The sequence below is a fragment of the Alosa alosa genome, chromosome 4 (assembly GCF_017589495.1).
Source record: "Alosa alosa isolate M-15738 ecotype Scorff River chromosome 4, AALO_Geno_1.1, whole genome shotgun sequence".
NCBI classification, from domain to species: domain Eukaryota; kingdom Metazoa; phylum Chordata; class Actinopteri; order Clupeiformes; family Clupeidae; genus Alosa; species Alosa alosa.
In genome coordinates this window covers 23,476,502-23,611,501 of record NC_063192.1, presented here as the reverse complement: position 1 = coordinate 23,611,501, position 135,000 = coordinate 23,476,502, and the positions used below count along the sequence as shown (strand labels likewise).

Here is a 135,000-nt window from a genome sequence, read left to right as displayed (position 1 = left end):
GTTTTCTAATGGAAAATATAGGCCTAGCCTACCTGAAAGATAACCTGTCTATGAAGCATCCTAAACAGGCTGGGACATTTCTGCTTGCTAAATAGGTTTTTCTGCTGTTGATTTGCTCACAGTCCTTGGTGGCCCTTGGTGGTCAGTGCTTTGTAAAATGTTGCATTACAGTAAGACCACAAAAAGTCTCAAAAAGCATCTGAGCTAATGTTCATTCCCAAACAATCCTCTATTTTCAAAGGTGTTTCAAGTGACGTTAAGGAAGAGCATGGCTCAAAGTAAAGTAACTAGGGCTGAGACGACATAATTGACTAGACTACATAAATTCGTCAAAGTGAATCATTTATGTCAACTCGTCACAATGTAGATTTATTAACGCACCAGTGATGATCTAGGCTACATCTCCATTTAAACCAAATGTTTTAGAAGCACTTTGACAGATGTATCCAGGGCAGGGGCTGTACCTATTGCACGCGTGCTACAAAAATCATTCTGTGCGATGGATGATTTACTAACGTTACGCCTGATACAGTTTTGCCTATGGCTATACATGGGTGAGACTGAGACGCTTGTTTGTTTGTTTGAAGTGCTTGTTTAGGGTGTGACTGTGAGAGGTGAATCGATGTGTTTTGATTCCAGCTTGGTAGTTGTAGTCTATGCGATTAAAAAGCATGTGTGTGTGGGAAGTATCCAAACAATGATAACACTTTCATTATGGCTGCTTTAGCCACAGACCCTTAGCTACTGTACAGTGGGTCCCATTTAGAAGTGGCCACTTCATTCGCGCTTTCTGTGATTCATGCAGCTGGGTGAAATGTATTACAACTTTTAAGCCAAGAGTTGGGTGGCAGCTTAAGTCTGTTTTGATACTGTAAGCCAGGTGTTTTCAACCAGTGGTCCCTGACCATCAGTAGTTATTTTCCCAAATCAACAATAACGGACGCCAGCTCTCAACTTGGCCCGTTAAAATGTGAACAGTCTAGCGATGCATTTCATGAAGGCCCTTTTGGACATGTCAGTTATTTGTACCACTGGTTAGATGTAAAACTGCATTTCGTTTTAGACTATTGGTATTTAATTGACAATAAAGTTGAATATCATATGAACTAAAGATGACTAAAATCGTGCATATGTAGAAGAAGAAACATTCACAAAAATCCATGGCATGACCTCTCTTCTTGATAGCTGTTGAAAACTGCATGGAAATGACAGGGATTGTTTTGTTTATTAATAAATAAATAAATGTAAAACTGATACCTTCTGCTTTCCCCAAATACAATGTAGCCTACAGGTGTACATGACCTTTCATCAGTCCAGTTGCAATGGATGAACTGTGATGAACTGCCCTACGTGATTGTTTAGAGATTTTAAAGGTTTTATAACAATGTTTCAAATTTTTTGGCTAGTGCTACAAATCTATTCACCTTTGTAGCGCCAGCAGGCTACTTGCTGTGCGGCCCACACACACACACACAGGCATGCCAAACAAGCATACACAAAAGTTTCAAGAGTGGGGGTGGAGTAGAAGATGGATACAAATTGATTAGTGTGATTTATGTTCGCGGAACGGATGTACACTGTACAGGACTGAGCGGCGGTCATATTTTGTACCGCTATGCGGTACATCTAGTTATAAGATCTTATATGTGATCTAATATGATAAGATCACAAAAAAGGGAAACTGAGTGAGTAAGCGTGTGTGTGTGTGTGTGTGTGTGTGTGTGTGTGTGTGTGAGCACTCTCACTTCTGTGACTAAAGGTTCACTTTACAGCGCACCCCGTGTGTCTGAGAAAAATGTAAATGCAGGCCGTCGGGAGCCCCCATAGTAGCCGGCTGTGCTTCTGCCAGGCCGAGAGATCGCTTTCCGAAAGAAAGGATGACCACTTGAATTATTCAATCTCCTTTATGTGGGCTAACGTTGCAAATAAAATATCGCCACCATCCTCATCGGCTCTCTGCCCGAGGAGGGGTTCCAGAGATTTGGTGTTTCCGAGGCTGGAAACAGAGGTTCCAAGACTGGCCCTGTATGGGGGGTCTTCTATACTGCTCACCGTTACGGAAACTTCTGGCAGTGTCACCGAACGCCACCCCAGTCCGTGTCGAAGGGCATCAAAGGTTCCTTTCTGGCCACTCCTGTGAGTGTCTAGGTCATTAATGTGTCTGTGAAAAGCCCATCACACACTCTGCCTTTACAGAGAGAAAAATGAGCCCGAGATTTCAGCCCAAGTTTTTTTTGTTTTCGCAGCTGCTGACTCAGACTGTGTTTCTTTTCTTTCCGTCTTTCTTTCTTTTCACTCCCCTGCCGTTGTTCTTTGTGTCTCAAACATGAGAGAGATGATGTGAGCGTGAGTGAGCTGTGTGTGTATGTGTGTGTGTGTCTGTGTGTGTGTATGTGTGTGTCTGTCTGTGTGTGTGTGTGTGTGTGTCTCGGAGAGTCGGGATGATATAGTGCTTTGCAGATGGCAAATGGCGGTTAAAGAGCTGATTAATTTTTTTTACGCGTCTGCCGAGACAACACGCAGAGGGCCGAGCAGCGGAGGTCTGTCTGCCTGAAACATCATTCATTGGCTCACCTCTGCACCACTCCAGCCAATCCCAGAAGGCCTCTCTCCTCCTGGTGGTGGAATGGAATGTACAGGAAACAAGACAAAACGACGGCAGCCCGTATGGAGCAACATGTTGTTTGCCAGAGGGCACTGATGACACAAATCAAGCTGCAGTTGATGAGACGATATAAATCAACCTCTCCACCACAATTTGCCCCAAGCTAGATATTTATTCACATACTGTATGTACTGGTTACACTCATCTTTCCTCCGATATATAATTCTACCAAGTGCTCTTGGCATACATTTGGGTCTTTTTTTTTAGTAACCTGGCTGGATTTGACACGGTGGAGGGGCGAGAGCAAACCCTGACGTCACCGGCCAGTGTAAGCAGCATGTAAAGGTTAAGGAGGAAAGAATAGCCCCTCCACCACCCCACCTGCCCCAGGCCCTGCTCATGAATGGTGCCATTTAAACAGAGCAGATCCTGAGTGGGAGAGGGAGGGGTTGTAGAGGCTGCTGGCGTCACCCTCAGCACAGACACAAGGCACACTCACCCCCTCCAGACACACACACACACACGGGTCTGGGTGTCTGACTGGACCCAGAGAGGGTGAAGCAAAGAGAGGTCTGAGGTCTGAGGTCTGGTCCACTCCCGCCCACTGCGGTCATCCTTATCTAGACTTTCTTCTGCCTCATGACAGAATTCAGAGGAGGCCTGTTTTTTGTCACGCCTGTGAAGACAGCACAAATTGCTGACATTTTAGGAAACATTGAAGGCAATAGTTGAGACGTTGCGTTGAGAGGGTGTACCTCAGGTCATAACTTCTAGAATATTTCACAAGCCTGAACATGTAGGCGCCACTTTCAATTATTACTTACTACTGCATTCTAACCGATGAAAAACAGTTGATGATTTTGAAATGGTTATTGCATAATGTCTGGATCTGTTAACTTCAGCTGAACTGGCAGGTCACAGGCTCTTCGTTAATGTTCAGTGCATGTGTGGTTTGAGGCTCTGAGGCTCACAGAGAGGAGAAAAACCTGGGCTTCAAACGCAAGTGATGTGAGCATTCTATAAATGGCAAGGCTAAAATTAACCTTTCACCTTAAATCAGCCAAGCACGTAATGTCCTTTTTTTCCCTTCCCTCTCTTGCCCCTTCGTCTCCCCCGAGATCCTCTCAAAAGCATTTTGTTCTTTCATTCGGTTACTTCACCAGATTGGTGGCTGTCTCTAACGTGGAAAAGCAATCAGGACAAAAAGTGGAGGAGAGGGACTGCCAGGCCAGTCAACGTGGCACTGGGAGCCCTGGAAGCGCGTTGGGACGGGCACAGCGTTGGGATGAGCACAGCGCTCCACAGCATCTCCCAGTCAAGACCAGGGGGATTAGTTTTGTTTTAAAAGAAAACAGCGCGGAGGCCGACAGTGACCGAACAGTGACCAGACTGATGCGTAATTAGCAAGAGCTAAGCCATGGCCTAATTAGCCCGTAGTCCGCCAAAGCCACAGAAGCCGCAGTGCACGAGCCCACGCAAATACTGGCACGGAGACAGATAATGGCCACGCATGTGAGCGCCTTCACGAATGTCACACGATGGCCAAGTGCTTTGTACAGCTGTCTCTCTGAATTTGTGGCTTGAAGCGGATTTGATGATGGCTACCAGCAGGACTTTCATTTAGCATTGCCTCAGGGAAGACAGGATCGACTGCTGCTGAGGCATCAAGAAAGATGTCAAGGAAGACAGACTGGACTCAAAGTGGCATTTTCTCCAAATGTTTTGACTATTGTTTTACCGCAAATAGATATCGGTCATCTTAAATATCCCGCCGTTCCAAAATGGTCAGCAGCTCCAGAGCCTCGAACAATGACTGGTCTTCTCCCTCTCTCCGCTCTCCCTGGAGACGGCTACTGTCACAGTACGAGAGCGGATGAACCGTTGGCTTGATAAGCTCTGTTGTTGCAGCGCGGCCAGCGTGGAACGCCGACGTATTTCCTGCGGCTCCTCGGCAGCGCTGCGCTGGCCTCACGGCTCCGACACCGAGAGCGATGCTATCAGGTCCAGTCACGGCTCTTCCGGCCTTTGGAGCGGCGGGACAATGCAGGGGGGCAGAGGCAGGAAGAGGCCCCTGGGGACGGGGTGGTGAGGCAGCGAGGAGCCGTGGAGCACCGCCACCATTGTTCTCCTGCTCCTGAGTCATGCTAGAGCTCCAACAGCCAACTCCCAGTCCTACTGATTTGGATGGACTTGTCACACACACACACACACACACACATGTATGCATGCACACACACACACACACACACACACACACACACACACACACACACACACATAGGAGTAAGGATAAGGAGGAGTTCTACTCACACTTTGTCGCAAAATGTCCTCTTTTTGCTGGTCCTCAGGAAAACAATGGCCAAAAGCCCAGGCAGTTGTTAGACATTTCCTACACATCTGAGGAATGACTCAATTTGTTTCTGCACTGACCAATTTACTGGAGGTGGTGTAGAATAGCCTAGCAGAACAAAAGCTCTCAGTGACTTAACATGGATAAGGGGAAGATGACCAAGTGTTTGTGCAAATTCCATAGCAGGAGTAAACAATCTGTTTTTAGACCTAACTGCCTCCTCTCACACACAGCCGCCAGGGGAGCAGCCTCATGTGAAACTGATTACTAATACACACTAACACCTGCTCTCTTTCATTAGGAACTCATGAAATATCAAACAAATGCTTTCATGGCATTTTCAGATATGTGCCAAATCTGGAGATGATGCAGCAAGGCACACACACACACACAAACGCACACACGCATGCACGCACACACACACACACACGCACGCATTCACACACACACACACACACGCACACACACACACACACACACACATACACAAACATACACACACACACACACACACACACACACACACATACACACACACACACGCACACACACACACACACACACACACACACACACACACACACACACACGCATGCACTCACGCACACATACACAAACACACACATACACACACGCACTCACACACGCACACATACACAAACACACACACACACACACACACACACACACACACACACACACACACACACACACACACACACACACACACACACACACGCACGCACGCACGTTTGATGCTGTAATCTGATCAAAAGACCAGTATACTTTGTCTGAGGCAGGATTATTAAATAATTTGAATTCTATTATAGAACCTGCGCCAGAATAGCTGTTCTGATTCAGCAGAGACAAAGACAGGAGATCAAGGTTTCAATCTGGTATCAGGTGGAATTGTAACCACAGTGGGAAGCTGTAGTATCGTGTAGAGCGTAGAAGTGGAAATGCTGTTTGCAACACAGACAGACACAACCTTTGTCCTGAGTGTGCAGTTCTTTCCTCTGTGTGTTTTTTCCAACACATTGGATCAAATTCCCCATCAAGTCAACACAGGGTGACAGATACCAGGAAAAAAAATAATACTGTAAAAAAAAAACTCCTTCGCTGGTCACTTTGCATCCTGACCCAGAGGAAGCATGTGTGCCATGACTCCTCTCCTCTCGCCCCTCTGCTACTTCCTGTGAGCAGAGGAGAAGAGAGGAGAGGAGAGGAAAGGAGGAGAGAGGAGGAGAGGAGGAGAGGAGGGGAAAGGAGAGGAGGAGAAGAGAGGCGAGGAGGAGAGGAGGGGAGAGGAGGAGAGGAGGGGAAAGGAGAGGAGAGGAGAGGACAGGAGAGGAGAGGAGGAGAGGAGGAGAAAGGAGAGGAGAGAAAAGGAGGAAAGGAGAAGAGGAGAGGAGGAGAAGAGAGGCGAGGAGGAAAGGAGAAAAGAGGAAGATATGAGACAAGGAGAGGAGAGGTGGAGAGAAGATAAAAGGAAAAGAAAAGAGAGAAAATAAAAAAACTCCTTCTCTGGTCACTTTGCATCCTGACCCAGAGGAAGCATGTGTGCCATGACTCCTCTCCTCTCGCCTCTCCGCTACTTCCTGAGCCTAGCGGCAGGGTCAGGTGACCACTGGCAACCGTCGGGGCACAGGAAGTCAGATGTGACCACTGCAAATCGCACAGAGATGTGGAGTCACATTATCCACCAGTCCAGACACTGGGAGAGGCTGTGCGGAAAATCTGACTGGGACTGGACGATTGGTCACCAGTGATGTCTCCCTGTTAAATATGCTGAGACTGAAAAGGGTGAATTACTGAACTCTGCTTTAACCGCCTGCAGACTCGATGACCTCACCTATAGCACAGGAGAGAAGATAAAAGCATAGAGCCATTAAAGTGACAACACAGCCTGATGTATTTCATTTCAGCACTACACCAACTGTATATGGCCATCATATGTATGGAGATGAATGTGGGTTAGGTGGTAAGAGTGCTTGTGAGAAGGAAAGGGAAGAGAGTGGAAGTGTGATCATAAACACAACCAGTTCTTCTCCCATATCCAGTTTCTTGCCTCATCTGTATCAGTGGTTCTCACAGTGTGGGGCAAGCCTCACTAGTGGGGAATAGAGACATGACAGGTGGGAATGTGTGTTTTATTTGTGCCTACCTTTAGTAATGCTTTTCTTTTTAGACAGGCCTATATACATTAATGAGTCATAAAAAGGCTTATATACAGTAAAGAGTCATAAACAGGCCTATATACATTAAAGTACCATCAGATCCAGGGGACTGAAACAAGAAATATAACGTGGTAATATTTTAACGTTACCATTTTGCTGGGTGATGGGGTCAAGTGGGGCTTGACAATCCCCCACCTCCAGAGTGGGAAATTACAGAAGAGAACCACTGATTTGTATTGTCAGACGTGTGGAAAAACATGTCCCAGAGTCTTCTGTTAGTGTATCACAGGGCAGCAGACTGGAGTCCTTTTTAACTCCCCATACCACAATATTGAGTAGCTTAGGGTTAGGGGTTAGAGGTTAGGGGTTAGGGGTTAGGCTCACGCCTGGGTATACATAGCACCAGGTTCATGTAGTTCCAGCTACAAAGTAAACAAAAGAAAGTAAAAGTAAGGAAGACAAAAAGAGAATAAAAAAGTAAGAACTTTACATATATCATTTGAAATAGCTACAAATACCTGAAATACTAGAAATACAAAAGTATGTACAAAGTACGATGGTTTATGTCATCCCTCATTTACTGTTTGGAGCAGGGCTATTCATGAGAGGTATAAATGAAAACTCCAGGTCTTCACTGGATTATGAGCCTCTTGGAACAAACTGGGTACAGCTGCATCTCAACAACAACAGAGCCAGAGACAAGAGTGATGAAGAACAAGAGTAGATAGCTCCATCTAGTGGTCGAATTGTCAAAATGCAGACAATTTGCAGATCAACAGTAATTGCATATCATGCCTGGTCTGTATGTAGTTTTTGCCTATTGTTTACACACTTTTTGCAGAATTTGGCTCATTATGTCAAAACTCAACACACAGCCAAATAAGACATAGCACTTGGAGATAAACAACTCACATATATGCCAAAATGAAACACTGCAATCGAAGCTCAGCAATCCTTTCTAAATGTCTAAAATCAACAGCAACACAGGGATGTGTTTTATCTAAAACACTGCAGTCTTTGTGTTTCTATTTTTTTTGTCATTTTCTCGGACTCAGTCTTCTGTGAAACTCAAAAGCAGAATTTCTGCAGTAATCAACTGACATTTTTTGCAACAAAAGTTTTTACAAAAAAATCTTACAAAAACATTCTAGAGACATTCTAAATAAAAGTACAATCACACTTATCAGTGTAAGTGAATGTATTATAAACAAATAAAAAATGTAGTTACAAAACAAAAGTAAAAAAAAAAACAATTACTGGAAAAAGTGTATGTGTGTGTGGTGGGGGTGGGGTGGGGGCTTTATGGATCCTGCCACAAGTCTTCATTGACATCGCAGGTATTGTCTTCTCGGGCTAGGCAATGGAGAAAATATCACCTTGTGTGCCGTATGCACCATTGAACTGACCCCACCTCAATGTCTCTGCATCCCCTTTCCATTGCTTGCAAAAAAGGCATGCAGGTATGTGGTTGGTGGTCATATACAATGTAAAAGCACACAATTGAACAGGTACACACAATAACTTACCTGAAGTGTATTTGTAGTGCTAAGCCTCAGACTGATTGGTGCTCAGTTTTCTCTGTAAGTGTTTTCAGGTATGTGTGTGGGTTTTACCAGATGCTTGCATTTTGAATAGAAGTGTTTTCCCAATGATAACAGGAGTATCATTTTTGAACAAAGTGTCTAATGCAAGAAATGTGTAGTGTTTTGCAATGTAAGAAAGGTATAGTGTTTCGCAAGTGTGTTGTGTTGTTAAAACAATGTACAAAGCAGAATATGTGTTTAAGCTATGGTTATGTGTTTAAAGTATGCTACAAGAAGTTTAGGTAGGCTTTGGTCTAAGCATTCGATTTTAGTGTGTAAGCAATGGGCAAAAACTGTAATATACATCCATGGCTATGGCATCTCAAGGACAGCAGATCCTTAGACAGTTCTTGAAGAACAAGAATAGATAACGCCATCTAGTGGTATAATAGTCAAAATGCAGCCTGGTCTTTCTAATGTACAGTACATTTATGGCAATGGCATCAGTCTTGCAGCAGTGAAAATATTGTCTTTCATCTTACTATCATCTGGATGATATATCTTGCCAAAACCTGAATTAATAGTTTGTCCCATATCAAATGTATGTTGGCCATTGTTGATAATATCTTTTGTTAGCCTATCCTAGACAGTGCCGGCACAATCTGCATTGCAAATCACACACACTGATGTGTGATTTGCTGATAAAGATACTGAGGACCATCATAAACCAGTGGATGATTGTTGTTGCTTAATTATGTTTTATAGCAAGGCTTTCAAAGCAAAACAAATAGCATCAAAAAATGAACATTAGAAAGCAAAATAAAAATAATGTTTTCTGCTAAATCTTTTTTTTTTTTTTTTAAAACAAAGGCTATCTATTCAACTACTTTTAACAACATCTTCTTTTCTACAGAATCTCTTGATGTTCATGAAATAACTCCTCTTTCGGTCAGAACTGTCGATATGCATTCCTACATCGAGATGGAGCAACTAATTTGATTACTGTGGTAACACAAACCTGACTGAAAAGGGTCTATGTGTATATGATGACAGGCGCTTTATAGTGCACATGTAGTATTATTGGCAGTAATCTACAAGCCTGGCATCGCTGTTCTGTATGTCACTGAGTTAGATTAATAGAGTACAGTCTCAGATGAGAATTGATTGGTCCACTAGATTTCCTACCACATTTTCATGATCTGTGGTGAGTGGCTTAGGCAACTGCTGCTGTAGAGGTTTGGGAGGATGCTGTTATCAGAATGGATTTGGCTAAAAACACATACCCATTTAGGGAGTGGGAAAGGGCTTTGCTGAGGGGGGGAAGTACAGTATTTCACAGGTTTCCTTTCTCTCACTGGGTTTGATACATTCACCTTATCACACTCCACGCCAGCTAAACTCTTAAAAACTCAGTTTCCACTACCAGACCAAATACAAACACACAATTTACTAAATGTATTAAAAACTTTCAGCAACATGATGGCCGTAACCTTGACAATACTCAGTTCAGGCTTCTCAGGATGACCATATAAAATGCATGGAGAGGCAATGCAGGTTCTCACCAGTCAAACGGAATCAACAGGGAGAGAAAGAGGAACATTCTTGTCTCGGCTAGTGGCTATATGCTACTCTTATTTCAGAATACTGTCGGGGTAACAGCAAGAACAGCACTGTTAAGTATGGAAAGTGTTTCACTGTTGTATGCTCAATGACAATTTGAGATATTTTTACAGAATAAATGAACACAATGCTCTTCAATTCATTATTTTTTAATTCATTTATTTTTTCCTTACATTTTATATAAAAAAGACTTTGTATGAGTATCTCTTCTGTAGGCAACAGTAAGCATCAGAGTCGCTCCAACCAATCAGCACTGAAATAATGTAACTCCTTCTCCTACACACACATACACACATGCACAGACACACACAGACACACACACACACATACACACACACACACACACACACACACACATACACACACACACACACACACACACACACACACACACACACACACACACACACACAAAGGCAATCACAGAATGGGTTGGATTTTAATGGCTGCAGTGATTTCAGGCCTTATAAGCAGAAGAGGATAGTTCTGCCCACTGCATCTATGAAGCCCTGGCAGGGAACCACAAATACACAGAGAGGAGAAGAGAAGAGAGGAGGAGAGGAGAGAAGAGAAGGAGAGGAGTGAACAAGAGAGGAGAGGAGAGAAGAGGAGGGCAGGAGAGAAGAGAAGGAGGAGAGGAGTGGACAAGAGAGGGGAAGAGAGGAGAGAGAAGGAGAGGAGAAAGAGAAGAGAGAGGAGAGAGGGAAAGGAGGAGAGGAAAAGAGAGGATAGAGAAGGAGAGGAGAGGAAAAGAGGATAGAGAAGGAGAGGAGAAATAGAGAAGGAGAGGAGGGGTCAGACCCATGGAATGCACATGTACAGCATGAGGTTTCTGTCATCATCACTTTTTTTTTTTTTTTTGTGGGACTGTTAACCCTCCCCTTTTGCAGCATACATATCTGAGACCCTCTGGTTTTCTTCTTGAGTGCTTTCTCTTTCAAATAGATATATACGTTTATCTATACGTACGTTCTTTACATTAAGACGATAAAATGAAAGTCATGACAGGAGACAGCAGACCCCACTGTGCACACAGCTGCGGCCACACTCCGATGGGCACGGCACTCGACCACCTAACCTTGTGCTCCCACTAGGTAAGGTGGTAGGTGACCGATGGGCACGGCACTCAACCTCCTGACCTTGTGCTCCCACTAGGTAAGGTTGCCGAGTACTAAAGGCTGGCAGGCCTACACTGATCCAGACCAAACATGCACACAGGGAGGGCACGCATGGATAGATTATTACACAGGCAAAACAAACAAACAAACAAACAAGGACAAGTTATAAACAAACAGGGTGGGGGAAGGGGACAACATACATACTTTTTATCATTTCATGATATGGAACGAGATCGCCATACAGAACTAGCGTGCTCTCTTACTGACAGCATTGATTGCTGTGCCACATAGATTGCTCCCCCCCCCACACACACACTGGCAGCCACTGAAATCAGCATCACTTCTCATTTGACAACAGGGGAGGGCAGCTCCCGTCGCCATTTAGATCTCTGAATGTTCTAGTCAGACTTCAGAAGGGGGGTAAGTGGGGGTGATGACACAGGCTTGGTAGGCAGCCCAATGCCAGTGACGTCCCATGGCACTGCACGGCACAATATCAGAAATAAAAATTCACCATAACCAAAACAACATGTCCCTATAATGACATTCATATTCATACAAAATAACATTGAAAACAAAAAAACAAAAATAAAAACAATGAATGTGAAATGATTTAGTTTGAAGAGGTGCCCAAAAAGGCCATTGTGTTCTCATTTGCCAACTCCGTTTTGATTATGGAATACATTACACGGCAAAAGACAAACAACTAACAAACAAACAAACAAAAACATTGTTTCCTTAGTGTCATGCTCACTAATGAGTAAAAGAGAATTTATCCAATGTCCTGATGATCTGAACTTATACAGCATATTTCAACAGGGGGGTCATAGATGTCAATGACTTTAAACATTAAACAACAGCTTTTTAAACCTCACAGTCATATCCACAGAAACAAAAGACACATACATACTCTGCCCCGTACCAACGGCAAAGAAAATAGCTAATAAAATGATACGACTGTCAAAATGGTTGGAACTTTGTGAAAATGTCAAATCCAAAAGCACCTGTATGAAAAAGAATACAACCCACTGACATGCACTGATGAGCAGCTCACACATTCCTTTGCTGAGGCACACTCAGAACTACATAGAAATTCATTCTTTAGTGCACACACACACACACACATACACGCACACACACAGACACACACACACACACACACACACACACACACATACACACATGTACACACACACACACACACACACACACACACACACACACACACACACACACGTGCGCACAAATACATGCACAAACATTCACACACACACATGCGCACACACACACACACACACACACACACACACACACACACACACACACACACACACATGTGCGCACACATACACACACACACATTCACACAGTCACATATAGACTAAGAACAGTTTTTTTTTTGTCTTTTCAGGTTTCACATAATTTAGCACAAAAAAGTTTTTTTTGTTACCACTTCAAAACATCTCCAAAGACTTTTCCTTTAAATATTTTACTCTAATTAACATATAATAAGTTTGACTTGAAGCTTTTTAAGATCATTGCCATAATATTTGTAATATCTAAATGGACATTTTTCTGTGATGCCAGGTCAATGGGGGCAAATTAAAACAATTTGAGGCAAATGACTGGGGAAATGAATTGATGTCATTGGAATCATCACACACTCCAGCTTTTGTCCCCTTTGTTTGAAAAGAGAATATTGCTATTCAATCTACAATTTTAATCTGAATTGGCTACGACAACACTTGGTGACTTGATTAATGTGACGTGCACAGTCTGACGTTCAAGTCTATATTTTAAAAGGAAACTACATCGCCACCTACTGCAACATGTACACTGAAACGGCAAATAGCTAACTGCTGTCTAGCGGGATTAAAACAGCAACGTAACAGTGTCATTGTGCAAATAACGGTTAAGAGTTACCGTTGTCAAGGTGCATGCATTGTACATGGAGACTTTGTGTGAAGTGCACCCACCATTAAGTAAAAAAAAAAAGAAAACCAAAAAACAATAATTTCATCAAACGAAAACGTATATCAGACTTTTAGACAAATAACAACATAGAGTGGGTATCATTTGTCCAGTATAGCCTCACATTTCAGAAGTCATACTCTTTTCCCAAATTATACTCAAATAAAACCAATTTGGGGTCAGTCATCAATAAATTGCATCACAGCTCCTGTGTTTACCGCTACAGTTGGGTGTAATAGATAAGGAGCTCTTGCTAGCTGTAGTGGCACTGTGGTTCATAGACAAGAAAGGATAAAAAGCAACCGAAGGAACTAAAAGAACATTTGGCCTGGTTTCAGACCAGTTTCCCCACTCACAATACAAATCAAGCTTATTACGTGCATACAGGCGTATCAAGCAGTGTGCTCACTCTTTCTCGCGCTCACACACACTCACGCTGTTCGTGATGAACTCTTTTACAGTACATTGTAACCAAGTATCTCCAGGATTTTAGTTAGGTCTGCTTCACACTGTAGGGTGACGCCAGTGGCCTCTGGTGACCAGACATTTATTTTTTCCTATCCTTATTTACTAGTTTGTTTGTTTTCTTGGGCGGCCAATTCCCCTGTACCATCTCTGGTCAACTCAGCAACAGACAGTGAGCCTCTGCACATTAAATTCACTGGTGGTGAAGCCACATGCGTAGGCAACATTTTCCAGCGTCCACTAAGCCAGGGTGAAACAGGAAACTATGACCTACACACGCCTCGTCAAACTAGGGCTGGGAGATATGACCTCAAGTCAGTACCAAGATACTTTCCAACAGTTAGGCTACTTCAGGAACAATGATATATATTTTTTAGAATATTTGTCACCTTTCTTTGAACTGTAATGGATCAATGATTTGATTGATTAATAAATATGGTGGCCACCACACTGAATGTAAGACAGTGGTGAGAAAGGTGTGACACTCACTCGTGCTGATGGTGTCTCGTACTTTGTTAAGAGTGCAGAATGAAATGGCACGGAAGAATTGCCGCTACCGACACTTATAAACCGGAGCTGACGTTTATCCAGAAATGCATTCTGCGGTCAGTAAGAGCTTCTCATCAGTGATATGAGGAAATGTTTGGTATATCTCCCAACCCTACAGTGCATCATGCCTCCCCCCTCTGACATATTAAAGTATTCTTTTGATCCATTATTACTTGGTATGTTTTTCTAAGGCCAGGCCAGATTTTTTTACGAGATATGTTGCTTTCATATTTCAGACTGGCCCCTAAAGCCCATATTTCTAATCACTCCAATTACAAAATTCATCAGTGACAGTTACGTTTCACGTTCTACCTGTCAACATTACGCAACGCTTATCCATAATAACAATAATGATGATAATAATAATAATAGCATTAGTAATAAAACAATCTACTCATCGACTGAGTTGATTCTACCCTTCAATTTCAATCTAGTCAAAATCTTGTGCAAAACTTCTGCAGAGGTGCTGGACTTAGACTTCGGTGGGGAGCTCTAGTGCATCTGGCCCAGACAGGAGGCACACCTGCTGGCACGGTGGCCGATCGAGGCTCTCTTCAGGCGGACTGGGGGGCTCCTCCTCCTCCTCCTCCTCCTCCTCTTCCTCCTCACCTCTGCTCTCAGGGCGTGGATCCTCCGCGGACAAGGGCGAGCTCTCACCCGAGCTCTGCTTGCTGGTGGCCAGTTCGTGGCCCCCACTCTCCGTGTCTCCCTCCTCTCCTCCTCCTCCCCCCTGGCCACGCCCAGTGCCCTCCTTGCCCTCCGCGCACTCCCGCTCCGCTTCCTCAGCTGTGGCGTGGGACTGGACGGCGCTGGCCTCCATCTGGCCGATCTGGTAGTACAGCAGTGGAGCGGCGGGCTGGTCTTTCAGGAGGCAGCGCTCCTGCTCCTCCTGCGGCTGTGGCTCTCGCTGTGCCTCTTTCTCCTGCTCCTCCTGCTGCTCCACAGGCTGCAGCGCTGCCTCCTGCTGCTCCTCTTGCTCCTCAGGCTGCAGCGGCGCCTCCTGCTGGCCCACGGGCTCCTGTGCGATGCAGAGCAGCGCTGTGCCCCCAGGGAAGGCCCCCTGGATCAGCATGCCCTCCACGGCCTCCGCCCTGCGCGCCTCCTCCACCAGCTGGCCCGCCAGGAGGCAGAGCGTGGGCTCCTCCTCGTGCTGCACCTCCATCTCCAGCGCCACCACCTCCTCCTGCTCCTGCTCGCGCCTCCTCCGCTCGCGCTCCTCGGCGCTCTGCAGGTGCAGCACGGCCGTCTCGTTCTCACGCTCCAGGCTGTCGTGCTCGGCCAGCAGCGCCTGGACCGCCCGCGCGTCCGCCTCCAGCTCCGAGCCCGGGGACAGTGAGGGAGACGGAGACATGGACGGGGACGGCGTGGGCGCCTCGGGGTCGTCCTCCAGAACCTCGCCCAGCAGCCCACGCTTCTCCAGGTCCAGCTTCATGATGGTGTGCAGGTAGTGCGTGCGCACGCGGAGGGGGTTGAACTCGATCCGACCGGCGCCGTTGCCACAACCCTCCCGCGAGCAGCCACAAGGGAACGACATCCTGTCCACCTGGTAAAGACATGGCGGTCATTTTAAGCACAAGCATCACATTCAATAGGTATGTCAGGCACCTCATTACAAATCAGCAGCTCATACATATCATACACAGTGTTTGGAAGTAAATGAATACATGTATTCCGGATTACATATTTTAAATACAAATTATGAGCAACTGTATTTAAAAACAGTTACAATATAAGTCGGTGGTATTCAGAATACAGTACATGATAAATTCTAATCATTAAAACATGTACGCCATGCCTTTTCAAACTCAAATTAAAATATTTGTTGACACTATGAGTCTTACAACTTCACATAACCTCACATAACTGTTTCATCCACTGCTAATAAAATATAATATAACGTTCATGTAATCCAAAGTATTAAAAATATGTTACTCACTTTGAGTAAGCTATTGGAATATGTTACAAAATACATTGTAGGGCATGTATTCAGTAATCTGTAGTGGAATACATTTTAAAAGTAACCCTCCCAACACTGATCATACATACATACAGTACATATTTCAGGAGAGAACTTGACTCTTTCAGTGAAGTGCCCTCTCTAATTCATTCATTATACATAGGTTTCCATGCAACATCACAAAAACATGTGTGCGCATCTAAGGGACAGAAAGCAGCATAGAACAGTATGGAGAAGCATAGAGCAGAAAAGATTACTTGGAGTTGTGTTGTAACCGCACCAACCGAAACAGCAATGGTTAAAGAATGTTCTATATTCCTTTTTAAAGTGTATATTTGGGCCTTTTTTCACTTGGTTATGATTGGATAGTGAAGAGACTGATAGGAAGTGAGTGGGAGAGAGAGATGCGGTGAGATTGGGAAATGACCCGGGTCAAACTCGAACCTGTGTCCCCGTGGACACTTGGGCCCGAATGGTACGGAGCTGTAGCCAGTTGTGACACAGCACTCCCGATTTATGTAGGGCTGTACAATGTGACATGTCATACATACGACACAAAAATCAGTGAAATTAATCTAATATCAGTGGATATTTCATTTGGACCTTCCGCACATTCAGACATGACAAACGAGAGAAGTGATATGTGGAGCTGAAAGCCCAGGGTGCGAGTGTAGCCTGTGACAGTGACAGTGTAGCTAACAGGCTACAGGCTTATGGATCCAATCCTGTAACAATAACAATGTTATCATTATTGAGTCAGCAAGAGTATACAAACCATGCCAAATCTAGATTACAGCAGCCGACTATTAGGTCAGCTTTATAACGCTGTGGCCGGCCAGCGAGCGCTTTTTGCCCCATGGCTACACGTGCATCTAGTAATTTTGGTTAACGGGAAACCCGTCTGTATGAGTGTAGAGCGGATGTCCAATTAGCTTTCTGGTTGACAGTAAGTCTGTCCAGAGAAATGGGTCATCCCCATGAGACGCTGGGCGAACAGAGCTGGTGTGTGAGTAGGAGACTCTGAGGAGCACTGATAGAGCGCAGGGGAGAGGACAGAGGGGGCAGCCACAGAGCGTGAAGCTAAACCAACAGACAAACGCATCTCACATGGTGTGCAAGAGGGCAGAAAAATGACAGGAATGTTGCAGACACACTAAACAATGCAAAGATACACACACACATACACACACACACACACACACACACACACACACACACACCTATCATGACTGTACAATCTCTAAGTGAAGGTCTGATATTTACAAACGGATACACACTAATCAATATAGGTCACATGGCAGAAGATTCTACAGCGGCTCTACCACTTCTCATCTCTCTATCTACTCCCCAGTCTTTAGAGGCTTGCTGATCACTGGAGCAGTTGCAGGGATTTGCATAAGCCACACCTATGCTTTGACTGGGCAAGCATGAAGATCAGCACGGTCTCTGTGCTCTCTATCTGATGATAACCCTGGGCAGTGGCGCTCACCTGGCATTTGATGCCCGCCTGGCTGCAGCCGCAGTGGCGTGGGTCGCAGTAGAAGCGACAGTCGCAGCCGCACTCCTCGCGCGAGAGACGGATGGTGCGCAGCTCGGCCTTCTCACGTGCGTCGATGCGGTTGATGCCCGAGGCGCGTAGGAGCGCCCGGCGGCGTTTGGTGGGCAGCGGCTGCAGGAAGAAGCAGTCGTCCACCTCCACGCTCTCCACGTCCAGGTCCTCGTCCGACACGTCGTCCAGGGTGAGGAGCTCGGCCTGGGCGCACTCCACCGTCCCGTTACGGGTCAGCTGGAATAGAGAGGGGTGTCAGGAGAAAGACGCGGCCATCAAGTTTGAAAGAATGACTCATCTTTTTAAAAACTTACAGGGTGTGCAATTGAAGCGCTCCATTCACAGAGTATAAAAATGGTTACTGGTAGCCTGGAAGCCAGCCCGAATGTACCACGCCCACAAAATTTGAGGTCAGGAAAGTCAGTCTGGTCTTGCTCCATTAAGAAGCCTCTAAGCCTGTATGAGAGCTGTGCACACCAATGAAATCATCTGGGAGGGCTTTATACGATGATGGACAGATGACCAGCGGTGCCTAGTCATTCTCGTCACCTGAGTGCACTTCGGTTGATTTTGTTTACAACATTTGTCGAGAAGAAGGATGTTTTGGCTGTTCTCCCTACAGGATTCACATATTTCGTTGTTCTGATTGGTTAGGTATATCCAATTGAGCGCAGAGGCATTTCCCCCCTGTATCGGTTCAAACACGCCCCATAATCATGTCCCAATGGAGCAGCATCAGACTCAAATTCTGAATCACACTGGCTATGTCAGGTAGGGCATCGCTATCACATCTGCTGCAACCAGTTCCATTGATTATAGTGGAAGCTAATTGTTGCAGCACCCACTCTTAAAGGAACGCTTTAATTATGTGCCTGGTGTAGTCTGCCTGTTAGATTTGATTTCATTATTCTTAAGTGCTTAAACGACAAACAATCATGGCCGTAAAGTGTTGCAGGACTATGAGAACACCATTTGAACTGCATTTACCACCACAATTCTTCATTATTGTGTATTTGGAACTGAGGCTTCCAGTAAGCACACGTCAAGTCCTGCAACTGACTTTCATTGAAATGCACTACTCAGACTTCCAAGATGGATATAACTGTCCTTCCTGTCCTTCCCCCCCTCGACATCTTCCTCCTCCTCACCTTCATCTTGCGGGCGTTGAGCTTCTCCTGGCGCAGGTGTTGGCGCAGGATGAGCCTGTGGCTGCTCTCCTGCTCGCGGGCAAACTCGCCCAGCGTGTAGTGGCGGATGTCGCAGTGGTGGCGCGCCATGCCCAGAGAGCTGCCCCCCTGACTGGGCACGCTGGTGAAGCCCTGGCGCCGGGAGAAGTAGTACACCGTCACCGAGTCGAAACGCACGCGCTTCCGCCCCAGCGCCGGCCGCGGGCGCCTGAGGATGGAGGTCGCTGTGTGACGGAGAGATAGAGAGACAGAGAGGGAGGGTGGACAGAGAGAGAGACAGAGAGGGGTAGAGAAAGAGAGAGAATGAGAGAAAGAGAGAGGGAGACAGAGAAATAGAGAGTGCGAGAGATACAGAGAGATAGAGAGACAAAGAGAGGGGGGGAGAAAGAGAGAGACAGAGACAGAGCAGTAGAGAAAGAAAGAGAGAGAATGAGAGAAAGAGAGGGAGACAGAGAGAGTGCGAGAGATAGAGAGAAAGAGAGAGAGACAGAGAGGGAGACAGAAAAAGAGTGAGAGAGACAGAGAGAGATGGAGAAAGGAAGAGAGACAGGGGAGAGAGAAGAGAGAGAGAGAAAGAGATAAGGAGATGGATATTAGACGGAGAGTGCTGATAAACTAAAAAACATTACTCTACACATCAACAAGTTAATAACAGAGAGCATGATTGACAGACTCTGCCTCCACACGAGCTCTCCAGCTTAGCAATCACACCGTGAGTCCTTGAAACCCACAGCTCAACTGTGCGAAAGCTCAAAGGCCCGCTGCCAGCATGTTATCAGTCTGGAGTTTATCAAAATATAATCCTCCTACACTATATAGCCACCAGCAGCTGCACTCCTGAATGTTGAATGGGCCAGATATCCACCTTATGATCTTGTGTCCACACTACATCAAACCACCAGTCGCCTCCTCGGAATTATACTGTTCTATCTGCGTCCAGACCGGTTCTGAGATATCCAGTGTCAAAGCTTCTGCATTCCAAATGGTAAAACTGATGTGGAACAAGTCTCTTTAGATATAATTTCCTAAAATGCATACAACTTTAAACAAAAAAAGTAACAAACAAACCACACAAATAAGAACATGTGAATAACCATGATGACCTCTACCACAAGTCCGACCCCGTCCCCCTAACTGTGTCTGATCTGACCTGGGCTGGCCTTACGCGTGAGGGAGCTGGAGGGGGCATTGAGACTATCGCAGCTGTCTGCGCTGTCGCTACTGGAGATGTCATCGTCGGAGTCCTTGGGCGTGGAGAAGGGCGAGCCGCTGTCCACCTCGTCGAATTTTCGCTTCAGGCCCAGTGTCCCCACTGTCTCCATGGAAACTCAGCGTCTGCGAAAAGGGAAAAAAAGAGAAAAAAGGCACAGAGGCCGACCGGCAGGTTTTTGAGTGACGGACGAGGCAGGCGGTCCAGAATGCGCTTAATAACTTCAGGTAAATGCGATTACTTGGCCACCAGGCAGACCTGGGCAGCTGAGGGACGGATAAATGATTCAGTTAATCAGCAGTGCTGCAGTAAATATCACTTATAGGCCAGAACTGCACCTTAACTTTAACACACACTGCTTCAATATGGAATTACCTTAAAGTGTGTGTATGTCTTTCTGTGTGTGTGTTGGGCCTTAGATCAAGCACAGGTGGCATTACCATCAATCACTCTCAACCTACCCTGGCGAGCTCCAAATTGATTTTCTACTTTACTGCCGACAGTCAGCAATACATATCAGCATAAGTGTAGGCCTATATTTTGAAAGGCAATGCAAAATATTTAACAATGTCTTTGGCAGGCCTTGTGGAAAAGACCCCTGTTCATCACTTGTAAGATCTTGTAAGTCTTAAAACTGCACAAATGGAATGAGAACTGAAAATGCCCGATCATTTCCAAGAAATGGAACGAAACCAATTGCATAATACTACAATCAGTTAAATCTTGATCATGTTGGAGCACAGTGGAACTATTCTCTTTAAGATCTGTGTTGCTGATCTACTGGCGTAAATCACAGGGGCTTTGTTAAATACTTTGATAAACACTTTGACTTGTACTAAGAATGTCAACACTCTTATCCTCTATGACAGATGCAATAGTCATTCCTAGCTGAGGGCTCCTCTGTAGAGTAGCAATTTTATACTCTTTCTATAAGTTGCTTTGGATAAAAGCGTCTGCTAAATGAATTAATGTAAATGTAATGTATGTAAATAGCATTATTAAAAAAAAAAACATTGAAGCCCCTGCAAAGTAGAGCTAGTGAGTGATGCCCCTGGTGGTCCTGTTCTCAAGGCAGGGCACTCCCCTCATCGCCAACACCACACTCTGGCTTTGAGATGAGATGGTTTCTTAGGCACAGCTGATGAGTGGGGTATATTGAATTCACTCATACTCATTAACGTCAGGTTATCAAGGGGTCTTCAATGCAGCAATCCCCCTCTATTCCCCAAGAAGGTGACATCACCTTTGGCTCTGCTTTCATCTGTATTCTTGCCTCATCCCTCTGTTCTCTCCCTCGCTCCCTCCCTTCCTCTCTCTCTCCTCTTCCGTCTAGCATGACAAGCTTGCTTGGAAATGATCTGGCAGCAAACATCGCCATGGCAACTGGGAAAGCACAGTTTACAGCAAAATGGCCTTGGAAAGACAGCTTTTTCTTCCTGTCTTCTCTTCTCCTTTTTCCCTCTGAACGTGGCGGAACCTTCCAGACAACAGGCCTTTGCTGTCTGTAGTCAGAGGTCTGGCCAAGTGACAGGGTCAGATGGGGCTGAGCCAGGACGTTTACCAGGCAACCCTCGGCTTTGCCCCCACACACGCACACACACACACACACACACACACACACAAGCTTTTGGGTATCTCAGTGGTAACTGTAACCGGTTTCCAGTGTTCTTTCAACAATATTTTCTTCTTGCTAAATAAATGACCCATGAGCACACTTGCAAATCCTATGATATGGCTAAAAATCTATTCAAGGTAGACATTTAATAGGTGCATGATAAAAATGTCTGAAGGGGTGCGATGTGTTTTTTCTTTATTGTATAAACAACAACAACAACAACAACAAAATATGACATCAAGGGGCACAGTTTGTTTATTGGCAGGATAACTCATAGGGAGGGAACTACACAAGTCTAATCAGTTTATTATGAATGGGTTGCAACCATGGCAACACATGAACCAAAAGACCATTAAGCTACCTTTCATATTCTTGTAGCCTTGAGATTTTAGAAAGCCTAAATATAGCTAGTGACATTGCAAATGGTACGGAAATCAACTATTAGCTTCATTACACTTCATGGTACAGCACGTCATAACTGTATACTGCAGACACCACTATCACACTGTGTTGCTGGTTCTCCATCACATGCAACACCAAAGACATTCATAAAGAGCATACTAAAAAAAACCTGGTCACTGGCATTGGAATGTGAAGTTTAATGTCAGATGTATGGTTTTGCAGTTAAGACCTGAATAAGCATCAACTGACTTCCACTAGGCATAACTAAGAAACAACTACTATTATTTGTATTCTTATTAGGCTATATGACTTTAATTCATACTATTAATTGTAATGTTTATTAATTGTAATGTTATTGTGAGTTGCTTTGGATAAAGGTGTCTGCTAGGAACCATAAACATAAACTAAACCTTTAATACAACAACATAAGTTTAATTGACAGTTGGGGTATCAGGTTATTTCTGCTATTCAGTCTTCTGACGTTTGGTGGTTTTGTTTTAAAATTTGCCTGTGATACTGTGGGTAGTGGTTTGGTATATCATGGAATATTTTATATGTCTTCATGTTGTAGCCTGAATGGACATGCTTGTTTAGGTAGGTAAACATACAGTACAGTAGGTAACAGGCCAAAGTCATCGCAGCAAGTCTGGCTCATGACATGGCTGAAGTTGTTATGGTTAGTAGTTGTCTGATAAAATACAATACCAAAAATGCATTCCATAGAGCAAATTAATTCCATTAAATGTGATACTATTCTTCAAACATAAATGTCTTTGTACTCAGCTGACTAATGGTAATTAGCTCACTGTTATCCATGTATTGGTAAGGGATTGGGTGGGGTGGGGAAGGCGGGTTTTAAGGGAACATTTGACCGCTGTGTATAAGACAAATGTTATATATGCTTCCCTATGTTCAAAGCTCAATAAACATTGCATTACAAAAAATAATGTAATACTAGGCTACTTTAAAAAAGAAAAGCCCAAACAAAGCTTTAATGAGGTAGTTTTCCATGTGCTTGTGACTCCAAACCAGACAGTTGACAAAAATAAATCCATAACCATTTAAAACAGCTGTGTTCAGGGGTCTCAGCACTGGGTTATTTATTTTGTGTGTCAATATCAACAGAGAACTTTGTGTTCCTATTTTTATTCCACTCACTGGCTAGATGTCTATGGACATATGCATTTACATAAATGTGGCTGAATATAAAAATTCTGTATGTAAAAACGTATTACTGTATGAAAGCACACTAGACGACATGGTCTGGCATGTAGTAGTACATATATTTCTTTGCCAATATGACACATACTGTATGTAAGGCACTGGATACATTACACACATTAATGTTTAATGTAGATAATATATATATAGTTTATTCATATGTAATATAGCAATAACATTCCAAGACTTGTCCTTGATTTTGCAGATCTTTCCTTCACCCTCATCTCATTTAAGCAGAGGCAACTGCACACAGATGGCTGACCTCCAGATGATTTGTTTCGACTGGAAAAAAGCAAACTGTCTGGTCCAAAAGAGGAATGCAATCACTCCTACTCACCCTGCCCATCACCACCTATAGTCTGCAAAGAAGTAGGGATGGTTCCTGATCATGATGCATATTGAAATGTAAAAATAAACTATAGGACAATAGAACACCCAGGAACTAATTCATCACATGGGTCAAACCAGTGAGTCAGCAACAGAATTGCACAAGCAGACTGACTGAAAAATGCTCTTGGTGTGTTATAAGTCATTGTATTTTATATCAAAAGGCTTTAAAATCCCTCCTACCTCACAAAACCCTCAAATATTCCATAATTTGGACACTTAAAAATGCAAACATACCATGTTGAGGCCTATCCAAATTGCTATACTTGCCAGCATACTTATAAGTGTATATGCAAAGCAGGACAGGGTAAACCTCAGGCAATGAAGCCCAACAAGTCCTGCTCCTCAGGCTGAACTACGTGCAACACTACATCCACTCATCCAGCTGTGTGAAGGATTAGACTACACGCACCAAAACGTGAGCAATGTGGGTCGCCCCAGTTAGCGGCGTCTAGCCTTCACGGTGCTGGGGGTAGGTCACTTAATCCAATGCATCACACATTCAACACGAATCTTGAAAATGGGTCGTACAATCTCAACATTTACGTAGGGTCAAGGACTACTTTGGCTTTGGCAAAAATATATTCTGACATATAGCCATGTTTCATCTGAACCTCAAAAGGATGGAAGCCTCATCACTAGTTTCTTAGTGGGTCTTATTACCCACCATGCAGTATGGGGTGTGAAGGGCAAAGCATGCAAACCTTGTTGAGGTAGTAAACTGTGGAGGTGTTAGATAAGGCCAGTTTATTGGTTTGGTTCATTAACATAAACTGCAGTACAGTGAGGTTATCAAATGAAATGTACATGACAATACCCCTGCTATGAAGAAGTTACACACACCTACTATAGACAAAGCTTATATGCTCCTATTGCATGTTACAAATACCTAAACCCCTTAACCTGGCAGGCCAACACAATGACAACAGATGCCATGGACTACTTGAGGTAGACAAGCCTGCGAGGTTATGATCATTAAGGCTAATTGAGGATTGACAGCACCTCAGGCTGTTTCACGGTCTGGTCCAGATATCAAAGGCTTGGGAAGCTTACCTGAGCTACACCACCATGGTCTCTCCAGAACATAGGCCTATATTTACGCATACTTCAAACTCACCTCATTTGCACATTTGTGAAGTTCAACAATAGCCCAACAGCTGTCGTAGAGTAGGCTAGTAGCGTCACTGGGGACCTTTTAGACGTCTGGTTATTGCGAAGCAGGAGTAAGGGAACAGTTGTCCGTTCACCTGACTGCCTACATAGGCTAATTCGAGTGACCGGTCGAGAATGGTCACTCACGTCAAAGCCCTGGATCTTTCATTCCTGAAGAGACCAGTCCAGCACAGCGTGACAGCGCAGAAACTCCTAAACAATGGGTTGGAAGCTATGCTTCCTCTCCATATAATTTATCGCACAAACTGGCATAACTGCTAATGATAGCCACCCAGATGCCTTACCTTACGCAGGAATAGCCTTTGCCGACGGTTCCGCTGTTCACCGTTGTATCAGCAGCAACAATCGACATAAAATTTCCTTTGGTTATGGCAGTATGTTTTTTTCTTTTCTTTTCAAACTCCACACGATTCTCTGATTTCACAGTTTGCCACCTTCGCAGGCTGTAGGCTAGATGTCTATGATTAAGAAACGTAGCTTGATCTGTTGAAAATGGATTGCAATGTTGTGCTCGTTGATCCGTTGCGAAATTTATACATTGCACTAGTCCACACAAAAATACATATGAGCAGAAGAGACAGGAAATTAGTCTTGATTTTTGGATTTGTGCAAGGAAAATGTATCGTCGTTCACAATTGCACAAAACGAGAACACAGGGCAGGCGATGCGGGCGGAGGACTTCATTTAATTTTTAAAAATCTATTTTGTGTTAACAATGGCTTATGTGTAAAGCCTTGTCTTCTCAGCCCGGCGTTTAATGATTGCTTTTGTAAAACAAGCCACCGAGGTTTCGTGTCCCTTTTCCTCTCCGAGGGCGTGTTAAATCTCCGGCGAAGTTTTACGTCCCAGAATGAGCACAGACTTTAAAATTTCTGTCCAGATAAAATTATCCCTTGAAACTGTGCAAGATCTGCCAATTTTTTTGTTGAAGCCTCTGTCGCCCGCTCCCCTGCCCCGGTCTGTTACAACGTAACAATAGAGTTTGGTATGCTACACAGTAGAAATATATACTCATTGTGACATCACAGACATGCCACTGTAGAGACCGCTGGGAAACGTAGGCTGGTCCAAAATTAAAGGGTTCTTTGTTCGAGGTTTCAAGAGTGATTCATTATAGAAGGCCTGTATTTGCTCAGGCAGGCATTGCTGTGTATAACTGTCGATGAGAGATTTGACGATATATTTTTTACTTAGTAGAGATTCTAAGGCTTCAGACATTAAAGCAAAGTCAGACGTTTAGGATAGCCTACCGTCCTCAAGAATAGCCCATCACCGGCAAATGGTTTTCATACAGACGATTTGAAGATTCAATTTAATCAGAACACACATCTGATCTACCAAAAGGACAAATAGTGGTTAATCAAGAACGTGCATCACGATGACAGTCCACTGTTCCACACAAAATTAAATATTTCCACGCCCTGGGGCTCCATGTCCTACTACATTTCCCAGGTACACATGGCCCAGTGCCTGAAACCTCGGCCAGCTGCTACTCAACATCACGTGAGAATGGTGTAGTAGGCCTACCATTACTGGTCAGGGCTAAATACTGTTTAACTTTTCGACAAGTTGGTGGTCTGCAAATTAATCTTTTTAAAAAATAAATGTTGGCTACACGGCCCCAATTTAGCTACGAGCTGTAGCTTACCATAAATACCCCCTCCAGTTGACATGGCTTGCTACAGACCCTGCATACTCATACAAATAGGCTGTATCGTTGGATCATACCTGCTTTTCCAACATTACGATTGAACAGTGTCAATCTACAGTACAGTTTCCAAGCATAAGCTTTAATGCAAGAGAACATTTAGCCTACACACAATGCCATTTCGCCAAAGTGAGCATAGCATCAGCCCAACAAATGGCAGATATAGGCTAGACATAGCCACTGAAAAGTCCATGAGTTTGCAAAGATAAATGGCTGTTTGAGGGGGGAAGCAAAAATGTGTTGATTATGAATTGGGGTAAAAACAAACAAACAAACAATCATGGGCATCTTGATGGGTAAGTAGTTTAATCATCGTGATGACATGGGTAAAGGGGGCAAAGATAGACAACATCAATGTGTGTCCCAGCATCCACATTTGACGCATCTAGCACAACTGATCAGAAATGACAACCACCGCTAGCTTTCCTCATGCAGTTTCAGCGCATCAACCACCGCCACCAACAACAACCCTCTAGATGGATTAGAGTCTGGAAGTGGTAATATCCAATGATAAAACAAAAGTATTACACTGATAGTAAACACAATTCTGTTTTTAAAAAAAAGATAAAGACGAAAGAAACTGGGGTTATACACAGGCCTACGCACATCGAAACATTTAGTTGTTTGTATGTTGTTGTTGTTTTTCTCAGAAGGATTCCCTATTTGTGGAGTTTGGCGCCTCTTAAAAACCTGTCAGCTACAGAGAGGAATAATGCTGTGACAGAGCGACAGAACTAAAACAAAAACGAGTTAAGGAGTGACCATCAGACGACGCATTTATAAGATCATCCCTCGGGTTTACAAATGACATGCAGTCTTATTAATGTAGACTTCTAGGTCTTTAGTCCAGGGGTGAGGACTCAAGAGTGTCCAATCCTCATATGTGTGCATTCGTTCCTGCATGTTGAAATACATTACGACTCAAGAGGACAAGTGCTAAACAAAGCTGTGCCAACGCAAGACGCTGCTGAGGCAGAGATGCAGGCTATCCCTTCAGTCAAGACCATCAAAAGTGTCCATTAACCTTCAGTCAAGAGACTTTTAAACAAAAAAAACAAAAACAAAAAAAGGCAAGGCACCTTCTTATCACAAGTTTTGCTGATCAGAGCTTTAACTACGAAACAATGACAGAGGGACAGATGTTAATTGATATTAAAGGGTAATATTTTAGGGGGACTTAAAAAAAAAACTTTTTCAAAAATAGACTGCTCATGGCACAACTCCTACTTAATCAAATCCAGGCATAGTACACAATAAACAGACAACCATGATAGGGACGCAGTACTCCTAATTCATTAACTCTTGTATCAGCATGGAATTTCATCATTAAATCAGTGAGCTCTACTGTGACAGATGAGTCACAAAGACATTGAACACATCACTGAAGCTTGAAATGTCATGCGGTATGCCTTCCTCTGACATCACTTCCTGTAGCCATGTCTCCTCAGCAGATTAAGCGTCGAGCTCTGCACGTCAGATATCCAGCAGGCTACATCAGAGTAATTATAATGCATGTGAAATTTGCATATCGGGATCCAGGAATAAAAAAGATATTAAAAGGCAGAACAAAAGGGCCTTATGTGGTTATGTGTTAAGCTTTTGGTTTTGTTTGTTTTACCTTTCAGATCAGAGGACAAGCAGTGTATGGGGGGGGGGCTTTCGCACAACATCTGTAGTCTCACATTTTGGCACTCAACGCACTCAACTAATGCGGGACACATACATACAAAACAAAACAAAAAAAGCTTTTTTTTCCCTTCCATTTTTCATATCTTACTTTCTTTAAGAAGCATAAGCGACAAAGCAGGAAGATACTGAATACAAAAGAAAACGAGTGGATGGCAGAGGGCATAGATGGTGGAGGGGAGGGGGCGGGGGGGTTGAATAAGACAGTAAGGTGAGCGAGGGTTAGATGCCACTTCTTCTTTCCCCACACCAGTGTCTTTCACTGAGGCCGCACCTCCTCACACGCGTTCAGGGTGAAACGATGGAGTCTTCAACCCAATCCATTGGGCACTGGAGGGCGAGGGTTCTGGGGTGGGCTTTTGTGTGTGGGGGGTGTGGTTGAGACGAAAGTCTAAGACGAGACAGGGGGGAGGGAGGGAGGGAGGGGAGGAGGGCAGGACTGTTGTGTGAGTCCCCACCCCCACCCCACCCAAACCAAACCACCCCACCCCGCCACCAATCCAACTGTCGGCTTTTTCACTTCAGGATGATGTGGTACCCATCGTTTGTCTCGGCTGCCAAGAGAAGATGCAGAGCCAAAGTCAAAGGTTGCACAGACACAGCAGGGCAGAGCACAGCCACTTTTACACCAACATCCGCATGCGGGTGATCCGAACAACTGGTCTACAAGAGCATTTGGTGACTTTGCGGTTTCTTGTTCTCAAGTTGCTTTCTGTGCTAGCTACATTGTGCTAGCTACATTTCTGTTTGGGATCTGAGGCACACCTAAAACACATTCTGTTGAGTCTAATTTAATGTTGAATGGATTTATGAGATAAGAAAGAAATTGGATGGATTTGTGAGATGAGAAAAAAAAATGGTATACAACGAGAATTTTTACAGTCAGGGACCTCTCCTTTGTTATCTTCATGTCTCTGGCGTAGCTCCCCTGTAAGTCCCGACTAGATGATTGACGCATGGCAGCTATATTGTGATTACTGGACAGCAGGCACTCAATCGACTTATTGCCATGTTTGGTCAGAGACCCAGAAGACAGAGGTAATGACTGTACAGTCTTTTTATAAAACTAGTTTACACTTTGAGGTAAACAGACATGGTTATCTCGGTAGAAATTCTGTCCATGTGGGCAGACACGCCCGATAGGCTTGCACTGTATACCTGCTTAGGCATTGCTGGTATTAGTGAGTTAGTTCAATGCTACACTGATTCTCATTGTTTATGTCTCTCCACTTAAAGTCTCTAAAAATGGGGCCCATGTATGTAGAAAAGGTATGGGAAAACTTGGGACTTTTTTTTAAAGATTTTCATAAATTTACCGTCATGTGATTTTACTTTAACCAATATACCTGAGAAGACCATGGAATGTTTTATTACATGACCTCTCTTGGGGTACCCTACCTTTCATTGTGTCCAGAACAAAACACATCTCATCCTGGAAGTTCTGAATCATCTGTAAGGACATAAACATTCAGTCAGCAAGGCCTTCTGAGTGAGTCTCAGAACAAACAGAGCAGCAAATCATATTAAACTTATATGTGTAATTTGTATCAATACAATGGCCCATATGGTTTGCTTAATCAAACATGGAACTTTTAATTTAACTGGAAGATGACAGGGGCATTCAAATTCTAATGTTTGGATTTGGAATTTGGAATCAGTTTGGAACACAAAATTCTAAAACAGGTGAAGTGTGCATGGGTCTTACCTCATCACTGACCAGCACATGGATACCAGTGGGTCCTTGTTTAAAGATCTGATTGATCTGCCTAGGAGAGATGCTAAAGAGCTGGGCGATCTTCTCAGTGAGCTCATTGGCAGTCAGTTCTTCCAGGTAAATGGCATGGTACACTGCAGACACAAACAGTTGGAACTGAGCATCATGAGTATGGGTATCATGACATTCTATGAAGTCCATGCTCAAGTAAGACAACACACAAAGTAGCATTTTACATCAGTAAACACACAGACTGAGCACAGCACTGCAGACGTTTTAACATACAGCACTGTGGGGAACATGTTGAGACACAAACGCAGGCTAAATTGGTGCCACACTGATGTTCTCTGATGACCTACCTGAAAAATTATATAAATTATCCAATCATCTAGGGAGCTACAAAAAACCTAAACTGACTGAAAATAATAACCCAAACACCATTAGTGGTGCCTTACTGTTTTGAGTTCCCACTGGAGGGATTTTTAGTTACATTTAGATTGGTTCAATTAAACAAAATTAACCTGTGTTGTTTTAATAAGAAAAAGAGCACACAGCAACAGACCTCAATACACTACACTACATTTGCAGGACAAATATGACACTTAAATGGACACTGCCTGTGCAGATTATCTGACTGGTAAATGAAGCATAATAAATAGGGATGCCAAACATAAACCAAGCCAGCACAAAGCAAGCACTGCCAAACCTTTCCAGCAGAGGTCAGTGATGAACAGCTTAGACCAGTGTTTCCCAAACGTTTTTTCTGGGGACCCACTTTTTAAAAATGACAGACCATGGCGACCCATTTCACTTCAGATCTAACATGCAACCACCAATGTTGCCCAAAACATCTATGTTTTAGGCCACAGGTTCTCAATCTTTTCTATGCCGGGCCCCCCCCAAATCATTCTACAGTGCAATATCTAGTGGTTGGATAGATATCTAATAGTGCCTACTAGGTCTGGCCTACAACCACTATAGGGTTTGGTGATGCACTGACTCCTCAGATTTCCCACAATTCTGCAATCTCAGTTACACTCATGAAACAATGTTAAAAGCTGTTAAATTCTCGCTCAGTTTTGTACACACACACAACCTCAGGTTGTCCTCATCTTGCTTTGAACATGGTTGTGTTGCATTTTGAGCAACATCAGCTTGGAATGTTGGACATGACTAGCCTACCGAAAAGATACGTTTTAATCCGAGAGTTTGGGGATATTCTGGCATGCTACGCAGTCATCACTCTTCAGCATAGTAAGCTGCTCCTGTATTTCTAAAGATAGATGGTGTAGCCTAGGCATTGCAGACAAATGGATCCATAACACCGTGGACAATTCCGTAAACAGCAAATAACTCAAGTTGAATCTGCATTTTCCTCTAGACTTACACGTGTGCTTGTTTGTGCTGAGACTGTGTATTGGTGTTGTCTTTTGCGAAATAGCCGAAAGATGAACGATAATGCGCCTTTACCGTAGGGGAGTTTGCGAGATGGAAAACGAGAGGAAAATAGCGTTTAAATGTCCATTTAAATTGTAGCCTAATCAAATGCACTGTTGCACGTTTTAAATCCGAAATAAAAAGGAAAGTGAGGAGACTGCTATTAACTTTAAAGAGTATAGGCCTATCTACAATTAAAACTATCTGTAGACTATGATGCAAATTGAATAGCCTTATGTCCGGTCTATAGATGTCTGCTTCAGTTGTTGACAGCACAGTCTTTGAGATTAAAAATTATACCTTTTAGATTTTAACGGGTCAAGTTGAAGAGCTGCTGTCCGTTATTGTTTGTGCAAAAATATGTCCCTTGCATTGTGAGATCCATGGTAGGCGTCTGACAGAAATATTGTTTCATTTTGCGAGTGAGATGTCCAAGCTCTGGCGTCCCCTCTGCGACGTGTTCGCCCCCCAGTTTCAGAGCTATTCTAAATGCAAAACTGCACAGAGGGAGTTACATTACATTACATTTGGCTGACGCTTTTTTAACCAAAGCGACTAACAACATGGTAAACAGTAAGTTTTAGAACAATTCTCACAATTTTAGGACAGTTTAAAAAAAAACACATTAGAGTACAGTAAGAAAAGTCGTCGGTGAGTGCTGTATTTTAACAGTTACTTGTCAGTTTAACGGCTGGTGAGTGCTAGGATCAGTAAGACTTGTTGTAAGTGTTGCTATGAGAGTAGATGTTCTCTAAAGAGCTGGGTCTTCAGGAGTTTTTTGAAAGTGGAAAAGGATGTCCCTGCCCTTGTAGGAACTGGCAGTGTGTTCCACCAACGAGGAACAACAGATGAGAAAAAGTTTGGATTGGCTTGAGCGCACCGGTGGTAGAGCTAGACGTCGTTCGTCAGAGGAGCGCAGCGGTCTGGAGGTAGTGTAAGTCTGTATGAGGGCATTCAAGTAGGTGGGAGCAGAACCAGAGACTACTTTGTAGGCAAGCGTTAGAGACTTGAATTTGATGCGGGCTGCCATAGGTAGCCAGTGTAGCTGGATGACAATGCTGTGTTTCCAGTGTAGCTGGATGAGTTATGACAAAACCGTGACTGGTAGTTAACAAACTAGATTCTAATAGAAAGCTGTTAGCTTTCCTAAGCTATAGGTATAAGCTAGGCCTATTACACAACATAAATTGTCACTATGCTGGCGACACAAATAAAATCTCCTACGACCCACCCTTTGAGAACCAATGGCTTAGACTATGAGGGCATGAGACCATGAATTCTCAACATTACGGTCACTTACTGTATGGGACAACACGATGAAAACAAACGCAAACTGAAGTGATTTTTTTAAAAATGACACAGAATATTCAGCCATTTATTTGGGTAATTTTTCTATGAGCCAGCTGAGAGTTTGTAGGGGCACTCACTCAATCCAGCTGTTGTCAACTTCAGATTTTTTGCCATTTTATCTACATTTATTCATTTAGCAGACACTTTTATCCAAAAAGCGACTTTCAAAAAGAATAACATTCAAGTTACAGTGCAGGAGACCTTAGCTCACCAGAATAGTTCTTTGCCATTTTCAATGAGCAAATATATCTACGAGGTTTTGTTTTTTACCGAGTGCAGCCCATATATCGAGAGGAAATGACGTGGCCACAATGTTGACAATAGATGTTCCTCAAGGACTGCTCATGGTGTGGCTTTCAATGGTAATGCAGTATTCAGTAGTGGACTTCAGAGACTGACTGCTGAGCTCACACTAACTGGCCTTTAGACTTTTTAATGAAGGGGTCGAGGCTTTTTTTTTCAGCTCTTGTGCATACACGGATGCTTCCTGTTACACTCAGCCAGGTAGGCAATAATCTGCAGCACCAACACAACAACACACACAGGCACACACACACGTGCGCACACACACACACTAACCAAAGAAGGTGCTGCTGCTGCCGTCTCCGTTCTCGTGCTTCTGTTGCTGTTCCCGGGCCTGCTGGGATTCCTGGCATACATACACGGTCAGCCTCGGACGTACCACCCTGTTACAACACACACACACACACACACACACACACACAGACAAGCGTTACTCCTCAGTCGGTGGGTAGACTTGCACATCTGAGGTGCATTCAAATTCGGCAAACAGTGGCGAACATGTTTTCTCTGAACAGTTAAATTTGAATGGTTTGGTGTGAGCATTCCATTGTAACGGTAACATTTCGTTAAGCTCACGTTCATCTTCACTGTATGTTTGCGGAGAACTAACTCCTCAGACTGTTTGCAAACGTTCGCTAAAAACTCAATGCAAACAGAAACCGGTTTGCAAACGTTTGCGAATTTGACCGCACCTCTGGTCGCATACACACTTTCTGATGTCACCCAGAGCAGAGGTAGCAGCGAGAGATAACTACACCCACCGTCCTTTCAGTGCATTGAAGAGTCGAATGCCGTCGGCAGGGCCACAGATTTGAATGACGTCTTCCCTGGTCAATTTCAGCAGGTCTGCCCCTGTTACAGACAAACACACTATTAGAGGTAGGCCTGTGTTCTACAGGTGGGGGAAAAAAGACATGTGAACATAGCACTTTACATACAAAGTATGCCTTCCTACATGACCCACTTTTAATTGTAAGCTATGCAGTTTAGCACATACAGTCACTTCACAAAATCCATTGAAAAATATTGGGGATGCTCCTTATTTGGCTTTAGAGGTCTAAAAATAGTCACAGTAAATCGTTGACAAATTCTATGCATTTCTGGGACCATTCGGAATGTTAATGCTTAGTGCGGCCGTACCTGAGAAGTTTGTGAACAGACGACAGAAGGGCGAGAAGCGGTTTCGATGGAGCCACTGCTGGGCCTCCTGTGGCGTTGCTGTGGGCAACAGATTCTGATTGTTCCGTACAGGTGTGAGAAAGAGACAGGCAAGGAAGCAGAGAAGGCGGGTGGGGTTAAGCACACATCGTAAAGGAATTAAGCATCACATCAAACTCAAACGGTCTCCTTCCCCTGAAGTCAAACACGTTAACACCCACATCCTAGGTCATAATGGCTACGTTCATAATGACCAATGCTGACCAATATACACGTTAAAAGAAGTGAGATCAAAATGAGTGAGATCAATCCAAGTCCCAGTGCGCTATGGATTGATTATTAGTTTATTTCAGGCATTTCCTCCTACTAGCAGTTTTTTAACATTTGCTGCTTCTCCTACAGCCTGAAGGAAGACATGGGATCAACAGTTCACTACAAATCAGCAAATAAATTCATATGTACCTGCTGGTTCTCACTGTCTCTTCTAAGTAGATGGTATGGCAACTGTAAAGCAATTGTATGGCATCATTTTCAAAAACCCACACCAAATATACCATACCTTCACACATGGTCTTATGGAAAGTACATTAAAGAACTTAAGGGGAAACAAATACACACATAAAACTCTATTTGTTAACATGTGGATGCAGACTATACTCTGGTCAAAACCAAGCAGGCAAAGGCTTCTGTTGGATCATTCTCTATTCACAAGCAATAACACTGTGTTAAAGGGTTTGAACCGTTAGATTTGACCTTGTAGACTGCTGTGATTATCTTTGTAACAACAACAACATTTAAATGGTCTAAAATGGTGCCCCACTGAAGGGAAATTTTTCAGTGGAGCAAAGTCACTTCTGAAAGTGACTTTCAGAAGTCAGCAAGTTATACCTACATAAAGTAAAAATGCAATGATTTGGAAAATCTACTGACTGAACACACAATGCTACTCAACACATGGATAAATGACAGGTCCAAGCCTTCACTGAACCTTCACATCCAACACTCTGCTAAGTCCCATCTTAGGTGATTAGCTTTTTTGACAACCCTGTCAGAGTATTATTCACAGCCAGCCAAAACATTGTAAATTGAAAGACAAACATATTCTCAGTATTACCGAATCACTAAAGGTTTGTACGGCATCCTCATTGATTTCCTACATTTGGAAAAAACAAAGTGCAAAAAGAGTGCACTTACAGTAAATACAATATTTAAGTCTCCACAAATAATGGCCATGAATATATCAAGGCTAAAACAAGGGGAGATTGTGTTTTTCAGGCATTTTCAAAGGACTAAAAATTATACAGTATGTGGGGTAGCTAGTAAGAACATGAACATCTATTAGGAAGTAGCTCATTGAATGGGCATTTAGTGTGCCAATGTTATATCATAGATAAGTATCATTATCCTCAAACATGCTGTCCAAGATGAGGCATTTTTGAGAGTAATACCTAAAATAATAATAATAATAATAATAATAATGATAATAATAAAAATCAAGGGTGAAAAAATGAATGAAAACATGGAACTGAACAAAAATATTTAACAGGTGTTAGTTTTGGGACCTAAACATTATGTAGAACCATTTTCCCGGATTCTGTCTGATTTGACATGGAATGTCCCATTATTCAAATTATGGCCCATGGTTTCTCAATTATTATTGGGTGTACATACAAGTAGAGAACACTATTGTGTTCTGATCATTCTTTTTTTTATTATTTAATTTAGTAATGACATCATTGAGCCCCATATTAGTATGCGGTGACCCTGTTATAAATCAACAATATTTTCATCACAAAGCCACACGGCAAGAAGGTGTGAACATTTTTGAGGGTCTCGGATTTGGGGGTAGGGGGTGAGGGGAGTAAAATAGGCATGATTACAGACCTGGATCAAGTGTGAGTGGGGAAAGATGGTTGGAGATACAAGAACACACACACACAATACACAGCACTAACAGCCAGGCTGCACCGGATGCAAAATTGAACAGCTCCATTCACGGAGCGTAAAAATAGTTATATTTTTTTCCAATGTAAGTGCCGTTATCATGTCTGGAGTAGCCAGTTCCATTGATTATAGTGGAAGCTAATTGTTGCAGCATACGCTCCGCGAACAGAACGCTTAAGTTGCGTGCCCGGCATAGCCTCCCTGTGAGAGTCCAGGGCTATATTCACACTATTCCGTTTTCGTTCAAATCCGAAAGACTTTTGTTTTCACCTCTCATCTAAACTACTCCAGTAAGTTCCTGAAATGGAACGATTTGAAAATGCTGTCGGCCCCGTAATGATCTGAAAACACCGGCTTTGCGTTTTCATGTGGACCCTAACGGTTTGACAAGACTCACTTCTACTTTGAAGAACATATTTAAAATTAAACACTTTAAAATGAAAATCGTAAAAGTGTGGATGTAGCCCAAAACTGCACCACAGGCTGCAGGGAGATAACTGCGCTTAGTGTTACTGTAGAATCTCTGTCACCAGGATAAAGGATGTTTCAGACAGTCTTTAAGGTACTTGTTACGTAAATTTAATACATAAAAAATCTTTTCAATGAAGACTATGTGGTCACGTGTAAAATGTAAATTATGAGTAGTGGGAGATAGTGGGGGGTGATGGGAAAACCATACTCACCTCTGCAATCTGTGCTGGTGGCTCTGGCTGGTGATTTGGTGATCCATTTCTAAGGGTAACAACAAAGAGTGTGATATATTTAGTATGACATTACAAAACGTAAACAATCAGGCATTTCATTTAACATACTCTGATACTTTTGGAATTCTAGCCCTTTAACTAATGTGACTAGGGATGATTTGCTCCTGGAACGTTTCTGTGTCTACTCTAGAGGCTGAAGAGAATGTTGTTTTGGTCTACTTTGGTGTGATGAAAGCTTCTGTTAGGCCACCAAATTGTCAACATTTCTTGTCCCATACATTATTTGTGGTTCTGCCACTTCATTTTTATTCTCCATTTCAATAACTAAACAGTTTTGAGTAATCAAGTCAAGTCACTTTTATTTATATAGCGTATTTTTGTATGCACAGAGTGCAACCCAAAGCACTCCACATACAAGACATTGATTTCAGACAACAAACAAATGAACAAATAAATAAAAAGTAAGATGTAATGCTAAGTAATGATACTTAGCATCTCGTATGCCATACCCTTCAGCTACTGTGAAACTGTTGTGGGTGCTGTTGAATCCAGGTGATGGAGAGTTGTTTACATAGGTAGCCTCTGGCCACGGGGAGCACTGGAAAAAAAGAACGCAACAAGGAAACTGCTGTGAAACACAGGCATCATTTGAATATTGGACATAAAGAAGAATTCAACACTGACATGCACAACAAAAAAAAAAAAAGTTTCTGGGAACTCTGATGACTTTTGATGAAATGCCATGATTTCTCACTTGCTAACAACCAAACCAAGCCATTCAGAGTCTACAGAAGCCAATCAAAACCACTTCTGAGAGAGGCCACAGTCCAACCTCAACAGGAATGGAAAGGAAACCATCTGCTTTCAGTAGTGCTCAAAAATCAATGCAGATTTATCACTGAAACTGTGGAGAAATGTTGGCCATAAAAAAGATTGTGGTCTGTGACTGGTAACTACCGTAAATTAAACCATTTCATTTTCATATTTTGCTTCAATCCTAGAGGTTACACTGTAATTCCCAGCAGCTCTTAACGGCCACTATATCTCTGAGCCACATTACCTGTTTGCCGAAACAAAGACACTGCAGGCGAAAAACTCATTGCAGAGTTACCTTTGTAAACATTCAGAACCATTCCGGATAAGGAGTTCTCTACAAATGATGTTTCAGAAATTTTTAGAGAATGAAACATCTCGCTTTCTTGAATGATGAGGAATAACTCACTTGCGTAGATCCTCGAAGAAATTAATTCAGGGAATTTGGTCTACCACAAGTGTGCCACGATGTCATTTTATAAAACTTGTCAGAGTTCCTCTTCAGTTATGATATAAAAAAAAAAATCAAAAACATCCATCATTAACACACTTTATGAAAAGAAAAGTGGAATCACGAGGTTCAATAACTGACCATTGAGGGGAATAGCAAGGTTTCTTCAGCACCGAGCATGGTTTGCCATAACTGACAGTATGCAACAGAGAACTCCTTCCAGTCAGCCTGCCCGGCGACGGATGCGTACCTCTGTGAGAATGGTGGTCTCGTACGAGGGCTGGTACTTCTCTTTCTCCTGCGGAGCCCTCTTCTCCATCTTCTCCCGGTCTGTCTTCTGCTTCCTGTCTGCCCCCTTGGGCTGAAGGAGAACAAACACAAACAATCAGGGATCAGGTCACACGCGTGCCGATCAGATTTGAACAGCAAAACAGCTTTTTAGCCATTTTTTGGCCAATGCTTCAATATGATGTCACAGGGCTCCAACTGTCAGCTGAGGGTCAAACCTTTCAATCAAAGTGCATTAGAAGTTTGATTTCTTTTTTTTTTTTGAGGGTGGCGGTCTCATCTTAAGAGAGGTAAGGGGAGCGTGTGAAGGTGTGTGTGTGTGTGTGTGTGTGGGGGGGTCCTCACCTTAAAGACTTTGACCTGACAGCTGGCCGAGTGTAGGTGCTCGGTGTAGTCTCCGCTCTCGTTCTCTTTGAAGGTGTCGATCTGGATGCGAAACGGCACGCCCTTCTCGCCCCCGTGCTTGCGCATGGTGAACTCTGTGCTGATGCAGTGAACCTGTGGCACACGCAAAACACATGCTAGCACCGTCACAAACTAGCCACAATTACTCAATTAGTCCCTCTAAAAACACAATGGTTCAAACCATTCGTTGAGACAACAATGATCCTTGACACAAAATGGGGAAGTAATAATCTGGGCCTAACACACACACACACACTCATACTCACAAAAGTAAAAGCCTCTCCTTGTGTTGATGAATGTGATGTCTCAAATTTGATAGATTTTGATAGTCTATCAGCTCAAAATACTTTTTTGCCGTTATCAATATAGTTTTCGTTCTTAGTGTTAGGCCCTTAAGACTATTTAGCCTGAAATACACGACTCTAAAGAAAGAAACACACGCACACTCACACGCACACACCAGTTACTCTATGATTTCATGTACTAAGGTGGCAGCATACCTGAATGAAGACCGAAGTCCGTTTCGACGGGTCCCACAAAAACTCGACTGTGTTTAGCTGTGTGGGGTTGGCTCGGGGATCCACGATACCCACCGACATCGGGATGTCTGAAGGGGTCAAAACACTGGTCAATATTTGTTAAACAATTTAGCAACATTTTTCTAATTACTTCTAACCAACATAAACAACATGAAAACAATGTGGATTCTTAAAAATGTATACGTTTATGTTTATGTTTGTTAAGTTGTTACGTTTTTAACGCACGCTAACATTTAACAGAGCCACTCTTTGAACAGTATTAGCCAGTATTATCCATTACAAATCAATATTCATTTGCACATTTTTTACAATTCATCAGGTAACAACATTTTTATTATTAAGAATACTTAAGGTGCAAGATAGCCTGGGCTGTATAATTAAAATGTAACTACACAGCATGCTGGTAACTCATCGTAGGAGATGCCCTCCTCTACTCTAAATAATCTGTTCTGACTGGTATCCCCTGCCCACTCCTCTTCTTCAACCCTCGCCCTTGTGTGTGTCGGCCACCTCACCCAGGTCAAGGATGCGGTCGCCAGGCCTGTTCCAGCGCCAGCCCTCCAGCTGCTGGTGCTCTGTGTACTGTAGACGCCGGTCATGGAAGACCACCCGGATGATGCTCTGGGGACACAAGTGCGGGTCACGCAGTCAGTGCCGCAGTCAGAACCAATTTTCCCCCTTCCCCTCAAAAGCACTGCACTGAAACAAGCATGCTGCACTGAAACACACATACTGCACTGAAACACACATACTGCACTGAAACAAGAATGCTGCACTGAAACAAGCATGCTGCACTGAAACAAGCATGCTGCACTAAAAACAAGCATACTGCACTGAAACAAGCATACTGCACTAAAAACAAGCATACTGCACTGAAACAAGCATGCTGCACTAAAAACAAGCATACTGCACTGAAACAAGCATGCTGCACTGAAACAAGCATGCTGCACTAAAAACAAGCATACTACACTGAAACAAGCATACTGCACTAAAAACAAGCATACTGCACTGAAACAAGCATGCTGCACTGAAACAAGCATGCTGCACTAAAAACAAGCATACTGCACTGAAACAAGCATACTGCACTGAAACAAGCATACTGCACTAAAAACAAGCATGCTGCAGTAGATGGAGAACGGGCATTTATAAATGGAGCGGAGCACTTCCTGCCATGTTGAAAAGTAGCTGATGGATATTATGAGAAAAGGCGCAACAAAAAAAAAAAAAAAATCATAAAAAGGACTAATCTCATAACCGAGTTGGCTTTGAAAACTACTCATACCTTCACCATTTTCCCCGTAATTTCCGGGAGCTCCCCCATTTTCCGATTGTCCAGCATTCGAATTTCGTAAGACTGTCCTAAAATTGCAGAATAAAAATACTTTTAGTAAATGGCACAAGCAAGACTAGGGTCACATTAGTAAGCCATGTCAGGTCATGCACTCATATACTCAGGAATATGGTGTGTGTGAAAAGCTAGTCACTGAGAAACACAAGCAAGTGGTTTGTTGAAGTGAAGTTCGCCTTTTAACACAAGTAAGCCCTTTAATCAGGTGTGAATATTGTGAGATCATATATTGGTAGTGTATAAATCCTATTATTAGCTTGTAATTTTAAATGTCCATTGTGGCAAACAGTGTAGGGGAATAGCTACATTAAGGTAAAATAAAATCATAACTTATTTAATTTAGTTAGTGTCAAGCCCTCATTTTTTAATATAAATATATATATAAATAATAAGAATTTAAAACAACTAAAGTAATATTCACTGACATTAATCAGTTATTTAAACTACACATTACATGGGACTCCTGACTAGTAAGACTGGCAAGAAAGGGACAACGGGGATTTCTAATATGGCTGAAAGGCTGGATGCTTGTGTGACATGTTTAGTATGAGACTTATAAAGGGCACATGCAGCTGCTTTTCTGGACATGCCTCACTCCACACCCACGGACACGTCTGATTAGGAGGAGAACAGCCTCTGTAGTCTCCTCTAGTGTACACAACCTGCACTAATTCTACGACAGCCATATCCCTTGCTTAATCATGTGAGGGGTTTAATCGGTCAACCAATTTAGGTGGAATTTTTGTCTCTCATCAACTACATGATCCACACTAGAATGGCCCACAGTAGAGACCATACCTCCACTAAGTTCCCAGGATCTACAACACTGCTGGACGTATTTTCATAAAACATGGTTGAAACATGTAGGCCTCCCATGGGCCAAGGAAGATCTTGAATCGTAATCATAGGCATCATATAATAATAATAATAATAATAATAATAATAATAATAATAATCTTTATTTGTATAGCACCTTTCATACACAGATTGCAGCTCAAAGTGCTTTACATTTGGAGCATTTAGCACAATAACAGAAGAAAATAATAATAAACACCTTCAAAAACGAATGGGTTGTTGCCAGTAATTTGTGCAATCCTGTTAACCAACCAACCATCTAACTGATGCCGGTTGGTTAAATTGACCGGTTTACCCCTTCACTTTTTCCTACACAACTAACTCATGCTTCTCACCAATAATGTCTGCCGTCACTGACTTTGTCAGTGCTTGTGAGATCTTGTACCTCAGGTGCCCCATGAAATGAATGATTTGCGGTATTAACTCACACTCACAGTATGGAATGTGAAAGTGTGTGAAAGGAAGAATGACTGTAAACGGAAACACTGAGAGTTTTTAGAGGCAGCCGAGGTCTCTTAAGGAGACTGCTCAAAGGTCTTAGTTAGGAGTGAAACGAACAGTCAGTGGTTGTGAGTGTGAACATGTAAATATGGATGATCCCAGGGAATCCCTGTTCGGCAGACCTTGGTTGAGGTAGGTGAGCGTCTCGTCGTGGAGTTTGACAGCAGGCGAGGTGGCGGCACATAAAACATATTGGAAGGGCAGGATCTTATTCTCCGTGTCTGGTGGAAGGTTAGATTCCTCCTGTTTGAAGATGGGAAGGGCCAGCACATCACTGAAGTATAACACAAACAGAAAACAAGAGAGAGGAAGAGAGGGAGAGAGAGAGAGAGAGAGTGATTAGGCGTAGACAAGACAAATGCAGGGGGAAAGGGTGTCTTGTCAGTTTTCCTACTCATTTTCACCACGTCTTGAGTAATGGCTTCCTTCACTGGGGGCTATAAATAGAATAACATATAGGGAGGTTACGGAGCACGGCAGGAAACAACTAAGAATACACCAATAAAACTAATTCAAAGAACACCACATTGTCTAGAAGAGAACGGTTAAGTAATTTAGCCTTCTGCTTAACACTTCATTAACACTTCAGCATACCCTGGACATTTTTCACTTGATGATAAAAGAAATGTCAGAAACGTTCCCCTTACCAGTTTGGGGCACCTCTTGGCCACTCACATAATAACAAATGTTTGCAAGACCATTTATGACTCTTACCCAAGAGCGTAAGAAATGTTTTCACATTTTCAGCCATAAACACTAACACTGCCACACAGTTACCTAGAAACCAACGAAATAGGATCACAGGTTGGCTTTACTTTCCTGTCTCCACAAGAATGCTCTTTACGATACAAATCAGGCCACTTCAAAGCCCCCAAAAATTAATATGGCTGAAAGACAACAGCTGGCCAGACCTCAATGGATTTCAACATATAAAAATAAACTGTCAACTAAGTTTTCTTAGTGTAACAACTTTCCGTTATCAAACAGTACTGGATTTTCTGTGTTTTAAAACATTCATACCACCAAAGCCTAGTCAACCAACTTGTCAAATCAAGTGAAGCTACGCCAAAATGGTTTAATAAAAGTGAGACTAAGTGAAATAAACATCTAGTAACTACCACACTGCAATGCACTGCCACACAGCATTTTAGTCATTTGGCTTGACCTTCTATCTAGTTGCACTCACCTCCTAAATGTTAGTGAGTAGCAAAATCATAAATTAATAACCTCAAAGTGTTACTCGCAGCAAGCTGACAGGGGCACCAAGCGATAAGCTGCTGAAATCCTCGCAAGTATCGATTACGCCACCGTGTAAAGGGCATTCAGAGAAAAAGACAGTCACCCACAAATGTGTCTTATTCACTTACAGCAGTTCCATATTGCATTTTACTTTACAATCAAGGGTTTTTTTTTGGCTGTAGGACACTGTGTTCTTGCAGAAGCTTGAATCATGCTGGAGGCTCACTGCCAGAGGTTCTTGTCGAGTTGAAAACACACACTGCTGACATTTAGAGCAAGTCTCACCTCAGATGAGATGACACGCAAAGCAGTAGCCTACCAGTGGTGGAGGAGTGGGCACCCAACCCAGCGAGAGTTTGAAATAGATCTCGATTACATGCATATGGCTGTATTATCATGAAATGCAGATAAATCACTGTTTTGACAGATTCAACAACTGCCTGCAATTAGGAGGATACAAGCAATGTGCTTCGCCCCATTCTTATCAGGTTACAAAAAGCATGTCAAAGTCTTCACTATGCTCTGAAAGGTGTACAAGAAGAGCCGTCAAAACAGTTCAAATGAAAGCACTGAAAGTCAGTAGGAAGTAGTGAAGACAGTCATTTGCCACCTACCTCATGCTGTAAGCCCCGGCTCCCAGTTCCTGACCGATGCCAGAGAGACTCGCGTCGAAGTCCTGCACCAGACCTGACTCGATCACCTCATCCGCCAGCGGCAGTTTCAGGGCCCAAGCCATGACGACGCGCGCTTGGAGGTTCCGGCCGAACGGAACCCCTGACCCTCAATTGATCTGACTTGATTACCTGTGTTGACCTGCAGTTACCGAGTAAAACCATCAAGAAAATGTTTGGACAACTGGCCAGATGTGTGCAGCTACGTGTAGTAAAGTCACATCGACTCACAAACGCATATAAGGTTGCTGCGCCTGGTGTTAGTCAGATCATGACAAGGTGGACAGTGGGCATAAATACCACAGTCAAGGTTGGTTTCAATAAAGTTTCGCCCTGAAGAAAACATTGACTGATGAAGGAGAACGGTGGTAGCCTAACGTTACATGTTACTGCAGTTAACTGTCTACGCAGTATCAACGAAATTGAAAAACTATGACATCGACATAATGCAATCGGCAATCAAAGTCAAATTTTATATTACACATAGCAGGTATGGCCAGCACGTTGTAACTCCATGCTCAGCCAGCGACAACCTGATAGCACAGCACACTTGGTACTGTCGGTGATGGTTTCAGTTACATTAGCTAGCCACAGTTGCTAAAAATATAACAACGCTACAGCGTATTTCAAAGCGAGTCACTTGGAAACACGCACTTTGCTGTATTATGAAAGATTACACGTATTACCTGTGAATAAATAACATTTGATGTAGCTGCTGGCTAACAATAACGTTAGCTAGCCGTTCTTCGCCAGGCACACTAGTGCTAGTCACGTTAAGCAAATTGACGAAACCAAGCAAAGTTGGCTAAGCTACGGAGTTAGCAAGAGATACATACTTATCTATGGTGATACCTGTCATATGTACGGGATGGAAACTACCAAACAAACGGCAACAGCACAGCATATTGAAAACAGAAACCGTTAATTGACTCACCCTTCTAACCCAATGTTGAATTAGTAAAAGTCAGCCTCCGCTTCACGCCATATTTCAACCCGTCTTTCGCTAGCTAGAGGTAAAACAAATAACTTAGCTGGCTAGTCCTCAGACACTATTCGTGGCAACGATTGCTCCCTCCGAAACAAATGGCGAAGTATTAATGCAACTTTTTGCCCATAGACTCAAAGACAAAAAGAACACATGTAACACATCCCGAAATGAGTACACTAATATATACAATTTTGTTTATTTGGTCAGTTAAAAAGAGATTGCCGTAATATCCGCAGTCGCCTACTTCTTCGACGCTGCGTTACCTGGGCTGTGGTCATAGTAATTGACCGCCGCCTGCTGTGGTGGAGTAAAAACTGAATATGCTCTTCAGTAGCAGCAGGCCTAGAGCAAAAACTGTAGTGGTGGTGCGCATCTGTCAAGATAAAAAGACCTCATCAAAATGTAAGAAAAAGTAACCTATCCCTATATCTCAGCTGCCTCTACTTTTGAAAGCACAATGTTTAATAAACTGTAGCCTATAGCTACTGTAAGCTATTCACTTAGGCTATATTATTATCCTATCATGTGTAGGCCTATGTGGTCAAGACTTTCAAAACAGCGGGCCTGATCATCTGTTTTGATTGTGTTGAAAATGTAGGCCTAGCCCGAATGGGGTTCTCTGATCATACGCTCTATTTGGTGACTGTCACTGATAGCCTACTATATACACACAAATGAACATAGGAGACACCCACATGCCACTGTGATGGACTTTGTTTCACACTACTGTGATACTCCTGCAAACCAACAAAGGAGAGTGGACTGAGTTAAATGTCAATTTATTGGCAGACATAATTCAAACAATATGTCTCATCCAGTAATACATGAAGACTGTTAAGACCTTGCGCATACAGCAGTGAGGGTCATACGCCTACGCTACTTTAAAAAAAGCTCATAAGGCATTGTGTTTTTAAACCCCAACATTGACATGAATGGATGATTTCAAATGATTTGTATAGTTTTATTTTACACTTATAAATTTATGTCCATATTTCATATTCACACTAGCTCTTTATTTCAACATGGTACACATTTAGAAATGTGATTCCAGAGGGGGTTTGAAGATAAATGCACACATTTATCTTACCCTTCCTTATACTTGTAGCACCTTTCTCTTTTGCACATTGTAGGCCAATACATTTCTTAGATGGCACCAAAGCAATTGAATGAGTATAGCATCTGAAAAGCTGCCAAAATGGTTAACAATATTTAATCATTAAATTATTTAACTAATAAAGAAATAAAAGAAACCTTGACCAGAAAGATAATTTAGCTCTCACTCCACTGAACTAATATACACAATCCTGTGCATTTCACATATGACTATATCTTAACACAATCACTGATGTTCAGATGATCATTAATTAAGCAATCAGGAAAATGTTGTGTGATGCGCACAAATATGAATTGTGAATTTGCATCAAACTCCACTACAAGAACCCATGTGTGCTTGAGTTAGGGTCCATATGTAGGACCTATGGCACTGTCCATTAGGGTGCTAAAGCTGCTGAATTGCAGGCCCTCCCATGGAAACCCTGGGTTTAACGGCAACAGATGATTTGATTGATGATTATCCATTTATAATATATTGTATGGGGAGGGGGGGTAATTTGTCATGATAACTTGTCATCATATCAAAACCCGTAGAACTATAAAAGAGTTGATGTGGAGGAAGGGGGAGAGGGAGAGAGCAGAGAGAGAGAGAGAGAGAGAGAGAGAGAGAGAGAGAGAGAGAGAGACTATACTTTACTGTAATGCATGTTAAGGATTTTAATCTCAATATTTTACGATAAACCAAATTGTTTCACCTCAGAGTGAGATTTTACAAAAACATAAAATACATACATAACATTTCCTTTAAAAAGAAATGTAAGTTAGCTCATTCATTTTAAAGACAATAAAATGGGATAAATGAGACAATCTTGTTAAATTGTAACAGTGAAAGAGGAAACAGAAACAGATAAAGACACCATGCTCAGAGAAAAGTAGCATGCCCATGCAAGGCTTATTACTGCAGTGTAATTTTGTTTTGAGCTATATCAAAGGCCATTGTTTACACAGCCCAGCTTACTCCTACTAATCCTTTGATAGTGAAGAAAGTATTTTCCCATGAACATGTTATTTAAAAAGGGAAAACAAAAATAAAAAAGGACATGTGACATTGCCATTTGTTTTACACTAGCTGGAGCTTTATGTACCTACATGTGGACCATACAAATTACTTTAATTGACCTGTAAGATCCATATACATTGTGCATACAAAATGACAAGGAATTGTAAAATGTAAAATGTAAGTCCTCAATGCCGAATGCCTATAATTGATGTAGGGAGTGCCTTTCTTACACATCCTGTTTTTTAATATCATAAAAGTGTATGACTAAATATAATGTTGTAGAAGAAATTTATGCTGCACGGAATCTGACACAAACCTTAAGACAAAGCTTAGTTGATAGAAGTTATAGGCATTCCAGAAGACTGAATGTGTAAATGATCAATTTACACTTTTTTTACAGAATGTAAAAAATTATGTTGAGCAACATTTAGAAGTTGTGCATAGGGTCACTGTAAATATCCGATCCAACTGAAATATTAATACATAGGCAGGTAATGAAAACCATATAAGACACTTTCCAATACTTGAGAGTAATTCTTACTTGATAAGTGTTTTTGAGTGAATGGAAAGTTCAGGTTATAGTTCAGAATTCATTCAATGTCTATCTCATCTAATGGCTGGTATATGCAACAGTTGTAGCTTATAGTGTAACAATATTGTAATGTGTTATAAAGAGTAAAAACAAGTTGCAGATTCTTTTTAATTGCAATAGTTAATTTGTGTTTAAGCCCTGAACATTTTGTGTTTTGTGCTAAAAGCAAGCTGTCACTTGCCAGGATATTATGTAAAAATAGCATTTACCTGCATTAGCATGCTTACTTCCTTTGATGGAAATCTTTCTGAACTTTCTGCAAGTGGTTCATATCATTCAAAATAAAGCATATAGTAAAAGATATGCTGGTTTACCTCAACTTCTCATTCATCATTGCTAAGCCTATAGCAGGAATTTAACAATCATTTGTTACAAGTCACAATTGTAACAAAGGTCTGTTCTAGATAATTTACAGCAACACCCATGTTGAACGTTGTCTGTGAAATATACTGGAGTAATATCTTCTCTCACATCAACTTATGTCAATATACCATTATCCCGATCGCCTGGTTGTATAGGGCCTACAAATCAATGAATTCCCTCCAAGAAGTTCTGAGACCTATTGGTCCTTACGAATTTTAAAAGAGCTACAAAAATATACTTGACAATTTTACTATTGCTTGGATTCGGTCTTCTGTTTGTGAGATGTCAGGCTATGTCTGACTGTCATTGTGATTTCAAGTTTCAAGTTTCTGTGTCAAACTTTCTCTCTTCTCAAAAAGCGGAGTTTTCCCCCTTTCTCAATGATTGTTATTCTGTTAAGCATTTTGTTTAAAAAATGCAACAATTCCAATAAATGTTAATGATATAAACTGTCTAATTACTTATCAGTTTACAGAGGATATAAACAATAATTGTTTAGACCCCCAACTGTTCATAATATTATGATGTCAAGTTAAAATGTTGAGATGCAGTTGCTCATTCACTCTACAGAAAATTCTTTGAAAGCACAGTTAAATTGAGGAACTGTCTCAGAAATTACAAATGGCGGAACCAACCGCTAATTATTCTGGAGATCTTTTTGCAGTCATTTCATCATAAAACATCTTCAGAACATAACTCAAGTAAAAACCGGTCAGGAACTGTGTTGTGAATGCATGGTCTTACAATCATCATGTAAAATAACAACTTTACAATGGCAATTAAAAGTTATTATTTAATGGTAATAACAATAGAAATATATTCAATTATATTGAAATGTTATTATTAATGAAAGCAAAATATTAATGAGGACATAATTCATATCAGTCATTCTTTTCACAATATAATATCATTTTAGAATTCAATGCTGCATTAGAGAACATTGGTTTGTGATTAGGAGCTTATGTATTCCAGAAAAATCTCTTATTCCTGCCTAACTTAGGCAGAATAAAAAGCACACTAAATATATCCACTAACAGTAACAGTTTACAATAATGTTATGGTCATGACTGTGGGTCTCTATATAGAGCAACAGGCATGTATTACTGGGTTTGTGGTAAAACACACATTCAGAATTTCTTGGCAAACAGAAAGTTTCACAATGGGAAACAACGGGCATGCATTTCTCTGACTTGAAAAACGATATATGATTGTCAAATGTGACAAAACACACTCACACACACTGACCATCTCCACACACACTAACTCATAAAAAGTTGAGGAGAAAGCTGATGATACGTACCTCTGTGCGTCTGACAGAAAAGAAAAATTAACTGCTCCAAAGTCGCGCACAGACCTGGAGTCTCCCAGGACCATAGTTTACACAGGAATATGACTGTGACCCTCTTAACTAGGGCAAATTGTAACAACAAGATGGAGGGGAGGGGGTGGGGCCCAAGGTCTCCTCAGTGGATGATGACGGACCTCTAACTGAGGCCTAATAAAGTGTTACTCACAATGTAAAGTTTATGAAATTGAGCTTCCAATATGAAATCAACTGTATGTCTCTTAATGACACATGAGGGTATATTTCAATACATTTTAAAAACCCCAAAAAGAATGTGGTGGTGCAGACTTGCTACCGTTCCTCAGTATAAAAAGGTGAAGAAACAGGTAAGCACTGAATTGTTCACATTTAGCATCATGTCACACAAGCTTCATCCTTGTGTTCCACTGCCTTTGTTTCTCTGTGCGTCTCTTTGACTGCCTTCATCTTTCTCCCAAAAAAGTGCCTTCACGTTGCAGTATTAAAAATGTTTCCTTATTCCTTCATGTTGCTCTCCTCTAGTTCCTCTCACCCCAAAAAAACTCCACAACCCCTAGTCCTGGAACGCCAACCTCCCTTATGTCCGTCCTATTGCACTGCTGAACAGCCAGCCATGAACGGTTCCGTGTTCTCAGTGCTTCTGCTGATGCTGCTGCTGTTGCTGCTGTTGTTGCTGCTGTTGCACCTGAAAGACATTAATCTTGCTGGTGTTCTTCAGTGTCTGCCGGCGGTTGCAGAACCACACGCGCACCACCTCACGGTCGTAGTTTGAGCTCCTTGGCGATCTGCGTTATCTCCTGGCCGGTGGGCAGGGCGTTCTTCTCGAAGTAGGAGTTGAGCACCTCGATGGCCTGCGGCGTGAAGCTGGTCCGGCGCTTGCGCTTCTTGGACGGCTCCCCGCCCACAAACTCCATCAGGTTCTGCTGACCCTTCTGGTTCCAGAGTTCGGCCTCGGCTAGCCAGCGCTCCAAGACTGGTTTCAACTTCTGGGCACTCTTGGGGGTGATGTCCAGCTTCTCGAACCTGACAGAGAGGAGTGAAATGAGATCAAATGTGTTTGATGTTTTAACTCTACAGATAGCTAGCTACGCATATAAGTAACATATTTCACGATTTCATATTGTATTGCAGCCTATTCTTGCCATTTAGCCACATTTAGCCAAATTTAAGTGTGACAGTCAGCTGCACTCTGCATGTCAATTAGAGTGGTATAACCTCTGATGCAGTTTTGAATTAAGGATAGTGATAGAGTTCAACAGTTTATAAACTAAAGTGCATATCACGCTGAAAAAGGGCACCTGGCCCCAAAATGTCTGTGGGGCGATTAAAAAAGCTTAAAAGAACTGTTGAGTGCTGTCCCTTATTCATAATTCATAACCTCGGATACAGCAGTGTTACCAAAGGTAGCCACCTCTGATTGCAGGACTACATCAGTCCTTCCTCTCGCTCTGTGTGAGCAAGCCGTCTCACCTGCAGATGGCGGACTGACTGTAGGCGGGGCCCTCAGTGGCGGTCAGCGCTTGGCCCACCTGCGTTTGCGTGAGACCTAGCGAGAGCCGGCGGATCTTGAAGTTCTTGGCGAACTCACGGATCTCCTCCAGGTTTATGCACTCCTCGTCTGTGCCCCCCTGAGGCGGCTCTGTGGACAGATCACTAGCCATTTAGCCAGAGCTGCGCTAAATAAAAAAAAACATGAACCAAAATCCAAAGGAGACTTTCTTCCAATAGCCTTACATGGCACAAGGGCCAACTGTCCAAATGACAACATTCTACCAATGAACTACAACATTAAGAATTCAGAGGCAGCTAGTTATTTTTCTTGGTTCATTAATTTCATAGGCCAAGACTGCCTTCCCCTAATTTAACATCTTAAAGATAGATCAGCTAAGCATGATTTAATCTTAACACACATTAATGTTTCAATAGGGCAAGACATTGATATATGCTCTTCTAAGCACTGTTGGAAAATATCTAGATAGTAATAATTTGAGTAAGCATGACTACATTTTCTACACCAAAGAAAAGAGCAATATTAATTTAAAACACTATAAGTATATGTGAGGACTATCCCATCTTATTACAGCATACAGTGTAGTGAAACAAAAACATGTCAAGGATGGAGTACATTTGACATTAACATTCTCAAGAACAAATTACAAAATGGAAAACACTGATTTTCTTTGAAGTACATGCCATGCGTCATCCTTACTGAAAGAGGACAGGGAGCTTGTGTTTATATCACACAGGCCAGCACCAAAAGCACTTCTCAAAAGCCATTTATGTCACAAGCCTCCCATTCTCTAGCTGTATCCATTTCTAAATGGGATGTTATGATTATGAGTAATAAACAAACATACAATGTTCTCAGGCGTCCTGCCAAGGTTGCCAGGCGTAATTTAACTTTGGGCTAATTTGGATGCTGTGCCCGGCACTGAGGATAATTAGCAAGAGCAAAACAGAGGCTACGCACTGCTGACGAGCTGTCCCACTGTGGGCGCCTCTCCGCTGGCCAAGGGCACTGCAGATGCCAGAGAGGGGGGCACTGGCTTCACCACGGAGGGCTGGGGATCGATGACCAGGGGGGCAATAGCAACGGGGGACTGTGCCATGGTCACCACAGGACCCTGGAAGAGTTAACAAAGTTTTTTGGGGGGGAAGTGGCATAAAGTTGAATTATATATAATTGCTGTTTGAAGTGCATATGGATGCAGCTACAAGACATTTCCATAAATAGCAATAAAAAGTGAGAACAATTGAATTGTCCTTCGGATCATTCAATTTTTAAGCAGAGAACTTCACCCACAGCCATGAGTATGAGTATAGGTAAAGATATGGGTGTGGGTATGGGTTTAGGTATAGGCATGGGTCTGGGTATGGTGTGGGCGTGGGTATGAGTATAGGTGTGGGTATGGGTGTAGGTATGGGTATGGGTGGGCGGGGATCACATTAGCCAGCGGCAAGCAGCAGGTTTCCTATTGTTTTCTATGGTTCAGCAGCGGAACGGTGGCAGCGCTGGCTTAACACTAGCGTTGAGCAAGCTGAGCGTTGAACTTCAAAGCGCAATGCGAGCGTATTCAATTGACAAACCGCTTGTGTTGCTTAGGAACGAGATAAAACTTATTATGGTCTGAGCGTTGCATTACGTTTGCTGCTGCCGCTTGCGGCTGGCTGATGTGATCCTCGCCTATAGCAGGCAGAGCTTGAAATGAACTCCCACCGAGCACCAATGGCGAGTATATTTTTGTATTGGCGGCTGAATTATGGCAGGTACTGTGCCACTTTGGCGTGTGGAAAACGGCTGCTTATCAACTGCGAGAATAGGCTACTTTAAACACGTTAAACTGGCTTGCCATATCAACTCCGCTTCACACCGGTATTTGGTTCACCCAATGTTGACATGGTCAGAACAAGAAACAAGAAAATGAAACTTAACAAGTCTTACAGTTATTTGGTTACCCTTTCATGCATCTGCTAAGAAAACGAATAGATCGTCAATAGAACTTGAAAGTTTCAGATGTTGCATAGAAACGTAGCCTATTACTTGCTTACTTTCACCTTAAAGGGGTGGTTCAGGATTTTGGACATAGGACCTCATTTCCAAGTAAGCAAGTGTGATATTTATCAGTGGAGACCGTTTTCAACACGTTTCATCCAGTCGTTCTAATTGCAGAGTTCGGCGAGGTGCTAGGCTAAGCGCAAGTCAGCGGTATGTGCTAGCCTGCCACTAAAAACAGTCTTACCCACTCCAAAGTACACCCAAGGCAAATAAATTATAAGCGCCAGACTATCGATGTAAATGTCTGTATTGATAGTTTATTTCTAACATTATTCTATCCTTGCATTTCAACGATCGCATTACATTTTGAGGGACTAGTGTCTTAGCTTGGCGGGAATTATACTTGCTCCAGTTAGTAGTACTGCCAAAAAAGTAAACAGTAAAGCACTCCAATGGGGATACCTAGTAGTAGCCTTGGTAATATCAGTCCGCCGCTGAGATGCAAAATGACTACTACCAACTTCAGGGAACAAAGTATAACTATTGCAACGCGATGCGAGGGTAGTTGTATTTCTTACACTATTCTATCAACACAGACATTTACATCGATTGTCTGGAATTTGCCTCGAGTGTCCTTTGGAGTAGGTAAGACTGTTTTTAGTGGCAGGCTAGCACATACCGTTGACTTGCGCTAGCCTAGCACCTGCGAACTCTGCAATTAGAACGACTGGATGAAACGTGTTGAAAACGGTCTCCACTGATAAATATCACACTTGCTTACTTGGAAATGAGGTCCTATGTCCAAAATCCTGAACCACCCCTTTAAATGATTGCGAACATACTACTCACAGAATGATATGAAAGACTGATATAGAGCTCAAAACCCGTTGCCACTGTCATTATATTTTTGTAGCGGTCATTATAGCAAAGATCCTTGATTATTGATCAAGACATAATTCCTTCGCTCTGCTTCCACACTGTCTGTTTATAGGCTACAAAGTTATTGGACCTCCAAACATTGGGAAGGCCCGTTCATTTGAATGGAACTTGCAGAGGAACTTGTGCAGTGTTCTGAAAAGCTTATAATAGGCTAATGATACTGTCAAAATAGTTATGAAAAGCATTGTTTAGTGTTGGCCGGTAAAAAATGTCTGGCCGGTAATTTTTTTACATCTACCAGCCCCTTTCGCTAAAGTCCAAAAAGTTCATTTCGACCCCTGGGTATAGGTGTGGGTATAGGTTTGAGTATGGGTATACGTGTGGGTATGACAAAGAGGGACCTTAAACTTTGATATGATACTTGTGTTTCTGTAAGATTTTACACTTTTGGATAGACTCTCCTGTGTTTAGCCTAGCTTGTGATGTTCCTTATAATTTATACTTCTAATGCAGTGTGAATTCATTCTTTCTGTTTGACACTAATCTAGTTCTTAAAGTTCTTATTAGGTTCTTATTATTTGATACTGCTGTTTCAATAACTAATGGTCCGATTAGAAATGTTCTTAATGTCCCTGATTCTTAAATAACCCATTGTATTGACCAAGTCATGAGTGTGCAGAGAGGGCGTAATGATACAATGATACAATGAGATTATGATACTGTGCGAGGTATAAATGTGTGTGTGAGAAACAACTGATTGTCTCTTGGGTGCACAGACTTTGTCTCTGTATCCTGAATGCCTGATGCTTATGAGACCTCTCTGCGCAGAGATTAATAAACTACTAACGAGAAAGACAAACCTTATTTCAGACTCAGTTTTTACAGACCTTTAAGCTAAAAATTCTTCCACAGTATGGGTATACGTGTGGGTATAGGTATACGTGTGGGTATGGTGTGTGGGTATGGGTATAGGTATATGTGTGGGTATGGTGTGTGGGTATAGGTATACGTGTGGGTATGGTGTGTGGGTATGGGGTGTGTGGGTATGGGTATACGTGTGGGTATGGTGTGTGGGTATAGGTATACGTGTGGGTATGGTGTGTGGGTATGGGTATGGGTATGGGTATACGTGTGGGTATGGTGTGTGGGTATAGGTATACGTGTGGGTATGGGTATGGATGTGGGTATATGTGTGGGTGTGGGTATGGGTATAGGTATGGGTATGGGTATGGTGTGGCTATGGGTATGCTGTGGGTATAGGTATGGATGTGGGTATGGGTGTGGGTATGGGCTGGGCTGTACCTGTGAGGCTGGCTTGGTGAAAGTCAGTGCGGCCGAGGGCTTGGACAAGACAGCGGCAGTGGTGGGCACCTGGGCGGGGCCGTTCCCGATGGTGGCGATGATCTGGCCCTGTGCATTGAGCACCAGCTGGGGGGACACCGTCTGGACCTGCAGGCCCTGAGTGGGCAAGGTTTGTGTGGCAGCACCGCCCGCTAGGGAGGCAGGATTCACCAGGAAAGGTAAGGTGCCAATCACCTGAGAAAAGGAGGGGCAAAAGCAGGTGCCGTTTGTAATAACCCATACTTTATTAACAACTATCACTAGCACCAGGGTATGATATCAGGATACGGTGCCGAATTCTGTTTCTGCTAGTTTGCTGAGAGAAGTAAACTATGTGTGCATTCACAACGGTGGAGGTCAATTTGGATGAAAAGGCCTAGAGACAAAATTAGAGGGCAACATATGACATTTAACATTTTTTTTGCTATTTTTCCCCCCTTCATTAGTGAATGACCATTGCCTTGCATTCATTTCTGAGATAAGACATAGCTCTTCCAGGTTGTCCCAAGTGAATACAGCTCAATGACTATAGTGCCATTTGAGAAGGTCACTGTGTAATCACGCCCTTACAGCACCCACACGTGGTCCCTAGGCAGCCATCTGGGATAATCCTTTGATTCAAACAGCACTGACAGGAATGGTGTACAGACAAAAAAGATACAAGATGTATTTAACTTACAAACATTATTAGAAAAGGTCCCATAGAACACCAAACAAGGATATTTGTTGTCTAGAGTTCTGTCACTGCAGATGGCATACATAGCATTCATTCTTTACTTAATAAGAACCATTTAATCAAGGCATTTTGGCATTTAATATAATTTAATATTATTTGGCAAACGGCAGTTTGGCAGAGGCCTTAACATAAGTGTGGCAGTGGTCTTTTGTGATTCACCTGTCCCTGGGCGTTGGTGATGATCTGGCTGGTGAGGCCAGCCATATTGGACATGGCACTGGTGAAAATAGGAGTTGTGGTCAGGGAGCTGATAAATTGTGGCTGGGCACCCAAGGATGCTGCACTGATCTGGGAAGAGACAATTAGATGAATCATGAAATCGGCTATCGTTCCACCATACAAACTAAATACAGACACAATAGATTCACTAGAACTGATACACTTCACAATGCAGAATACAGTGGTACAAAAACTGCACTGTGGCTCTATGATCTAAATATAAAGGAAAGCCATCAAATGTAAAATGTAGTTAGCGGTGCTGAGGTTTTTTCCAGTGGATTGTACTGCTTGCTTTCTTGTTCCAAACTGAACTTGACAGCACAAATTATGGGGTTCATAAGTCAGCCACAGCAGAAACTCCCTGGACGCAGACCCACAATTCCCTACCCGCACACGGACTCCAGCAGTGCTTTTAAACTATTTCCCAACGGTAGAGCTCTAATAGGAACAAAAAGCGTTCATACGATGGCGGGATTTATGGAGAACCCAGCTGTCTGGAGTGTCGCCACGGATGCGCTGGGCTCCGAGGTTCTGGGAGTGGCCACCGTTGTCGTTGCTGTGGCAACCTGCGCCGTGGTGGGCAGCGTGCTCTGTGTGGACGTCTGCATGGCAGCCTGCACCGACTGCAAGGCCTGGGGAGCGAAGAGCGTCTGCGTGGGCATCTGCAGCTGTGGCTGGACTGAGTTCAGCATAGTGGCGGCTAGGGGGAGAGACGAAACAAACAGAGACATATGAAGTCCAAAAAAACCAGCAGGAGCCCAAGGTCATCTTCAAGGACAGTCAGTCAAATAACCAAAGGGGACGTCTGATGAGCAGCGATGAAGCAGAAAAATCATTCAGCATTAGCCAAGCCTTGCTATCACTGGAGGCTAAACCCAACAAAAACCCAGTTCCCTGCATGCGCACAGCAGGGCTCTAATCTAGAAATAGACATATGTGTAGACTACACTGTCTAAGCTGCTAGAGGAATTGTTTGGTGTTAATATTTGTGTGATTCAGGATTATTACTAAAGTGAAATTCTTCACTGTTACACACCAAGATGATGACATGCCATATTTCCAAATTCAAGGTCACTAAAAGACTTCATTGCACACATTGATGTGCATAAATTCATAGTGACCTACTCCAAGAAGCCTGAAACAGAATGGTTGAATATGGAAATGTACCCAGGTTGTACCAAAGATGTACTATGAGGTCATCTAAACCACCCCACACAAACACAGGCATGGATCAAGTCTCTTAATCCACATTCACACCGCAAGCGACTAGCAACAGACCATGTAATGTTAATGTAGTTCAGCGATTACAGGCTAAACAGCCACTGGTGATGGAAAAACATCACATGACAGAGTTACAGCATATCCTTAACTACATGTGAACCATCAACTGCCATGTCTCTCACTCTGTCCACACTGAATCTGTTAAATATGACAGTCTATGGTGTTTAAAAGAACAACACGAGCAAAACAATGTGCAGAACAACGGTGTTCGACAAAAGTCCTGCTCAAAACGTTCCATCACATCGCACTGCACAGCATCAGAGTCTTTCTAATGAGGAGACACAGCACTCAAAAAATCCTCCATAGAAAAGCATGGGCGTGGTTTGTAACGCCAATATGGTAGTTGTCTACGCATATCACGCCCCTTCCACGGCAAAACGTTGACATGTGAATACATTGAGCCAATCATGTACTGTGTTGTGAATACATTGAGGCAATAATGTGGTGTGTTGTGAAGACATCGTGCCAATCGCCGCTGGAGCAAGATTGGTGTCGTGAAGCCTTGCGCACGCGCATTTCTGTTGAAATGGATGCCCGATGAGTACCCAAAAAGCGTTGCCATATGGCTGCGGAGTGGAGGGACTTGCCTAAAAGGACTTTGACAGCATTGTTGCATCTAGTTAGGACACTCCAATTGACAACAGAGTATTCAAATGGATTCTGTCGCTAACACTCGCTCGCATCACAAGCAGTTAGGACACGGTGTTAGAATAATTTCAACGACAAGAGACAGGCGATGAGCGAATATAATCGGCATATGTGTGAACGGGGCCGTACCCTGCAGGCCAGTGAATGGCAGTTTCAGGAGGCCCCCGGCCGAGCTGGCGGCGAGGCCGGGCAGGGTGGCCACGGTGGCCGTGGGGAAGGTGAGCACGGCCAGGCCGCCCTGTCCCGTCACTGAGCCGGCCATGCTGATGGGGATGAGCAGAGGTTGGCCCAGGGAGCCCGGCTGCGCCATCATGCCTGTCATCAGGGTGGCCAAGCCGTCCTGGGTCAGCACCTGGAGGAACAGACCAGCTCAGTTCAGTTTATTGTCATCATACAGAGTCAGTACAACGAAATTGCAATGTCAGTCAAGGCAACAAATTACAAATAAAAAAATACAAATACAAAACAATAAATAAGTCAACTGACATACTATATACAGGGTTCCTAGACATTTTCCATTTCAAAATTCCATACTTTTTCCATACTCAAATTTCCAAACTTCTCGGTAGATTTTTCTGGCCACATCTGGTTTGGGATAACTCAAAAACAAAAGGTATGGACAACTGAAGTGAACTAAAAAATGACACTTAATATTCGTCCATTTAGCTGGTTCATTTTTAGTTGTATCTTGACAATGGGGACTGACAGTTAAGCTACACAACAGTAGGAATGATTCATTATGACCAAAGTGAATGTGATTATTGCAAATGCAACAGTCTGAAAACACAAATATTTCTCCATACCCTTGTTTCTTTTTTCCATACTTATCCAGACCTGGAAATTACTAAAATCAAATTCCATACTTTTCCAGGTTTTTCTTTTTTTTCTTTTTTTGAAAGAGACAGAGTAATACATAGCTGCAAATCACTCATACATTAATCCATTTTATTACACGGCTCTTCAGAGTGCTGCAGAACGTTCCATTCACATGAATGGGCCTTCCCAACGTTCGGGCCCATGTTAAATCTACATAAATCACCGGCAAAGCATTTAATCACCGCTGTCAATGGCAACGGGTTTTGTGCTTCTGATTAATGTCTTTCATATCACTACGCAAGGACTGGAACTTCATTCAAACATGAAAGCAGACGGTTGATCAGCAGCTGTGTTCTAAAGAATGTTTGATTCAAGTTCAGCAGCGTGTGTTGCGAACTAGGTCTATTTGTTTCTCAGCAAATGCCACGATGAACGGTAACAAATAGGCCAAGTTATGTAGGCTAAAGTCATATCATTGGGGACTTTATTATTTCGTTTTGGCAAGTAGCATTATAATAAAGCGGGATAATGTATAGAGCGCCGGTCATTACTGTGAAAATAAGTCCCTTCAGGGGCGGAACAAGACCCCTCGCTCTTGGCGCCGAGGGGTCCGGTTAGCCCTGTCGGGACTTATTTTCCCAGTAATGACCGGCGCTCTATACATTATCCCTTACATGTACTATAGCGTGCAATAAACTTAAATAAAGCTATCTATTTCCTTATTATGGCCTAATAGCTTTTTACTTGCAAAAGAGAACAACGTGAACATGGGGAGCTTTCACATTTCCACAAGCCTAGAATAGAGATAGTAATAATAGAAAAATAAATGTTTTTAACAGAAATCTGATCTAATGCATTTATTATACCCAGTCCATTTCGACCAGATCCTATTGAATTTCTCACATTGAGTTCTGAGAGAGAAGGAAAGCCTTTCCATAATATAAATATCATGAACTATATCTAACCATTCATGTAATGATGGAGGCTCTTGTTTTAACCACCTTCTTGAGATAGCTTTTTTGCTTGCTGCTAGAAGTATCAGTATCAACTTCTTATCATTGTGGTCCCAGTTATCAAATGATATATTTCCTAGGTACAGGGTGTCAAATCTATATGGGATGTTCATCCCCAGGGCCGCTTCTAGGTGGAGGTGGATTTCTTGCCAGTAAGGAGCTAGAATTGGGCACTCCCAAAACACATGGAAATGTTTGGCCTCATTGACTCTACAGGTTCTCCAGCATGTTGTATTATGTATTTGTTGTCGTTGTTGTAATGGTGTAATGAAGAACCTAGTTAGTTTTTTCCAACTAAACTCCCGCCAGGTATTTGAGCATGTTATCCCCCATTGTAATTCACATAGTCTCTCCCAATCTTCCACTGAGATAGAATCTAGTCAAGCTTTCTCCCACTTCTCTTTAATGTATAGTGTATTGTCTGAAACAGCCTGGCGTATGCTATGGTAAAGTCTGGAGATGATTTTATTATATGTCTGGAAATTGCATGCCCTTAGGAGCACTTCAAAAATACCCGTCTTCCCTGCCTCCGGTAGTCCAACTATAATTTGGCAGAAGTAATGGCGGACCTGGAGGTCCCTATAAAAATCATGTCGTTCCAATCCATGCTCTTTCCGGAGTGATTCAAAGTTCTTAATGTCCCCTTATGTACAAAAGAGTGATACGTTGTAAGACCTCTTTTGATCCAAGTTCTAAAAGTATTATCTAATTTGCTGGGTCAGAATCAAAGTCAGAATCAAAAGCGCACCATCTCAGCATTTTTAAGGAGCCCTCTATGTTACAATGTTTCACTGTATTTTGCCAAATCATTAGAGCTGTAGTAATCCAGGGATTATTTTTATTTATCATATCGTTCATTAGTCCATGGTCCGCCACTATGGCCGCCAAGGGAACCCCTTCACTAATTGTGCTCTCAATATCCTTCCATCTTGAAGAGTACGATGAGGCACACCAACACACTAAAGGTCTCAGTTGAGCAGCATAATAGTAATCACGTAGACACGGAAGGCTTAATCCTCCCTGTTGCTTTTGTAACTGCAGAGTTTTATATCTAGTTCTAGGTTTTTTACCTTGCCATATAAATCCTGTTCTATGAACTGTTTAATAGGTATTTCCACTGGGAGAGTCTGGAAGATGTATAACAGTCTTGGTAACACATTCATTTTTATGAAATTTTGCAATTATAGTCTCATGAAAGCCAAATTTTGATAAAACTTTATAGAAATGACCACCTAACGGAGTCAAAGGCCTTCTCTGCATCTAAGCTGCATCGACATTTAAAACACTTATTGGGCGGAAACTACCACATTCAAGCTTGTCTTTCCCTTCTTTTGGAATAAGTGAGATAATCGCTTCCCTCCAGGAGGGGGGAATTTCCTTTTTTTTTAAGACCCAATTACATGTTTTCAGTAATGTTGGAGCCAACTGCTCTCGCAATGCTCTATACCATTCGGTTGTGAAACCATCTGGGCCTGGAGATTTATTCGTCTTCAGTCTAGAGATTGCGGAGTTTAGTTCTTCTAGTGTTATTTCAGATGTTAAGTCTTTATTTTGTTCCTTCGAAATGGAGGGTAAATTAAATGAGGCCAGAAATGATTTAATCTGAAGGTCGTTATCAATTTGTTGTTGGGAATAGAGTGTTTAATATAATTTTTCAAAGCATTGCTGGATTTCCTCTACTCTATACTCTATAGTTCCACTTTCTGGATTTCTTATCTTGTGGATGGTATTGTCAGCTTGTTGCTTTCTTAATCTGTATTAAAGGAGTTTCATCGCTTTCCCACCTACTTCATAATACCTCTGTTTTAAAAATAGCAACTTTTTTTGTATTTCTTTAGTGCTTATGTCTTCAATTTCAGTCCTTATCTTTTTTATTTGTTGTTTCACCCTATTGTCCAAAGTGTCAATGTGGAGTCGTTGTAGATGCTTTAATTTAATTCCCAGGTCATGTAGTCTCTGCCTCCTAAGTTTCTTTATGTGAGAGGTGATGGCAATAATTTTGCCCCTCATAACCGCCATAAGCGTGTCCCAAACAATTACTGGGGTCACCTCTCCATTATCATTTAGTTCTAAGTATGATTTAATTTCTATATTCAAGTACTCCTTTCCTGGATTATTCAGAACATCTGAGTTCAGTATCCACAATGTGGATCTAGGTTTTCTGTTAAAGCTCACAGATATGAAATCAGGACTATGGTCTGAGAGTGTCATTGGGCCTATGTCACATCTCTGTATCATATGGAGGTCTCTATTGTAGATAAAGAAGTAGTCTATTCTAGAATATAATGCGTGAGGGGCGGAGTAGTAAGTGTAGTCTCGACTGGTGGGATAAATTTCCCTCCAAACATCTATAATAGCCAAGTCCTTCATTAATGCATTCATCTTCCTGTTAATGGGCTTTGATGATGGCCTCCCATTAGAGACATCTAGCTTTGGATTCAAATGTATGTTAAAGTCTCCACAAGCAATTACTACCCCCTGGGCTTTTGTTGTCATTAAATCAAATATTTTTCTATAAACCATCCAATCGCTGCCAGGGGGAGCATATACATTTAGAAGACTGATTAGAGTTCCCTCTATTTTTCCTATTATCATTATATATTTTCCAGGTTTTTCATACTGCGCAGGAACCCTGTATATAGGGCCCATAGGGACCATTACATGACATTTACATTTATTCATTTAGTAGACCCTTTTATCCCAACAAGGATAACACCATGCGCGCAAGTGTTCCATTTACTGAGCGTCTGGTAAGTGCATAGGTGTGTTAAGGTGTTAGTAGTGTAAAGACCGTGACATGCTCCCGCGTCTGTGTCCACGCGGGCGGGCGTGACGAGAATTGAGTCATCAATGCGCATGTGGGGGTTTTGTGTGCTTCCCAACAATTGGAACAGTGTGTCAATGACGCACATCTTCGACACGCGCAAATGTGCACTTGCTTTAGGAGAGGAGGTTCTCTCCCTTTGGAAAATACCAGAGGTGAGAGGGCATTGCACGCAGAACAGAGTGCCAGCATTCCAGCTCAGATTTGGAATAGGCCGAGACCTGATTAGACTTATGTGACGAAGTCTGTTGATTGGTTAGTATTTGTGAGGTGCCCACATAGAGTATGGTTAGGTGAAAGGTCATGGGTGTTTTTTTAGATTATGGCTCAGGGGCCAGGTGTTTGGGTTGAATGGTACTGCTTACAGGACTTCTACAGGACTTCTTTGTAACTGAAGGAAATTGCTGTGCTTGCAGTACAACTCAAAGTCTGAAGCTATAAGGAGGTTTGCACCTTCACGATCACCGTGTACTTGCTTTCTTCCTACAGATGTATTTGTTTAAAGCGGTGTTTATTCATAGTTGTTTGTCTCCTTGTGGGTCACAAGAGGGCTTTTGTTTAAGTTTGTTTACTCTTAGAGGACTTTAGTCATCCTGCTGTGTTCAACAAAGATGAGGTTTGATTGGTGGTCTTCATGAGAATTGGGCATAGACTTGACAACAGACTATTCTCTTTTTTATTCATACATCTCACTTCAAAGGATGTGGTTGAAACTGATAATATTCTGACTTGCTTCAGTATCAAATCTACACTGCAAATCAACCTGGGTTGAGACAGAGACTGAGTGTAAGGCAGGGATCACACTGACCAGCGGCAGGTTTCCTATTCTCTATTTCCTGTTCTCTATGGTTCGGCAGCGGAACGGTGGCGGCGTTGAACAAGCTGAGCGTTGAACTTGGTTCAACTTTCAAAGCGTAACGCGAGCAGATTGTTAGTTTAGGCAAACCGCTTGTGTTACTTAGGAACGAGATAGAACTTATTATGCTCTGAGCATAGCGTTGCGCTTACCGCTGCCGCTTCATTATTTCCAGTGTGATCCCCACCTAAGGGCTGAGAGAGGCTCACCTGTGGACAGGCCTGGACGGTGATGGGCACAGTGGTCTGTGGCTGATGAACGGACACACTGACCGCTTCAGAGCTAATCAGAGTCTGAGGAGCAGGGGCTGAAGCATCAGCAGACACCTCCAGCTCACCTAATGCACACACACACACACACACACACACACACACACACACACACACACACACACACACGCACACATTTTATTTCTTTATTTGAATCCGCCAATCAAATTTCTTACAGAAAGGATTCAAATATTCTCAAGAGATGACACAGCTTTGACATTCAAGTGTACATAAACCATTGCCTACGCCACACAGCAAGGCTGCCTATCACAGCTGATATGGAGCAGAATTTTGCCAACTGTTTAGACTTTCCTTTTGGTAGCCCTGCCAGTCTTAGTCCACTGACAATCAGTTTGTGGACATGTCCCAGGCTACCAAATATCAATGCCACAAACTTACATGCATAGCCTAGGTCACTGATCTTTGCATGGAGGGGTTGGTATTTAGTCACTTTCTCACACACACACACACACACACACACACACACACACACACACACACACACACACCTTCAATAAAATGCTACAGTTTACAAATATCTTGAATGTCTGGAAATCTTTTAGTGGCAGTGAAACAAACATCACAAAATGGCACTGGATCTTCTGTTCTGTAAATGCATTTAAAAAAAGCAGCCTATAAAGAGCCCAGAACAGCAGTCCATCTGCTTAGGAGAGCATACATTTACTCCATGTCACTCTCACCGCCTCACCTCCTGTCTTTATTCTATTGGCTCCGGTAGGAGCGCTCGGAGCCCCTCCCTCCGAGGTCAGTTTCCCCACCTCCTCGCCATCGGTCGCCGCCTTCCCTTCCGAGCCCGAGGACGTCAGGGAAGAGTCGACCTCCACCTCGAGGACGCGGATCGTCTCATGGCCAGACATCACAATGACCTGCATGAGAAGGAAGGGCTGCTCAGGGACATCATGGAAACCGATGCCTCATTATCACTCTGAGAGGCTAAGAGAATAGTCTGATCTATTCAGCTATGGGAAATACACAAACATTTCGAGTCAGAATTGCTGCACACACAAACACGAAAAAAAAAAAAACAGCCATACGGTACTATATTACAGCTCTTATAGCTCCTCAGTGGTGGACTGAGCAATCACAGCAATTAAAGAAATACCACCAGGGCGTCGTTGTGAAGGCAGCCCTTTCTATTTCAATTAGGGTGAATATTTCACTGCTGGACGTTTCTAAAGGGAACCCTAAGAATTTGGTTAAGCTGCAGAAACACCAGCTGAACTGGCACAGACATGGCTGGCACTGGACTGCTTTGGTTTCCCCAAGTTCACCTAGAAGTACACAACTGGTTGGGGGCGCTGTGGCGCAACGGGCTACAGCGCCCGTACCATGTACGAGTCCGGGTGCCCATGGGGACCCGGGTTTGGATCCGACCTGCGGTCATGTCCCGATCCCACCCCATCTCTCTCTCTCTCCCACTCACTTCCTGTCAATCTTCGCTGTCCTGTCAGAATAAAGGCAAAAAGCCCAAAAAATATACTTTAAAAAAAAAAAAAAAAGTACACAACTGGTCTACATTTCACCCTTACAACTACTCCCCTAGGAGGGAAAAATAGATTGTTGATCTGCTCAAGCCCCAGTAAATCCCGAGAGAACGGGAGAGACAGAGGAGAGGAAGAAGGAAAGAAGAGGATGGAGCGAATGGCACCTGAGCAAGACACGGAGCATCTCAGTGAAAACAGAGGAGAAGGTGGGACAGTGTGCATACCTGGTCATCATGAGCAGAGAATTTCACAGTGCAGGAACCTAATGGCTGAAAAAACACTTCTGCAGTCAGACAGTGAATGGCTAAGGAGAATAGACAGAGAGGCCAAGCACACATTAGGACACAATGGGTCAAATGAAAATAAAATGGACACATAAAAGAAGAAAAAAAAAGACACACTGGAGCAGGAACACCAGCCCACAAATAGCTTAAGCAATGTTTTAAGTGCCAGCCTCAAACAGCATGGCTTGAGTAGGCTGACAACAAGCATACAAGACATTGCTTGAACAGACAGAAACAGAAGCCTGAGGAAATGTGACGGAAATATCTCGAGGGAGCAACTGCAGAGTGTTTTTTGTTTTAATGGGAAAAACAATCACAGGGTGTTTTGTGTAAAAGAGGTTTTTCTTGTTAAATCATTCCCGACAAATGAATTTGTATTGTGATGGTGAAACGTGCGGTGAGGATATTGGGGCTGCAGAGTTGGGGCAAGCAGGACAGACTGGAGGTCACATCTAACAGACCATACGCTGGATGTGTGGGCTACCTGTTCGTTAACGGTGAGGGGTGCGTTGTTCGCCGAGAGCTCCTCTGAGTCCATGCTTCAGAACTGGGTCACCCCGTGGATTCTCACTGGCTCAGCATTCTGGACAACGACCAAGCTCTCAGCACCTGTGAGGAACTTTGAAAGAGACATATGGTTCAACTCTGCAATGCTCCATTTCAAACCTATGAATTATCCCCCTGAAAAAAGATGCCTTAATGTGAACTAAATAATGTCAGTGTTGACAATTTACAATAACTAACAATAGCTATTACTCACAACCTCAACATCTTTATGCTTGTTTTTTAAATCAGATTAAGAACACCCTGTTTTTGATGTCATGCCGTGACGTATACTGTAGGCCTATTTCAAGACAGCATGCAGTGTGTCTGTTTGGACATTCGAAAGACCAACAAGTACAGTAATCAATCAATGGCACACATCCCTCTTCTGTATCAGACAGTAAAGTAACAAGTAAAGACAGTTATCCAACTGTCAAGATACACATGGCAGAGAAACGTTCTTCTTACCACTGGCAGCGAGCCCCTGTATTGTGGGCAGCGAACCCCTGTATTGTGGAGAATAATTACAACATTGCCGTCATTCCTCTACCTCCTAATTTTCTGCAACCAATTAGCCATGAATTCAATTTAATCATGAAAATCTTTTGGCACTCCAAGAGGGCACAGCTTCCTTAGCTCACCTCTGCTGCTGGCCACCTTCCATAACAGTGCCACACAAAGGTCATGGGGCAATAGAATGTCAAAAAGGGAAGGTATACCGAATGCTCAGATCGTGGACGTAGTAGATTCCAGGTACATGCAAGGTGCTCTTGAAGTTCAAAAAAGCTGTTGTAGAAACAAGGCTGCTTGGCTGACATCAGGCACACTTACATGGAGACAAGGATCAAATTATTAAAAACCTCCTTACCTACGATTGGGGAATAATAAGAGTAAAAAAGGCCGGTCAGGCTGAAACCAGTCTGTTTTTTATACTCATATTATTGCCCAATCATAAATAAAGGGCTTTTAATAATCTGATCCTTGTCTCCATGTAAGTGTGCCTAGGTCAACCAGCCTTGTACAACCAGCCTTCTACAACGGGCAATGGAATATGTTGGTACAAATTAATTCACCACCACGTTTTCATTAGTCGGTGTCCACTGTCCCGCATGTGTGCTTTTCCAAGCGAAATCTCAAGATTACTCAGAAGTGGCTTGATGACAGATGCAAGTGTTGGACACTCAGGATTCCATGGTAGAGGTCACAGGCTATGGGTAGCAAAATATTTTTTTGGTTTTGTGAATCAAGGTTGTATAGGTACTCTTTTTAAGTGTCAAGTTTAGCTAACAGTTCTCTTTACAATGTGAGATGTAGGCTAACTTTATATACTTTCTATGTGTTTTGGAGCACTGCAATAGGTATGGATCCAAAGACTGAGGGCCTCGGAAGAGGTGCGTATCCCACGGTTCCTGAACACCAGGAACACTCCTTGTGCAGTGCATAGGTGACAATAGCAGCATTTCCAGAAGGTAGGCTAACCTCAAGCCACACTTGGTTCAAATGGTCACCTATATGCACTAAAGTGTAAAGAGTGTGTACGTGTGTTCTGTGTGTTTTTCTTTTTAGCACATTATAACAGTCCTTCGCTGATTAGCTCACTGTAGGGTGAAGTGGCTGGCACCTTCTCAGACTGATAGCCATATGAACCAAGCGTGCAACATTTCACTGAAGTAGAAACGACAGAGCGGCTTAGTTCACATTTTCAGTAGACTAGCGGTCTATTTCAAACATTATGCATGCACTGCGCATCAAGGGGTAAATGTTTCCTTCGTCGTTGTAAAGCGGCCTAGGCTACGAAGCCTCAACAGCATTTCTGTGATATTCTTAGCACAGTTTGTGGATGCTGCAAGGATTCAATGTCACGTCCTGATTTCTTCCTTCCCTTAGCCGAAAAAACTGATTAATCTGGGGCTATGACCCAACCCACCATGAAAATATTACATCTGTCAAAACTTCAGCAGGTGTTACAACCCACCCCACCCCGATTTTTGATCCAATAAAAATCTCGCCGCGTACAGCTTTCGGGACACCCTGTTACCGTCACACGTCTTCAACACCATGTAGTTCACTACTATGCCAGGGGACAGCATTTTATGTATTTCCTTTCTCTTTATCATAAATATATAAATTATGCTAATTACGAACATTGCATATTAACCAAAAACTCATTTCCTCTTAGCAGTTCGTCTAACAATGCGATAAAAACACCAACGGCCGTAAATGCTTTCCCTTTGAAACTTACCTTTAGAATGTCGGTTAATATCGTAGATTCTCCTCTTTCGGACAGCTTTGGCACAGTTTGATGTAGACACACATAATTAAAAATTCATCTCACAGCTTCCAGACAGGCGCTATGGCTGCACACAAAAGAGGTATTTGCATTGATAAGAAGGGTCGCAGCGCGAAGAACCTCCTTTCCTTAATATTTAATCACGATCTTCGTCAATATTGTTCAGGTGAAGTCTAAACACCTGAAGGCAAAGCATAGAGTCGATATCTGCAAAAAAGTCCCGCAAAATTAATACAATTTTGGCATTTTGCACTACGTCATGAACATAATTTATGCAGGCCAAGGCTTGCATTGAAAAAATGTTACTGGCTCGACTTAAGGGGAAAATATGGCGGCCTTAAAGTGACAGTGGAAATTTCACAAACATGCGCAGTAAAGAGACATCACGGCGGCTGCGTTGCGTCATGTGCATTCCCCGTCTCTTTCCAGTTTAGCGAAAGAAAACAGGGAACTATTACTGAGAGGATTCTTAATGCTTAATCAATTGAATTGTAAAGTAGTCAAACTGATTGCTTTTAAGGCTACTGAGAATGGTGCTGGAACTATTGGTGCAATCAATCCATTTTGTATAATAAAATAAAAGGTACAAAAATTGCCACTGCCAAATCCAGGATAGCCTATCTATCTATCTATCTATCATCTAGTTTTGTTATTTATTGGGTTCTCCTGGTAGTCTGATAACCTATGATTGTAATTTTGAGAGTTTTGCTATTTGGATTTCAAAGACGGGTAAAGGTATTGCATTATGAAAACATAATGCCCTTTTATGCACACTCTGCTTTGTGTGCTATGTCTTTTCCTCTGTGCTGTTGCCAGCTGGCAAACATTGGCGTTTGCATGCATTAGCAACATATTGCCATGGAGCTCAAAGGGAGAGCTGGGATTGCTGAATAGCTGAATCTTTAATTATCTCTATCTAGTCCTGGTGCCCGCTCAAAAGAGAAGCTCTGTTTCATTGAGTAGCATCTGTAATTACTGCATCATATCCAAACTAAGCTGTAGCATTCCATTTTGGTTTGCTCCATGAGCAACTGCTTGTAAGGCAACAAAAAAAATGTAGCAAATATTCATTAGATAAACAATACATTCATTGCATCATAATTTAGTGCAATAACTGGATATTTGACTTTCTCACCAACCGTTCACAAGTGGTTAGAGTGGGGGGTCTGACATCTGACACATTAACCATCAGCACTGGTGCTCCCCAAGGCTGTTTTGAGTCCACTGCTGTACAACATCTACACACATGACTGCAAAGCCAACAGTAGTCATACCTCCATCATCAAGTTTGCAGATGACAGTGATCTTGGGCCTGATTAGTAACAACAATGAACAGCTCTACTTGGATCAGGTTGATGAGGTGGCACAGTGGTGTCAATCTAACAGCTTGACACTGAATGTCAATAAAACCAAGGAAATGGGAGTGGATTACAGAAGGCAGCAGCAGAACTACAGTTACACCCCACTAATGATCAGCGGGCAACCTGTAGAGAGAATCACAAGTTTTAAATACCTTGGTGTCCACATTACTGAAGACTTAACACGGACTGTTAACACTCAATATGTTCTGAAGAAGTCCAGACGACTCTACTTCCTTCGTCAGCTAAGGAAATTCAAAGTTTCTACATCCATCATGAAGGCCTTCTACACTTCAGCGGTTGAAAGTGTTCTAACTGGTAGCATCATCACCTGGTATGGGAACTCCACAGTTAGAGATTGTAGTACTCTGCAGAGAGTATAGTGCGCTCAGCTGAACGTACTATAAGAACTCAACTCCCTGCTCTACAAGATATCTATTCCAGAAGAGTCCTCCTAAGAGCCCAAAAGATTCTGAAGGACTCTTCTCATCCTAACAATGGATTATTCCTACCGCTGAAATCAAGAAGACGCCTATGTAGTCACAAAGCCAGAACTGAGAGACTCAGGAGAAGTTTTTATCCCCAGGCCATCCGAACTCTGAACTCACACTATACTGACTTTGCACACATTCACTCCTCAGCACTTATGACCCCCCCCACACACACACACCTACATGACTTTTAGCACTTTTACATCCCTCTCCCTATGCTACAGACCTTTTATTTATTTTCTTATTTCATCACACGTCAAAACACACACACACACACACACACACACACACATATCTGACTTTCTCCAACTTTTGCACATCTCCATAGAACTTTATTTATTATTTTTGATTTCTCCTCCATCTATCTACCCATGTCCTTGATTGCCTAGCCTTTCTAACCCCCCACCCCCACCCCCATCCCTAAACACACACACAAAAACACACACACTTACATCATCACTGTCATCACCTCACATACAGCACACTGCTTGCTACAGTAAGCCTCCTCTACATACCCCCCCCCCCTCCCTACATACACAGCACATTGTCTTCAGGATCTTCTCCAATACACATCCTCTACACACTTACAGCACACTGCCCCCACCTACCCACACACACACTACACACACACACACACACAGTCACTGCTCCACTCCCCTGCCGCCCACATCTTCACTGTCATCACTCACATACATCATACATACAGTACTCTGCTTGCAATAGTAAGTCCCTTCACCATACTTGCAGCACACTGCCCCCCCCCCCCCCAATACACAGCACATTGTCTCATGAGGAAGCTTCTCCAACACACATATTGCACACTGCCCTCTCCCCACATACACAGCACACTATCCCATCTCCCTTGTCATCCCCCCAACACACACACCAAGACCCTGGCAGTTGGGTTAGCCCCTGAGCCGTGGATCTGCCCAAGGTTTCTTCCTTGGTAAGGGAGTTTTTCCTTGCCCTTGTTGCTCTTGGGTGCTCCTTGTTGGTGCCCCCATCCCAATCCTCCCCACCTTTCTTATGCAGCCCTTGCCACTTAATCTACTAAACCCCTCTTCTACTGCACTTTACCCCCATAAATGCACAAATAGGCTGACACCAGACATAATTTCACTGCATTTCTTATGCATATATAACTATATGCATGTGACAATAAACTTCCTTGTATCCTTAACTGTATTAGCAGTTATTAAAAAATCCCAAACAAACATGATAACTTCATGTCATTGCATAACATGCTGTATCAGGGGTGTTAAACTCATATTAGGCAGTGGATCAGATTTACTGGAATGAGACCTTGTGGGGCCATCATGTCATGGTCATTATAATTTTTCGGCATGGGTCTCAATCTGTTGTTTGATGATATACTCCTTTATTATACCTACTTAGCCAATGAGCAAGCAATTCCAAATTGACTACTGTCACAATACTGCTCTTTCTCTCTTGAAATACCTTCATGTTTATTTTTTGGCCTCTTCCTTCTTGAGGATGGTTTGTAGTGCTAGGTTTAATCAATGTCATATTAAAGAGATATTATGATTCTTGTCTTCTCACATTGTTGAAGACAATTGGACTGGAAGATAACTCTTTTTTTTCCTAATTTCCCTTCACACCCAAAACATCTGGGGGCCATATGAAACCTGCTGGCTGGCCTGATCTGGCTCCTGGGCTTTGTGTTTGACACCCCTCCCATATTGCAAGGGCAGGAGCAAACATATGTCCTGTATTTTGTCTTTGGACACAGATTTGTCATTTAGTAGGCTACCCTAACTCATAGTCTTCACTAGGCACAAAACGGTTCAACCCTAAGTCACATCAAAGTAATAGGTCAAGGAAACATTATAAATGCAACTGGACATGGAAATTGTTCACATAGAGAATCCACCTCATAAATAGCCATGACATCATGCCACTTAAAAAAGTACTGAGGTGGAACACATTCCTCTAAATTGACTAGTTTTGGACAACAAGGCTCACATATGGGCATCAAGGAAAAACACTGGTAGCCTCCAGTCTCGATTCCATGTTACAATGTCAGTGCTCAACAACATTAGGCCTACTCCATCTTATTTATTTCAATTGAAATCAAATGTGCCTACATTCAGGATGGAGAGAAAGATCACGAGACTAGATTTATTGGTCATGAGACTAAATGTATTGGCCATCATGGAGGACTTATTATCTTTCCTGATAATAAGTCATGTCGCTTTAACAAGGAGTTGCCGAACCAGAATGACGTAGTATAAACCAACACTCAAAGGAGAGTACGACAACGACCATGAAAACAAGGAAGTGAAGACAGGGAACTTTGACTAGGCTGCTGTGTTTTTGTTGTCAGGAAGGCCCCGATTTTACTTCAGCGATCAAGACTGCCTCCGTGTCTCAAATTCTTTGTCGACATTAACCAATTCACGGAAAATGAACAACAAAGGTAATAAGAATGTTTGTCAGCATTCTCTGATCAGTGACTTTCGATCTTTCATCACAGGATATTTAACCCCGCTAGCTCGACAGTTAGCTCACTAGCTAGTTATATAACGACCATTTTCTAGCTAGCAGCTACAATTAGCCAGCTAACTAGTCAGGCAAATAAATAACGCAAGCCACCATGGGATGTAAGCTTTAGTACGATGTTACATCCTCTTGTTAATCTTTTGTCTTTTGAAGAACATAACGTTATTTTGTAAAAAGTATAGACTTCATTATGTGTTGAATTACCTCCGTCAATTCAAATTGTGTTTCGGCTAACGTTATGACAATGGTGTTTTTACAATCATCAAGCTAATGTTAGCCAAAATGACTCCGCTAACTAGATGCTAGATGGCTGCTGAGACTGGCAAGCTCACCCAATGACGTGATACATAAGGTGACCCCAAAACATTGCTCCCCTTGCAGCATGCATTTCTTTGTCTGTTGGAATCTGTGACTCTTAGCGTTATTTGGACAGATCAAGTCGGCAGTGATGTATAGCACAATATGCCTGCAACAGCAAGACGATCTGGTTCGAATGTGCGTGGTTTAGAGTAGCGTTATTGACGTCGATTTTGTGCAATGCTTAATGGCAATGTATGATTGTAAAATGACCACTGACTATATTGTCATTATATCCTGTGTTTGGCGTTTGTAAAATAGCTGTTAATGGTGTCTTAATTTTTTTCTGTAATTCTTGGTCATAGCTCGCCTCAGTTGCCTTTGTTATGTTGAATCCATAGATTGAATCCTTTATGTTACGGGTTTGCCTGTAGTGGTCACCATGAACCACATAAATCCCGTGACACTATATCCACATTGCTTAGAGATGACGTATGGACACCTTGCCATCACCACAAAATTAGTTAATTCAATTAAAAAAAAACTTTATTTATCCCCGAGGGGCAATTTCCTTACGCAGGCATAGTGACATATAAGACAGGACAAAAGAAAGAACAGGACGGGGGGTGTAAGTAAGGAGGAATCAGTCAGTGTTGCTTCCCTGCTGAAAAAATCAGGTAAAAACCAGTTTACGCTGGTAGCTGGTTTTAGCTGGTCTTTGCTTATGTAGCTGGTTGGGCCACCAGGTGGACATGCTGGCCTGATCCATGGACCAGTGTCTCCAACCCTGTGCAATTTAAGATTAACTTATTGTTACACCTTACTATAAGCGATAAGTAAGATAAGAGTATATGTCTGTGATCACAGACATACATAAACAGTCCCTTACTGTCCATTGTGCATCAGTCTGATTGCCTGGTGAAAAAACACAATTGTCGCGCGAAAAAACACAAAAGGTCCAGGCCTTGAGATGGTTTCTAAATTATTGCACAGCAAAAACCTATTTGACCAGAAACAGATCGGGTGCCAGTTGAAACTACAGTACACAGCCCTAGCATGTTTAATCCTAAACCCTAATGGACCTCTACCCCCATTCTACATGTTTGCAAATTTGCAGAAAGGACCCATGACATTGGGTTTTTCAACTACAACAAATTGTTACTTGTAAATTGAAATTAAACGATTTGACTTAACTAGATCTTATGTTTATGTCTTAACAGGCTCATATCCTCAGCAAGCTGTGTACCCCCAGCAGAGCTCTGCCCCCATGTACCCCCAAACTATGCAGGTCCCTGCCCAGGCACCTCCTTACTCTGATGCACCTCCGGCGTACTCTGAGGTAACACGCTAATTTTTGTGCTCCATTAGCCAGTTGCATACATTTTTCACTCCCTTTTGTGCCCTCACACATACATGCAGAGGTAACACGCTTATTTTAGCCAGTTGCACACATTTATTTACCATACTGTTTCCTCTCCCTCGTGCCCTCACACATACATGCAGAGGCAACTTGCTATTTTTTGTGCTCCAGTTGCCATTAGCCACATTTTTCAATATACTGTTTCCTCTCCCTCTCCTTACATGCACTTTCTTGCCACTAACAGATCTACCAGCCCAGGTACATGCACGCACCCCCTGCTCCTGGTCAGATGGCGCAGATGTCCTCCGCCTACCCAGGCACTCAGATGTTCATGCCCTTGCCACAGACGATGCCTGTGGGGACTATGGGCCCTAATGTCCCGATGGCCTATTATCCTATGGGGGCGGTGTACCCCCCAGGCTCCACAGTCCTGGTGGAGGGGGGCTTTGATGCAGGAGCTAGATTTGGAACCAGCAGCAATCCTGCCCTTCCTGTAAGTAGACAGAAATATTTGGCTTTTAGTAAAAACTGATTTTCATGTTCTTGTACATGTGACATGATGAAGTATTTACAGGGTTCCAAGTTAAATGTAAAATTCCATGATTTTCGCTGACAAGAAAACCTGAATTTCCATGACATGAATGATACAAAATACCGACCAACGACTTCAGAGCATTCAAGAATCTTTGAGATGAATAAATGGGCATTGAATAAACAAAGTTAGGCTAACCACAACCACTCAAGCAAGCAGTAAAGCTAATAACGAGATGTACATCAATTTTGCGTGGAAATATATTTGTATTAATGTATTTTGGCAAGTAAATTAACTGCTACAACAAAATTCCCTGATATTATATGCCGTTGCCCTAAAAAATATACAATTCCCAGACTTTGCATATGTCTGAAATAGTCTATATCAAATTTTCATGATATTCCAGAAATTCCATGACCTGTGGGAACCCTATATTTATATTAATGCGGTTCTGGGAAGTTGAACGGTGCGGCCCTCTCAGATGTCCGTGCAGTTTTTGTGGTTTTAAAAAAAAAATAAAGATCATTCACATTCCTGACTCCGACTGAGTCATAATCAGTCACAGCCAATCAACACAGTAGTTCAGGACCACAGAAGGGAGGGGTGTAATTTGATTGGCTGTTGAGCATAAATATCAGCAACATATTTGCCAACTGCATATTTTAAATGGAAAAAGGTGAGGAGGATGCATTATCTGAAGGGATTGAGTCAGAATGGTTAATCTTTAGCTATGACTATCCGAGATATCTGGGTAGGAAATCGCATGTCTTCTGTCTTGGTTTTGCATGGGTGGAAGTGATGTCCTATGAAGTAGATAAGCCAACAGACCACTTCATTTCACAGGTGTGAGTTCTTGCTGCAGATAATGTTTCCTGTTTACCAGCTGTAACAATACGATATTGATATCAACACCTCCTCTAATGTGGTTAACAGCATGTTACACTGTGAATATAGTTCAGCTTACTCTTAGTGGTGCTGTTGCATTTATCAACTGGAATTTGAACACAGTCCAACTGTGTTAAATAATTTGCAAAGTAGACTATTGCTATTGCTACTACTGCCAGTTTCCCCATACACATCATACATCAAGTGGAATGACTGGTGTAGCTTAGCCATCTATAACGTCATTTAGATTAGATTAGATTCAACTTAGATTCACGGTGCAGAGTACAAGTACAGAGCCAATGAAATGCACTTAGAATTTAACCAGAAGTGTAAAAAAACTGAGTTATGCACAGAAAGTGTTGTTATATAGACTTAGTGCTACAGCATGGTTAGTGTTATAACATGCAGTCTATTCAGTTGGATGTATGTATAGTTAGTTGTATATACAATATAAAGTAAAGTATGGTATAAGTAAATAAAGTAGATTAACCATACCCTGTCATTAACCGCTCAAATTTGTTAAGTATGTTAAATTAATTATGGCAAAATTATGAATATTTGAGGGGTATATTCAGCTCTCAAACTGTGTTGAATCTACAGTATATCTTAACCGTCCTACCACATACTTCCAACCATTCTCTAAACCAGTTGATTGTAACTGGCACAACACTTCAGCCAGATAGTTCAGCTAAGTAGTGAAAACACCTGCAAACAATACATCTGACTCCAGAAAACAGATTTTTATGCGCCGGCAATAGCTGTGGCCAGAGGCATTATGTTTTCAGGTTGTACGCACGTTTGTCCGTCCCGATCTAGTAAACGTGATCTCTCAAGAAGGCCTCAATGCACATGCTTCAAATTTGGTACGAATAGTCAATTGGACTCAAAGATGAACTGATTCTATTTTTAAAGTCAAATGTCAAAGGGGGAGGGGTTAAGCTAAATGGGGAAATCACTGCACCATCAATAGACCCTTTTAGGACTGCCCCAAAAAATGGAACACTGAACATGATTATGTCCTGGCCTAACTCCGCAATTCAGTCCCACACAGTCTACAGACTTACACATGTTAGTGTGAATGGATATGGTCTGGTAACATCACGTATGTATGTCGGGCAATGAGAAAGGATAGCAGGGAAATATAATAGGGTCAGATTTGTATTTTGTATGCCAAAATGTGTTGTAGTTGAATGCTCCATCAGCATTTTGCCATAAACCACCTGATGGTCATAAAGGCTTTCTAGGCATGATTTTTCTTTGGACAGATTTGTTAATTTCACTTTTCTCCCCCACCCACAAACAGCCACCTCCTCCTGGATGCCCAGCTAATGCTGCCCAGCTAGCTGCCATGCAGGGAGCCAACGTGATGATGACACAGCGCAAGAACAACTTCTTCATGGGTGGCTCCAATGGGGGCTACACCATCTGGTAACAGCGGCCTCTACCCCAGGCTTGTTCCTCTCTGTCACCCTAAAGCCCCCTTCTCTCTCTCACTCTCTCTAGCTTTCTACCTCTCTCTTCTCTCTCTACCCACTCCCTCTCTCTCCCTCCGTATTCCTTCTTTGCTTCCTTCGGGGCTGCTTGGCCATGCCACAATACTGATATCACCTAACGGAATGTAATATTTTAGAGCCCTTAGTCAAGGTACAGTACTCCACTGCAGATTGAGAGCACAAATAGCTCAGACTAGTGGTAGGTTGACCATACCCTGGACCATCCTGTAAGGCTAATAGACTGAGCGTGAAGCTGGATAGAACGGCAACTCGACTGGCCAATGGCTAATGAACCATTTTGGTGGGAGTATGATCATACCCTTTGCCTTTGGGCGAATAGTAAGACCATTATGTTGTCGCATTAATATTTACTTTTACACATATAGAGTTTACACACAGACTAATTACATTGTCTGTTTTTATCATCCATTGTAAAACCATTGTGCAATGCTTTAGATTCACAGGTGATATCTCTTTTCTGGGTTACTTCTTTTTGTTTACCATGGACACCAGGTATCATTTTTTGGGGTAACTTTTGTTATATGAAACACTCTAGCAGAATGTCTTCCTCTCTTAAGGTGCTCTCATTTGGCCACAGCACTAGTAGACTTAAAATGTTTTGTCTTTTTGACCAATGTTGTGTATATATTTGGTAATCACAGCATTTTTCTATTATTAATCAGGATTAGGATGTAAGGAATTACAAGGATGGGTGCTGTTAGATCCATAGAGCATCTATTCAGAAGCAGAAAGCACGAGAATGATGACCTCAAAATCAGATTTCAAGGACTTAATTTGTTTACAGTGAAATCATAGTGGAATACTGTACCTTCAGGGCGAGCTTAGATGAACTATAATCAGGTGCCAAAGTCTACGAGCACCATTAAAATATAAGCAAAGAAATTTACAGATGAATGCAGAACCCAATGCAGTTGCAAAATGTTTTTTATTTTGTTTTTGTTTTTCTTTTTGTGGAGAGGTTGGTTGGCTTCGTAACACGTCAGCTGTTGTTATAATCCCCTTCCCCTCTATTCATGCCCCTCGTCGGATACCCAGAGCTGTACATACTGCAGAATTTGAGTTAGCTGAGTAAAAATGTTAGGTCTCCCAATGAGTCCCTGTTTATCCCGCCCACTTAGAATGGGCTTAAGTCATCTTAGTCCTGATGCCATGGTCAAGGTTTCATCAGATTTCTTGTTCTGTTTAATTTTGTTAATTTGTTTTTATTTTATACATTTTTTTTTTTTTTTTTACAGTTTTTCAACCTTTGGCACATCAAGAGCAAGGTTTTTATTTCCTTCTTAGTGAAATTCCTTTGAAGTATAACCAAGGAGCAGGTTGTACCAAAGATCTGGACTAGAATGCACTAAAAGCTTTTGCTGTGACTTGAAAGTCATCTTTCATAATAATTCTGCACATAAGGTAAAATTTAAAAAGAATAACGAAAAACATATCAAATTTAGTGAATGGTGATTGTTTTGCAGGCATACCATGTCTGTAGAGGCTCACCACTGCTGTGACTTGTCTTTTGTAGTGGGGTGCGTGAAATGCGTATTTCTAGTGTAATTGCATCTTGGTGGTTCTGCATGCTTTTTGCACTTTTCTTCAAATACAATTTTTTTTGTTTGTTTTTAATAAAGGATTTATCATTGTTAAATTTTTTAGGAATACTACAAATATTAATTTATGTGCACTGTCAACCAACTCTGAAATGTTAGATTTTGCAACTTGTTTTTTGTACAAATGCTTTATAAGTGCAAATACAATGTAAGTCATGCACCTCCCTGTGTGGATGATTTTACAAAGCAGTTTCATTAAAAATGTACCTTCGTTCTATGGAGGCGAATGTCTGATGGTGTGTAAGGGCTACCACTTAACAAATGTAGGTTCAAGCATTTGGTTCCACATGAGGGACTAAATGGGGATATAAAATTCATACAGGCTTAGGAGTGATACTGAGAGTTATACGGTGTGTGCTGTCATCCACTTCAAGTTGTTTTCATGTGTTTGGTCTAGCCCTGTAGCCAAGTCTTTAGGTCAAATGTCTTGCATAAATATGAAAAGCATTCACTAATTCAGTTTGAGATCAGTAAGAACATGACAGCCTTTTTCTGGAGTGGAAGCAGCATACATTAGTTGAGTGGTTAGTTTTACTAAACAAAATATTCATTGTTTTAAAGGAAACAGCATTTGTTACAATACAATAAACATTCATAGAGAATCATGCTTAAACATATTAACACAAGGTTATAAGGCATCCATAACAACGAATTCCCACTGTAATGATTTGGGCTAGATTGTCTCTAGTGTGTTACACAAACCATGACTGCCTGAGCTGATGATGATGAGGAGAAACCTAACTCAAGTGCAGTCTGGTGTGTCTCACAACAGTCTGAGGTACTGCTCATGTACTAATGGGAAGACCTCTGAAATGTTATGGTGAAAATTGAATGAGTGCCTGTAACCTTGTTTGAGTGTTAAGTGTGACCCATAGTGACGGCATTAACAGCTTTTTGCATGTAACATAGATAGATAAGCAAAATTAAAAGCACACACACAGGTCTCCTGATGTGATATCCATTCACTGAGTCTTCTATTACAGAGGCTCATTTAGTCACTGAACATTTCCAACTACAAAAGTCACAAGCTCTCTGGACTTTAGCCAATACTTCTTTCTGTACAAGTTTCTTTAAAAAAATAATGCTCCATGCAACTTTGCAATGTAGTGCTGTCCATTTAGCTTTCCTGTTTAAAATGAAATCCTAGCAGTAGCAGATCACATTGGCATATATGGCCTATGGTACAAACATTTTGGCAAGGTGACATACATTCCCCACTTCATATAGGTATGAAGGAACAATGACTCACACATGTAAACACTAAAATAGTTACTACCACACTGTCCAATCCGATATTATTTTTTTGTCTTCACGGGCATTTGCAATTCAGATGTCTATGCTTGCAGTTGCTTATTGCTTATTATTAGTCAATTTGGAAGTAATCTTTGTATCACTGGGTATCCGACACGATAGTTGTGAAAGTTATTGCCCCAAGTTCTACTTAAAACCGATAATAAATAAGTTTACTTGTGTTTTTGGCTGTAAAGGTATTATTTACATTTCCAAGCATTACACTTGCCATTTAGCTCCATGTCTTATATTTTGAAGTTGTGCCACTTCTGTGTGGCATGTCCATGGTGAATGCATAGCTTGACTTGACGCAGAATGTCTGGGGCACAGCTTTCAGAACTACACATTAGATTCCAACAATTATTTTAATGTCTGTTGTCTTTTGTATCTCTTTATTTATTTATTTTTTATTGCAGACCACTGGCACCTTGGCCAATACCCTATGTTGCTGATGTACTTCACAAAGCAGCTTAAAAGTAACTGTTGCTATGATGGCTTATCCCCAGCACATTTGTCCTTGTCTTTATAAGTAGTCTAGTGATCATGCCAACCAAGAGCGAAATAAATGTGAGAAATCCAAGGCCAGAATCTGATTAGAAAATTTGAAGCTAAAATTCCATTGAATTGCAATAATATTTAGCTGCAAAACTATCTAATTCTGGTTTTCGTGAAATGACCGAAGGACCTATTCAGTTCAGGTATTTAATTTTTCCAATGTCCTTTTACCTTTTTTTTTAGTGTTTTTTCCCCTAAATGAATCCATGTATAAGAAGTAAGTTGGTCAGAGGACACATGAAACACTTCATGCTTGGTTTTGGGAAAAAAGTGAAGTGATTTCTGCATTGGAACTGTGGTGCACTTAACACTTTTATACTAAAAATACAATTAAAATTTAGAATAAATTATATTTTGGACAATTGAATTCCACCTGTTTTGTAATTTGTAAAAGGCATATCACTCGGATGCTCATGCACTGTTGAGAAATGCTACACAGCATAATGTCTACCGATGGAGCAGGATCATGAAGGAGGTTTCATACAAAAATGTCTGAGTGAACTTCATATTTACTGTTGCAGAAGTCTTACATAAGTGTTAACATCAACAAAACAGACAAATGTAAATGAATATACAAGGCAGAAGGAAAAAAAACTAACTTTACATGTACATTTCTGCACTCACTGCATATGAGATTATCCATTTATAATGTCATCTTAGGTTTTTGTTCCATTCAATTTAAAGGTCTTTCCCGTCTGTAGTGTTAGTGTACAATAGAAACACCATTTTCAGATGGCCAATGTCATCTAAACCGACTGGTTTAGTAATATGCTTTCATAATGGCCATTTGAGTGGAGCCGATTCTAAAATACTGACATGCTTTGTGTAAAGCTGATCATTTAACAATCCATCAATGAAAGAAAATTCCACAACTAATAAATATTGACTCCAAGAGTTTAAGCATACATCTGTACTTTCTATAGAAAACAAATAAAAAAAAACCCTGGTATATTTTTTCTTCTTCTCAGGTAGGAGTTAAAAATCATTCTTCATTAAAACATACAAAAATAAGTGGAACACCATTTGTTTTTATACAAACAGATCAAAATGCAAAAGTCTGGAGTGCAAACTGTGAGCCATGAAGTTTCCTGAATAGCGACACGTGTTCCTTTGGCACCCTCGAAGCAGCACTGCTTTTGCCCGCTATTCTACCATTCCCTGTAGCTTCATCAATAACTCCATGACCCAACCTTTTGTTAGAGCACCAAATGACAATCTGCATAGATCAAACAGGCACAATGTGAATTCAGCTAGATCTTCCATAAATCCCCCCAGACCATTGCCTTCATTAGCCCCCCTTCTATTCTTCCTTCAACCACATAACATATTTATCCAGCTTTCCACAGTCATCTCCCTTTCCTGTTGTGAGTGAGTGGGCACATTTTGTCCAAGGTTGGAACCTCAGATGAAGTATTCCTTCTTTATGGGTACGACGGTGTCGTTGTACACCTGGTCGGGATCCTCTCCAGGTGCAGGCTCACCTGTCGTCCTGTAGGCACCCTTGTTGTGGCACAGGTATCGGTAGAGCAGGAAGGCGCCTGCGGCCAGAGTCAGCAGCACCAACACCACAACAACTACAATCAAGTTAAGAAACACATGCTTTTCAGACTTCCACAGTGATTAACTGAAAGACCACACACCCACACATACACACAGGGGAGGTCTGGTTGGATAATGTTAAGTAACTGAAGCTGGGGTATGGCTTTATAGATCACGCAACCTACATGACCCGGTCACTAAGTGTCTTAAGCGCAGATTTTTTATAACTCCCAAGTATTTTTCAGATTAAAGATTAAATGTCAGCCAGTGCTACCATTTGCCATGGCATACTCCTGCCCTCTGCTGGTGTCAAAAAGAATGGAAAGGGAGTCACAAAGGGCCACTTGACAGATACATTATATTATCAATACTCATTTACAGTGATTGAAAATGTGTTACAAATTCATCATGATACAGAATTATATTAAACATATTTAGACAACATGAAAGATGGGCTAGCCAGTTTACTGTGCAATAGTCCCAGCAGCATTATACAAGTACATACTGTAAATGTGTATACATTTGACCACCCATTTATTTGTGAGTATGGGATTCAATACGAGACCTTTTCTGAGTCATATTGGAGCAAACTAGGACTCTTAAAATTCACACTTTTAAAATAGCCTAGAGAAAGAAACATAAATTACCCCCGATGACCGCAGAATCTGGCTGGGTTGGAGGTTCCGTCACTGGTTTCACAGATGTTGCTGGAGAAACGAAAACACAGCTGATACCACAAAGCAGGCCTATATTGTGTACACTAATGGAATCAAACTAGAAAATGTAATTTCAAGGAAATTACCAGTGCATGAAAATATAAACATACTGTATTAACATAAAATGCAAAACAAACTTTTATTTGGAAACAGTTGGCAGGCAACTGACAGTTCAAATGGCTGAACAGTTAAATTGTTGAGTAGTTTAAATAGTTAAATTATTTAATAGTGAATTATTGTAGTGAGGACATTTATTTTGAAACAGTTGTGGGCAGAGGAAATAGTTGAACAGGATCTGTAGTCTTAAGAGAGCCATTGTATGCTTAAAGCCTGAGACAGAGTATATAGTTTAAAAGTTAAATGTAGATAGTAGATAGTGTAATGGATGTTGATAGACAGATTGTTTAATGGATGTTGATGGATAGTTTAATGGGTGGATGAGTGAATGGTTTGAAGAGGATGAATGGATTGAAAGTTGGATGGAATGTGCCTTATATCCTTGTAGAATGGAGAGATACAGAGAGAGTTGGCCTAGTTGAGCAGAAAGCAGTTGATACAGGTGCAATCAGTTTAACTGGCTCTTTGATGGGGCCTATTTGAGCAGCTGGAAGTTGATACAGGTGCAAATCAAGTTAAGTAGCCCATTGTGATGTCATAGTGCCAATGCAAAGTCTATGGGGAAAAATAAGCTTGTTTTTTGTTAATCTCAAAAAGTATAAAGTTAAAAGTTAAAAATACATTCCTCAAGTGTCCTTTTCAAGACCTATGTTACAAAGTTTGAACGAAGTTTCTAGGTTAAATGGTTGAAGCTGAATTAGACGCAGAAATTTGGTGGGAAGAGGAAGAAGCCGTCGGATAACATTTGCATGCACTGTAATTATATAACTAAACACCACATATCAGCACTAATCATGCTGTGCATATGGTCTGTGAAAGTTTAGGGTTGGATTGAGTGGTGATTGCTTCACCTGTTGCAGAGCCCAATTTGAGGTCCAACGACAGGTGATGGTGACATCACAAAGAGACAATGCAGAACAGTCCCACAAATGATCATTAAGTAAGTGTATTAGGCCTACATTGCTCTTAAAATATTACAAAATGGCAATAGGTCAGCGAATAAACATCACATACCGTTCATGGGTGCAATGCTTGCCATAATGGATTGCCCTTTGATTGTGATTTACGCTACAAGAAAGGTTAGACACCATACATTAATACATCATATTTTAAAACTCCTTGTGAAGTTTACAATCTGTCCATGATCTAAAATCATAGTTAAAGATATTCATGAAGTCACTCCTTGAAGGTCATGTAAACCATCAAATACCAGGCATTCATTGCAGGCGCTGGCGGTAGACAATATCATTGGCTACTCCGTGCGCTCTACTCAGACCAGACATTCAAACTAGAGATTGTATACGATTAGGCAGGACTGTGTTAACCATCACTAAATAATAACTATTTAAACAATTTGTTCGAGGCTGTGGCAATATAGGGTCTTACTTTACTACGGATGCTAGTCAAATGTCAAAAAGTCGTAACACATCTGTTACATTTCTCACTTCCTGAAAACAAAGCCCCGAGAATATCAGCATTCAGGTCTTCGGTTAAGTTTGTCTTGGCCAGTTAGATAGAAATTCGTTTTAGAGACTGATTTATGCATTAGCTCATAAATAACAAAAATAAAAAACCTTTACTTTGCAAAAAGTTTTAGGCTACTTGCACAGCAGGCCCATCAGAAATAGGCACATCAAAAACTAGGCTACAGTTGCTACAAACTAAGCTACAACTTTTGTCTGACATCTTACCTACCGCCCTTAGCCTACAACAAAGGGTGAAATGAAACAATGTAGCTCATGTCACGGGATCATAGCTACATGTCAGCGCAAGTAATGTTAACTAACCACCCAGTAAGCGAGGCCAACTATGTTAAAACCTTGAAACCAATAATCACATTAGTCCTGCGGCTGTGGTAGGACACAGCCTGCTACTTACGTACCAACAGTAAACGTTCAGATTCAGAAAGAGCAGCAATCCTGCGAATGATATCTTATCCTAACAGGAACAGCTCGAAGAAAATAAGGAACCACGCAAACTCCAGGAACTCCCGGGTCGCCGCGTTAGCGTGTGCCTTTTCCTTTAGCGCTCTCGCCCTACAAATTAAACAATGGCGCTAATTCACAAAGCCAGGAGTTGAAAGCAGTCGACAGGATACCACCTTGTTAGGCGGGTTGCTCCTGACAAGCCACAGAAAGTGGTGAGATCAGAACGTGGAGTCTCAGCAGGACCTCGAAAATATAAAGCCAGGGTGAGGCACAACACGTGTTTTTGATCATTTATTTACGTTTAAGCCATTGAAGAACACATTACATCTGATTTAGGCCCTATTATTACAGGACAATTGCAATGTAGAACCTTCTCCCTAAAAAGACACATAAAACTTGGTTTTATTGCTCAGAGATTTTCTGAATGTCGCACTTTTCTAAACAAGGCTTAAAAAGAAGATGTTACAGTTTATGACTTTCGGTGATTGCACATTGGCTAAAACATTTTTAATTTGTGGATTCCTCTATATGCCGACCTGTTGAGTCATAACATAGATTGAATAACATAGCCTATTCTCATATAGACTATTCTATATTCAACATATAGATTTATTCGGGAATCAGGCAATAGCTATATTCAATTTAAAAACAGTGGCTGTGTTCCCTTTTCATTTTTGTTAGACAAAAACAAGGCTGTGTTTATCTGGGCGAGCTGCATGCCAGCCATCCCATGTCTTGATGGAAGGTTATGTTACGATCTTCTGACCCCTCCATGGAATGTTGCCTGTCAAGAAACAGTATCATGGTGAAACACTCAGATCTTAAATCTTCAAACTATGTTTTGTTTTGTTTTTTAATCAGTGAAAGGCACAACTCGTATTGTTTAAAATGGCTATTATAGTGGTTAAATTACAAGACAAGACATACTTTTCTATATACGGTATTGGGTGTCACATCACTGTCTCCCTGTGAAGGCCAGAGTCCTTGGCAGCTGCCCCCTTATATTAGAAACACACACATCTTTACTGAGCAGGAAAGGAACATGTTTCAACAGAAATCAGCAGGCAACAAAGTGGCTGGGCTACATAAATATTTACATAGCCTACAATTTACATACAGATTGACACTCACTGATGGCAATCAATGAACCTGAATATGATACCAATTAGCTTTAAACCAAAGTGTTTGCCAAATACCATAAACACAAACTTACTTTGCTATGTGTGGAGGAGACATCGGCCCCAGCATTTTGTCTGTCAGATGCCTCTCCATTCTCCAGCACCACATTGCTGACAGGTGCCTCACTGCTGTCAGGCTTGTTCACCTGTGGATCCTCTGCTGCTTTTGCCTCAGGGTAGTTGCTGTTGGCCGCCTTTGGGCCCGCTCCGGCAGCAGCAGACTCCGCAGTAAGCTCTTGCTTGCCTTGTTTGTCATCCTCTTGTGGTTTCTCCTCCTCCTCTTCCTCATCTTCCTCCTCCTCTTCCTCCTCCTCCTCCTTCTCCTCTTCTTCCACCTTTTCACTCCACCTGGCGCCAGATGCTCCGTTTAAGGCCTCTGCCAGCGGCTGCTCGGAGTGAGTTGAGCTCACCTCGTCATCTCGGACTTCAACGATGGACTCCGCTGGAGTGGGCCGAAGCTCCGGCTCAGGGCTGTATCCCTCTAGTGAGGGTCTGGCCACACTCCTCAGAGGGCTGGTTGGATTCTTCCTTCTGTATGGTACACGGTCCAAACAATTCATTGCACTGATAAGCCATGAAGTCTCTCACTCTGCACTGTATTCAGTGTTTCCCATACACTGACTAATTTGTGGCGGCCCACCACAATATCAACATTGACCACCACACAATGATTTTCTATGTTGTACTATTTAAATTGGATGAAATTCTTTCATTGTATAGCTATGTGCAACTTTGCACAGCCTCTCCTTGTCTCTCTGTCTCTCAAAGAACCTGCACGCATGTTTAAAGAAAACATTTTTGACATCATAACCACGCTAAACAGATTTGTTCAAAACTGTTGCATTCGAGTTAACTCTACACTGCCCCCCCCCCCACCTCCCACCAAACACACACACACACACATTACCTACCACCACAAATAGAATTTAATTCTGAGGGAAACACTGTATTCATACAGATGTGTTATCTAGAGGCAGTTTAGTGCTATTCCCCTCATGACAAGACAAAATCGGCAACATATGCCGAGGATCATTGAGGGTAGTCTTCATTCTCAGTGATGCATAGATTACAATAACAATAAAACAACAAAATAAATAGATAGTTGTAGTAAAAATGTACAAATAAATACATTTTGAAAAGCATAATAAAATATATAACATTTCAGAGGGGAAAGGGGAAAAAATTTATTAAAACAATCGATGGCAATCTTACCGAAGGGAGCCTCTTGGACTGATGGTAGACTGGAACTCTGAGAAGCTGGCCCTCCATGCCCTTGGTGAGATCAGTGATCTCCTTTTCATTGAGGCAGAGCTGCAGTCAGAAGAGGTTAGTGATTGTATTGATAATTTACCAGGTCTAATCCATTTAAAGATTTGTCAAACCTCAGAAACCTATCTTTGAATTCCTGGTGCAAAACATAACTATTGAGCACTACTGCAGACAAGTACATCATTGCTAACACCTTCAAGCACTCTTTTTAAACAGGTGAGATGCTGTAGGCACATACCGTTGGAGGTTGTTGATAACAAACACTTTGTCTGGATGCTGATCTTTCAGACCAGTGAGAACATCCTGAAAATCACGGTTTATCTGAAAAGAAAGTATAACCAGGTCGTGGGTGAATGACTGTTTCCATAAAATGCAATAGTATTTTCATCACAATTAGCCTCACTGTGGGGATTAAGTTGAATCAAAAATTTCACAATAGACATTTCTCTATACAAACAACACTGACTTTACTATTTTAGATTCCTCTGCAAACAGACATCAACTTACGCCATCATGTACAAGATGCATTAAACAATTCACTGAAACTCAATTTACCGTGTTCAGTTCTTTATACAAGACCTCACTCAGGTTGGAAATGGCTTGAAATACCGACACATAGCATCCAATACGGCTAGTGTTGAGGAAAAAAAACATTAATATTCAGTGATTTCTCCATGACATATATGCATTATTATTTATTCAACCAGCAAGGTCCAATTTATTCTGAGATCCAAAAATTTCTTGGAGCCCTGGACCAGATAGGCACTACAATGAGAAAAAACTCTTACATAAAAGGGGACCGTCCGCTAACACAACACGGCACAACAACACACCAAAACACAACAGGCACAAAAAACATAGAGATCTGAGGTGGAAATAAATAAAGGTGCATGATAAGAACAATGACTGTTCTATAAAACATATTTTGAAAGATTTCTGACGTGAAGGGAGGGCAAAGATTTTATTGCAGCTCATGTCAAGGTCGTGGTGCATGAAAGGACAAACAGACAGATCTACCCAGCTCTGTTTGGGTGGTTGGGACCATGAGGACAATTTTCTCTAATGATCCAGTGTAATAGCTATTGGGGCAATATGTCAACAAACTAGAAATGCAGTAGTCTACTGTGGTAATTCCCCCAGAAACGCCTTTGCAATGCCAAATGTGTTTTCCTGATATGACACAATGACATGCACAGAATCATTCTATATCATTTACATGCAACAGTTACACACTGCAAAGCAGTGTGAGGAAAGATTAGATCAGTTAGATAAATTATTAGATCAAAAGTTATTCTGTGCAAATAGTTTAACCTCACCAAGAAATGTGTTTATTCTAAGTGCACAGGGAAAACAACTTGAGCACACAAAAAACCACAGTCTCAACCACAGCCTGTGCATAAATTCACCAGCTGCAGCGTGAACCTTGAATATCTCACCTCCCAAAAAGGACAGGCAGTTCCTCTTTAAGTTCGTTGTTGATATCTTCATAAACACTCTTGGCTGTCTGCAACTCTTCCTTCGCCTGGGCAGGGCAGAGTGGACATTTCATTATGAGTCAGACCACTCTAGGCCTGCTTGTTTCCTGCTGATAAGATGACAGCTCTGCCATACTGCTTCTTTGTTTGATTAAGTCTAAGATCTGGCATATTACATTCCTCTCTCCAAAATGTTACAGATGTTCAATGTAAAAATGTACAATGATTTTCTGTCCTTCTAAACTGCATTAGGTCTTTTCCACTGCACCTTAGCTATCTTGACGTCATCTCTCTTCTTGGCGCTCTCCAGCGCCTCCAGGTGGTGACGTGAAGAATCGTAGTCTACCAGCTTCCTGTTGCGTTTGGCCACTCTCTCCTACAGGCATGCATTTGGGGTCGTTAAAAGAGCAAGATATAAAAAAAAGAGTAGTCGTTCTTTGTACAGTATGAGTGCTTATCTTTTTTTACCTTGACATCTGGAAACTGAGTCATGTAAGACTCCATAGTGCGCGCAGCTTGGTCTAAGACTTTTGTCTCATAGTCATTCCATAAAAGATCTTGTCCCTTTTGGACCAAAACAAATATTATGTTTAATCACATGTTGTTTGTTTTGCTTTCTGAAAAAAATATTGGTTTGAAAATGTCAATAGTGACGCACCTCCACAATGGCCCCTAGATCCTCAAGTCCATTCCAGTCAGATTCATAAGTATCATAGAGAGAATGAGAGAGCCGTTTGGAGGCCTCTCTCATTACTGTAATGACAGGACACATTAAAACAGTCCAGATATGATAATAGAAAACATCTCAAGCATTAGTCATCTATTTGTAATAACCAAGGCATATGAAGTGGTATACTATTAGCTTTAAAATTAAACATAAATACCTTTGACAGCATTATGATACGCCTTAAGGTCTTTGTATATCCTACTCCCATCACTCTGAAAATATAATTATATATATCAGCTGAAGGCTGCATTTTACCTTTAAACAAAGATCATTATCATTATTCATAATAATTATCTCTCACTGCTAAATATCAGAAATTATTAAGAGAACTATATACTGTATGTTCATTGCTTATGGTACCTGCTGTTCGTTTAGATCTTGGACGTAATATTCAAATTGTTCATCTTTGGTCACCTCACTCTTGCCAAACCTCTGTAAGACCTGTGACACACCACAAATGAAATGCCTTCAAAATATCAAGCAGAGCTGTTTCTTGTCAGAAGCAGACATTTACATTAAAACTGGACACTTTGGGTTAGGGTTAATATGATCTTCACAGATTCCTGAGTATCTGTGATCGGATGGAGGCAATCGCCATACAGTAGGAATCAGATTTTTAAAGTTCATTTTCCATCAAAATTGCTGGTTTAATTTTAAAAAAGGGAAATCAAATTATTGTTTAATGCACCATAGTTCTTTGGGAAATGTTTTTCCATTCATTGGTAAACCGTAGGCCTACTACTAGCTAAATATAAATGACCAGCTTTTAAATACGCTTTGATGGAATTTGATGATACTAGCCAGGCACTGGGTGTGTTTATTTGGAGATCACTTATGGCCCCAATAAACTTCTCTGTTTGCCAGATGCAAATCAAACATCTATGGTTACACCCAATGACAATTACAATATAGGCGCAGTTATTGTCTTTGTTTCTACTGTCATGGTTTATAATGTTCATTTAAGTTGCCTTTACAGATAATAGCCTTGTTGAGAGCATATGAATTGTGTGTTGGACAATATGAATCCATACACCCAAGGGGTTTTAGAGTCTTGTTCCAAGTTCTGGTTTGATTAACATAACCTAATTGAAAAATTTCCACAAACAGTCGATATGAACATGAATTAGATTATGTTACTTAAACCAGAAAGTACATCACTCTTCGAAAGACTTAAAGCCTACCTTCTCTTGGGTTCTGCTGAATTGTCGTTGAACCCGTTTAGCAAAGGCACCCTTTTGCTTTGGACTAGTGGCAGCATTGACACTTGTCTTTGATGAATCCATGAAGTTTGTCTTCCTCTTGTCCTTTGCTTTAACAGAGAAATGTTTATTAATTTGAAAACTTAATATGTCATGTATGTGTAAACCCCATGTCTACTTTCTTCCCAGCATGCTAACAGGGGCGTGTCTATGTGGGTGGGTGGGTTGGTTGGTGGGGCGGGGGTGGGCAGCACCCACCCAGAGATAAACCCCATGCTCACCCTGAGAAATGACCTGCCCCATGACTCATCCAAAGAAACTGAGGTTGGAAAACACAGGTAGTGCTATTTCTGAGCAAAGGTGACATCTTGTGTTCTCCTTCAGAGCTAAGGTTATATTAGAACAGATCCACCAGAATCCACTGGGCATTTTGAGGTGCTGTGCTAATCAGTGTGCATGCGCTTAACAAGCAGTGCATTTTCATAGAATCACAAGTCTGGTAGGCTACAGATTCTGAACCTGACTGCTCATGTTAATCAAATTAAAACTGCTTCTAGCCTTGATCCTTGTTCCTTTCTCATTTTGTTCTCCAGTTCTCCTAGTGTTTTTTTAGTTGGCTAGTCCTTTAGTTTCACAGTTGAGTTTACACGTTTGGTCAGTGGACAGTGGCAGTGGACATTGATTTAAGTGACACAATCAGACACAAGTGACACAATTTCGCTAGCTAGCCAACTTACATGTAATGCTAGGTGGCTCATTAAAAAACAAGCAGCACCTTCAACCCCCATGCATGCCTCACTTTTCTGTTTCTAAGGAGGATGAGTTGACACTATGTTACTCATAATTGGCAACGGTGTTCAACTGTGAGCCTGAAGTCACAAATTCACATCATGTCATTAAGCTTTTTTACAAATAAAATAAGACACTACCATACCTGACCCTGTTATATTTAAAATAAATATTTTCTTCAACTAGTTTTTTTACATTTATTTTAACTAATTACATAGAAAACATAATTGCATTCACAGAAGCCATATTCACATACATTTTCACAACATTTTCCTCTTGACTCCAAAAACTGATGCATGAGATAGATATAGATAGATAGATAGATAGATAACTGATGCATGAGATAGATAGATGTATATGAATCTGTAAATAATTATTATTGAAATGGATTTGAGCTGTATCAGTCTATGACACCACTATAACTAGGCAACCCTACAGGCTATTGTTGTATTTTAATCACCTGGTTTAACAACACGCTTTTAAATATGTGGGCTAGGTTAAGGGTCCCGTGTATCTGCCAAGGGGTCTGCACAAAAACAGATTATATTTTGTACAGTACCTGTTGCATACTACTCCATTTAGCCTACCCCGCCCAAAGATGACATCCTGGCAACCCCTCTGTAGACCTATGTTAATTGCTTGAACCATATTGTAACCAGAATGTTAGTTTACAAAGTTATTCATAGGCTAGACTAACCATAAACTATTATACTGCCTGGTGCTTATGTCAGATTGTTCCGCCCACTAATCATGGCCGTTTGGACTTGGCCCATTGTAACTTTTTTGTATGTAGCCTATAATGTAGGCCTAGCCCATTAAATTATAGGCTGAACAAAGAAGATTATTATGGTTAAACAGATCCATTGCTCACAGGTAGACTAATATATGGCCACAAGGAAATTATTGTAAATGTTAATCAGACTATTGCCATAATGAGCAGCGAAATTAAGGTCTTCCACAGCAACTGTCTCTGACAATCCGCGCACTACGGTTCCCACACGACCTTGCGAAGATTAAGATTATCTTTAAACCACTCCCAATCCATGAGGCGAACTTTGCGCTGTGTTGTCATAACGTTCCGGGGTAGGCTATGTTCGATTTCACTTTGATTTCCCCGGTGCTGCTGGACATTCTCGGCATGACCATGGGCAGCACGTTAGCGAAGTGTGCCATCACTGATCTGGGCATTCAGTGGGTTGGGTGGGCGGTCGCCTCGACATTCAAAACCGAAAAGTTTTACGATTTAGCAGGTAGGCTAAGCTTACATTTGTGGGGCTGGGTGAACTTAATTCTAGTAGGCTACGTAATGGTTAAATTGCAACAGGCTAGCTTGACAGCCTGCTTTGTCGATTGTTCAGCAAGTCGCATGTAGCCTACGTTATGTAACGTTTGGACAAGATGTTGTAGGCTATTAAGTTTTATGCCAAACGTGGTGTATTTGTGCAATTAAATGAGTTATTTTATATCAGTGCACCACGAGATCGCAGAGCATGTTATCTAAACTGAGGAGTTGTTGTGAAACAAGCGCGTTTCCCCGCCCACTATGAGTAGCCTAAGATACTGTTCGACTTAATGGTCGTTCTGACCGGCTTTCTTAGCCGAGTTTCTGAAGTATTTATTGAGTGTAGTCTAACAGCATTTTTTTTTTTGAAAATTATTATTCAGGCAGTCTGTATAGCAACAGTAGCAACCCACACGACATGTTTCCGAAAGTGAATTAGTGGAGATCTTGCAACTTTGTTACAAACTTTACAGTCTGCACAACTCCGCAATGTCGCCTAGTTAAATATAGTCCCAGACTACACAATTCAGTAGGCCTAGCCTAAACCTAGACATTTACGTCGGTGTCACAAATTAATGTTTCATTCTCGAAAATGCAGATCTACATTTGTTATAGGAATAACAGTCAAAACTTTCACTACTACTTCAATACTAACAGTCAATACAATTAGAAAGTGACCGAGATCCATGCTTACCCGTCAAAGCACTATTGGCATCTCTGTCCAGCAGATTTAATTATGATGAAGTTAGTAGTACCACCTTAATAAATGTGTGTGCCCTTGCCGCTTCCCGCTCTCTAAAGAGCTTCTCTCTAGTCTGAAAGTGTTCCTTTGAACTTTGGAACCAATAAACCAGCTCCTCAGTAAAATATTCATCATTGAACACGCCTCAGTCAGCAGAGGGCAAGCTAATGTATGGTTGAATGGCTGGCCCACAATTAAATCATAATGTGAAAATAATAACTATCATTCTGTTTTAGGGTCTGGCACATTTGTTGCGTTGGCTCACCTGAGTCGCATCTGGGGAGGGACTGGATACCAGCGACAGAACATACAGACAGGACTGGTCACAGCATGGGGACTGAGGTATGTCTGATAACATGCGCCAAAGACACCTGTGAACGGATCATATGGTCTAACATACATACACACACACACCTCTTTTTTTGTATTTCAAAGGGTTCAGGGTTGAACCCAAGGGGATTTTTCAAGGGTTCAACGCTGGGCTACTATGAGTAACTCCCATTAATGAATTCCATTAAGGTATTTGGTTAATCAGTAGGCTAATGCTGGCAATGGTTGATAGCACTGACTTCGCTGAACAGGCTTGGAACCTTCCTCTTCCTGAGAATTCTGAAAGACGGACAAGATCGCAGGTTCAACGGTGTCAGAGACAGCCCTGGGACATTTTTTGTGTACTGGACTGTGCAAGGTAGGCTGTTTGAGTCCTCTCTGTTGACATTGCACCTGCACACAGGATTGTTTTCTTACATTCAATACCGTATTATCAATAAATACATTTACAATAGCAACATGCAATATGTATACACAGGAATATTATTCTATAGGATTTGCATTATTATTATTATATTCTATAGGAATTGCATTATTATTTGCACTATTTGCAGTTAACATGCAGCTATAAAACTAATATAATACATTTATTTTTACATGGTAATGTCGTCTTTGTTAAGCTGCAGATGAGAAGGGGAATGAGCTGTCAAAAAATGTCTGCAAATACAAACCGAAACTGACATTTTGGTACTCGTACAGTATTCATCCAAATGCAGACAGCACAGGGAGGCTGTAAAGCAAAGGGCAAGGGCAACAGGGCCCCCATAAATGATCTGCCTAAAATTGAATGTCATCCGTACACAGTAATGCTGCAGAATTTAGCTGGTCCTATTTCTCCCTTGTAAATCATTCACACTCTCTTTCCCCAAAGTGATTGATTTCTCTCGGATGGCTCTCACAGATGACAAGGTCTACTTGCTGTGCGTTCACTGGTGTTTATGTTCTCTTGCTGCACAGCTCTCTGGGTCTTCATCACCCTGCTGCCCACACTCATCCTGAACAGTGAGAAGCACGATGTGCCCCTTGGGGCGACCGACTACATTGGCTGGGGTATGTGGGGGCTTGGGTTTGCCACAGAAGCCATTGCAGACCAGCAGAAGTGGAGCTTCAAACGAGATCCTGATAATACTGTAAGTATTCTATTGAGAAAGTGTTACCATGCAGTGGCCTGAAAAGTTGTGGGTTCAGTTCCCGCCTGCCACCGTTGTGCCCTTGAGCAAGGCCGTTAACCTGGAGTCTCTCTCGGGAGACTGGCCATTGTAATAATTGACATATGTAGGACAATGAAGAGAGTGACCGGAAGCAAGTGGGAGAGCAATTGGGTGGGATCGGGAAATGACTCAGGTTGGACTTGTGTGTGATATGGATGCCTTAGCCAGTTGCGCCACTGAAATATTATGATCCTTAGTTCGAGAATCATTTATCAACTTCGATCTATCAGACCAAGTGCTTGCATTTGCAACACCCCGAAAGTTTGACCCAATCTCAATGCATGGGGAATTTTAGGCAATGCTGCAAGTACACTGGTGTTCTTTTAAAGGTGCAGTCAGCGATCATACACGATTTCAAGCCCATAATATTTATATTTATGGTCACGTTTAGCAATAATCTCCTCACAATCCACTAGCTGCCCATTCTGTGAGTATACACCGTAAAAAACAACCTGGCCTCTGTAAGCAGCCCAGACTCTGAACACTGAAGGGAAGGATGAGCTACCTCTCTGGTGTTTTGTTTGGTTCTTGGTTTAACGGCTCCTACAGTACACACAGCTGCGTGCGTTGCGTTGCTGGAGACGCATCCCATTCACTTTACATGGGCTCACGTCATCCATTGCCGAACTAAATTGTGGGTCCGTTGCGTCGCGTTTCTCCCGCTCGCGTTGAGAAGTTCAGCTATTGCTGCACCGACAGACGGCACTAGCCAATCAAGCCAATCGACTGACAGCACCAACCAATCAAATTACGGTTATACTTCAAGTCATTTGCATAGCTACTGTCGGGAACACCCACTGGCATGCGTTGACGGAACGCAACTGTGTGTAGGAGCCGAAAGTGTAATGTATGTTGTACGTGTCTTTAATGCCATTTTCTAACCATTTCAATACTTACTGGCCTGTCAAGACTATGTTGTGTAGCGTTCATTTAATAAATCTCCCTCTTCATCCACAAGGGCAAGTTCATCCAGAGTGGCCTGTGGGCCTACAGCCGCCACCCAAACTACTTTGGTGAAATCCTCCAGTGGTCTGGTCTGTTTCTATCTGCGTCGTCAGTCATGCGCGGGCCCCAGTACTTGAGTGTGGTGTCTCCCCTGTTCCTCTGGTTCCTGCTGCGCTACGTCAGTGGGATTCCCATGCTGGAGAAACAGGCCATGAAGAAGTGGGGTTCTGATGTCGCCTACCAGAACTACATTCAGAACACTCCCCTCCTCTGGCCCTGGCCAAGGTTCTAGAAGAGACATTCCTAATTCCTATGGGTACAAGTGTGATAACCAGTGTTAATCCCTTTTCTGTATGCTACATTTTACACACTAATTCTGAAGGACAATGACACTTGAAAACTTGTATGTTTCGCAGCACCAAGACACGCTTTCTCCTATATGATTTCTGTAAAACAATGAAGTCGTTACACAAAACTGAAGTGTCTTGAGGTGGTGAGCAAGAAGTCTAATGCAAGTTCATTGCTGCTAAAACAGCAGCTTGTGCGATAATGTACATAACATGCTCTACTGTTGATGCCAACCATGGTGTAATATCAGATTCTCATGAAGGAAATAAACACAGATATCTATTTTGCTGTAGATTCATGTATTTTTACAAATCAATCAGGTCCTACCAATTACATAAGTAGTAGTATATAGTTTCCATTTGGTTAAAATTATTTTTTTAAAAATACAAGTCTGGTTAATCCAAGCAGCACTGCTTAGATCACACATTGAAATCACCTGTGTACTTACATACTTGCACACTGTGCATAGGTCCATGTGTATTTCATTACATATGGTTGACTTTGCATAGGAAGCTTGACATTCTGATTCAAGCCTTGATGCAGACTGACTGGCAGTTGATTTAAGTTACTGGGCTTGAAATACTTCAGGATAAGTTAGTTAGAAATAATCAACACAGAATCATTCTGGGGTTTGTATTGCCAATTTGGATAAGTGCTTTTCCAGACAACTGACTAACAAAGAATATACATTTGCATTTGTAAATATAATGCGAGTTGAAATGGTGATCCAAAATGAAATTACTTTAAAAGACCAGGTAAAAAAAAAAAACGGACTAAAGGACCATCACATAACATGACGTACTGACAGTAGTAGGTGTGCAAGTCAATTTGAGGGACTACTTTTTTCTTATAAAATTAAATAAAATAAAAAAAAGAAAACATTAGATATCCTTCAAATGCTTCAACAACAAAATAGGTTAGACTTTACAGATTTACCTTGCCTAGTACAACACTCGCAAAAGCCAGCTAGAAAAATACAGAGCAATTCTACAAAACACAGCACAAATCTGCACAAATAAAAAGTCCTTTTGTCATTGTCCCATTGCACAGTAGTCAACCTGTCAGAGTATCTTGATGACAGACACTCATACTTGACTGACACTGCATGGGACACTACGGGTGTTTGTTCAGCGGCAGCTTCCCTTTGGTTGATTCAAAATATTTGAGGACCAAACATCTATAAAACCTACTATGTACATAATCACAACAATAACAATCTACTTTGATACACTGACAGATATAAGAGTAAAAACAAAAGATAAGGTATTAGCACTAGACAGGAGCATACAATAGTACATATAAAAACTGTAGCCTGAAATTGGCAGCCAGTAGCTGGGCCAGCTTCAATAGTCGGACTGGGACTACTTCAGGAGTGGAGAAGCGAAGAAAGTTCCCTGCCGGTTGAAGCCCACTGCCGATTTACTCTTGCTGCCAAACCTGTAGCAAAAAATTAAACCATTCTTAAAAGGAGCCCAGGGCCGCCAGACAACACAGCACAACGCAGGCAATAACTTTGGAACCAGAGGGTAGAGGCAGAGGAGGAAGTTATTTTTACCAAACGGACTTTGGTCAAGAGCTTCAAGGTCAGAAAGAGCCTCTGACTTGGCATAAAATTAACCAGCATCTCAAACATTTCAAGATAAAAACGCTATGTACACACTCCAGGAGCCATTTTCAGGATTAGGCGTAGGTATCATCAAATTCCAAGTTAGAGAGGGCTTACTTACACACAGGCACTCACTACATACATATGCACCATCAAGCTACTTTCAGCCATCCGGCTATAGTAGTCATGCAAGAAGGAGCCAGTAGCTAGCAAGTTAAACATCTACTACCGTTCAAAAGTTGGGGGTCACTTATAAATGTCCTTGTTTTCATGTTGTAAATTACTGTTGTAGAAAGAAATGGCTGATCTTTAATGCAATATCTACATTGGATGAATGGTTGATAATGGGCAATGTTCCAAAGGCACATTCTGTTTACTAATCTGATATCATTTTAAAAGGCTAACTGAGACAACATTAGAGAACCCTTTTGCAATTATATAAGCACATAACTGCTGCCCTGATTAAAAAAAACAATGCAACTTATCTCAGCTGGTATTCTGGAGTGGATGATGGAGTGGAATGGAAATTTTTAAATGACCCGAAACTTTTGAACGGTTTGTTTGTTTGTTTAATTTAAGGCCATTTCCGCAACTAAGGCTATTTAATGGCCAGAGCACTGTGTGTTATAGAAACTTAAATATGTTTCTAAAAATCTATGCCAATTAGATATTCTAAAACCTTCAAAGGTGGGACCTTACTAAAAACATCAGCTAGTTTGATGATAAAATTGTTGTCTTTTGGTTTGGCAGGGCAACAGATCAAAATATGTCTCACTGACTTTTGAACGGTAGTGTGTATGTGTACAAGGAGCAGGCTGAGGCTTCGGGGAGCTCTGATCAGCACCAAATGCCTGTATTGTGTAAGGGGATTTATCACATACTTGGGAGTGATCTTGTTCATCATACGGCTGGATAGGGAGCTGGAGGACGGAGTCTTGGTTATCTGGTGCTCTGGAGTGGTGAGCGGTCCCAGCATGCTCACTGCAGAGGGATGGATAGAGTTCAGAGTTAGTAAAAGGCACTCGCTCAGCCTGCATACTTCCAGCAGCACACTGCTGATCTTGTGCAGTGTACACACAGTTTATACAAGTTAAAGTAAACAAACGTATGTAGCAGACACTTTTATCCAAAGCGACACGCTAGTTATCAGATGGCTACTCGAACACTGCTTTGCCACACCCAAGAGTAGTGTTACAAACGTGTGCACTTTACGACCGCAACATCAGTCATTGCAAGCGTCTCTCGATTGATCAATCACCCACTATGTGGATACTGTTTTTAGAATTGATTTAGATTAAGTGTTATTTAGTACAATTTGTATTTTAGTATATTCTTTATCTTCTACTGTCCTTATTGCTTAGTTGTGTTTTTTTTTTTTTTTATATATAATATACTTAATTACCTTTTTTTGCTGTTAGTCAATGTGTGTGTGATGTCTGTATGCTACTGAGACCTTGAATTTCCCCTGGGGATCAATAAAGTATCCATCTATACGTCAACTGACCACCAATCGTTTAAACTAGACAAAATTGAGCATCTGAGACTGTCAAGGAGAACATTCAGGTTGGACTCAAGTGTTACTTATCAACCTGAAGTAGGCAACACAGTCACTTCATATAATCAATACTAATGTACTCTATCTTTCTTCTGTGTAAAAACATTGGTGGAAACATTTTTCCCCTCTATGTATGACATACATTAGTACAACACAGCAAAGAGTTTTCCTGTCTTTTTGCTGGTCTTGTTTGCATTCTGAAACAAGACATTCTGAAGATGACGATGACCACTCACCTTTGTGGTCTGGCGTGGCATAGCAGTTGCTGTTCTCAATGATCATGTGATCAAGGTGGTGGTCCTGGTCATTCTCCGCCATCATGTACTGGCTCCAGTACTCGGTGGGCAGGGCAAGGAGGCGCTCCACCACCTGCGTCCACGCAGAAGAAACCGCATTACCACTATGAGGTTTACTGCCTATTGCCTCATCCTCTTCAAACCCACATAAACACAGACTACCACGTACAATAACCTCAAGGCACACATTAGATTACATTTCATGAGATATGATGCCTTAGGGGAACAATTCTTATGGGGCTTGCTTCAGAGAGAAGGGTATTCTGGATGATGCCATCATGGATTAAAAAAAATAAAAGTTGGCAGTCTGTAGCAGTCTTTTTAAAAGTGTTACTGTCTAGTGTTTGAGTATTAGTACCTTTGGCTGGCGTTTGGTGTCCTGGAGAATTGTCATGGGTTCTGGGTCAGGCACTGCATGACCCACAATCGTGGGTCCAAACACTCGTGCCAGATTGGTGACATTCATTTTAGTAGCTGAACTCTGGGCAACTCTGACAAATAGATGCAATGCAGACAGTTAATATATACATTAATAGAACAACATTCAGATTTGTTTCTCCTCATTCAAATAACCCTTTCAGTACACAGATTTTGTGTTTCAGACTTTGTATTAACAAGGTTGATATACTATTTCAACAAAAACAGAATGATCATATTTCCTCACATCTTCTCTAAGCACAAGGCAAGTGAAGTAGCACAGTGTCACTGACCTCTGCAGATGAATGACCAGGAAGGCCAGAGTGTCACGGTGGGGCTGCGGCAGATCGCTGATGGTCTGGTACATCAGGGCAATGCTGTTGTCCTCATCGCCCACCTCTGAGGAACAGAAAAGAGTTGTTCATCACGTCTTAACTGTGACACAAATGTGCATTGAAGTTTTGGAAGAATTCAGTCCTATTGAATCATGACTGAGTCTTGGAGTGATTACATCAGCTGAATTTATAGTGTTTATGAGTATACAGTACAAATTTCCAGTCTCAATCTTTTAGCACATTTAAATAAGCTTGATTACACTCGTCTGAAAACATAGCCAAAAGCCAAACAGAACCAAGAGGCATAGAGATACTATAAAACCGTCTTCAGAGTGCTTCCTTCCTCTATAAATATTTTAACAAGTTAGAACAAAAAAACATCACTCTACACCATTACAACTACAAGGGTACAGAAAGGGAATCTCGCTGCTGAATCTCAAACCACTATTTGAACAATGAACACATATAGTTAATGTGTGCTTTTATGCCCTTAGAATTGTATTTACTCTAGCCATACCACTCAATGTCAGAGGGCCAGTGCATTGTTCAGTCACAGTGAACACAACCTGATCATGTAGGCACAAACATAATACATACTAGTCCTACAAAATATAGGGCCTGGCCTGATCAGAATGTGCAACGTGGGCTTGTCCTGGGCTCTGGCACCCACCTGCAGCATCCATGAAGGTCCGATTGAGCCGGAAGGTGAGCAGAGGCTCCCGCAGGTTCCTCAGGAAGTCCTTCAGAAGGCCTGTGATGGCGTGGATATCGTCCACCTTGCTGAGCAGCGGGACAGTCTTCCCACGCAGGAACTTGTCCTTCAGCTCACGGACTGTTCTCTCAGCTCCAGACAGCCGGTACAGTCCAGCCTGCAGGGGGTGACAGAAAGGGAAGAGGCACACATGTAAGTCATTCCCTCACTCTCCACCTCAAACTGGTGTGTGGTGAGCATTTTGGCACATAATGGCTGCCATGCATCACCCAGGTGGGTGCTACACATTGGCGGTGGTTAGTTCCGCCATCACTTTGAAGCAGCTTGGGTGCCTTAAAAAGTACTACAGAAATGCAATGTTTTGCTGCTGTTGGAGGATTTGGCAAATGAACCCACATGCCAGTTAAGCCTCTCAGAGACAGCATGCTGCACTGCCTTACGGGCAGAGAGCGAGTTGGCTTCTGAATCATATCTCACAATCATGGCATTACACAACTCTCTTAATCCTGTAATCCAGATTAAAATTTACTTGAAATTCCGATAACATCATGATTATTAAATTGTCCTCTTCTCATGTGAAACCTTGACAGCAGTCAGAAGCTCAGGACTCTGAGTTCTCACCTCGTTCAGGCCGCGCTGCTCAATCTCATTCACACAGTGGACCACCAGAGAGGGGATCATGGGAGACGAGCCCGACACGTAGTCCGCCAGACTGCCCTGGTCACATGACAGGAAATAAAACAAGGACCATCAGAGTGGGACACACAACAGCAAACTACTAACCCAACATTGCAGCCACATTGTGTCCTCTTGACATAGCACAGACTATGGCCTACACAAGTGGTTGTATTTGGTCATTGAGAATGTCACAGAATTATTCTGATAAGATAGATAAAACGGCAAAAGGGTTGCAGTCTGAAGTTGACGAGTCAGTGCCCCTACAAACTACCAGCTGGCTCATTGCTGAAAAATTACCTGACTGAATGGCCGAATTTACGGTGTCATTTTTAATTCATTTCAGTTGTGTGTGTGTGTTAGTTTTCATTGAGCTGTCCCAAAGTGGAAGTGGCCGCAATGTCCAGAGTAGAAGGAGGATTACAGTTGAATAGTTAGCCAAAGGTGACTGCACATGGTAGTAAAATCCCCGTTCTTATTTTAATATTAAGGTCACAAAAATTAACCAATTGAATCAATGAGGTAAAATCTTAGCTGATAAAATTGGTCACACTAAGTCTAGATCTCTTATCTGCACTCTTTGCACCATACTGAAGGCAGGGCTTAAAGTAAAAAAAAAACCTGAGCCTGAAAGATTTTCGGGGTCGTACATAGGACCCACACAGCCGTGACACACCAGAGATCCGGCACGCAGCCGGAATACTTTAAGCCCTGTGAAGGGGCAGGACTAAGGAGTAGAAATGGGATTGGGCCCAAGTCTCTTATCTGCACCATACCTCGCCAATCTTAACTGGGGTGCCAGCCATGGTTGGTATGCATGGCAGCGGACAGCGCTCGCGGCACTCAGGGTGGGACACCACGCGGCAGTCTCGGCACTTCAGAGAGATCTTCCCAAACTTGATCCTCTTGCCACAGGGCACACAGGATTCAGGTTTGATCACCTGTTACAAAGAGAAATGATGGCACATCATTCAGCTTTAACCGTCTTGACTTTTCTTTTTCAGGGTTGCCACAACTATACAATGTCCCTTGTCATGATATACAAAACTCAGTGTCATTACACTTTTGACATTTCCAAAAAAATGTCACCATATAAAACCTCAACTATAAATCAATAACTGGCACCTAGAAGTGAAACCAGACAAAAGCAAAAGTCCATGCACATATTATGATTTAACAGGGTATATACAGCAATCCTTAAGTTAAATTTACTACTTTTTAATACCTTTTTTTACTACCTTCAGATTTTGTTTTTAAACCATCACGACACTGAATTGCAAGTGTTAATCAGCGACCTTTCTATTATTTACACAGATTTTGACATATATAACATACAAAAAAGAATAGATTTAGAGACTCACTGATGTTGACAACATATTGCACATATTTATTTCACTAAGTAAATAAAAATAAAACAAACTACATAAAATGTGCAATGGAGAGAATGGATAGTTCCAGCACACTGGCTGGCATTCACTGCAAGTTGATGCATTACAAACTGGCATCTTATGAACTGCTGATTCACAAACTGGCACCCACTACATGAACTGGTGAACTATTGTTTGCATGTGTGCTATAGGCCTAATATGAACTTGTGGGCAAATCTGATGATGTACCCAGTTTTGTTTTTACCACACGTGAATGACTTCGCGATGTCAGAGTTGGGAAACATTTCTTTAAACGGCTCCGAAATTCCTTCATTGGAGTTCAATGAGTGGTGTTTAACTGCAGTGTTCAGACACCACAGAGCCTCCGCGCGCAGTATTGGTGTGGTCTGACCACCCAGAGGTCAGACGTTGCTGGAGCCGTAGTATTGGCCAGTAGGCCTACCGTGGCACTAATTTGCGGCGGTGGTGGTGGAGGTGCAGCTGCACAGACAGCTGAGAGTGGTAGAATTAACTGCTCTCTCCGAGCACGCATTCCAATTATGTTTAGTGGATTGCATATGCGACCGAAGTGAGTTAGCCCCCATCCAGTTGACAGTGATGTTTTTTTTTTTTTTTTTTACACACCACAACAATAAGCCTGCCTGTTATTCCCTACTACAGGCCTGAGCCAGTCGTTAAACACTGGGTTGTTCACCCAGCTATCGAAACACTTGCATTTGCCCATGAAGACGACGATGATTGTCCAGTCGTTGAAGATATGCCTTGAAGCAAGTCTAAAATAAAACGTAAGCCAGCCACTTCTGTTGAGTGCGCAGTGTTCTGAGATGATGCCGAACGACCACTGAATAGGACGTCAGCATCAAACATAAGTTGAGACGGAGACGAAAGATCTTTGATTATGTGCCCAGATATGCTAAAGCCCACATTTAAACGAACTAACGCAAACTTAAGCAGATAGAATTTCAATCAGAATAGGACGCCTGATAGTCTGAAAAAATAATACCTAATTTGGAAAACATAATACCTCTGAGACCACATTTAACACTTTTAATGGCCTTAAATGACAATTTTGATTTATCACTTTTTAATACTTTTTAAAACCCTGCGGACACCCTGTTTAAAAAGCCATACTTGTCTCATTTAGAATAGCTCTGAAACTGGGATGCGAACACGTCGCAGAGGGGACGCAAGAGCTTGGACATCTCGCTCACACAATGAAACAATATTTCTGTCGGGCGCCTACTATGGACCTCACAATGCAAGGGACAAGAATCAGCCTATATTTGCGCGAACAATAACGGACAGCAGCTCTTCAACTTGGCTCATTAAAATCTAAAAAGTATCATTTTAAATTTCAAAGACCGTGCGGTCAACAACTGAAGCAGATATCCATAGACCAGACATACATTTGCGTCATAGGCTGCAGATAGTTTTAATTGTAGATAGGCCTATACTCTTTAAAGTTAATAGCAGTTCACATTCCTTCTTATTTCGGATTTAAAACGCACAACAGTGCATTAGATTAGGCTACAATTTAAATGGAATTTAAACGCTATTGTCCTCTCGTTTTCCATCTCGCGAACTCCAATACAGTAAAGGCGCATTATCGTTCATCTTTTGGCTATTTCTCTTGTTCTGATATTTATTTATCTCACATTTTTACAACATATCTAAACACAACACCAATACACAGCCTAAGCCTAAACAAGCACACGTCTAAGTCTAGAGGAAAATGCGGATTCAACTTTCGGAATAAAGAAACCTCTACAAATTGGCTAAGCTATAACGACTTGAGATATTTGCTGTTTACATCAGAATTGTCCACGGTGTTATGGATCCATTTGTCTGCAACACAACATAGATGTTGTAGCCTAGGCTATCTTTAGAAATACAGGAGCAGCTTACTATACTGAAGAGTGATGACTGCCAGAATATCCCCAAACTCTCGGATGTACATTAAAACTTATATTTTCAGTAGGCTAGTCATGTCCAACTTAAATTTGAAAATATTTAACAATGTAACTGAGATTGCAGAATTGTGGGAAATCTGGAGTCGGTGAAATCACCAAACCCTAGAGCGGTAGTAGGCCAGACCTAGGCACTATTGGATATCTATTCAACCACCAAATATGGCACTGTATGGTTTGGGGGTGCCCGGCATAGAAAAGATTGCGAACCTGTGGTCTAAACATAGACGTTTTGGGCAATATTGATGGTTGCATGTTAGATCTGAAATTAATTGGGTCGCGATGGTCTGTCATTTTTAAAAAGTGGGTCCCCAGAAAAAAATTATTGATAAAGACTGTTCTAAACACTGTAAAAACAAGGTATGATGGCCAAAAAGCAAAATGTGTTGTTAAATCTGGCAGCAAAAGCTGGCGGTAGATGCTCTCCCAGCTGTCTTACCGTTTTGGAGACAAACTCATGCAGGCGCAGGCCCCCATTGTTGCTAGGAGTGCTGGGTAGTGTGGAGGTAGAAATCTGTCTCTCAGGCCGGCCTGGCTGCTTGAACACTGTATCATTGGACTGGATGGAGTCTGTGTCCCAGTCCTGTGCTGCTGACGACACAGGACCAAATAAATAAATAAATAACAACAACAACACATCACCTAAGTTCTACCATGAAAGAATGCCCTGAAGAGCTGTTTTCACAGCCATCAGCACCTGCTATAAAAGAAGTCTATGTAACGAGAACTTTCAGACTGACACAGATTGATCTCATTTTGGACACATCATGGATCTTCATAAGACTACACAGCTAAATGAAGTGAACCGAGAGACATTCCACCTGTCTTTCTCCTGCTGCGGGTCCAGTATGGTACAGATTCAATAGTAGAAACAGCCTCAATGGGTCCTCCATTAGCAGGCACCGTCACAGTGGTCTTTGCCACCAGTGACTCATTACCCTATGGACATACAGGGCAAGAGAAAGACACACATACACAACTATTTAACTGTACAGCCGATGGCGTATGAATGACATTCTGTACACGGAAACGGTAACTGCAGAAGGACAGAGGGCAATAAAAGGCCAATTTACTTCGAAAACACAAAGGCCAAAAGGACATTTTTTTTCCAGGTAATTGCGCAAGCAAACAACTAGCAACTCTGAAATGCCATCAAGCACTGTTGCTGTACCTTGTCTGATGTGCGGCCAGTTGAGCGAGACTTCTTTGCACCATTAACAGGGCCTTCTGTGTGGTTTCTGGATGACCGCTGAAATTGTTAAAATATTAGATCACCCATGTGGCATGTCAGTCAAAAGATTACCAATAAGCATCAAAACAAGCACCCTACTTACTCTTTTTTGTCGCTTCTTGAGCCGAACATTTCTGACCAAGGAGGAATCCCAGTCCTGTTGTGTCCAAATTGATACAAAATCAGTACATTAACCATAACATGAAGATGCAATGGGACATCTAGCCTGTATTACAAAAGCCATTCACCTCTGCACAGCCATTGAGTGACTTACCAGTGAGTCATCAGTCTTGTCAAAACTGATGTCAGACAAAATGGAAGCAGACTCATCTATGGTTGTCAATCTGTTGGGGTGAAGGGAATATGTATGAAACCCTGATCATACAGCACAGGAAAAATGGCTTTGCAGTGAGTGAACACTGACAGTTATTCTGCCTTGGAAGAGAATAACAAGACGACTAATTTATTTAAACTTAGCAACTGCCTGTCCTGTTCAACACAAATGTTTTCAACAGAATGATGAATCTGTGTCTACTTCATTGTCCATTTAATGTGTAATGACTAGTAATACAAATACAATGAACTGACAGACTACCCTCAAATTTCAGATAATAATCCCAGGAAAAACAGCTTGTGATCTGCAGTCTCAGATGAAAGCTAATAAAGCATAAACACATTATTACTAAATGATGTCAATGAGGAGAGAAGAGAATAGAGAGAAGAAAGGAGAGGAGGAGACAGAAGAGTATAGAAGAAGATAGTAAAAGAGAGGAGATGAGCAAAAAATGGGGCGAGGAGAGAAGAAGAGTTGAGATGAAAGAAGAGTATGGACCCTTTCAAGAGAGTTCCATTATCAGCATCATAGTTGGCCCCACAAGACTTCCTTTTTAACATTCCATATGTTATCTTAATGCAGAGGAAGTAGATTGGGGCCCAAATAGAACATTCAAGCATTGTTATTGTTTTTGTTTTTATTGTTGAAAGGGTCTATAAAAGAGGAGAGTGCATCATCCATCAAACCGGGTGTTTCAGGGCCATTGTCCTTACCTTCGGCTGGTGTTGAGGTTGGCGGGAGCAGGAGATCGGAAATTGAGGAAGGCCAAGGCAGAGCGTTGCTCTTCATTCAGCTGGATGCTGTTACTCGAGCCCTCGGAAACCAGCAACTCACGTATCAACTGGATTTGGCGGTCCTGCAGAAGCAAACAGCACTTGAGAGGATATTCGTCACATCTCTACATAGTGGGTGAATTGGTAGGTGAACAGTTGGCACATGTACAAATCTGCAATGCAGTACTTCTTGCTGTAGGAAACCAATTAATTCCTTCAACCAGATTCCAGTTATAATATGAATGAACTACCAGTGTCTCAACACATCCCTCTTACCAATTTCTCTGAAGAAGCAAACAGCACTTGAGAGGATATTCGTCACATCTCTACATAGTGGGTGAATTGGTAGGTGAACAGTTGGTACATGTACAAATTTAAAATGCAGTACTTCTTGCTGTAGGATACCAATTAATTCCTTCAACCAGATTACAGTTATAATATGAATGAACTACCAGTGTCTCAACATGTCCCTCTTACCAATTTCTCACAATCCGCCTCTGCCTTCTGCCGCCTACGAATCTCAACGTCCACCTGATTCCGGGCGTGTTTGAGCTTCACTTCCAGAGCACCTCTCTCAGTCTCGACTTTAGCCAGCACCTCTTTACAGGAACAGAAGTCCTGCTCCAATTTCAGCCATTTGCGTCTACAGTCCTCGAAATTCAGTGCCATCTGAACAAACTCTGGTTGGGAAAACACAAATTCCATTAAATATTTTGAAACAGAAAGTATTGGAAACGCTGTTTTGTAACGTAACGGCAGATAGTAATCTACCACTTACGTGGCTCAACACCCTCGCTGAGCAACTCCACCTGAGCCCGTAGGCTCTGGAAGAGGCCGTGAAGACTCCTCACTGTTGTATCCATGGTCTGAGCAAAGGCAGACAAGAAAACCGTTAGCATGCATTGCTACCGTTCACATCGCAAATGCAGGTTATTCGAACCCCTAGCATAACGTTAACATGACCTAACATTAGTGACAAAGATATTGTTTTTCAGTATATTAGTTTAACGTTGAACAAACTCCATTACAGTTGACACTAATGACAAGCCAACGTTAGATGACGAGGTGCCCTAGTCATTGCTAACGGTAAGCTAAACGTGTAACATTATTGTTATCATAAGGTGGTCTCATTTGCAATGTAACATTAGCTTGAATGTTAACGTAGCTAATATTAATCCTCATTTGCAATGACGATAACGTTAAGCTTAACGCTACGTGAATAACATTTCACAAACCAATTCAAGATAACGTAATACTTTGTTAAAACAGCAATTTCAACGGACATTAGAACATGCCTTTGAACTTTGATCACGCAAAATAGTAAAGTTAACGGCTAACGTTACCCAGCTAAGGCTAGTTCTAACCTTCCGAATGCCACTGAATAACGGGTGGATGTTATCCGCTAGGTCGTCATCTATGCTAAGTTAACTAGCGAACATTTGCTGTTAAAAATACCAATTCGTGACTTACATACTTTTCAGCTCAAAGCGGTATCGGATCTCGTTGTAATAAACGTTATGGTCCCATCCAACCTTCACATGAACATCAAATGCTTTCCATCACCACCATGGCTGGGGTTACCGCAATAACAACAGCCTACTGTTTGTAAAAAGATAGAAAGTTGCATTTCAAATTTTCCCGGCGACCAATGACAATGAAGACGTACTGTCGTAAACTAGATGACGAAGCACGTATGGGCGGAGTCAGACACGCAGGGTAGCAAGCAACAGTCAACGGACTGGAGGGCAATGCTTTTCATAATTAAGGGCCTTTAAAGGCTGACTGAGAACCGGATCTGGACCTTATTTAGGCCAGATCAACGTTAGAGCCAGTTTAGATTCAAGGGTTGTGGATAAGCAGTGGATGCCAGTCTAGATTCAAGGGTTGTGGATAAGCAGAAACTGGGAAAATAATTAAACTACCATAGTCTGTATGAGCCTAATTGTAACCTATTTCATTGTAACCTATGGAAAACCTGCACTATTAAAACAAATGTGTTGAAAACAATACAACTTGCATTGTTGTACATTTAACACATCTCTGTGTAAAGATAGGGACAACACAAGTTTGTTTCCTTTTTTTATTTGTTGCACAAAATGTGTTGCAAATAACACAACTTGCGTTGAAAATAACTCAACCTTGGTCTCTGTATTAATCCCAATCCGTGAATTAGTGAAACACAGCACACAGTGAACACACAGTGAAGTGAAGCACACATTAATCCCGACGCAGTGAGCTGCCTGCTGCGCTCGGGGAGCAGTGAGGGGTTACATAGGTGCCTTGCTCAAGGGCACTTCAGCCGTGGACTACCGGTTGGGGATTGAACCGGCAAACCCTTCGGTTACAAGCCTGAAGCCCTAACCAGTAGGCCACAGCTGCCCCGATCATCTCTGTGTCCAGACAACACTTTCGTTTTAAGGGTGTGCTGTGGAATGTTGTTTGAAAGGTAGGCAGCAAAGGTGTGCCAATATTCATAATAAAGCTTAGTCCACTGAAGCTACAGCCTGTCATACCACTAGTGAAGAAAAGTCATCATCCAGAGGGACCACCATTTCCATGTTGTCAATGACGATAGCTGCTCAGTCCACTGCTGGTCCAGAGAGTCAGTGCCCACCTCAGTGCCACTGGTCCCATGGTAACATGTTACTGTGGCCAACCTGAGTGAAACTGTCCGAGCCATCTACTGCACTGGTCTGCACACAAAAATGTGTCCGGTCAAGAGGCAATGGACATCGGGGAAAAGTGACATCGAGGAGATGGGGCAAAAGTGATATCAGGGAGAGACTGGCCTTTTTCCTGTGATGCTGGAGTTTCCTGAGGCTGAGTTCATTACTGCTGGAGTTTCCTGAGGCTGGCACCATACCACAGATGCTTCATCAGAGATTTTGCGACCACCACTGCCAGCCCACTCCATCTACTTAAAGCAATAAGGGCCACTGTTCCAACAGGGAGAAGACTGTACAGCTGATTTCCACCCCCACCAGGCAGTAGGCCTACTCATCGAGACCCCCATGCTGACATTTCCTGATCTACAGTGACCATTCAGTCTTGACACTGAGGCCAGTAACACGGGTCCCAATTCAGTGCTGTGGACTATTTTAGCTTCACTCTGGCGATCAAATTCGCTATTCTAACTAGCCCCCAGGAGCATCATGTCATGGGAATCTGCATCTGGCTCTGGTCTATTGGTGCAGCAGTTCAGGAGTCAGTCAACAATGTGCACCCCATAGCCCTTGTGTGCAAATGGGAGCTCTGAATGCCAGTGGGCTTAGCGTTTGGCCTTCCTCAGAGATAGAGGTGTGTGTGTGTGTGTGTGTTTGTCTGTGTGTGGAAATCTGTGCTAGAGTAAGTACTAACAGCCAACAGCTTTGGGAGGGACCCTGATAAAGCTCAGGGCTCGCCAAAAGCAAGCCTATGATAGCGGCTGTGGAGGAGAGGTGTCTGTTCCTGGAGATTAGGGATGGGCTTATTGTTCTGAATCCAAACACAAGAAGGAGTCTATCCTATATTCATGAGCTAGATGAGCAGGTCTTAATCTCAGAGAAAGTTGGATTGTTGAGAAAACTCACATTACTCATCACATTATGAAGGCAACTGGAAGCAAAAGCTTTTTGGAGTTTTCTCAACTTTTGAGGTGTTTGGTGTTTTAAGCCCCCAACGTCGTCTTCCAGACAGCCCTGCATGTAAGGCACTAGGGTTAGGCAAGGGTTAGGGTTAGGGTTAAGGTAGTCGATGGTGGGGGCTTAAAACACCATCGAGCAACTTTTGACTACTGTTGTTTAGATAGTTTAGACAAGAGTTCTTGCTGCTTGGATGGTGGTGTTCACCTAATTTAATAATAATAATAATATTGAAAAAAATATATATTAAACTGCACAATGTGCACATATCAGATCTGGTCTGATATCAGAAACTAAGCAATGTCAAGCCTTGTTCGATATTTCATGGGAGAATACCAGGTGCTGTACATTTTTTTGTAGCTGGGTGAACCCAGACAAACCTGTTAGCAAATTTGAATAGGGAGGGAAAGTGAAAACCAGCGCCCCAAGTGGTTGCGTTCCTATCGCAGAGTAGCTCCCATAGACCAAACAAATATTGTGAAGCCAAATCAGCAAAGTTATCCACCAAAAATATTTTTCAGTGTCTATACAGTAATAATCTTCTAACTGTGAAAATGTTAGTCCCTATTTTGCCTTATTTAAAAAAAATTGAAATTGCTCCTTTTGTTTCATAGTCAACGTGACTTTACCCTTCGATGTTTATTAGCCTGGTTAGCATCGGCACTTAACAATAACTGCCAGCTCTTCATGTGAGTAGAAGCACAACACCAGTTATCCAGATATAAAGGTAATCACCACGCGGTTTACATCACGTTCTGTTATTACAAAAATATGTTAAGCCAGTTAAGCAAATTGCCGTATTGATCAGTTAGAGATTAAGCGCCCAAACCTGTGACGTCACATGCAACTGTAGCAGAGAGGGTTAAAGCGGAGCTAGTAATCAAGGATCTTTGACTGTAGTTTGTTATCACCATGTTATGAAAAAGCTCAAAACAATTCAACTGATCCTAAAAATGACCACTAGAAGCAATAGAGGTGACCCCAGTGCCTAGCATAGGGAAGGCATTAAATTAGGATCCCAATGTGCACCGAGATATATTTTTTCTAAAAAAAAATCCCATCCACTCCGCTAAACTTTAGGAACGCAACCACTAGGTGGTGATGAGATTACTTTACCTCCCTGCAGGTTGGTCTGGAAAAACGCCCATTGACATCCGTTTCTGAATCACGAAAAACCCAGGAAAGTGTATTTTCTTTGGAATTTAGTAACTGTGTTGAAAACCTTTGTTTACAAGAAATATGTTTACTGCACTTCTGAAATGATTTGGTAAGACTTCAATACACAAATTTAAAAGTGCTGTAGCGATGTCACACGGTTCCTAAGCTAAAACATTTTTTGTCACATAGGCTACAGCAAACCTCTCCTCACAATCCGCTAAGTGCCTGTCCCCTGAATACACTAAAAAAATGTGGTCTCTGCCCAGGCTCCAAAAATAACAAACTTTTCCAGCCATTCACAGATGAGATGTGCGTTCAGGAGAGTTTCAGTTGCACGGGAGGGAGGGGCGAGCTAGCTCTCTGTTTTGTTCGAAGGTAAACAGAAGGAACATTACCCAACATCGCTTAGAGCACCTTTAAATTTAATTTTACTTCTGGTTACGACTATGGAAACAGTAAAATGGCAAGTTCGGATATGGCGTCAATGGGCTTCTTTCCAGGCCGACCTGCAGAGCAAAATTAAATTTGCTGGGTTCACCCAGGCTGTTTTTTTTTAAACATTTTTTTAATTTCTGGTGAAAAGATTAGCATCCTGTGCACCTGCACATCCAATGTCCTTGCAACTACACTTTAGCCTCGTTGTGGTCTCAGCAATTATGAAGTTGCAGCCTGAATCTGATCCAGTCCATTTTAATATTTGAAGTGTTTTATGAAGAATAGGCAGTCTAATTAACCACGCAAGAACTGAAAAGATGACCGTGGATTAGGCTATAATGTTATTTTCAATGTACATGAAAACCTTCTATTTTTTTTATTAAGTTTTTAAGGTGTTATACTAACAAATATTAACAAAAACCCACAAACCTTACAAAACCCAACTAAGTGTAAAAGACATGAAACATACTAAAGACTTTTTGAATAGATGATAGACAGAGCTTGTGATCACAGACAACATGAAAGATATAAAGACAGTATTTGACAAAACATTACGCTACCGGGGACAGATTACAATGGGGTGGAGGAGGTGCGTGTGTGTGTGTGGGCATGTCCGTGTGTGTAAGTGTGTGAGTGATGAATGTTTTTGTATTGAAATCAGCAGGATTGGCATAATGTGAAATGTTGTAAGTTGTAGTATCCTGCTTATAAGAGGGAGTGGGTATGAAGTTTTGAGTATGATGGGTTGGGTCAGGCTCATCAGATGTTTCCAGATAGAAATATGGATTTTGTTTTCTAGTTCATGAGGATGGTTTTCTTGGCGACAGCTAGCATGACCAGCAGAGTTTTACTGTTAAGGTGGTTCAGGTTGATTGTGGAGGTGTCTCCAAGCAGACAGAGAGATGGGGACGTTGGGATGCAGCAGCCAAACAAAATGGAGAGGATCCCTGTAACCTTTTCCCAGAATTGCTTTATAGGAGTACAGTGCCAGAGTGCATGAATATATGTGTCCGGGCAGTTCTGAGTGCAGTGGGGACAGATGTCAGAAGTGAAGCCCATATGAGATCATTTCCTTTCAGTGAGGTGAGTCTGTCATGAGCTCTCTCTCTGCCTGGTAACACGCACTGATTAAAGTCTGATGACCTCCACCTGTTCCTGCTCTGCTCTGCCTCACCCTCGTTTACCTACCAGCTGCACTGCATTCACCACTCATCATGCCCGGTATATAAAGCCTTGCTTTTCAGTCCACACTTGTCAGATCGTCTGCAAACCCGCACCAGTTACCTGCCTGTCTTGGAAAACGACTCTTACTCTTTGCCTGTGAACCCAGACCCGGCCGACTACTTCTTTGATCTCCAGCCCCGTAATCTTGACCTGCCTTCCGCCTCTCTTCTACTTAATACAGCCTAGCCCTTGACTGTACTGCTGCTTCGCTTCAATTGCTGTTGTGTGTGTGTTTCCCCAGGACTTCCCGGATCATCCAGCTCCTGCCATTGCTGCTCGGCTATTGGGGAACACACACACGCAGACTCTTGAACTCCCCGAACCCTGAAACCCCTGTAACCCCCAAACCCTTAAATAAACATTCTAACGTGACGCTTTTGTGGTCCTCGTCCTGTTTGGTGTCTGACAGAGTCCTGTGGAAAGTCTTGTATTGTATTAGCTGCAGGTTAGTGTTTTTGATCACGAGAAAGGTATTTTTACAGACTTACTGTAGTTTCAGAAATTGGCATCGGTAGGAATAGATAGATCTGATTCCCATTTGGCAGTGGGAAGACTTATGGTGATGTCTGTTTGTGTCACTATTCTGTATATTTGGATAGGAATTTGGAATAACCCTGATTTCATTTGCAACAACAAAACACTCAACTTCCACACCTGGAAAGACAGAGGCTTTACTCATCTGCAACATTTTTTTGGCAACATGGCAATTTCTCCACATTTGCGGACTTGGTCCAGAAATTTGGCATCACCGACAAACACTTCCTACAATACCGTCAGATTAAATCAGCAATTAAATCAACCACCAACTCCAATGGTCAACTTAGAACTCGCCACACCTATCTCACAGCTAAACAATATACCATCCTCAAAAAAACTACTATCCAAAATCTACATGAAAACATTCTAAATATATAAACCTTTTGGCCTAGAGACACATATTGACATCGATATCATGGTTTCCAAATTCTGCATTTTTCTCTGACTGGTCATTTTAAAAAGTACAAACGGTGAAACAAGGCTTTAACCAGCTCCTCAATGAGAATTTGGCAACTGCATCATGGTCAAAGATAAATAGCATCATAAAATTCAAGACACAAAGCTGGACAGCTCTTCAACTCTTGAAATAGGCCTACAGAGAAAAACATATCCATTTAACTCAGTCAGACCTATTTCATTGCCATTATTGGTGTACCATTGATTTCACCATGAACTGTTCATGCCATAACACTATGAAACATGAATATAATTGAGGTTTGCTCATTAACAGTTAAGTCCCACCACAGTCAAATGTTTAATCAGGTTTGAGTATTTTAGTGTTATTCATATCAGTTTTGTATGCACAGTGAACTCAATCTCTCATCCAGAGGACATGCAGACAAGAAGGTTTTGTGTTTCAACATGACCATCACATCACCCTCTCACCAAACATCCCTGCAGAAAACAAAGAATAATAATAATACAGCCTAAATTTAAAATAAATATATTTTACCATATTGTCGTATTACTATTATTAGTAATTAGTAAGCTATTACTGTTCCCCATGGTGAAATATAAAATACAATGCTTGAAACGGTATGGTGCCATGGGCATGAGTATGCAGATTACAGATCAGTAATTTAGAAATTCTGTTTTAAGCGTATGACAGCGCTGAATAAGAAGTCTTGATTAATTCCCGCCGGTCAATAGATTGATCACACAGTATGGGGGCGAAGCCGGCAGTGGGCTGGGGGAGAAAGAGAGGGTGTGCGAGAGAGAGAGAGAGAGAGAGAGAGAGAGACCGAGAATGCCGAGCTCCAGTCGAGAGGTCTGCCTGTAACTTGCAAACCGAAGTAACCGCCTTGGGTGCTCAGTCAGACCATTCAACGGGACTGTCCAGCGCGTGGAAGCGCCGTATAATCCCCGAGAGCGCAGCTAATTGAAAACCGTAAGGATGATTGCAACCACGCAACAAAACATGACAACGGACCTGGTAAGGACGCATTTTTTTTTATAATTTCACTTGGGCTATCTCATTTTACGTATTTTAAAGATTATCGGTTTCTGCCCAAAAGAGAAAAAACATATATTTTAAACTCTTCGTGTGTGCGCGCATGGATGTTCACTGACGCGCGTCCAACACAATTTTATTGTCACAATTGGTCGTACCATACTCCTGACTATGGTCTGCCCTACTTGTAATTTGTATTCATTGCTCTATTGGCAGTCGATTTATTGGAATAGTTACCTTGAAAACGAAACGTTCTCATTCATAGTTTCAAAGAAGCGATCAATAAGCTATTCCCTCGCATCTCAATCCAACACACCGTGCTGCAGTGTATACCGATGGATTAGGCTACTTCTCTCGGCTCAATGCAGCTTTGATTTCGAGGTTTAGTTCCATTAGATAAAATCACCAGATGTAGTTCAATATTGTAATAGGAAACATTTTTCTTCTGTAAGGTCCCGCTTTGTCACTCGAAACTTCCTTGCAGCATGTTTTTATTTTCTGCTGAACACCTGGTGAATTAGCAGCCTACATTTGCCCCGATAGTTTCATTTTGTTCATGTTAAAAAGCTTACAGAGAGACATCAGCATTAAAGGCAAATCATGGTGTGTACACGAGTCCTCACTCGCTTTTGGAGTCTTTTTTTTTTGCAAGAAGAGGAACATGTATTTATGTTTCCAGACATTGGCATGTGTTGAGCCTAACTACAGGGGTGCATCCATTATATAGAAGTGTTTGCAGGGTAGTGTACAATGAGCTTTCCTTTACTTGGCCGAACTGAAAAACAAAACAAGGATTGGACAGCCAGGAAGCACAACAAACAAATCCACGTAGTCTTGTGCATGAGCCTAGGTTATTTGTGTCTGATGATAAACATTGATAGAATTAGGCTAATATCCAAATATCCAAATTTATTGTTAAATATCCAAAATATTCAGGCAGGTAAAATACTGTATTTCCATTAGAGATTAATAAACTAAATGTCCCTGGGGGAAAAAAAACACATCTTTACTGATAAATAAATACAATTGACAGAGCTTTGCCCCCTGTGCACACATAACGTCATGTCATGTTTGCATATGTCATACAGTGTGTTTATGTAGGCCAAGGACAGCATGTCATATTGGAGACTGAGTTGCCTTGCAGATGTCGTCCTCTGTCTCTTTATGTGTATTCCCCTGGAAGCCTTTCTGGTAAAGTCTAAACAACTTTTTGTATGTCACGTGACGTTAGTGGCAGGCTCCCTCAGCAGCAGAATTGCTGACACCCAGCAAGTGTCACGGTGACTAAATGTTATTGTTGTCTGCACATTACTTTGGAAAGAGGCAGGAGAAAGACTGGAATAACACAGTTATTTCACAGCTTTATCCTGATGATGACAGTGAGCCTCCTCAAGAATACCGAGTAGATGGCTGTTTCGGTTAGAGGGTCTCGCATGCAATTTCTTTTCATAAATGAATCTAACAGGAACAATGTGTTGCTGCAGTATGCCGATATGTTTGGGTCTCCCACTCTCCTCTCCCTATTTCTGCCCATGGGCTTCAATCTACCTGGGTAATTAGTTTCTGCCTATTACATGGCTTCCTTACCATTGTGTTTTATGACCAAAAGCAATATTGCCCAGAGTAATTTGGTTCTCCATTGGTAATCAGAAAAGCTACAATATATGACAGCTCAACACACACAAGAGGAAATGTTTCTTCCCTCTCTTGTCACTGTAATCATATTCATTCTCATTTGGCATTTTTCTAATTAGTTTTTTTATTATTATTTAGACAGATCTCATCTCCCAATTACGTCTGAGAGAAGGATGAACTATAGTGCCATATATGTGCTGTGATTAGCTAGCGGTGAGGTGTCACAGCAGAGGCACATTAGCGTGTCTTTTATCGTTTGATCCCGTGTCCACCCCTGTCCTGTCAGCAGTGAGCGGCATGTCGAGTCGGGAGGGCCAGCACTGGGAGCTTTGTTGCACTCTCATTTCATTTCATCGCATCACATCCCGTCTTGGCCACACTCCTTCCTCTCTTCTCTCTCTCTTTTCCCTCTCTTTCCCCTTTCCCTCTCCACTCCACTGTATCCTCATCTCTCCGTTCCTGTCCTCTACACCTCCTCTCTCTCTCTCTCTCTCTCTCTCTCTACCCCACTCTCCTCATCCTCATACAAGGCACTGTCATCATTTTGCATGTTTTTTTTTTATGAACATCATTCATTTCTATCTATTCAACATCATGAAAACGAGATGTTGACAATATGAGTTTCATGAAGGTGTTTATATTTGTTTATATTCACCATGGGACATATCATAAATTGATGTGTTTCCCTGAAATCAAAATTGCCATAATGGTTGTTGCTACACTGAGAAGAGCAGTCATCAATCCCAATGTTGCCAGCCAACAGTGCGTGTCCCACCCTTTTGTTATTCTGTAGTCTGGTTAGACTACAGCATCATTCCCCCACCTCCCTGCACCAGTGCCTCAGTACATCCCTGTTTCTTTATCTCCACAGTCAGCAGCTCTGCTCCTTAATGTACACTCTCCCTTCAGTTTCTCTTGAACTTAAATACACCCATATTGATTGTTACCTCTGTCACAGAATAGCTTTCTTGAGTTTGATAAATGTTGATGAATTCAAGCAGTTTGTTGTGCCTTCATTACTTATAGACGTCAGGAGATGCTGATCAGTGCTTGCAGACCATTTTCAGAGGCATTTTATGTGGCGTTTGTGTTGTACACTCTGCGCTCCACAGGGTGAGAGTCTCATCGGATCATATGGGCCATTGTGTTGAGATTAGTTCGGGTGTGCCTCTCTCTGTGTTCCTCCTTCTACTGCAGCCCAGCTCCAAAGTCTTACCAGGCAGCCCGATTTAGAAACAACCCCGTATAAGCCAACACACCCTCTGAGGACAGACCACGCAGCCATAAATGTGTGGCATGCATGGTGATAGATTTCCTCCACTTTTTAATCATTTGTTGAGAGGCAAAGCCACTATACCTTGCCTTGCGTCTGTGCAGAAGCACAGGGAAGTCTTTCCAAGCTAGGAGAACATCATGCAGACAGTGCAGTATTCTGATTGATGACACTGAATGAAATCTGCTGAGAGCATGATGCTCGATATACTGTTACCTTCTGAATACTGTATGAGGGGAGACTTTTGGAAGATTCAAAAGTACCACTTTCTTACGCCTGAGCAACTCTGAACAGGTTGTCTTGAGAAATATAGTGCCTTTTACTTGGACTTGTACACAGTGCTGTTTAAAATGGAGAAATTGTCATGCGTCATGAACAGTGAAATTGTTTCTTTGATCACTTTGTGTAAATGTGAGAACCTGTAGATGTAAACTGAGCAACAGTAACATCTGCAATCTAAACTGCATGTGTCCATGTGGTAGCTCCTTGGCTCTATACTGGCCTTTTAAGAACTTTACATTTAATTTCAGTGTTATTGTTACATTCACTGATCTTTTGTGACTTCGTCTTTTATATCATGTTGGGAAAAGCTGCACTTACTGCATGTAATAGTGATTTGAAGCAGTGAATTCATTAGACATGCGCATAAAATAGATCTAAACATTTTTTGAGTCACAAAGGGAAAATCTGTGCTGGATACAGCATGCGCTGAGTCTGACGCACATTCGGATACTGTTCTCTTGGTCAAGCACAGGAAGCTTGCAGTCATCTGCTTCCCTTCATATTACTCACCATGCTCATAACAGTGAAGGCTATTTCACTTGGGTTCTAAAGTACTGCATACCGGCCAAGTTTCTAGATTAGAAAGTGGTGCCATAAGCAACTAACCTCCACTTAATCCCCCATTTTTTTACCACTGCCAAATGCCAAAGCGTGTTTCTGGCCATTCAGTGCTTTCTCAGTTGAATGGCCGCCTCCTGCAACCCACTGTGGTGCCTATGTTGTCTTTACCCTTATAAAGATTTAATGACTGTCCATCATGTGACGCTGGTCAGTAGCAGTGCTTTACCTAAGTGAAGCAGGCCTGCTAAAGATGGATAAAACGGTGAGATGAACGTTTAGCTACAGCAGAAGTGACGTAATGCAATCATGCCTCATGTACCAGAGTGACTGCATATTGTATGTAAGAATGCGTTCTCATGACAAGTAAAAGGCAGTGTCAGCGAGCAAACAGAGAGAGAGAGATAGAGAGAGGGAGAGAATGAAAGAGAGGTGGGTTGGGAGAGAGAGAAAGAAAGAAAGAAAGAAAGAAAGAAAGAAAGAAAGAGAGAGAGAGAGAAAGGGCGGGGAGAGAGAGAGGAAGTGAATTTGACTGGAGAAGAGTAGAGGAGCAGAGGAGGGTTTTGCGGGGGATGGCAGGCAGGATGGCACTGATGCCACCTGTGTGCTATGTGTGTGTGTGTGTGTGTGTGTGTGTGTGTGTGTGTGTGTGTGTGTGTGTGTGTGTGTGCTGTGTGTGTGTGTCTGTGTGTGTGTGTGTGTGTGTGTGTGCTGCTTGTGTGTGTGTGTGTGTGTGTGTGTGTGTGTGTGTGTGTGTGCTGCTGTGTGTGTGTGTGTGTGTGTGTGTGTGTGTGTGCTGCTTGTGTGTGGTGTGTGTGTGTGTGTGTGTGCTGCTTGTGTGTGTGTGTGTGTGTGTGTGTGTGTGTGCTGCTTGTGTGTGTGTGTGTGTGTGAGTGTGTGTGTGTGTGTGTGTGTGTGTGATGCTTGTGTGTGTGTGTGTGTGTGTGTGTGTGTGTGTGTGTGTGTGTGTGTGTGCTGCTTGTGTGTGTACAGTATGCTGTTCATGCTAGGTGGGAAGTCAGAAGCCAGCAGCAGCAGCAGCAGGGTTGCTCATGACACAGGAAGCTGGGGCTGCATGGCAGTGGTAACAAGGAGACGGCGAAGGATGCATCCAGCAGCCCCCTCACACACACACACACATACACACACACCCCTGGTGTGTGTTCTCTGTCCCCACTGGGGAGGGTGCAGCGTCTCAGAGAAGCCCTTTTTCACACCATAAGCACCGCGGATAATTTAGTTGGACGACCCGCACCACTGGCCCCCATTGCCTTTGGCAGAAGAAAGCCGAGCATATGTTGAGAGGAGTAATGTGCCCGCACAGCAATATGCCGGTGGGTCTCGCTGGCCTCAAGGTCATCCCTCACCACTCGGTTGTAATGTGTCCTTGTTAAAATACAATTACAGGCACAGAAAAGCAGCCATCTACACACAACCGGTGGTGAATTTGAATGAGATGACAACGATTTTTGGTTTCATCGCTATATCTGCAGTGCGGATGATAGAGTCAGTTTGAATTACTTCTGTTCCTTCCTTTGAATTTCTCACTCCTGTCTCTGAGGTCCGATCAGACCGAGTTTGCATCACATTTATTGATGTCTACCTCAGTGGTGAGACCACGCAATGAGGATATGAAAGAAACAGTATCGTGGGATGCATACATTTACGGCATTAGGAGGGCTGTCGCTTATTATGTCACTTTAATCTTTACATCTCTACAGTTTTACTTTCTCAGGACTGAATGTCCTAAAGGAAAGCAAAAACCTGATCATCAAAGCAAAAAAACTGATCATTCCTCAGGAGGGAACACAAGGGCTGTGCTCTTTCATTTATCAACCCTGAATAACATCACCACGTGAACACCCTGTCCTGTCAAACTAAGCCTTCACTTCACAGCACGGAACCAACACAGGTCAGCAAATACCCCTCCAGCAAATCGAGTTAAAACTGCAACTCGCCTAATGGGCGCCATTTTCAGCCACCAAGACAAATTGGCAAGACTGCAAATTTAGTGATGAAATATATGTTAACCCTTGTGTTATCCTCAAATCTTACCGACACTCTTTATCCTTGGGGTCAATTTGACCCCAGCTAAATAAACCCTCAGAAAAGGACTATAATTCATATTGTTGAAGAGTGTAATAACCACCATCAAAAGCCCTACAAAACAATCCCACCCCCCCACACCCCTTTATGAACCTTGGAACCCTGGCTGGCAATATTGCCCATCCAGTGTCAGCAGCCCAAAGGCTTGCTGTTGCTTCCCCTTTTGACTTATACAGTCCTGACAAAATGACTTATATGTAATATGTACTTGTGTATGTAATAATGATAATAACAATATGTTCTCATACTATTCAAATAATAATATCCATAATGTGTCAAATATTCATGTATCCTATGTTTCATACAGCTGGGGTCAAACTGACCCCAAGGAACATCAATGTACAAAATATTTGTACAGGACATTGAAAACAAATTATTGTAAAAATGTCATGGTAACTCTGTTGTACCCTTCAATTGAGGAAAAGTCATGAAACATGAAGCAAAAAAAAAAAGAAAAGTGAACCATATATTTTATGATGTTAAACATTGCTTGGGGTCAAATTGACCCCAAGGATAACATGAGGGTTAATCTGCAATTGTGTCACTAGATCAATGGCAGTCAGTCACTTAACCCTTAAAGGTGTAGGTTTTTGAATGTTCTAAGTTCCGCAACAATTGAAGGTTCTAAAATTCTATGTTGAATTCAATGAACCCAGATATTCTTTAGAACGTTCATTTCCCAACATTCCCGTCACACCGGTGTGACGGTACTCCTTTTAAGGGTTAATCAAGACATTGTAAACCGCTCTGGCCTCTCAGGCGGATGTGCTTATCAATGAAGCTGCTCCTTACGTCACTCTCCCAAACATCCAAGGCCTGCTCAATTACCAGGGCCTTTTTGGCTGACATGAGATGACTGCCTATGTTTTGTTTGGTTCACTAGATGTAACAAAATTATGCAAACGACAGTCAACTGAGCATGCAGGGGCTTCATTAGTTCTCCAGTTGGGCTCTGGATGATTTATCGTGTGTGTTTTTTTTTACAACCACCAAGGCAGGAGACGGAGTGTAGGAGGGCCCCCCTGAGACTAATTTATGAATCGTGTGGAACAAATGTAGTGCTTATACTTGTGTCCCGAGGCTCGTATTGGCAACTACTATATGTTACTGGCCCTGCAAGTTGAAACAGTCATTGTGCATGAATAGCATTAATATTGTAATCTCGATCGTAATCTCATAATCTCGTTTTGCACAAGCCATAGTCATACCTTCTCAATAAGGACGCCTGTGTGTGCACCTGAGATGTTTTGGCTGCCATGTGTTCTACGTATGTGTCATTTTTCTCAGAGCCTGGATGCTCTCCAAACGCATGTCACTGTGAATAACACTGCTGGCTTTTTTTCCGCTCCCCATCCCACTTATAGATGTTTCCCTGCTGGAATTGCTTCTTGAGCTCTCAGCATCGACCCCCCCCCCCCCCGCCCCCGCCCTCCACTGTGTTGTTGCAAGGCTTCTAGTTCTGCATGACTGTTGTGCTCTGTATGATATCTCGCACGTAGCTGAAGTTTGACACCTGCAGACAGGCCTCTCTCCCCTCTTGCTGGGGCTGTTGTGGACGAGGGGAGAGGGCACCCACTCTCGGGCAGCTCTGCAATGCAGGAGCGCCTCGCTGACTGACACTTTCATTAGGTCCTTGTGCCGCCAGACCCTGTTGTGAGCGTGTGCGCCACTAATGAGAAATATGCTTGCCTTTAAGGCTTTGCATTTCATTGATTCCATTTCTTGTGACATTGGACGTGTGTGTGTGTGTGTGTGTGTGTGTGTGTGTGTGTGTGTGTGTGTGTGTGTTTGCCTGTATGTGTGTGTGTGCATGTGTGTCTGTGCCTGTATGTGTGCATGCGTGTGTGTGTGTGTGTGTATGTGTGTGTGTGTGTGTGTTCAAGGAGTTGTGTATTTTGCCCCACCTGTCATATATTCAGGTCACACTCAGGTTAGCTCAGGAAGGGATTTTCTTTCCTCCCTCCCTGCTCATTCCCTCTCAAAACCCTCCAACATTACCCCTCCCCCCCAAACTCCACTCGCAACCATCCTGCTGATGTCTCATTAGCAAGTTTGAAGTTTATGAAACTCTGTCTCATTTTACGCTGGTGCCCCTTCCGTTCTAGCAACTAAGAAATCTTAATTGGAAGCGTAGTCTAATTTCTTGGCTCAGGGGGAATCCAGTCTGCTACAGGCATCCATTATGGGACACTATCTTCCAGTTCTCTCTGCAACTGATGGCTCACAAAGCCTAATTAGGGGGACGTCTTCAAAAACGTAAACAGGCTCTACGTGTAGTCAACAGCAGGGCTAATTGAGTTTATAGAGCCGCTACAGCTGCCTCTGCTAATACCTAGGCCACTTGTAGACTATAGAGACAGTGGAGTGCTTAAAGTGATGCTGTCTTTAACTTCAGGGGAAACGAAACTGTGAGATAAGACGCCATAAAATGGAGCACTGTTACTGATGGGGAGAGTTGGCTGCTCTCTCTCTTTTTCTCTCTCTCTCTCTCTCTGGGTCTGGGAGTGTGGGATGAGGGGAGAAACATTGTGTTTTGGATGTCTCCGCTGACGCGGCTGACAGCAGTTTTAATTTGAGCATGTTATGAAGCCTGGGCCAAGGAGATCTATGAAAGATGAGAACTTGGCTGCCACCCAATTTGGCAACCAGACAAGCTATAGAATTTTATATTAATATTTTTAAGCTTGTCCTAGATGGGAAAAGTTACTTTTAAAAAAACTGGAAAATTAAGGCAAGATTTAATCCGACAATTTTTTTTTGGACTAAGGAACCACACGCATATTTGGATATTAGAAAGATCTTGTGTTAGTTTTGTTGAGCACTGCTCTTTGATCAGACCGAGTGTAGTTTATTAAATGTACTCATCAGTTGTGTGCACCAACTCTGCTGCTGTTTTATTTGGAAACGCTTTGTTATAACACTATAGCGGGACTGTGATGTATGAACCGTACTGTCCTGCAGCAGGGATTTGGGCAACGACAAAAAAAACACGCATCCATAGAGTCTCAGCCCTCCCATATCAGAATTTAGACCTGCTCTCATGTCGCAGGCCACAGTAATCATGATCGATTTGGCCTGTGGGAAGCCGCATCTGACGCATGCTCTCCAGTGGAGTGGACCTTTGCCGAATGGCTGCCTATGCTTGCGTGTCTCCAGCCCGATGGACTCTCCCTTGCGGCTCATGGCCCATGGAGGGCAGTCACGCGGGGACAGCTGGTGATGCATGGTCAGCCCAGCAGAATGACAATCTGTCAGGCAGCAGGCTGGATGGATGGCTCCCCCAGCCCACTCTCCACCCCACACACACACACACACACACACACACACACACACACACACACACTCACTCTCTCTCCTTTTCTCTCTCACCTTCTCTATCTCTCTATCTCTCCTTTTTTCTCTCTCGTCTCGTGTCGTCTCTAACTCTTTCACACACACATACACACACACACACTGAGCCTCCATCTCCGGCCACCCAGGGAGAAGGTGAAAGGGGACGTCCATTTCTCAAAGGCCCTCTCAGAGGATACGGCCCCTGTCCCCTCCCACCCACCCCCCCACTCCACGGGCCCCAAAGGATCCTGATGAGGGCTGCACTTTACGCACACACTCCATGATGGACCTCGAGCGCAGCTTCCACTCGCGCTCTTCATCATTCTGAGTGGCCGGGCAGTGGCGCTCGATGGTGATGAATATGCTGCCCTGAGTGTTGCCTGTGAATGATAGGCTCTCCTGTGGTGGACACCGGTGGACAGGGGTGGGATGTTCACTGTTGCCAAATGGCTGTCCTGAGGGCTGCCTCACATCCTGCTTCGACTCTGCAAAGCTTTATGCATGTTTATTGAACATGCGTCCACTGTGCGGTCACCTGTTGCCTTTGTGCACGAGTGCTCTTGCTTGAAGCAGAGCGATGGAAGTGGCAGTGGATTGAGTGCGTGCTGGCTGGCTGGTGGATAGTGGATCTCAGGTCACTCTCGCAGACGTTGGCCCTGCTTCATCGTCCATCATCACCTGTCGTCCATTAACGCTGCTACAGATGTAATGAAGTGGCAACACGGGGGAAATTACGCGCAAATGAACAGATATCAATCACGCGCAATTAAACCATTGTCATGTCACTTTTTTCTCTCGCCTGCTACTTCTGGGAGCAGCCGCCCGCATGTCTCAATCACCCAGATCTGCGTCCAGGCTGGGAGAGCCAGTCGCTTCCCTGGAGGCTCCCTGCTCTGATACACATGTCTCTGTCTCCACAGCGGGCCCCACTGTGAGCTCAGGAAATGAAGCTGCGCTAATGTACTCTCCCTCAGCTGTGCTGTCTCCCGAGTGTGTGTGTGTGTGTGTGTGTGTGTGTGTGTGTGTGTGTGTATTTGTCTGTGAGTTTGTGCTTGGGTGGTTTGTGTGTGTATGTTTGTGTCTGAGAGTGTGTGTGTGTGTGTGTGTGTGTGTGTGTGTGAGTGTGTGCGCGCGCACACGTGTGTGTCTATGAAAGTGTGTGTGTTTCTTTCTGTCTATTTTAATGTCTGACTGAATTTCTCACTCTTTTTGTCCTGGGCAGGACCTGGGGGGCTCAGGTGGACCTCCACGGAACTGGAAAGGAATCGGCATTGCCATGGTGGTGATCCTGGGCGTCATGTCTCTGGTCCTCCTCGCTGTGGTCCTTCTCACACCTGGTAAGGCAGAGGGAGTGTGTGTGTGTGTGTGTGTGTGTGTGTGTGTGTGTGTGTGTGTGTGTGTGTGTGTGTGTGTGTGTGTGTGTGTGTGTGTGTGTGTGTCTGTGTTGGGGGCAGTATTTGGGGAGAGATTTAAAGGGAAAGGGAGAGAGAGAAGGAGAGAGAGAGAGAGAGAGAGAGAAGTGGAACTAGAGGAAGGCTGGAATGCGGTGAAACAATTGGATTTAAGAAAAAGTGTTTGAAGAGGGATGGGAAAGAAATTGAAATGCAGGAGCAGCGTAGGAGCCCAGAGAAGTGGTGATGGGGAAGAGAGGGGTGGAGGAGGAGAGGGGGAGATGAGATGGTTGTTTTGAGGGAGACAGGAGGAGGGGCAGAGAGGGAGCTGGAAAGGTTGTTTGACAGCAAGAGGGGTAGCTGGGGGGTTGTTTGAGGGCAAGCCAGAGGCAGAGAGAGAGAGAGAAAGAGAGAGAGAGAGAGAGAGGAGAGAGAGAAGAGAGAGAGAGAGAGAGAGAGAGAGAGAGAGAGAGAGAGAGAGAGAGGTAATACTTTACTTGATGGGTGAGTTCATAACACATTCATAGCAGCTGTCATAAACTGTACATAAAGCATTCATGACTGTTTCATGAGACATGACTCAACATTCATACTAAACCTTTTATGAATGTGGAAGACAGAACGATGACAACTTGTCAAAATAAAAGTCCAACAATCGCAAAGCAGCATTGCTGTTTTTCTCTCCAGCCTTTGTAAATATTTCATAAATATCTTATGAAGTCTACATCGAATGTCACTTCTATACAAGTTGTGAAGTATTCATAATCACTGATTTTTTTTTTTTTTTTTATCAGAGAATGTAAATAAAAGGGGGAGGGAAAGAAGGGGATGCTATTTATATTACTACTACTACTACTACTAATAATAATAATAACAATAATAGTTTCAGCTACCCTCCCCTGCCCAGTGTTCGATGATATGTGTATCTGTTGATGAAGTGTGTTATGATCGTGTGGAGATGGAACTCAGGCAAAGAGGGTCAGGACTGTAAGTAGGTGATAAAGCGAGGAGAGGTTGTATCCTGAGTATTGATTAAGTTTGTAGTTGATAGGTTTTCTAATGATATATAGTCTGTTAACAAGTTTTTCCAATGAGTGATGTGAGATGTGATAATCACTGAATTTAACACTGGGAGGTAAACTAGCCTACATTCAGCTGACCCGTATTTGTGTAACCTGGAACGGTTGGACATTCCCAGTAGCAAAAGATCTGCAAAGGTATCATAAAACAAATACATTTTTATGAAACAAAAATTATTTGCTTGACCATGTTCTGTCTTTTTGGCACTGGAGTAGCCCATTGACTCAGATGTGACGTGATCAGGTAAGAGGTTAGGAACAAAAACGGCAATGCTGCTTTGCAATTGTTGGACTTTTATTTTGACACATTTTTGTCGTTCTGTCTTCCACATTCATGAAAGGTTTGGTATGAATGTTGAGTCATGTTTAATGAAACAGTCATGAATGCTTTTTGTGCAGTTTATGACAGCTGCTATGAATGTGTTATGAACTCACCCGTCAAGTAAAGTGTTACCGAGAGGGAGAGAGAGGACCGGTTCAGTGTACACAGAAGAGCATAAAACCTTTCAGACACCACAGTCAAACATGCACACCACACCACAGACATCACATTCATCACGCCTAATCCATACCGCCAGCTGGGCTTTGGGCTATGAATACAAATACATACATTACAAATACAATTCACAAAAACGACTTATTTGTTTGTTTCTCATGCTTTACATTTTCATTTCAGATGAGTCGCACCTCTTCCTGCAGTCCCCCCTCACAGTGGAGGACATTGAGAGTCGTGGGTTTAAAGTTCATGACCCCTGTGTGAGCTGGCTGAACGGTCAGTGTTCCGAGGAGTGTGCAGTGTCTTGATCAATGGCCGACACCAATTTGTGCGACAATCATGCCAAGCCATTATCGTCTGTTTTGGCAACCTCTCTGTTGCCCCTAATTTGTTTGGGGTGAATGATAATGGCTGACTCTTGGAAAAGCCTTTACTTGGCACTCTGAACGCTCTGTATACCAGATACTTATGAATGGTTTGTTCATACAGTAGGCAGTGTATTATTCATATTAGATCTTTGAGGCAAATAATGTTTGGCCAGGTAAATTTTACATACATTTTATGTACAGATACATTTTAACACTTGCACATAAATGTCACACTTCCTCACAGCAAAAGATTTTTTTTGTCCTTCAGATCAGTAACTCATAAGAAATGGCTTACACAGCAATTGCTTTGAAATTGATTCCGACTCCTGTAGGTGACACCCATTGACCTTTGCCCTCCATTACAGAGAATGAGGTGGTTCTACGAACCAGGGAGGGTCAGGTGTTGACCTACGGCCTGCAGTCCAACTTCACGTCCACCCTACTGGACAACAGCACACTTGTGAGTACACGGGCACATAACATGGGGCTTCTGTCATTCTCTGAAGATGGGTAAGAAGATTGGGGCAGCAGCACCGGTGCATATTGATTTAGTCATACTGGCCGTCAGCTGGACAAATGGACCGGTCAATAGTGTCCTGCCCCGAGCTGCCGGCAGAATATGGAGTGCTTGTTAAACACTCTGCGGATAGGAAGAGGGGATCATCCACAGCGAGGGGCAAAAAGGGGGAGAGAGAGAGAGAGAGCATCATCTCTTTCTTTCATCCCCCTCCTTTCCTCGTTCCCTTTCTCTCCTCTCCTCGACTGCCACCACCACCACCACCACCACCACGTCACCACCGTCACCACCGTCACCAATGCTGCCACATGTGCCCTGCCGCTGTTCCTGTTCGCCCCCACTAGCATATGGCTTCAAAGAGATTCCCAAACGGGGCTCGTCTTTGAATTGCGCACGACTGTCACTCGGAGAGCTTTATGTGGGTCATCGCCTGGGAGCCGAGCGCGAGCACGAGCGTTCCTGTTCTCTCCAAACGAGGCGGAGGATTTCGGGGTCTTGCCTCGCTCACTCACAGCTGCTCCCTTTTTATTGTCACACGTTATTGTATCGCTCCTCTCCTAGAAAAAAACCTCCCAGGCACCAAACTGAACTGTCACACCTCATCTCCCCACTTTTAATCTCAAAAGAACTGAGACACATTAGAGTGAGAGAGGACGCTGTTGCAATGCTCTGCTGAGTTTCTGCTGTACTGTATGTGGGTGTGGAAGAACAGTGAGACATCAAAGCATTCACACACGTGTTGTTGTCTTTATCTCAGAATCCTGAAGGTATGAAGTTCAACGTGTCTGCAGATAAGAGGTTCATTCTGCTGGCATATAACATCCGTCAGGTGAGTAGCATTTACCACTAAGACAACCAACAAAGCATACCCTCATCCCAAATCTCAACTCTAGTGACATCCTCATGTGTTCTATGCCATCAGAACTGTCATCTCCTTGGGAATAGAGAGTTTTTATAATCTCGAATTTATATGTACTTTGCAAAACAAACTCTGATATTGTCCTCATTGTCTTTGAAGTCACCACATTGTTGCATGGAGCCTATTTATATGCCAGCCCTGATGAAAGTCCTTTATTCTGCAAACTAGACTAAAGCACAGTGTCCCTCTATTATACATTGCACTGGTGTTAATTCAATTGAAATACGGACGCCCCCTCACACACCGCGGGACGCCAGCCAAGGGATCAGAGAGGGAGTTGGGGCGCTCCGCTGCGTTCCGCTGCTCTCCGCTGCTCTCGACTGCTCTCCGCTGCTCTCCACTCTTCTCCTGCGGCTAAGCGAGTCTGGTGGTGTGCAGATAGTGCGGTGATGATCGGGCCACAGAGGCGGCCGGGCTCTTTAATCCCTGTCCCAGGACGCGGGTGGAGCGGCCAACGTGGCCGACGCGGGGGCAGAAGTTTGGCCCGATGTAACGCTGCCGCTGTGCAGAGGCTGCCTCTGCAGCATGCCGGAGTGGCGCCACACGCTTCGGAGGAGGATCAGGCAGAGACGTGTGCATATTGAATATTTATAGGGAGTGGATGGATGTGGTGGGGGCTGGTTGGGGGTTGTGGAGGCCTGGTCGGTTTGATGTAGAACAAATAGGTGGAGAGAGGAGGAGGAGATGTGGGAGTTAGCGTGGGGAGTACGAGGCAGTGGGAATGAAGTCGATCTGATGCGTCTGCACAGCATTTTAATGAGGCTGAAATAAAGAGGGTGAGAGAGAGAGAGAGGATGAGAGAGAGAGAGAGAGAGAGAGAGAGACTCATATGAAAGAATGGCAAGAGGAACTGACATAGAGTAAAGGTTGTTGAGAAAAAGACAAAGTAAGAGAGACTGAGAGAGTGTGACAGGCTGAGAAAGTGGCTGGGGGAGGATGTGGCGTTCAGGGAAGGAGTGAGAGAAAGTGTGGGAGATTGAGCTTGAACAGGACGGATCCCTTCCAGGTGGTCTAAAGACCAGTGTGTCATGGCCACCACATACACAAAATAATAAGAGAAGCATCTCTCTCTCTCTCTCTCTCTGTCTCTCTCTCTCTCTATCTATCTGTCTCTCTCTTACTTTTCTGTTGTATCACAGTGTATTTTGCTGAGGGCTTATCCCTAGCCTGACCCTCTGCCTGTGCAAATAACTGCGTGCGTAATAGATTTGGCTCCTCAGGGAGAGAGTAGAAGTCTAAAGCAACAGTAATGGGGACTTGCAGGGAGACGGCGAATGAGTGGAGGATCCCTAGGATCAGTTCAGCCTTATTAAACAGCCCTCTGATATATTACTCCGGTCGGTCACAGTCAGGGTTCACCATGTTCCGTGGGTGCGGCATTCCATCACTAGAATACTGATGTATGGTGCAATACCCACCTACGGTTCTCATAGGTATTTAATGTGACGTTTAAGGCATATTCAAGTCTTGTGAGCATCTCTCTTAGGTGTGCTAGTCACGGTTCTGATGCAGGCAATATGGATGAAGAGACACCGGATACAGTCAGCCAATGGGGACACTCACAGTTCCACGACACCAGACACATTGAAAGATCTATCTGTGTATTAGGAGCATGGTGTTGTGATTGACTATACATTAGTGTCTGCCCATCCACTCCTTCCACATTTGCCCATCCACTCCCTCCACATTTGACCCACTGAGAGAAAGATTGTTGGGGGTTGAATGTGTCTGATGGTTGCACTGATAGTGGAGACATTGCAGTGAATGCTTCTGAGAGTGTGTGGGTGCTCTCTCTTATAATAATGCCACAAATCCTCCCTGCACTTTGTAAGAAGACTGTTTGGGTGTGCAATTCCAAGAATTCTTCCAAGAATAAGAATTCTCTCTGTCTTTTTCATTCTCTGTATCTCTCTATATATATACTGTATATCTATATTTCTCTTTCTGTTTGAGTCTCTGTTAAACCAACACGAACACACACACACACACACACACACACACACACACACACACACACACACACACACATGCATACGTACATGCACAAGCACGCACGCACGCACGCACACACACACACACACACAGACATTCAAGCTCTTCCTCCCTGTGTCTTTTTTGTGTAGATTTGTAGATCTTTGAAATAAATCATGGGAATGTATGTGTGTTTAGACTTATCGTCAGTACACGCAGTGTGTCAACAGTTCTTTACATCCTGTTGATAGAGCTTGAAGCTCAAAGCTGAATGTTGAGGGATTGTATGTGTGTGTGTGTGTGTGCGCGCGTGTGTGTGTGTGTGTGTGTGTGTGTGTGTGTGCGCGTGTGCGTGTGCGTGTATGTGTGTGTGTGTGTGGGTGTGTGTGTGTGTGCGTGTGTCAGTTTTCATGCTTTCTCTGAGCTCAGTTCCCCCATGTCATCTGTATGCAGCTGGCGTAAGTGAGTGGCTGTGTTCCATTCCCTAAGAGGTGTTCTAAGCTGTGCCATTTTCCACACTCCTAATCTAGATGTGCGTTTATGTGTCTGACTATGTGTGCTTGAATCTATAAGCACGCGCAGGTCCACCCCCAGCCCTTCCTCTCGTTCTCCTCTGCTCCCTCTCTTTTTTCTACTCCTTTATCTCCAAGGACTTTCTGCTGACTCCTGCAGTTTGCTGTGATCACAGGGAGCGTTATTGAAGGAGGGGATCTGAGCGAGTGTGGCAAGGATTGAGAAGGAGAGGAAAAAGGAGAGAGAGAGTGAGAGAGGGAGAGAGGGAGAGGGAGTGAGAGAGAGAGAGGGGGAGAGAGAGAGGGAGAGAGAGAGAGCGAGGCGATGACAGTGGGGGTGGGGGGTTGTGGCAGTGCAGGGAGAGGGGATAAAAAACGATGCGATATCTTCAGTCGGCCTCAGATCACCCACATCACCCTGGTCTATCGAAATCAATCATAGCATGGCATGAGAAGGGGAGAAGGGAGCTGAGGACACAGATACATACAGTTAGAAGAAACTGCACAAGAGAGAGGGAGAGAGAAGAGAGGAATAGAGAGGGAGGTCTGAGGAGCAGAGAAATAGAGTGAGAGAAATAGAGTGAGAGAGAGAGAAGAGAAAAATAAAGAGATGTGTGTCTGAGGAGAGGAGAGGAGAGGAGCGGAGCGGAGAGGAGAGGAGCAGAGCGGAGAGGAGAGGAGAGGAGAGGAGCGGAGCGGAGAGGAGAGGAGAGGAGCGGCGCGATGCGTAGAGATGGAGGGAGGTCGTGATGGAAGGAAAGGAATAGGCGGCCCATGTATAAAACTGAAAAGCCTGATCGTGTACAGCCTGGGGGTGAACAGCGCTTTAAGAGCAGTGTGGCCAGAGCTGCAGGAACACAGTGGCCGTCCAGGCCAGCACCAAGCAGCACGCCTCTCTACCTCCATTTCTACCTCTCTCTCTCTCTTCCTCTCTCCCTCTCTTCTCTCTCTCTCTCTCTCTCTCTCTCTCTCTCTCTCTCTCTGTTTCTTTTGCTCAAACCCCCAACCTCATTTGCACAGGCAGAGGGACGTGTCAGACACAATGAGCGTTAGGAACGTGTCCTTCCTGCAGTAATGCCTCTCTCATCAGCAGCCACCGTGAAAATACCCAGTTCCAGCTGAACGTTCCACAGTGGATGGCTTCAGACTTTATTAACCTGGCAAACACCAGATAAACAAGCACAAACACACACACACAGAAGCACATTAATGAATTTCATTTCATAATGCTCATCATTTTTTCATTGTTGCTTTTTATCTGTTTTGCAAGTTGCTTTAGATACAAGTGTCTGCTAAACACATTAAGTGTAAACAAACATACCCACACACACACACACACACACACACACACACACACACTCCTCTGTCTCCCCCTTCCCCCCGTACAGACTCTACTAAAGCTGGATTCTGTGAATTCCTTGAGAGGATTAAAGGCTGTGGTATGCAGACCACCTGCAGGTTAATTTGTAGCCATAGCGTTATGAGCAGGAGTAGGCTGATATAGAAATAGTGTTGACTCTGCAACTGAGGCCCGTGGGGTGGTGGGAGGTAGTAGTGGTGGTAGTGAGGTATGTGTGTGTGTGTGTGTGTGTGTGTGTGTGTGTGTGTGTGTGTGTGTGTGTGTGTGTGTGTGTGTGTGTGTGTGTGTGTGTGTGTGCGGTGCGAGTGAATGAATGTATGCACGTTCAGCAATGAGAATAGATGAGAGGGGAGAGCGTCCTTGCGGGGGCAGGAGAGTGTGGTTCAATATTGTATTATCGAGTGCATCATTACTGCCCAACGGAATGGGATCGCAGTCACTTTGATGCAGGGCCTCCCGTTCGCCCGGCCCGGCTCCCCCGCTCTGTTTACAGGAGCGTTCCTCGCTGCGCTTACTCTCCTCCAAACCGTTACCACGGAAGCTGGAGACAAGCTGCGCTCCCCGACAGGAGCGAGGGGGAAGGATTTATGACTCATGCACAGGGAGCTACTGTGTTACAGGCCCCCCCCATCCCTTACCATACATACACACACACACACACACACAGCACACACACACACACAGCACACACACAGCACACACACACACACACAGCACAC

The 135,000-nt window shown here is 42.6% G+C and overlaps 8 protein-coding genes across 11 annotated transcripts in view; 3 read left to right on the top strand and 5 right to left on the bottom strand.

The window, feature by feature from the left end:
• Positions 1–12,708: 12,708 nt before the first annotated feature.
• On the bottom strand, positions 12,709–26,223 carry csrnp2 (cysteine-serine-rich nuclear protein 2). Of its 2 annotated transcripts, none has more exons than XM_048241319.1 (5): positions 25,364–26,223; positions 20,237–20,406; positions 19,033–19,295; positions 17,825–18,121; positions 12,709–15,921 (listed from the first exon to the last, which is right to left on the bottom strand). In XM_048241319.1, the coding sequence occupies exons 2-5, from the start codon at positions 20,391–20,393 to the stop codon at positions 14,851–14,853; spliced, it is 1,788 nt and encodes a 595-aa protein (XP_048097276.1). In that variant the 5' UTR covers positions 20,394–20,406; positions 25,364–26,223; the 3' UTR covers positions 12,709–14,850. The 2 variants fall into 2 exon arrangements, with proteins under 2 accessions (XP_048097276.1, XP_048097275.1); XM_048241318.1 differs by having other exon boundaries at positions 20,222–20,406; positions 25,364–26,222.
• A 2,729-nt stretch (positions 26,224–28,952) lies between these two features.
• tfcp2 (transcription factor CP2) lies at positions 28,953–45,440 on the bottom strand. 2 transcript variants are annotated; one of them, XM_048241492.1, is made up of 18 exons: positions 45,128–45,440; positions 44,137–44,335; positions 42,406–42,557; positions 40,862–40,938; positions 40,095–40,200; positions 39,541–39,647; positions 38,981–39,133; positions 38,598–38,708; positions 37,593–37,681; positions 37,063–37,111; positions 35,550–35,588; positions 34,898–34,939; positions 34,418–34,511; positions 34,039–34,129; positions 33,554–33,660; positions 30,179–30,321; positions 29,872–29,923; positions 28,953–29,027 (listed from the first exon to the last, which is right to left on the bottom strand). In XM_048241492.1, exons 2-18 carry the CDS (start codon positions 44,256–44,258, stop codon positions 28,990–28,992), a joined length of 1,572 nt encoding a protein of 523 aa, XP_048097449.1. In that variant the 5' UTR covers positions 44,259–44,335; positions 45,128–45,440; the 3' UTR covers positions 28,953–28,989. The 2 variants fall into 2 exon arrangements, with proteins under 2 accessions (XP_048097449.1, XP_048097450.1); XM_048241493.1 differs by lacking the exon at positions 35,550–35,588.
• A 3,588-nt stretch (positions 45,441–49,028) lies between these two features.
• pou6f1 (POU class 6 homeobox 1) lies at positions 49,029–68,882 on the bottom strand. Its single transcript, XM_048241075.1, is given in 13 exon segments — positions 49,029–50,336; positions 50,338–50,596; positions 51,044–51,212; positions 52,044–52,197; positions 55,251–55,484; positions 56,185–56,313; positions 56,709–56,944; positions 58,303–58,525; positions 63,892–64,019; positions 64,661–64,838; positions 65,681–65,725; positions 66,225–66,359; positions 68,526–68,882. Coding segments are annotated over 12 exon segments (1,941 nt in total). The 5' UTR covers positions 66,279–66,359; positions 68,526–68,882; the 3' UTR covers positions 49,029–50,204.
• A 3,815-nt stretch (positions 68,883–72,697) lies between these two features.
• dazap2 (DAZ associated protein 2) lies at positions 72,698–80,600 on the top strand. Its single transcript, XM_048240281.1, has 4 exons — positions 72,698–72,859; positions 74,460–74,578; positions 74,844–75,092; positions 77,320–80,600. The coding sequence occupies exons 1-4, from the start codon at positions 72,847–72,849 to the stop codon at positions 77,446–77,448; spliced, it is 510 nt and encodes a 169-aa protein (XP_048096238.1). The 5' UTR covers positions 72,698–72,846; the 3' UTR covers positions 77,449–80,600.
• Positions 80,601–85,551: 4,951 nt separating this feature from the next.
• Positions 85,552–94,094, bottom strand: bin2a (bridging integrator 2a). The gene is made up of 14 exons (XM_048240277.1): positions 93,887–94,094; positions 91,104–91,231; positions 90,283–90,363; positions 90,080–90,134; positions 89,854–89,948; positions 89,664–89,759; positions 89,464–89,571; positions 89,157–89,242; positions 88,276–88,351; positions 87,959–88,041; positions 87,664–87,762; positions 86,487–86,982; positions 86,201–86,271; positions 85,552–86,057 (listed from the first exon to the last, which is right to left on the bottom strand). The coding sequence occupies exons 2-13, from the start codon at positions 91,203–91,205 to the stop codon at positions 86,224–86,226; spliced, it is 1,425 nt and encodes a 474-aa protein (XP_048096234.1). The 5' UTR covers positions 91,206–91,231; positions 93,887–94,094; the 3' UTR covers positions 85,552–86,057; positions 86,201–86,223.
• Positions 93,000–97,050, top strand: si:ch211-210c8.6. The gene is made up of 5 exons (XM_048240280.1): positions 93,000–93,160; positions 94,171–94,276; positions 94,516–94,622; positions 95,222–95,394; positions 96,434–97,050. Exons 1-5 carry the CDS (start codon positions 93,001–93,003, stop codon positions 96,710–96,712), a joined length of 825 nt encoding a protein of 274 aa, XP_048096237.1. The 5' UTR covers position 93,000; the 3' UTR covers positions 96,713–97,050.
• Positions 97,051–97,387: 337 nt separating this feature from the next.
• racgap1 (Rac GTPase activating protein 1) lies at positions 97,388–109,688 on the bottom strand. Of its 2 annotated transcripts, none has more exons than XM_048240275.1 (17): positions 109,528–109,688; positions 108,836–108,923; positions 108,535–108,737; positions 107,998–108,140; positions 107,225–107,294; positions 107,054–107,107; positions 106,891–106,968; positions 106,541–106,658; positions 106,159–106,307; positions 103,141–103,305; positions 102,311–102,406; positions 101,648–101,846; positions 100,936–101,041; positions 100,584–100,716; positions 100,166–100,298; positions 99,256–99,355; positions 97,388–98,205 (listed from the first exon to the last, which is right to left on the bottom strand). In XM_048240275.1, exons 2-17 carry the CDS (start codon positions 108,918–108,920, stop codon positions 98,130–98,132), a joined length of 1,908 nt encoding a protein of 635 aa, XP_048096232.1. In that variant the 5' UTR covers positions 108,921–108,923; positions 109,528–109,688; the 3' UTR covers positions 97,388–98,129. The 2 variants fall into 2 exon arrangements, with proteins under 2 accessions (XP_048096232.1, XP_048096233.1); XM_048240276.1 differs by having other exon boundaries at positions 109,532–109,688.
• A 6,583-nt stretch (positions 109,689–116,271) lies between these two features.
• Positions 116,272–135,000, top strand: part of LOC125293896 (inactive dipeptidyl peptidase 10) — a 37,537-nt gene continuing 18,808 nt past the window's right edge. Inside the window, exons 1-5 of the mRNA XM_048242111.1 lie at positions 116,272–116,463; positions 126,891–127,005; positions 128,815–128,910; positions 129,368–129,462; positions 130,277–130,348. Of these exons, the coding sequence (XP_048098068.1) occupies positions 116,425–116,463; positions 126,891–127,005; positions 128,815–128,910; positions 129,368–129,462; positions 130,277–130,348 (417 nt within the window). The 5' untranslated portion in view covers positions 116,272–116,424. The remainder of the gene's footprint in view (positions 116,464–126,890; positions 127,006–128,814; positions 128,911–129,367; positions 129,463–130,276; positions 130,349–135,000) is intronic.

Bases quoted from the DNA above. Each gene is read 5' to 3' on its own strand.
- csrnp2 (XM_048241318.1), bottom strand. From the start codon at position 20,393: ATGGAGACAGTGGGGACACTGGGCCTGAAGCGAAAATTCGACGAGGTG. The intron at 19,296-20,221 runs GTCAGATCAGAC...TCCGTCACACAG, and splicing joins CACGCGTAAGGCCAGCCCAG to CGACCTCCATCCTCAGGCGC. The intron at 18,122-19,032 runs GTGAGGAGGAGG...TCTCTATTCCAG, and splicing joins TCAACGCCCGCAAGATGAAG to CTGACCCGTAACGGGACGGT.
- tfcp2 (XM_048241492.1), bottom strand. From the start codon at position 44,258: ATGGCTTGGGCCCTGAAACTGCCGCTGGCGGATGAGGTGATCGAGTCA. The intron at 35,589-37,062 runs GTGAGTATGGTT...TTCCAAATGTAG, and splicing joins CACCAGCACAGATTGCAGAG to GAAATCAATGAGGATGCCGT. The intron at 34,512-34,897 runs GTACATATGAAT...CGGAACAATCAG, and splicing joins GAGACAGTGAGAACCAGCAG to AATCTGTTGCCCACAGCAAC.
- dazap2 (XM_048240281.1), top strand. The intron at 74,579-74,843 runs GTAACACGCTAA...TGCCACTAACAG, and splicing joins CACCTCCGGCGTACTCTGAG to ATCTACCAGCCCAGGTACAT. The intron at 75,093-77,319 runs GTAAGTAGACAG...ACCCACAAACAG, and splicing joins GCAGCAATCCTGCCCTTCCT to CCACCTCCTCCTGGATGCCC.
- bin2a (XM_048240277.1), bottom strand. From the start codon at position 91,205: ATGGATTCATCAAAGACAAGTGTCAATGCTGCCACTAGTCCAAAGCAA. The intron at 88,042-88,275 runs GTAAATTGAGTT...CTTTCTTTTCAG, and splicing joins TGTATAAAGAACTGAACACG to ATAAACCGTGATTTTCAGGA. The intron at 87,763-87,958 runs GTATGTGCCTAC...TTCTGACTGCAG, and splicing joins GTTATCAACAACCTCCAACG to CTCTGCCTCAATGAAAAGGA.
- si:ch211-210c8.6 (XM_048240280.1), top strand. From the start codon at position 93,001: ATGTTCGATTTCACTTTGATTTCCCCGGTGCTGCTGGACATTCTCGGC. The intron at 94,623-95,221 runs GTAGGCTGTTTG...CTTGCTGCACAG, and splicing joins TGTGTACTGGACTGTGCAAG to CTCTCTGGGTCTTCATCACC. The intron at 95,395-96,433 runs GTAAGTATTCTA...TTCATCCACAAG, and splicing joins AACGAGATCCTGATAATACT to GGCAAGTTCATCCAGAGTGG.
- racgap1 (XM_048240275.1), bottom strand. From the start codon at position 108,920: ATGGATACAACAGTGAGGAGTCTTCACGGCCTCTTCCAGAGCCTACGG. The intron at 101,042-101,647 runs GTGGGTGCCAGA...TCTGTTCCTCAG, and splicing joins GACCTTCATGGATGCTGCAG to AGGTGGGCGATGAGGACAAC. The intron at 100,299-100,583 runs GTACTAATACTC...GCGTGGACGCAG, and splicing joins ACACCAAACGCCAGCCAAAG to GTGGTGGAGCGCCTCCTTGC.